General features: G+C 42.6%; 4 protein-coding genes and 3 long non-coding RNA genes across 15 annotated transcripts; 3 read left to right on the top strand and 4 right to left on the bottom strand.

The window, feature by feature from the left end:
- Positions 1-9,415: 9,415 nt before the first annotated feature.
- VGLL1 (vestigial like family member 1) lies at positions 9,416-17,867 on the bottom strand. The gene is made up of 5 exons (XM_058032703.1): positions 15,045-17,867; positions 14,236-14,465; positions 13,221-13,637; positions 11,059-11,118; positions 9,416-10,440 (listed from the first exon to the last, which is right to left on the bottom strand). The coding sequence occupies exons 2-5, from the start codon at positions 14,444-14,446 to the stop codon at positions 10,400-10,402; spliced, it is 729 nt and encodes a 242-aa protein (XP_057888686.1). The 5' UTR covers positions 14,447-14,465; positions 15,045-17,867; the 3' UTR covers positions 9,416-10,399.
- A 1,352-nt stretch (positions 17,868-19,219) lies between these two features.
- HTATSF1 (HIV-1 Tat specific factor 1) lies at positions 19,220-33,929 on the bottom strand. Of its 2 annotated transcripts, XM_058032964.1 has the most exons (9): positions 33,598-33,929; positions 29,865-30,069; positions 29,512-29,559; positions 28,210-28,364; positions 27,022-27,185; positions 25,350-25,449; positions 24,724-24,813; positions 24,104-24,241; positions 19,220-23,738 (listed from the first exon to the last, which is right to left on the bottom strand). In XM_058032964.1, the coding sequence occupies exons 1-9, from the start codon at positions 33,772-33,774 to the stop codon at positions 23,454-23,456; spliced, it is 1,362 nt and encodes a 453-aa protein (XP_057888947.1). In that variant the 5' UTR covers positions 33,775-33,929; the 3' UTR covers positions 19,220-23,453. The 2 variants fall into 2 exon arrangements, with proteins under 2 accessions (XP_057888947.1, XP_057888946.1); XM_058032963.1 differs by lacking the exon at positions 29,512-29,559 and having other exon boundaries at positions 33,598-33,870.
- BRS3 (bombesin receptor subtype 3) lies at positions 33,907-42,211 on the bottom strand. The gene is made up of 3 exons (XM_058032965.1): positions 41,604-42,211; positions 38,588-38,939; positions 33,907-38,004 (listed from the first exon to the last, which is right to left on the bottom strand). The coding sequence occupies exons 1-3, from the start codon at positions 42,017-42,019 to the stop codon at positions 37,597-37,599; spliced, it is 1,176 nt and encodes a 391-aa protein (XP_057888948.1). The 5' UTR covers positions 42,020-42,211; the 3' UTR covers positions 33,907-37,596.
- An 8,905-nt stretch (positions 42,212-51,116) lies between these two features.
- Positions 51,117-65,643, bottom strand: ADGRG4 (adhesion G protein-coupled receptor G4). The gene is made up of 14 exons (XM_058032923.1): positions 65,634-65,643; positions 64,854-65,064; positions 63,600-63,765; positions 63,329-63,478; positions 62,400-62,522; positions 60,619-60,664; positions 59,688-59,791; positions 58,238-58,359; positions 57,360-57,628; positions 56,090-56,183; positions 54,745-55,034; positions 54,062-54,163; positions 52,514-52,664; positions 51,117-51,845 (listed from the first exon to the last, which is right to left on the bottom strand). The coding sequence occupies exons 1-13, from the start codon at positions 65,641-65,643 to the stop codon at positions 52,519-52,521; spliced, it is 1,833 nt and encodes a 610-aa protein (XP_057888906.1). The 3' UTR covers positions 51,117-51,845; positions 52,514-52,518.
- Positions 65,644-87,963: 22,320 nt separating this feature from the next.
- LOC131088506 (uncharacterized) lies at positions 87,964-103,313 on the top strand. Of its 6 annotated transcripts, XR_009115122.1 has the most exons (7): positions 87,964-88,144; positions 91,239-91,302; positions 91,575-91,601; positions 92,097-92,178; positions 100,950-101,025; positions 101,143-101,910; positions 103,064-103,313. It is a non-coding gene; the product is annotated as an uncharacterized LOC131088506 (long non-coding RNA). The 6 variants fall into 6 exon arrangements; XR_009115120.1 differs by lacking the exon at positions 87,964-88,144 and having other exon boundaries at positions 89,764-91,302; XR_009115118.1 differs by lacking the exons at positions 87,964-88,144; positions 91,239-91,302; positions 91,575-91,601; positions 92,097-92,178 and adding exons at positions 99,417-99,577; positions 100,196-100,259 and having other exon boundaries at positions 101,143-101,402; positions 101,511-101,910.
- A 6,024-nt stretch (positions 103,314-109,337) lies between these two features.
- LOC131088507 (uncharacterized) lies at positions 109,338-116,522 on the top strand. 3 transcript variants are annotated; one of them, XR_009115125.1, is made up of 4 exons: positions 113,264-113,417; positions 113,947-114,011; positions 114,623-115,789; positions 115,906-116,522. It is a non-coding gene; the product is annotated as an uncharacterized LOC131088507 (long non-coding RNA). The 3 variants fall into 3 exon arrangements; XR_009115124.1 differs by lacking the exon at positions 113,264-113,417 and adding an exon at positions 109,338-109,355 and having other exon boundaries at positions 114,623-116,522; XR_009115123.1 differs by having other exon boundaries at positions 114,623-116,522.
- Positions 116,523-116,579: 57 nt separating this feature from the next.
- LOC131088517 (uncharacterized) lies at positions 116,580-119,812 on the top strand. Its single transcript, XR_009115127.1, has 2 exons — positions 116,580-116,689; positions 117,524-119,812. It is a non-coding gene; the product is annotated as an uncharacterized LOC131088517 (long non-coding RNA).
- The last annotated feature ends 8,757 nt before the right edge of the window (positions 119,813-128,569 follow it).

Raw genomic sequence — 128,569 nt, 5'->3', positions numbered from 1 at the left:
GGAGCCAGGTGGGGTTTTTTAAGTTTTGCAGGGCAAAAAAATCAATGGAACCGAAAGTAGGTTCACGCCACTGTGCCCACCCATGCAAAACTATCATGAACCACAAAACCAGGTAATTACACAATCTCCTTCCAATGTTTACTAGGTTCATTTTCTCAGCACTGGCTTCTGCTTACAGCAGCCTCAGAAGCCTTTAGGTAGAAAGGACTCTTGGTCTGCAATAGCCAGAAAACCCATTGAGCTTGTCCTAGAGGGTAGAAGCATATGATTCAGGTTTCTGAGAATGAGCCCCAGTTTTCAAATAATCTTGAAAGAGATTTGTACAAACTCAGAGCTCTCACAGCATTTTCATTCATATACCTGAGATCACAGGGAGAAGACATAAAGCAAAATTTCCACCCTGTGTGGTGAGGAAGGTCAGGCATCTCCCAGGAGAACAGAGCTGAAGTCCAAGATGCCCTGGAAAGAACTGCTTGGAAGGGTCAGATCTGATTGACAGCAGGCAACGGGTATCTCTCAGACAAACTATGTCCTTGAAGCCCATTTCAGGAGCTGCCAAACACTGTCCCCACTGATATCCACACCAGGTTCCCCAGGTTCTCTTTGGTCATGGCCAAAGGCACTATCACAAAGAAAAGAACTGGATAATCACTCCTTGCTCTAAGCAGATTTACCAAAACCCTGATATATATCTCTCCAGCCTTGGCAAGAAGCACAATTTACAATCCCTTTGCACAGGTGGGGGCATGCCACCCTGCTTGCATGGCACAGGAGAAGCAATATTCCCTGGAAACCTCCACTGCAATGTCCTCTTCATAGTCTGTGGATAATCTGTGTTCATAGGACGGGGCAGCTTTCTGCTCCACCCCAGAATGAAGAGGAAATTTCTTCCCTAATAGCCACCACTACAACCCTTTGCAATGAGGTGGCTCTGCTGGGTGGCCACATGGCAGTGAGTCCTTCATAAAAGTATGCCTCAGGTAGGAAAAAGGCCAGAACTCTGCATGGGAAATTAAAAGCTCTTGAAATTCCATAGCTGTTTTTGGGGCTATTAATGTACAAAATTAATGAGGAACCCTTGAGGGTTTCATACATCTGTCCAATATGCAGCCTTGGTGAGTATGAAACCCCAGCATTTGCAGCTTTGGGATGCGATTAAGGCCAAGGAAGAACTGACCAGACACAATTCCTGAATTTCTGTGTTCCTCCAGGGTGTGGTGGTGGCAGGAGCTCTCACATGGATTGGCAGCACATTGCCCAGTGGTTTTGGTCCACACACAACAACACCAGAGGATGTGAAATGGCGTTGCATGATGCTCAGTACACACCATCACATGGAGCAAGGGCTGGGTTATGACTCCAGCCCAGCCCAGTCTCCTGAGTTGGAGGCTCAGGAGACACAAGGCATAAAACCCATCCTACATAAGGATCAAAGATGCAATTCTGATCTCCAAGAGCAGCCGATAAGCCAGGAAATGAAGGATTTGTGCATATCAAAGTTTGCTTGTAATTTCCTCCACTGGGGGTTACATCCAGAGAGCTGCATTTCAGAGAGACCTGTGCTTCCTGCTGTCCCCCACAGCAGCCCGGAGCTGGAAGCATCACAGTTTGGTCACACACTGCAGCAGAAGCACCTCTTTCTCCTTGCTGCACCTAGTCTGATCCTTGCTGAGCTGCTCTACAGCTTTCATTTCTTCAGCCCTGAGAATTTGCTGGTTTTACTGATGAAGAGCAGTAATGTGGCACTTCTCCAGGCTGAACTGGATGGAAAGTTTACCTCCCACGCTAGACTGCTTGACAGCAGCTCTGGGACACAATGTGGCTCCCTGGGAAACAGTGGTGGCTGTTGAAGCCTGGACCTTAGGAAGAAGATCTGGCTTGCCTACGGCCTGTTACTGTCCCCTTTCAAGGACTAAGGCAAGTGCAGAGAACTGTGCCTCGAGCAAGCACGACCTTTGCATTATTCCTCTTCCACTGGGCATTGCTGGTGTCTTTACCAAATATCTTTCTCCTTTATCAAAAGGCAAAAAGATATTATTTGTGTTCCTTGCTCTAAACTATTACTAATTCTTGGGCCTTTTGCTGGTTATACAGCCAATGTACTGTTTAAAGACTGCAGCAGTAGCAGAGTGTGACAAATGTCAAAGTCCTTGGGTCCATTGAGCATCTTTCTATTCTGAAGATCTCCACAGCAGACGAGGCTTGTCTGGGTGGAGTCTCTTGGAATTAACATGCCAGCATCATGACATGGCATCTGTCACCCAGGAGCTGCACATGTATCTCTCACAAGCACCAGGAGTTCACTCACAAACCAGAGGCAAACTCGATGGCACACGTGCAAATACATTGCACACCCTCAGGCACACAGAGTGATAAATACCAGGTGCTGGAATATGCAGAAGGAGTCAGACATTTGGATTTGCTGTTATGACTGTTTTCCTTCCATCCTAGAGGTGGAAGTAACACAAGGCAGGAGATAAAAACCCCAGAAAGCAAAGAGAGATGCAGCATTTGCTTGATCCAATGACACAGAGGACTATACACACGTGTGAAAACCTGTTGCAGAAAAATACATATAATAACAGGATGAGATCAAGCAACCTTCCTGACTAAGCCGTACTGACATCCTCTGACCTTGCTGCCCACACAGCAGCAGCACCCAGGCACAACACAGAAGCCCAGCAACCCCTAGAGTGTCCCTGCAGAATAAATAATCACAGACACCACAATCACCAATACTATTATTTTTTTCAAAGAGACCAGCTAAGAATACACCACATTTTTTGAAGCGAGACTTAGGGAGGTCAAAGCTCTGAAAACAAACAAAAAATAATGGATCACATTTATCCCTGAATATTCAGTTACACAGCAGCACTGAGCATTCAGAAAAAATGCAAGACCAGACTAATTGCCTAAATGGGCAATAACAGTATCTTCTTTCATGGCATAAAGACTATATACTCCCAGTATTTTTCCTGTATGCTAGATGAATTAAGTAGAGCATTTCAATTTTAGAGCCACCAAGGAATTAGTGAATGAACCCATTGCTTCCAAAGGGGTTTAAGAGAAGTTCAGAAACAAACCAGATCTCAATGCAGGCTAGCAAGAAGGTCTCTTAGTTTTACATCCAACAACATTTGATCAGTGAAAACCCAAAAACTGGTTATTACCTGAATAATTCATCCAAACCTACTTCAGAATAATCATAAATCTCTAAAGTAGTTGTCAGCTGAGACAGCATCAAGAATACATCAAGAGCCAATGTAACAGCTTTAAAATTCCTGTAAATGCTTAGAATGGTTTGACTCATTTAATTGCTAAATCAAGCCAAAATCCAATGTAGTGACACCCTTATATACAAAGAATATGTCACAAGTAATGCATCAATAGAAATGCATGTTTTACACAAAGAAGTATAACTGGTCCTGTGGCAGATGCTCATTTACATATGTATTGATTTAATTATAGATTTCTCTCCCTTCTTTCAAGATTGCTAAAAAAGATGAACACAATCCCAGAAATGCACAAACTGAGCCAGAGACACTAGGGACAGTAATTTCTTCCTTTGATAATTCCTACAGAGATGTGCAACATTCCTGCTCTTATTGACTTAAACAAAGTCAGAGGCATGGGCAGGACTGCCACAGCTGCAGCTCCTGATACTCCACTGCATCCGAGGGAGCCTGTGTCTGCCCTCATAAGGATAAAAGGCAGAATCAGGCCAGGAGATCCTGGGCTTTTCAGTATGTATTAAAGCAGATTTTTGTGTCTGCTGCAGCTGTGTGTATGAGAGATCAGGGGCCGGATTTGCACAGGGGTATAAATCTGGCTCTTGTGCTCCCCATTTTGTAAAACCACAGAAAGCATTTTTCCCAGTCAAGGAGGAGCAATAAAGAAGGCTCTCATTTCCCTGAAACCCCTCCCTTCCCAAGCTTCTTCATTAAAAACAGGCAGCCATTCTCATTAGTCACTCTTACACGGTTGTTTTGTGCCCTGCAGCCTGTCAGTGTGGGAAAACTGCCTGGAATCAGAGCAGCCTGGCAGCCTGCTGCAGCATCAGCACCCTTGTCGCCCTGGTTTTCCAGGATTTTCTAAGCCTTCTGATGCTGACGTTCTTGTAGTGAACTTTCCCACACACTTTTTCTGTAAACAACTCATTGCTTTTCATTCCTTTTGGAGGAGGAGAGATTTGATGGACTGTCGGTTTGACCTGTGGCATTGCAGAGGTGTCACTGTCACCTTCCAATCCACTGTCACCCTTGTAAAACTATAAATAGTGGAGTCAGAGAATAAAATTTCCTTTTTTTCCTTTCACCTGAAAGCGGTGTGTGCCTGTGTCCTTTCGTGTCGGTCGGCGACACACCCTGCAGGATGATTCCAGAGCTGCTTCCCAAACTGACATTTCTCAACAGTAGTTTCAGGCTGCTTTCCTGTGAAGCAAGAAAAAAAAACAAACAACAAGAAACCCCAAACAAATGCAACTGCTTTTTGCTTCCACAGTCTGTGGGCAGACTACAGGTTTCTGTGCAGGCAGGGGGCTCTTGTTAGCGCCTGTGCCAGGAGGATGCTGCCCGGGACGCCTTGCAGGGATGAGGCACATCCCCGACTCGCTGTCTGCTCAAGCCTGTGAGCTCCACTGTGACTCTGCCTCCTCATCTTCCCCGCTGTCCCACCATGCCACGGGTGCTCCTGCAAGGCAAGCTCCACAGCAGCGCGTTTTGAAGGGCAGACTTAGAAGCCTCCTCTTCAGACCCAGCTCATCCTCCTGCCCTGTCCTGACTCATGCCCTATCAGCAGCTCAGCCCTGGCCTGGGGAGGGGCAGGGGGAAGGAGTCCCACAGACCAACTCTGTTCAATGCACCACCTTAGTGGTGATACATGTGGATTTTATGCCTTAAACCTGTCTAACAAACCGAATTCTCTGTAATCATTTTTGTTGCAGGAAACAGTGGTGCAGCCATGATCCTGGTTCTACAGATTTGAACAAACCCAGAAAAACAGTCCAAATTGTTCAGGGCAGGTGTTGGGTAATCATTTCATGCTCTGCTTGCAAATGCAGATGTCAGCAAAAAGGTGCTTAAATCCTTCATGGAGTAGAGTGGAAACAGGCCCGCCTCTCCTGCCCCTGCTCTTTTACTCAGAGTAAAACACTCACCTTCGTGCTATGCAGCAAACTCAGGTTTTGGGCACCCACAAGTGCCACAATCCTTAATGCTGTTTTTCTAGCATAGTTCCTTTGTCATTTGCAAGCAAAATAATGCCTGACCTTTGCACACTTGCAGTCAGCAGTCATTAGTGCAGCCTTGGAAAGGAGGGGAAAAAAGAGTGTTTTAATGCTACTCTTTTCTTAAAACGTGGCACAAATCTAGCACCAACAATGTGGGGTGGAACTGTGATAGTATCACATGCCTCAAATGTCTTGGTTAGGTGACAGTTTAAAGCCAGGAAGTTTTCCTTAGAATCGACTTAGTCTACCTTGGAAAAGAAAAAACAAACAAATTTATGCATTAAAAAGTCCAGCTGGAGGACTTTCCTCATTGCCCATCACTTTTAATTAGCTGATGTGTTTTCCCCTGGAATGGGACGAGCACAGCACCCAGACTGCACACATTGTTTCTTGGCTGGGGAGCTGCGCATGGCAACTTCTCTTATATATAATTTATGCTGCGCATGCTTGAGACTTGATGATGTTTGGGCAGTTCGCATGGAGCCCATGCAGCATGGGTGCTTCTGCACTGCTCTCTAGGGTGACAGGGCCCAACAGACAGCTGGTACAGGATTATTTTAGGCTGTGCTCAGTCACTAGAGATGCCCTTTGGGAGTTCAGTACATTCAGTTTCCTCCCATCCACTCAATTTGTTTTTCTGTTTGGCAGAGGAATCTATCTAAAGTGACACCTTGCTCTGGGAAAACATGGTATTGGGAGCTAATTGATTGCTTTATAATTCTGAGCATAGAAACGTTTTATTTTTGTGTGGGAAAGAGCTGTTATTTTATCCCTATCTCAGGTGGAAAGGTCATAAGCAAGAGCTGTAATAGTGTTGCATTCCAGAATGAAATGCTGCTTGATAATATTTTTATAAGCCTGTGCTGATTCCAGCATTAGCCTTTTAGAGAGAGATAGATGGGGAAAACACAAATGTCCCTGGTCAGACACAAATCCAGAGCTTGCAAATCCTGGGCTGGGGCAATGGAAGGAGATGAGAGTACAAGAGGTGAGGATGAAGGTCAGGGAAGCAGCCACTTTTGTCAGGGCTTTGCTGTGCCCAACTTGACCCCACCTAGAAACCAGGCTGGCGGACAGCACGAATCAGCAGTGAACTCCTGGCATTGGGCTCAGCCAGGTCCATGGTGGCTCACAGGGGACCCTGGGCACTCCTGATGGACCCTTTGGGGAGCACCACATCTGAGTTGGCTCACACTGGCTCAGCCAGCTCCATTATGGCTCCAGGAACCTGAAAACATCCTCTGTGCTTTCCTGGACAGCCCAGCTGCCGCCTGCTCAGCACTCAGTTAGTTTTGCACCTCCTCAGTAAATAAATTGTGATCTGTAGCATATGACCACAGTGCAGCTGCTTGTGCAGCTATATTGTCAGACCAATAACACACAGTCCTCTGACACAGCCTGTGATAACTGAAACCCCTCCCAGATACCAAGGCACCAAAACCACCTTGTTTGCACCAGTTTTCTGCTGAGATCCTCCAAGTGTAATGATATATGCCAGCTCAAAGGAGTACCAAACCAAATTCTCAGTGGGTCAGTGACTAAATGGAATAGAGCCCTGAGCCCAAAACATGCAATGTTTTAAACCAGGCACTGCAGTAAAACAGAACACAGAACAAAGTGGTGCAACAATGCCTTTACTCTGGATCATACTTGGTAAAGCCTGCAAGAAAATGGGATTAAAAACCACAAGACAGTAAAAAATTCCAGTGACGAGTGAGTGCTTGCCAAAGGCTACATGCCACATGGGTACATGAGGTGTCCCTTGCTCACCTGGGATGACACAAATTAATTGACGCCTGAACAGAAATGAAAGCAAATGAAAGCTCATGTTCCCTTTGAAAGCGATGAGCATTCCTATTTTTTTTTTAAATATATGTAACACTTTAGGTTATTCTTTCACAGCAAAAGAATCTCTCTTGTTTGTCACCGCAGTCTGGGGCTATTTTTAACACTGCTAATGAGTGACTAAAGCAGGGTGGAGTAGCTAAACCAGCTTGCTGCTCCCAGCCACCCACAAGGTTTTTCTGACCATCAGAGGTGGACCAGAGCCAGCTCATGCGAGGAGTCAGAGCAAGGCACCTCTCAAGTGTCTGTGTCCTAGGACACAGATGGTGGAAAAAATGCACACCCATTCCTGCAGCTGAGTAAAAAAAGGCCTAGACTCCACACAGGGCAGGTATGTCCAGCGCTTGACTTCAATCTCTGAGACTAATGCATCTCAGAGACGCATTCATCTCTGACCAGAGCTCATAAAGCATGTAGTTGGCATCTCATCTGTCCATCAGAAAAAGACAGGAGAAAAGCTACCTGTGCAAACAAGTTATTCCTGGATAAGAGGACGCCCAATTCAAGGAAAGTAGCAGTTTCTCACAGGGTCAGTAAATTAATAGAAAATCACACAATCATTATGGTTGGAAAGACCTCCCAGATCATCAAATCCAACCATTAACCAGCATCACTGTGTTCACCATTAAACCACAGCCCCGAGAGCCCCATCCACACACTTTTTGAACACGGTTGCTAAAGGACAAACCCAGGGAAAAGAGGATGAACTGCGTGGAGCAGGAGCTTATGAAGAGGAAGGGGTGGGGAGCAGGGCTGAGGGCTGGCCAGAGGGGCCTGGCCTCAGGGGAAGCGGGGTGGCCACCTGGGATGCCAAGCCAGTGACAGGGAAGGAGAAACCCGAGGAAGTGGGAACACCAAGTCCATGGGGGAGATTGTTTTTCCCCTTGGTAGGGATGACTCTATGGTAAGTGGCTAATGTTTCCAAGGCTGAGGGGATTGACCCAGGAGGGAGAGCTCATGGGATGCTACACCAGATGGCAGCTGCTGGATACAGCATCCCAGTTGCCAAGTCCTGGCCAGTAAGGAGAGTACGTGCCGAATGGGAGTGAAGGCAGTCATTGGAGCATGACAGCAGCAGGGCAGCACAGGAACACAGCAACATGCTGGGCTTGAACATCCTGAATGCAAGAAACACTCCACTCCAGACAAACAATATTCTAGAGGAGCCTGTATGTGTATCTATATTGTTTTAATCTATACATGTATAAAGAGAAGCCTACCTGATGTAGGAAACTGCTGTGAAATGTTCAAAACTCTCTTATACTAAATCATTAAAGGCAAATTGCAGTGATGAGTTAACTATGTTTATTGCAGAAGAGCAGTGAGATGCCATAAACCCAGGCCCACTCTGGTGCATGGTGCTGTGATGGTGTTAGACAAGATGCCAGAGTAGCAGAGCCTCTGGGCCGCAGCCCTCTATTCCATCCCCATTCCTCTGAAAGCCAGGGCAGCGAGCAAGCACCTGCGTGCCTGGTGTGCAGCCTGCACTGGCAAGGGGTCCAGGGACCTTTGGGCTATTTGGACACTTGTTCCCTTTCCCCACGTCTGCCAGACAGCTGCACAATGAGGACACAAACCGTGCAGCAATGGCTCAACATGACCCTGTCAAGGCAGAGCCATTGATGCCTCCCTGTTCTTGCAATAAGGGACATACATTTAAAAACAAGGGTTTTCCCCCCCACACTGTCCAACTCCACTTGTCTGATTCACCAGAAACAAGGGTTTTATAAGTAATCTTGTATATTCCCAGCCCCCCAAGGGAAACACTACATTTAAGACCATTTAAATAGACTATCTTTTCAGACCTTGCAGGGAAATTAAATAAGCATTGTCCTTTGGAAGGGATGGAAGAGGAAGGAAAAAAATTTGAATATTTTTAAGTAATAGAATTATAATTTGATAGAATTATAGCATATGCCAGTATGACAGATTTACATGATACAGGTAGGAAATCTTTGCTATGGTTCATAGAGGAAGTCAAATTATATTACCATGTAGCCTTAAAATCAGGTAATTAAATGAGTTGGGATAACAAAACTACTTGGACAAATATTTTTAAAAGAGAAGAAAGGGATTTTTTGTAGGAATATTAAAAAGGAGTGGGGTTTTTTCAGTGCTTATCTATAGCGAGACAGGACATTGGTGTATCTTTCATTAGTTTAGTTAAAACAGTTCCCCTTGTGATCTCAGATTGATGTAGAATATGTAACTGCTAGAGCAAACTTGTAAAATTAAAAAAATAAATCCTTTAAAAAAATCTCAGTTTGTGAATTAGTACCATAAACTCCTGATGCTGTTAAACTCATATTATTTATAAAATTACACAAGGTGTTATAACTGGAGCTGTAGCAGCAGAGATATGTGATATAACAGTCATAAACATTTATACCAGTTCAGGATTTGTCCTATAAAAATCACAGGCTCTTCCATCTCAAAGGTCAAATTGCCTTCAGGAACTACATAGAGCTGTCAGAAAAAGCTAATCATGCTCTATTATATTATGTTAATGTATAACCAACGGAGAAGGAAAAGATAAACCCACAGAGCTTATTTACAAAAGGAATCTCTTACATCTGCAGAGAGGCTGGGAAAATAGAACACTCCTAACCCGCAGATTTTTGCTGAATGGTATTTTAATTGCACCCAATGAGAACCAAGGTTTCCTCTCAGAGCTCCTATGAATTCACTGCTTTCTAGAGGATGATGGTACATTAGTGAGAGGACAAAACAGAGCCTTCAGGCATAAGTATATTATATACTTCTGAAGAGTATCCCTAGGAATTGCAAATATGGTCATAAATTGCAGCACTTTCGCAGCATAAATAATGTGCTTTGCTAGCCTGTGGTTGAAGTCTCTTGCCAGTGGCCTAAGACTGTTTTAAACAATATGGAGATATCAAATCAAGCTGAGAAGGTCCAGCATTGAAATTATGTTAACTGCATCCCTGCATTTATGAGTTATCAACTGCATTGATAAGAATTGCTCTTCTTATCAGGAGTGGTAAATTAATAAACATAGAAAGATTAAAAAGGGCAGGAGTCCTTTCAAGAGGACTACATGAAAGGTCTTAAATAGACAATATATGGCCATAACAAACATACTGCCCAGGTTAATACCTCAAACATTAGAAATCATTGCATAGAAATTACTGTATAGAAAAGGATTATTTTGTCATTCCCCAAACAGTAAATAGTACATGTATTCTTCCAGCTGAGAGAAAAAACACAGGATAGCTGCAGTTCATTTCTTCTTGATTCACAGTTACAAATAATAAAAGTTCACAGAAATAACTTTCTCTTTCAGAATAAAGTAGAAACATTCAGTTGCTAGAAGTACAAATCTCGTCTTCTGTCATGAATCTGAATACCTGAAAGACACAGCAGCATCAGGACAGTCAAACAGCACAGTCCTTGCAATGTCTTAAGATGTTGTGCAAATAAAATTGCACCTTTGAGTTTGGTGGAAAAGAACCCTTACTAGAATAACCAGAATGACCTATTCAAAGTATGCCCAAAACATTGCACATCAAAGAACCAACAACGGTTGGTTGTACCAAGAGACTAATAAAAATAAGAAAGCCTGAATGCTTTGGGAATAATTTCTTAGAGTATGGTGGGTTTGTTGGTGCAAACTGCAGCAGTGCTACCACATGCATGCTTGAGGTATAAAACAAGGGCTCTTCTATCTTTCTGGGATCTGAAACTTGGACAGCGCGTGCAAAACAGGCATTGTGAAATGGCAGTCTGAAGGTATAAGCACAAAAACTAAGGTGAAAGGGGTAAAAAAAACCCTCATGTATCTCATTTTAATATAATGTAGTGGGTTTTTTTCTTCTTTATTAATGCAGTTATGGGAGGTGGTGGTTCTATCTGGGGGGAAAATGAGCTTTTGAAATACAAAAGCAAACAAGGAAGATCTTCAATACTACATGCATAAGCAAGACTGCTGTTTGATTTGTTCTAAACCTGCTGGTTTCTTTACTCACCTGCAGTGGCATGGCTTACACTGGGATTTTCTGAGCCTTGGTAAGAGCTTCCTTTCCTCTCTTAAGAAAAAAAAAAAACACAAAACAAAACAAAAACTACTGGGGATGAGCAGAGATTCAGCACAGAGCTAAAAGTAGACCATAGTTACTAAAGAAACCTTGTGCTTTTGCAGCCCAGCCTATAGCACAGGTGCTGAGGAGCTCTGTGCTGTCTGGCACAGCAACATACACTTCCATAAATATAAATATCAGCTGTTCTTAAACATGACACAGAGCAAGAAGTAGTATATTTAACAGATAGAGCCAGGAAACAAGGACTGCTGCAGCTGAACTAAATGTACATATCCTAGGGATTTGCCAAAGACTCCCTGTGAACATGAATCAGCCATTTCTTATTGATCCTTGTTGTGTTGTTTGGTAATCACAAGGATGGCATTACATGTGTGGTGCTTAGAGGCTCCCAAATATTCAGAAAGGCCCTGTATACATCCTGAAAGAAACAGCTTTAATTAGTAATGGTTGGAGAGTACTGGGCTGTTTCATTTCATTTTCAATTTTTTCCTCACTCATTTTCTTTCTGAATTTTTGGGAAAAGAAGTCCACTGTTGTTAGTAGTGCTTCCCTGTTATCAACACAAGACTAATTTAATGAAATAGCTCTTTTTCTGAAGGAGTCAGTTCCTGGGGCTCCCAGGAATTGGGATAGGCTTGCATTGCCCCCTTGGGGGAAGAGGGCACCTTAGCTTGTTCTTAAATGAGATCCCAGTTCAGACGGTGTCTTTAAAGAAATTAAACTCTCATTCACTACCTACACAAAGTCTAGGGTGAGTGCCTGTGCAACACATACAGAAAACCTCTGCTCATGTACACCAAGCAGACAGTTTGCATTCCAGCTGAAGATACAGACACTCGCCCTTTAACATGAACAGACAGGGCATTAGACATTCTAGCAGTAATGAGTTAGCAAAACACATACGGTCAGGTGCTCATAACAACATAGATCTGTTGTATCCTCAAAAGAGGAACTGTAGATAAACTCCTGCTTGTATCTGCAGGCAGTCTTTAGCCCACATTCTGCCAAATTCCTGCTGATGCAGTTTCGAAAATTAGTAATTAGGAGGTATTTCACAGCTGCTTATTTTTCAAAACCTAGGCCTCAGGATTGCTTCTTCACATGCCCAATGTTTTTTGTTTAGAAGAACCAGGAAGGACACACTGTATTTTTCCAGCAGACTCCCTAAACAATTTCACAACCCTTTTCCTTGCAGACCAGTGTCAAGCTACTTGACTGGGGAATGCCCAGGAACAGCAATGCAGATGTACCCCAACAGGCATCAGCACTTTGGCCAGGAAGCCTGACCCCAGAGACCTTCTCAAAGGCAGAATTACTCACAAGAGAACATTTTATCCAGCAGATCTAGATGCTGTGGGGACATAAATGAACTTCAGGCATCTTTCTGCCGTGCACTGGCAGTACCTCGGATTGGGATTCCTAGTAATTGTGGATAATAAGCAACAATCACCACTGTGTGAATTGCATTAGCTCTGGGAAATCTGCAGAGAGCAGCCATAGCCTTCGGCAGCCAGGGCAGCAGCACCTCATGGCAAGGAGCTCTTAGCCAGGGGACAAGGCAGGGCTGGCCCACCAGCCCCTGTACCCTCACCATTCCAGCTACAGACAGGGACTGGGAGGGAGAAAAACCCCCGGCCATGCTGGTAAGGGCTGCAGTTTCCCACCCTGTACTTGGAACATAATTAACAGCCTGCACAGTGAGAGAGGCTGCTCAGGGATCTTTCCTGGCCACCCCTTTCTGGTCCCAGTGAGGGAGCATCTGATATACACCACACCTAATACCCATGCTTATTAGAGATTAAGATAGCACTATGAATAATGCTTATAGTCACTTAAAATGTCTTCCCAATGTAAGCCAGAGGTGAAATATTGTGTGAGTAGGCACATTTTTTTGCACATTTTTTGATTAACCCATACTATATGGCTAATTGATTCCAAGTACCACAGTACATCCAGGGTTATCTACTGTAAAAGATTTCTGTGAGTTTGCGAGAAGTTGGATCCGGCTTGAAAAGCTTAGCAACAGATGGCATTATTCTGTCACTTTACATGAGATGTCATCAAAGAATAAAGAGATAGTATTTTCTTACCTCCCCCAGGAGCTGAACTTTGACTCATATTTTGTAACCTTGCAGGTCCAGTCATACAAGCAGAATTTGAGTGTTGCTTCATGGTGCACTCTTGCATGGATGTTAAGCACCTTTCCTGTTGCAGAAGGCCAAGAAGAGAACTGTATTTCCTGTCAGAGATCAGCTCATCGGCTGCATGCAGGTCAGGGAGGGTGTGAGGATACCCTGCACCAGTGACACTGGGAGTCCCAGTTGGAGGGAAGGGCCATAAATCTGCAGGTTGAGCTGGACGACTCCGCAGAGGCGATGGCTGGCACTGGCCTACTGCACCAGCAGCAGAAAAATTCAGAGCAGAAGTTGCCATGCTTGTTGAAGATGATGATGGATATGGTTTGTAGCAATGCGAAGAGAAATTCCACTGATGGGGAGACATGTTGTCTACTTAAAAAGAGAAAAAAAGCATCTGAAGACTCATCATTTCTTACATTTTTCCCAAGGCAAATTCCAGCAGACTTCTAAGGGACTGCTGCCAGATTGCATATTCATTTTTACAGAACCACAAAATCACTTTAATGCTGCTTATCTTAAAAATCAACCACAAATTCATAATAAAAGCAGATTAAACCGCGACCATCAATCTTTCTACTAAGTATACTGTAGTATGTGCACCACACAACCACCAACTTAGGCAGGTTTTTGACAGCTGCAAGCTTAGACAAATATATTTTTGTGAAGATGACAACTTAAGTCATAAGTTGCACTTATGCATAAGTGCATAATGCACTTATTGCATTCAGCAGTGATGGGGACACTTGGCTGGAAAATGATGACCTAGTCCTGTCAACAGGACCATGGAAAGCTTAGGAATCACTCCACTAATCACAGGGATTTATCCAGGAATTCCCAGCTACATATCCTAAGGCTTTACAAGTATGAGTCTCTTGCTTTCTGTTTGCACACAATTTCAAATTTAAGATCCTTAGTAAAAGCCAGTCATACCATCCAACACCAGGCCCACACAGGGAAGGGAGCTCACCGTTTTTCAGGACAACAGTCTCACCCCTGTGCTTTGTGCTCAGGTCTTGGGGGTTCTTGACATTGCTGAGAGCTCTAGAAAAATGTTCATCTACCATGCTGTTAATGTCCCCTTGGAAATAGGTGAACACCACACTCTGAGATCCCCATTCTGTTTTCACAGGCTCTTTGCTTTTACTCAGCTTTGGGGAAAGCTTCCTTGTTTCTTCCATTTTCAATGACCAACAGTCCCTGCAAAAAAAAATAATAAAAACCAAATACAAATAACAAAACCCAAAAACACAAACCAAAAAAGCCAGACAGGGCAAAGAGACAATATTCAACTTCAAGTGCCTAGTGAGTGGCGAGCCCAGCTTCCTCTCAAAAATGGTAGGGGCCAGAAGAACACTCATTAGTAGGAGTAGATTCTCTGTTTTTCTGCTTTTTCCATGCACCTCTTTACTGATTTTCCTATTAGATACTTCTAAAATGAAATACTTGGGCAGAATTGGCATATCTACCCACCAGCTTTCATTTCTCACCCTGACTTTGTAAGTCTGGGCTTAGGATGTAGTACTGTGCGAATGTGCCCTCTGAAAGAACTGAAACACTTAAAAAAATAATTCAGAGGTGGCACTATCCCTGAATGAATTTGGGGGCTGAAGTTATAAAAATGCTTTGTCCAATTTAGGTTTTTGTGTTGTTCAAAAAACAATGACAAAGTGAAATAAAAAAAACTCAACAAAAGAGGAGCAACAAAAACCCCAAACCCCACTATACTACATTAGAGCTGAAATTAATAACTTTTAGATAAGGTAAAGTCTGAAGTACCTTAATCACTCTCAGCACAGATCTCCAAAACAAAAAGACTTCTAAGAGCAATTAGTTGCTTCACCTGTTGAAAAACAACATTATGATTAAATAATTGGAAATTCAAATCCTGGCTAATTCAAGTAAAAAACCACCACAAAATGACAACAAAACAAATAACCTTATCTTGTTTAAAACAATTTACCTAGGAACATGGTGGTTCTGCCAGCTGCTTAAAATTTTGGAGCAAGACTGCTAAAACACACACTGTGGGTCAACCAGAATGTAAGGTTGACAATCCAGAATTTAAGGTAAGACAACAGGTTTAAGGCAGGAATGCCACTAAAATAGTTTGCAGGAAGTCAACAGAGGCTCCCTTTATTCTCTTTAAACATCTCTGCTGACAGGTATGGTAAGAGTAGGACAAGGAATGTCACTACTTGCCCTGGAGAAGTATAATTGTAATGCATTTTTACAATTTCTGGGAGCAACTTCCCAGCCAGAGCTCACAAGTCCTTCTCTAATCAAAATCATATTTAGCAAGACTCAGGCTACAAATGCAGTGAAGTGCCTGTTGTTTCTATTCCATTTTCCAGTCTCATTGTCAGGTCGTGACACTGCATAGTGTAATTGATTTAGGTAGCAAAAGGAAGGCTGTTATTTTTCAGAGATCAGGGCAACCTTTAGCCAATAGCCAGCCGTACTGCATAAAACCTCATGAATCATTAGATATGTGTTTCCATCCAACTAACTCTGTAATACACACCACTGCTTAACCCAGTTCAACACATTCATCTGATTTCTTTCCTAGTCATACATCCCCTAATCCTCAGAAGCTTCCCAATAAACACCACACTCATCTGCGTCTCAAAGGATACCCTGAAGTGCCTGCGAAGTCTGCCTTCAAATGGTTTCTCAGAATTTTCTTGCACATGAAAAAAACTGCTCAGGCTGCAAGACAAGTATTCAGAAGGTATTAGGAAACATGAGGATTAAGGTTGTCAAGCCATAATCTATCCCCATTCTGATGCTTAAGCCTTCACCTAAAAACTTCTTGTCCTTGTTTATCATTTGCTTCCATATTTAGTTTTGCTTGTTTATCTCCATCTCCCACCACCATGTGCTCTGTTCAATTCTCCCTAACTCATGGTCACTTGCTCAGCCAGGCCTAATCTCCTGTCACCAACCGCTAACTCATGTCCAAACTCAGGAGCTCCTTAGTCCTTATTTTAAAATTTCTATTGCTTTACCCCATCCTCCTAGATTCACCTAAACACAGCAGTGGGAGCAGGAGTGCAAGATCACTGATTCAGAAGACAATGTTTCACAACTTTAAAACTGACCCAGCTTTCCCAGACATAGAAAACTTTAAGAAACACTTCCTCCCTATTTACAGGCACCTTTCCAAGGCCCATGAGGGGAAGCAGGAACTAGCACAACCCAGCCACACAACTGGAAGGACTTTGAGCACAGGAAGAGATGCTGTTTTTTCCCAGTCTTGTTTTAGAAAGCATCCTGCAATTTGGGTTAAGGAACTTTACGATTGCTCAGCCAGGGGCCAACACTTGCCATTGAAAATTCCAGTCCAAGAATTGGCAAAGACGTGAGCAAACAGATGGCCTGAGAAAGGACAAGAAGTCATCTTGACAGCAATAAGCAAAGCAGCTTTTCCTACTCTGCACCAGCACTACACATCAACATACAATTTACAAACCATTATTGCTGGCCCAGAGGATCATTTTTCCCATTCTTCACTCAGTACAAGCCATTATGTCTTTGTACCACTTTATTAACATGCTTAACTAGCTCCTGACATTTATTCTGGGCTCCTTTAGCATCATTTATTTGTGTGCAACAGCTTGTGTGATTGTGACCAGTTAAAATGCTGGAAAAATAAAGTATTTTAAAGGCAAAAAGGTCATTTATCTCTTTTTTTCCCCAGTGTTTCCCTTAAAAACCTCTTGCACTTTCCAACAAGTAGGCAAAGGAAGGCTAGGTATACATAGGTTACATCTCAGTCCTCTCAGTGATTGTATGGGCATAAGGATTCTAACGTCCCGGGAGCCAGGACCTGAATTTGCAGCACTATAGTCTTCACTACCTGAACTTCCTATTATTCCATCACCCAGCACAAGGTCTGCAAATGGCAGAAATCCTTCTAACTTGTGACTGACACAAACCATTGGCCAAAATAGAGTAGAAGTGGAACTCAGGATCAAAGGGACTCAGCTCATATCTCACTACTCTTAGAATGGGTTAATAAGGGCAAAATAGTGCAAGTTATTTCTCCTTCAACTGGACAAGGACCTAAGGTCAACACAGGCTTAAGAGTGGTGGCTGTTGACAGCTCACCACAAGACCTAATACTTTACAATATTTTCCACATTCCCCACACTTGCCAGCAGCACTAATTTAGCAGCACTGGAGCATCTGACAGGGAGCACTTCATTCTTGATTTCATGTAGCTCAAAACAGTTTTGAAAACAAAAAACTCCCACTTCTCAAGTATTAAACCACAATTTAACAAGCAGGCATTCCCCGTCAAATAAGGGAATAATTAAGGGAACATTTGAGGAAGTCAGTGAATTGTCCTACCTTAACTCACTGTCAGTCAGATTTTCCAGATGAGGGACACTCATGTTGTGTCCAGCAGGTCGGGATCCTTCCTGGGCCCGGCCAGCTCTGTGTGCACCGCAGCGACTGCAGAAGACGTTCATGAACTCCCCACACTTTCTAGCCTCCAGCTGCACTGAATGAGGCGTTTCCTTCAGCCTATCTGCTAAGAATGCATGAAATGCACTCCAACGAGTCAACCAGGTTAGGAGGTTTCAGGAATGAGGAAAATAGGATTGTAAGTAGGTTTAGGTTTGTTGGGTTTTTTTTGGTTTTTTTTTTTATGACAATGTGTATACAATAAAGGAGATACTGTGGACTTTGGAAAAGTTTGGAGTAAGATGATAAACGAGATATGGCAATGAACCAAACTTGCCCAGGATGATAAAGGATTTTTCCTGTTACAGAATATTCACTCTTAAATTGGTAACAACAAACACCTATGAGAAAAAGACCTGTTTCCAATCCAGCTAAACTGCATAATCAATTTTCTCACTTTTCTTTGCTGGATCTGTTTTAGTAACTACAGGGAAGAAAAAAAAAATCATTCTTGTTCTTTAAGGGCTGTAGCAGGAAAGAGGGTTTTTTTTGTAGCAAGTTTACCAAAATTAGCAAATTTCAACCATTCCAGAAATGCTGGAACAGGGTCAAACTTGCCAGTCTCAGCTGGAAAAAACACACTGAGGAACTAGTCACCAAACTGGTGACATTATGTCTTTTATAGAGTAGCTTAGGAGTTTGTTTACTCACCCAGAAAGCTGGAGAACACAATCCAATTCCCTCTGCCTAAATACGTATGAATCCACCCTCTGCCCTTCCCAGAACAACTTAACTACCAGGCTGGGAGAGTTCCCGTGACAGTGCTTAGTCTTTTATTGACACACTGTTTGTGCAAACACGTTTTCATTGTGAGACAGACTGGATTCCAGTCCATCAGCAGGGCAAGAGTCTTCAACATCTCCACTGCTCTTTCTCTGACTCCCTTTTCTACACTGTCTTGTATGGCAGAAATTTCCTCCCGCTAAAGCTTTTCAAGACCTTATTTGAGATCTTCCTCTCGTGCTGACAGTTAAAGCTCTCCTCAGGTTAAGATGGCATCAGTTTAAAGCTCCTAGAAAGAACTACCAGGTAAAATGGGATTTTCATCCCTATTCTTCAGTACAGGACTGGAATGACTGATTTCCAGTGCTTTTGAAGCATTCAAAGTGTCAAAACACTGAAGAAAATAATTAAAAACCTTGGAGAATAAAAATTTAAATTCTACTTGTCCTTATTAAAAACTGCTTCACAATCTCAATTTTAACTGCAGTGTCTGCAGTGATCCCTCCTGCTCCTTTTCTCTCCATGCAGGTCCATTAACATCCCAAGCCAGGAAGAAGGCTGAGACCAAATCCATAAATAGGGAACAAATACCATATTCCCACTTAAAGTTCCAGCAACTGGTCAGCTGGAAGCTCTGGCACATTAATATATGTGGCTTATAAACTGAAGCTCCTGTGCACCAAATGCTATGGTATCTTTTACTGAGGAAAAAAAGACAAATATGTTACCTTGAAACTAATCAGCAGAGACTTGTTCTGTTCATGAGTTTGTTTATTAAAAAGGTAGTATAAAACACAACCCCCTTAAGAAACAAATCAAACAAAGGGTATTCTCAGATGCTGTCACAAGTCTAGACATTATTCAAATAGCACTTTGCTTTGTAATGTTCCTTTTTTAAAGGATAAATGAAAATGATTAATTTATTGAAAGAAAATCACCTGTCAGAAAAAATTCTGAGTTTAGTTACTGAAAAGTTTAATCTAACAATATACTTTTCATATTACAGAATGAGCAAAAAACCAGCTTGCTGCAAAAGATTTCATAATTCTATAAATATTTTACAGAACTTTCAGAGTATTCTGACAGTAAGATGTCAAACTATAATGAGCACTACAATACACACAAGTCAAATCAACACAAATACACAACTCACAGAATTAATTTACCATACTGCAGTATGTTTTCTCAAACGCAGAAATAAAAATAAGAATTTTAAAATCCAATTAAAATCCATAGGAATACATGGGGTTTTTTCATATTTGGTTTGGTTTAGTTTCAAGAATTCCAGGTATGAATATTGATGAAAGACAAGTTTGGGTTTCTATGAAGTATCCAACACCTTCAATTTTCTTAAGTGAATGAAGATAATTATTTTTAACTGTTAATAGGTTAACCTTAACTGAATAATGTGTAGGATGTGTTTTAGCTAAAATGCACTGCATTTAACATATTAAAGATTTTAAGTGAATTGCAATCCTTATACAAAACCTAAGCTGTACAAGGGACTGAAATTCAATTAAAAAAATACTAAAAGCCAGCAGGAGAAACAGATAAACATTTTGATGCAAAATGAAACTAATTCTCTATTTACACCAGTATACAAACACTTGAGAACTTGCAAAAAAAGAGATAACCTTCTAAAAAGCCTTTTATTTTGAGGCTTTTTGTCTCCAGGTGTCTACATTGGCCATGCTCCTCCAGCCACGTCATGTCTGGTGAATACCTGTAACTCCATAAAAACTCCTTCCTGCAAACCACTGAACAGTATTTGATTTTAAAGCAAACTACCAATTGATCCTGAAGCTCAGCAATTATTTTGGATGGCTCAGAAAGTGATTCTGCAAAATTATGGTGAAGGATTAGTTAATACTCTGTCATATTGTATTTAAGTGGCTTTACATCCATATTATTACACTGAAAACTAGTAGAAACATCTATTCCTCTAGTTCAAAACTGAGCAAAAATAATTATCTACAAATTGTTTCAGTCTGCTGTTAGTTATTGTTTCTATCATATACAGAGGAAAGGAGACAGATTCTCTTAAAATGAACCTCTCACCAAAAGCACAGGGATGGAGGAACATGCAGTATACACTGGAATGGGACCTAAAAATAACCTTAGAAACTGAGCAAAATGGTTGTTGTTTCACTTCTAATAAGCAAGGAAAGTAAACAGAAAACACTTTTAATTAAAGAAAAAATAAAGTGAGAATTCCTTTAGGATTTTAATTTCTTACAAATTTATGTATGATGCTGACTATTAAGAAAAACATGTAAGTTTAAAAAGGAACTCCGCTTGTTCAGATTTGTTAAAATTTCTGATTAAACATTACTGCTCTATACTTTAAGAACTTCATACTCAGAGTTCAAAATAGCAATTTTAACTTCTGTGAAAATTCTTTTGTTCAGACTGATTTATACAAATTTCATAAATTCAAAATAACTTCATAAATAATTTCAAAAAGGAAAATATCTAAAGAATTTGGTTTTAATGAAAATCTGCTGAAAAGAGTCACAGCTGCATTAACCTCTCCCTGGACTACTAAATGCCTCAATAACTTAATGAATAGTTTATAAAAATATATTTTTACATTTTACTGGGGAAAATGGAGGTAGACAAAAGGAAAACACAAGTTTAAGTATAATTCCACACTTGAGAACAACATATTTGCATGGAAAAAGAGCTTTTATTACTTAAGAATCCTAGTTAATAGGAAAGCCAGTAAAGCATTTGGTCTCAGTCTTTGTTGGTGCTCTACTTTAGTGTGAGGTCTAAAGGAGAAGATGAAAGGACTAAGCACACATTGAACTTCTGCACCAAGCCAGTCAAATTTGCACATCAATTGGAGAGAGGAACATACAGCACTTCCTTATTTTTCAACATCTTATTTCAAATACTAAAATTATCCTTGTTCTTCATATCTGATACCATGATAAGAATTCATAGAACTTTACAATTACACATATTTTCACAAGTTTCCTTGTATCAGCTGTAATTCCACTGTAAAACAAGTGATTTAACCATGCAGTGTTACACAACTGGACTCCCTTAAAAAAAAGGCAAACAAAACACAAGAGAAAGAGATCTGAAGCCTGGAGTCCAGAAGCTGGAAGAAAAAAGGAGCACTGAAAGCAATACTCACCACACTAAACTACACTCCTCATATGCAAACACTTCCAGCTCTCAAAGGTCTGTGGTGCTTCTTACCAATAAAAATAACTAAGGCAGAACCAACACAACCCAGGAATGTGTCTGAATACACCACTATGTGCAGCTACTAACCAGGCAGTGTTCCAGATTCCCTGAATTCTTCAAACACCTGCTTTACTGAAACACACAATCCACACACTTGGAAAGATGAGAAAAATTACTTTTTTTAGCTGGCAAGAGCTACATCTCTTCTTTATAATGAATTCAAAATGGGAAATTTGTCATATCAGCATATGATGAGCCCCCAGACTTTTAACCCATAAATTCAATTATGACAGCTATTTTTGTCACAAAAGAAGTAACTTATAACCACAATGGCAGTGTTAACTTAGATGCTCTTGTTTGCATAGCCACCCACACATACTGACTATATATTAAAAAAACCCCAACAAAATAAACTTAGACAACCATCTAGAATTCAGGAAAAAAATCTGTATGTAATCTATGAGCACAAGGTTTGAAAATAACATTTTCAGAGTATTCTGATTACCTCATGATGGAAACACAGCATCTATAGTTTCTTGTAATCCAATATGAATTTAAAAATCCTCCTTGCAAATATGTACTGGTGATCATCCCTATAAACAGCATGCTATGAATTTTGAATTGTTTAGTGCCTAAATCATGTTCTTCTATCCGTACTTATCAAAACAGTGGAATTCTAAATTAAGAATGACTATGCCCAAAACAGTTCCCCCCAGTTATTTTTGAAAGTCTGCCACTTACTAAAATATCTTAAGTTAGAAGATATTCTAAGTCCTTGCTTTTGGAAATATTTTGAAGTGGAGTACCACTTGCTTTTTCCATATAAGAGCATTATTTGAAAGCATATTTTAAAGTATTCTTACTTTTGCACAATAAACTGCAGTTTGAGCTGCCAAAGCTTAAATTTTATGAAAGATGCGAAGAGCATACAGAGCTAAATGAAAATGTTGAGGAGAACTCACATTGAACATGCTAATGTAGTTTACAAAAAACCCTTACACTAATATAAAAGCAAGAACTAATAAAGCCACCAAAAAATTAAAAGCCTATTTTGATACCTACTACATACAGACCATGAAGAGTGTAAAAACAATGTTATTATGTCCCAGAATGTGTGTGTTCATGCACTTCTAGTCTCCTTGAGATAATTCCAGCCTCTAACATCAGCAGAAGATCTGAACAGGGGAAGGAAAACTTCATTTGTTGAATGCTCTGATTCAGTAACTTCTCTTCACTCAATTTGCCTTAGGGTTGCTGTGGCAACACTGTCTGCCACTTTCTTTAAGCTTATGACCCGAGACTACTCCTCTGCCACCTAATACATAGCAACACATCCAATGCATTCACCCTATCTGGATCATGGCACATGTTCCATAAAATTATCCAACATACCAGGACACAAGTTATTGAAATACTGAGTTCCAAGGGAACTTAACAGAAAAATTAACAGTGCAATCCACAAATCTTGTGAAAGCTTTGTATTACATAAGTTACATATAGTTACATAAACTTAAAGGCTGGAACATATTTCACACTCACATCATGAAACACTGACAAGCACAGTTAGAACAAAAGAAGCCTGATGAGTTTTACTGCGCTCTTGAAAACTTGAGTTACTTCACCTGAACAGCCAATTAATACAAAATTTTAGAACCCCATTAAATGAAAACTTCAAAGCATACAGTTGATGACATTCTAATACACCTATATTCATATGAATATTGCCTGAAGTCACCCTGAAGAAAGGGATACACTCAAACATCACCCTAAAAATCATGCTTTCATAAAGCATTAAAGATGTTATGTATCAGCTTCTCCATCACTGCCTGCAAGGCTGCTGTCTGTGGATGGAGCTCCATCTTCATTAATACCCCCACCATTATTCTCCCTTTTATGAGTTTCATCATTTGCATCCTCCTTAGGTGTGTCATTAACCTCTGGAGGCTGTTTCCCTTCAGGCAGTGTAACACTACTTGATGCAGAATGTGAATCAGATGTAGTTTGCTGCTCCTTTGCATCAGGATCCCCTAAAAATGACTCCCACACCTTGAGCCTTTCTTCCCTTTCTCTTGCAGTCTCCTCCACCTGTTAAAGAAGTGTTTATACACATAATTAGAGTCACACTTGTTAAAATGAGTATTTACACAGATGAAAATAAACAAATACTTATATTACAGAAATATCTCCATGCTGACGGTGAACTAATGATCTGTATATCCAGTGGCTAATCCTCTAAGATGACATTTTCAGTACTCAAACAGGTCCTCTAATTTTTTGCTAAGTTGAATAATTGAGAATGATTTTTGGAGAGACTCTACAGCTTTTGCAGAAAAGCAAGATAATGCAGGCAGGGGAAGGGTATGGGGACAGGAATGCCAAGGACTCCTAGAATTCAAGGAGGTTTACTGTTTGGAAGACATATTGGATAAAATGGAACCACAAAAAGCTACCTGATAATCCGTTACACCATCCCATGTTTCCGCACTGAGCTGACGGCCACCAAACCACCTTCCATTTAGAGTCAGCTTGCACAAATCAGCTTCTGTTGCTTCTTTAAATGACACAGAAGCAACACCATCAGGGTGCCTCTGTAAGGACAGGAAACTTGCATTTAATAATATTCTAACTAATGCATTCATTCCAATACCCTTTATATTGTCTTATAAAATCCAACAGAATATAGCTCCATTCTGATCGCACATAATCATGTTTGAAAAGTCCAGTTTTCAAGTTACCATACGTTGTTCTACTGGCACACACAACACAATTTTTGAACACAAAACAAAAGTTATTTCAGCTAGCTTAGCTACAAATAATGTGTCCATACACTTTCAAACTTGTAACATATATCCAAGCTCCTAGGAAGAGCTAGCTGCCTTTACATAGGCTGAAATACACAGGTGCTTAGACATTAAGTTCTAAAAGTTTTAAAGTACTAAAAGATTAAGTCAAGTTTCCATGAAGTAAACACACGCAAATGAATGCTCCACTCATATTTACAGCAGCCTAAACATTTTGCATCTTTGCACATTACATCAATTCTGCCAATGCAACATATAAAAATACCTACATCAAATATGAGAACCTTCTTTACTTGACCAAACTTTTCACACTCTGTCCGCAGATCTTCTCTTATCTCATTTAGCACTAGAGGGTCCTCCTACAAATCAATTACACAGCTTTAATTAAACACAAGCATTCACTTCCCTCAGCTCTATTTTAGATCCATCACAGTGGTACACCTGTTGATCTGTTAAAAGTCCATAAATTAAGTGCTATTATGCTACATTTTCAAAGCTACTTAGGAGTTGGCAGACAGCTCTCATTTGCATTTAATAAATACTACTTGTAAATAAAGCTATTCTGCGCTCATTTCTCCATTCTAACTATTACTGTTGTTTACTCCTCTTTCCATCCCAGAAAAGAGTATTGTCAGATATACAGGTTTTTCAGACAGTGAAAAATCCCGACTTGAAAAGTACATTCTTATCAACATTTTCTCCTTGCTTTTGGAGAGAGATGAATGAATTTAAAGCAGATGTTTGGCACAGGAGAACATCCTTCCCAAACAGCAATTTAACTTTGCTTAATTTTGTTTTCATCCACTTAGAATTTTGCTACAATTTGTATGGCAGAAAGTTGAGACATGTTAACTTCTAACAGCACAATTTACAGAAGCAAACTGCATCTTCCTACCTCAAAGTCCTTGGGGTGAAACATATTCCTGATAATAATGATGCGTTCATGCCGCATTCGAGTTGCCCCATCTTTCTTCTCCGGCCTCCAATCCAGCTGTCTAATGAAATGAAGCAACAGTAAGAAGATATTGTTGCGGCTCTCTTCAGTTTCTACAAGTATTTGTTGAAAAAAAAAATCATTAATTCTGCATTTCTTGCGCTATATCAACATATATTTTGATGAAAAGAGTTAAGTTATTCTTCTAAAAAATACAGTAATTACCCAGGTTTACTACTGCTACAAAGGCTTTGAGGTTGTAAGGTACTTAAAGGCTCATAGAAGGAATACAAATAATTTTTGAAAGTATTTTTTAAAACACTGAGAAAATATTTATGAAGTATTAATTCCTTCCTAATATCAACTCAGATAAAGGAACCAGCTGTTTTCAAGTGCAATTAAAATGTCGGTATTTTACCATTTTTTTATAACTTATTCTGGAAAAAAGGAGATCCACTATTCCCCAAGGTAAAATCTAACTGCTTTTATTTAAAAGAACATGTAAGAACACATCAACTCTTACACTGGTATTACCAGAAGATGTATTTTGTTCCCCAGTACAGAGCCACTAACACAAACTAGTCACATAACCCAGCGCATCTGTTCTAGGACTTTGCCTTCTCACAGCAAATCTTACTTGTAGAAATGCCTACTTCATATCCTATTACAAAAACCCCCACACATTTACTTACACTTTTAAATCTCAAGATCATACACTGGGGTGGGGAAATCTTAAGTTTCTTCTTGTACCTGCTACTTTAGCTGAAGGAAACTTGGATTCCCAATGAGAGTAGTTATACCAGTAAATTCAACTCAAAAGGAACACAGTCCTTTTATTCACACAAATTGCTGCCAAATGCAAATTCATAATTTTCATACACCTGCCTTCACACTGGAGACTTCTTACAGCAAGAATCATCAGTGTATTTTTGGGGCAGATATATTTCTGGCTTTAACTGATGAGCTATGAAGCAGCCTTGCTCCCCTTAACTATTTCTGCATTACTATTTACAATGCTTAGTGACTGTCACTTTCACTGAAATACCAAAAATATTCAAACTTTTTTCTTCTTTAATCTGCATCTTCTTGGTTCCAAAAGGCAGAAGAACAATTTTTAAGAGACAAAATGAATCAAGGTACAACTCAAAACCCAGTATATTTTATAACAGAGAGAGACATCTAGGGAAACTTACAGAGATAATTTAGTATTTCCTCCTAACAGCAGGCATTTCTTGCCCTTTGCAACTACTACAGTATGGCACTAAATATATGTGAGCAGCCAGAGTGTTATGACCTTCCAACAGTAAGCCCAGATATTGTGGCAGGACTTGCCACTCTCATCCACTGAAGAGGAAGAGAGTCTTACTTCCTCAGAGTTGTAGTATTTTCTTCTACATCTGAAGGCATCATTGCTCCCTGTGTATTAATTTAATGCGTGAATCACCAAGAAATTCATCTTATAAACACTTAATTTAGGAGTTAGCCCCCTTCAAACGTGCAATAGTTAAGCTATTTCATTGTCAGACAAGACTTTAACCTTTGCAAAACTTAGCACTGTATTTGAAAGAAAGCATCGCTTTACTAATAGCACTTAGAAGTCTAGCAATATTTTACTGAAATAAAAAATACAAACTTCTGCTGCTGTGACAACTTCTTCTTGTAGTCTTTACATTTCTTCTTCTTTTTGCTTGCATCATACTCCCCCTTCAGTTGGAACTTTGCAACTTCCACATGCAATTTATAGCCTCGGATTTCTGCTTCATCCAGAAGCCTCAAAGCAAGTTGAACTGATTCTCTCTATTTGAAGAGAAAGCACAGTACAAACTTTAAAGCACATGGCAAAATCAAACTGTATTCCAAAAAGTTGTCATTAAGTATCCTGTACTAAGAATCAAGTCCCTGTCACTGAAAACCATTATGCTGTCTTCTGACACACAGCTGGCACTGTTTTCTTGATCAAAACCCAGTATTTCTTCACTCCTGTTATAACTGATTAATACTTCAAAAAACAACTGCATATTTCATTCCAATACATCATAGACATGAATCTTCAATATCTAAGCAAGCAGATGAACTTAAAAGCAAGAATAAAAAGGCTTCAGGGAATTGATTTCCTATAAAACTTGTATCACTTTTCCAAGAACAGCAGATGTTGAGACTCTTAAGTAATTTTTAATGTTTTCCTAAAAGTCCTTAAGAGTGAAGACAACATTTATGCTTGTGCACTCCACGGTCCTAACTACTACAATTGCAAAAATAGTACAGACTACAAGCCATTTGATTTAGTACTGCCTTGTACTTCTTGCAGAACTAAAGCCAGCTGCAGTTGCAATCACCAGCTTTCCAAATTATTCACAAGTGCAGCACATAAGGAAATAGTACTGCGGCCTAAACTTTTAAGGCTTAATAAAGAATGAAAGCACAGTTCTGAACCAAGCCAGTTCTCAATTAAAAGTTGTAAATACAGGAACTACAGTATGTTTCTTCCTGGCTCATTATTTCTCTATTTTTGGTTACACAGTGGCATATTTTCAAAGTAAAAGGTGAAAATCCTCCCATTTCAGTCCATCATCTCTGGCACCCAAGACAGGAGCATGTAGAGACATGTTCAGCAGGTACTATGGCCATTTCCAGGCTGAGGATGAGGTTGGGTAAGAGGAAACAAATGAGCTTAATGGGCATTTCTGTGTAAATCTTTAAACCAGACACCTATATTCTAAACTGTGCTTTAGATTATCAAGAGTCTTCTGAATGTGATTCTGATATAATGGCCATATGTGCCTTCAGCGTGATGGACAACTTCATTTCAGAGCACCCTGACCTTCAGATAACAACAGAGGCCATCTCCTTTAAGATTTCCTTCCTTATCTTTGTACAGTTTGATCTTGTGTTCTTCTGTCTGAGGATCTCGCATGATGATACCACATTTTGACATGACTTGTACAAATTCGTCTTTCGTAATGTCTGGAGGTAAACCTGCAAAATAAATTCAAACAGAAGGCTTAAGGATGGTCTATTTTTACAAAAGCCTCATTAGAACAAATCTTCCTGTAGCATTTATTTAAACTAAAGATATCAAAAAGGACAATTATTTACATACACTGGAAGAAACCACTGCCCTTTGGCCTTACCTTCTAAGCATTACTTCATACTAGTATTCTGCAAATCCTTGTACTTTATAATAGGTGTAATGCACAGAAAAATCTGTGCTCCCTAACATGTACACCTAGAGATTTCTTGTCAGACATCATCCACATGGCAGCGGACACAAGACCTCTGCAAATGTAACTCTCCTAGCCAAGCTTCAAGTCCCACTGCACTTCTAGGTATCAAGAGACAAAAAAGACCGCATAAGAACCCAACCTATAAACAGACAACTGTTTTCTTCACTCACAAACTCAATAAAAAGAGTAGCTGATAATGTATTAAGATTTTAAGAACTGAACTCTGAATTGAGGATAAGAAAAAACCAGAACAGATGAGAAAATTATGTGGATGTCCCATGCTAGTTTGGCCGGCATTAAGATTTTTGAATCTTTTTGAAAATGATTGTGAAGATGCAAGTATGTGCACTCCTGTGACTGCTCACAACCACCAAGTGTACCTAAGTATATGCATCTAAAGAAATCCCCCCACCATCCAAAAGAACTAGAAAAACACTGTAATAAGTAAGTGCACAGATAATTTCATTTGAGCTTTCACGTTACTTTCTCATTCTCTTCCCAACATTTTTTACTGTTTACTCCTTCTTACCTTATAATTATTTATTAGAGCAAATAAAAACTATAGATTAAGTGATGCATATAGTTGATCCACTGTCTCATCATAAACTTGTCATAATCCTTTCCCTTAAAAGCCTGCACAAACTGTTTTTCCTACAGAAGAATAAATTAGTCACTTGGCCGACACAGCTCAGAGAATACCCCATTTAACAGATAAAAGCATGGAATCTGTCCATTCTACTTCTTTCCCATATCTGCAATTTAAAGGTCACAAAGACATTACTCAGTCATAAACATAACATTAAGCAGCTTGCAGTGACAGATTGAATAGATAATATTAGAGACATATATGATTCTCTTTTACAATCTTTAGCTCAAAGTATATAAATAAACACTCTTACCTGTCACATAAACATTTGTGTTCCTATCTTCTTCAACGTGAAACCACCCTAAATACAAGAATCTAATTCAGTCATGCTAATGCATTAAACACAGGAGCATAAACATTTATATTCCAACAGATTTATGAGAATTTTTGCTTGCTCACAGAGAAGTTCTGAACATGTCCTCTTTTTTCTTTTCATATACAGATTCCGGAGAATACTTATGAAGCACCTCACAATTTTAGAACCATTCTGCAAATTACCAGCACAACCTTATCTTTGCTGTACCAGGTAACAACAATTAACTGCCAGTTCTTCATCAATACAATACAGGTCACAGCCTACGCAGAGGGAAGTGCTTTGTCACTTACCTGGCTCTAGCTTCCTTTTTTCCAATTTTTGTTTTGGATCTGTTTGTTTTTGTCTTGTCTCATTGGCTGATGGTTGTGTTCCTGATTTCTTAGAACTTACTGGTTGCTTACTTTCAGTGGCTGTACCAGAAGCAGATGAAGTATCTGTCTCATCTGCATGGAAACCATAGTTGGCATGATAAGTTGCCAGGAAATCTTCTGTTATCTGAAAAGAAATTAGGAAAATTAATATAAAATTTCAAAGAAGGTTCAATACAGGTTTGTATTTTAAAGTTAGTTAGGTGATGGTCATTTTCTGATCTGGCAACATAGAAAATAACAATATTTTAAAACGATCTTTGCAAAGCCATACACACAACAAGAACAATCAGTTCAGGCATTACCTGAACTAGACGAAAACACAAATTCCATGCATATGCATATGTAGTTTTTACACAAACACTTCACAGGTTCTGCCATTTTTCAAACGAAGCTTTCTGCTTTCCATGTGAGCTCGATCTGCCTGAAGGACAGAAACCAAGTGCTCCTGGCCGTGGTTAAGTGTTAAAGTGATACTGATAGTAAGCCAACAATTTATCCACATATGATGATGAATGACTGACATTTGTAGGCATCTACCTTTACATGGAATAATTTCCAGAGATGTCATGTATTTGTGTTGACAGGCAGTAAATATTACACTTAACTAGAGATGTTAACATGTTGCTTCCAAGGCAACAGGCTTTACATTATATCCTACAAACAGATAGAGTGACTATATTTGGATAAAATATAAGACTCGCCAATGCCTATGCTTTAGGGACCAAAACAAAAGAAAAAAACCGCAAATTATACACAGTATTTCCAGCCACTGGCAATCTCAGGCAAAGAGATACATCATAGCTGCTTTTGTTAGCATCTCCACATTATGAAGTAATTCTGAAATATTTTTTCTCAAAACCGAGCCTTAACCTTTGAAAAATCTTATCTGACTCTGACCTTTGCTGCACTTGCTTCATTTGTATTCAAAAGGAAACAAAACTATGCGCCACTAAGCTATTATAAGAGAGCAATTTCAAGTGTCAGTGATGAAAATGTAATCTCTTATCTTCCATAGTAATTTGAAGCTTGATGTTTGAGCTCTAAAATTTCATTATGACAAATCAGAAATGCAAAATTGACAGTAACAGGCTTGTCAGGAATAATGCAAGATGCCACGGAGTCCCATAACTTTAAAGGTGAACACAAAATAACTCTTAGGCTAAGCAAGATTTGCCACACACCTCAATGAAGAATGTACATGTCTGCTCTTACAGGTATGATGTAACACAGCATCAAGACAAAGTACAACCACATTTAGTGAAAAAAGGAAGACACTGCTCTAATCAGGTACATTATCTTTGACATTAGCTATCTTAGGGAATCCTTAGTGCCACAGTTGATGAGATCCAGAGAATTAAGAAGCTTCTGTACTTGCTGGTGAACAGCATTATTAACCTTCAGAGAACCTATTAGTAAATTAGTGATTAAACCTGCAAAAGCATTATTTTTCAGCTTCTGGGGGAACTGCACTCAGTGTAAACCTCCATTTACTTTTAGCAAATTATCTACCACAGACTATAAAATTTTGTCACTCCGTAACAAAGATGTTTTTTGCATAAAACACTACCATCCTACCATATGGCCACTCCCACTACTTCACCTTAAAATGTCTTTTTACAAGCAGTTTATACACGTATAAAGGCTTTCATTGGAACTCCTGTCATACCTAGAAACAAGTAGTCACAGAACCACTTACTGGGAACTTCAATCCAGTTCTGGCGGAGCACATCACAGAGATCAGTCCTACCTACACGCGCACGCAGTCACACAGTTTAGGGTGATTAAGGTTATAGAAAAAGAAACACAATACTACAGAACATGTGAGCATGTAATTAACTGCTGGTGCCACTGAAATGGAAAGGAATAGAATAACCAAACGAACCAAGCACAGATGCCCTGTGCTTGCAGATGACAGCCAACGTCTGTATTTTCACAGCAAGTGATGCAAGCAGCAGATGAATTTCACATGTTATTTTGTGCTGTGTCCGTGAAGCACTAAAAAAGTTGGCATTCATCTATACAGTACCATTGAAATTAAAATAATTAAATAATAAACAAGGTTGCAATTGCTTCTATTAAATAATTTACTGTCTCCAAATTTTTCTAGGGAATGCTGGCAGGTAATATCATTCACTTTTTGCACTGCTTTGAAATTTGCCTTAGTGGAAGTTCAGCAGACACTGTATTCCCAAAGCAGAGCAGCAGTGCAATCCCAGTCTATGGATAAAAATTACTTCGACCAGTCAGAGTATCTTTTGTCAAGAAACAGATTAAAAATTTCATTACTGCCCAAGGAGAAAGAAGTACAGCTTCTGGTTACAACAGTCTCCTCAGTTTATCTAGATAAAAAATTCTGTTAGTAATCCTCAGAAAAACTCCATGGCATCCAGCTGGGTAAAGAATCTTTGTGCAGCACTGTGGGTCATGGATAGGTCACCAACTTCTATTATACATCATATTCACTAATGAACTTTTCTGCTCCTATTTAACCTATCCAACCCTTAATGCTATCTCCTCTCCAAGACGGAACAGACAAAAAAAGCACTTAGGAAGCACAAATGCTACTGGGAAGAGACACATTCCAAAAGAGGCAAGAAGAAGGGGAAGAAATGGGAGCAAAACAAGAAGAAGCCTCTTACAAATTACTGTCGTTACTGGATATAGCATCCCACAGGAACCCAGAAATACTCATTTCTCCATTGCTCCACTTTCTGAGTCTGGATTTTTCACATTTTTACCCCTCCATAAGCCATCTGCTCCACAGACACCTTCCTAGGTTTACACGCATTCAAACTTGGCACTACAGGTTTTACTCTCACTCAGATTCTCTAGATTGCAATGAATTCACAGTCACAAACTAGAATTGGCACATTACATCCATCAAGTAGATGCCATAAAACGTCTTAATATTAAATTAAGTAATTGCTCTCAGTCATTGCTATATAAGGAAACTACAATTTCACTCGCAAATCAGTAGATTGGCTCAACATATTAAATCTATGTCCCCTCGCCCCTTGAGGAGCCATGTTATTACAGCAAGACCATATTTCATAGTTAAAACATTTAACAAAATTTTAAAAAACTAAAACCTGTAATGTATTTCCATGCGGTGGAATACCACTAAGACAAATACACTTATTTTTCAAATGTACTTCTAAAGCTGGAGGAGATGGAAAAACACATCTCTAACTTGACATAATTCTCAGATAACAATAAAAGAGACATAGTACTACTCTGTTTCCATCTAGACTTCATAACATACTAATTAATTTCTACACTGCCCACAAAGAGATCACCACAGCTACTGTGGTGAGACTACAGTGGTGAGTAGTAGTGAGTACAGAGAGAGACCTAAGCACATCCCAGGCACCTCTGATCAACATGCACAAATATAACCGTGACTTCATCCCAGGCCCGAACAATTCTACAGATTCTCCACCTAGGCAAATAGCCAACACGCAGCTCCTCACGACAGCGCAGCCAGTCAAAGACGGAAACGACACCGTGGTTTTGCCTTTAAAAAGGTATGTTTTGGTGCTGCTGAGACTCGCAGCAGACACGACGTGGGTGAATGCAGACGCCTGCGTACTGACGAGATCCGGCATCAACCGCTCCTTCTTCTCCCCCTTCCTCGGGGCTCCCCCGTACCTACCTTGGGGAACCAGGCCTTCTTCTCCAAGTCCCACTCGTAGGCAGCCCCGTCCGCCGGGTCCACGTAGGTAAAGGGGTCGGACTCGCCCTCGCCTTCGCCCTCGGCTGGCTTGGCCTCGTACTGCTGCTGGAGCTGCAGCTGCCGGTAGAATTCCTCGTTTCCATCCTCGCCGCTCATGCTGCCGCGTTCACTGGGCCTCGGACACCAGCGCTCCTGCCGCCGCTGTCTGAGGCAGGCAGGCCCGCTCCGCCCCTCTCGGTGGCGGGAGCGCGCGCCGACAACCCCGCACCTCGCGCGGCCGCCGCGACCGCTCCGGGCCCTGACGCGCGCGCGCACAAAACCGGAAATACCCCACCCGCCGCCATACCTTCCGCCTGCCCCGCCTCTTTACCCCGAGCTGTAGCCAATGAAACGAGCGGTGTTGGGTCATGCGGAGAGCGGCAGAGCCAATGGGAAGCGGAGGGAGAAGTCCTTCCTGGGGAGGGCGGACGCAGGGGGCGGGGCCTGGGCGGGCCTCTGGTGTCAGTGCGTCCGTCGGGGGACGGGGGCCGTTGCCACAGCGGCCCTGCCCCTTTTTCTCTTACCTTGGTTTTTTCCCTTCCCTTCACCCTCAGGCTGCAGCTGTGTTTCACCATACACCGGCAGGGGGTCTGCGTGGGGGCAGCTGCCTCTGGCGCACCAGACTGCTTTGGGCGAGAAGCTGTACCTTGATCGGTTTTGCATGGAGTCTACTGCAGCTTTACTTACATGAGAAATAAAAGTTTAGAGCACAGAAAGTCCTCCCTGCTGCATCTGTTTCCCTATTACGCCTACGACAACACTGGACAGTGAAGCGGCTTGCTGCCAGTGGTGCTGTGCAAGGCTGGCTGCCGTTCGGCGCTGGAAGTGTGCGCATGTCCTACTAGAGGCAAAGGTAGAGCCAATAATAGAAAAATTAGATTGAAATGGCAGTGGATTTTGCGGTGGATTAACTACTGATATTGAAACTGTTGCTAATGTGCGCGTGAAATGTCTACATTTCATTCACAAAACAAACTAAAAAAACCCAGTGTGTCTTAGAAACTGTATTTACTTTCTCAGTATGACTCCATATGGACAGAACCTTTGAGGGAGTCAGCCTTCAAGTACTTTGTGCCTTTTGTCCTACCTATTCTTATGCTGCGGACATAACTAGTGAACCCCTAATTATTCATCCCTTTTATTTGCTAGATAATACTCAGTTCTTATGTAAATAGATGGTATTTCCATATGCTTTTATAGAATTACACTTGTATTACTTAGGGATGAAAGAATCTGGTTTTGGAACACTGAGAAAAGATTGCAAAAGAAGCAACCCTTTTCCCCTAAATCCAGTTATAGTAATGTGGAGACCTTTTATGCATAATGATATTGTGGGGAGTAGATGCGATAAATAATACCAGATTGGTTAGATAAAAATATATGTCGACCCATATATCACTCAAATACATCAGGCCATGAAGATTTGAATGTACAGAATTATCAATGCATAAAGTACATAGAATAATTAAATTGTGGGTTGAAATATTGCCAGTCTTTAAACAGAACATGTGCAGAATATAGCAAAAACATCAGTTTTGTAACAAGATATATTCACAGTAGAAAGACAATCCAGTTAGAGGAGAAGTTACTCAAGCAAAAAGTAGCTGCATGCAAATGAAGAGAAACGGTGAATTAGGAAACTGGGTTTTAAGGGTTAGCCAAAGATTTTGCTGTGGGAAATTTGGTCTCTGACAGAGACAAACTGTGAAGTCCAGAAACATGTAGATCTGTTTCCCAAAGGCATTACTAAGCTAAAATAAAGGCTGTAAGCAACGGTATTGTTGGTGGATATTTCCTTGGTTTAGAATTTCCTGTAGTAAGATCCAGGAAGATAAATGTACGTTCATACGTGTGTAGGCTTATCTACTTATTTCAGTCTCACCCTGCAGCTCCATGAAGGAAAGAGAGAAGAAGAAAACAGCAGTGCAACATGTTCGTATTTGTACATGGCTCTCTTCCAGGCAATGTGTTACATTGAGACAAGGAGAGTAAAATAAGGTCTCTGGAGTCTGCTTTGCAATAAATTGTATTTCTGTACTATTGGATTTCCATTTATTTCAGTGATCCTATCCTGGTTTGCAATTGGTACAATAAAAGGAGGAATCCATTTGAAAAGTAGTGCATGTAGCCTTGCAGCTTGTAACATGAGGACCATAGTAAAACAAGGCCATGTCTGATGGGATTAAACTGGTCTGTCAGTAACTGGTTTATGATGATGACTGAGGTTGTATTGCAATGCCCCTGGGATTTACAGTTTGGCTTTATTTTTCTGATTAGAGCAGGCAAGAGAGAGAGTCTATAAATACATTTTCTCATCTTATAATCGACTTAGTTAATGATGCATGAGTGGATCGGTCTCCAGCCATATGTTGCTAAGGGGCTCTGTGCAGTTGAAGGAGGGCTGTACCTTCAAGGGTTAGCTAAAATTGAAGGTTGTGTGACTGACAGAATTATTTTAGCTCATATGTTGCAACTTCTGTTCTATATTTTAACACACAGATTCTTTCTTGGAAAAGAAGTCCCTTCATTTAAACAATGGAAAATCTATTGTGTTTTCTGTCACCAGCTTCCACAGAACAAAATTTTGGTTCAGGGAACATAAAATTCATAAAAATAAGTGTCACTCAAATATTTTGTAACATGGGGTAGGAAGACTTGCCTCCTGTACTTCCTGATGGGAAGGCAGTCCCTGCCAGCAGTGCTGCTGTGCATGGACAGGCTGTCCTGATTTGCCTCTGCAAGACCAGTCATAAAATCAGTGGATTTGAGATCAGAAGGCCTATGGCATTAAGACAGCCTATCTTAATGTTAAAAAGGGATACAACTTGAAGAATAGAAAATTAGCATAGCAGAAAAAATCCAGCTCTCCCAGTGTGCTTGAAGATGTGTAAGCCACTTAGATACAACCACATACACTACAGCAGGAGTGGATCTGTGCAGGTAAAGGGTCAGTCTGCCTCTCCATACTGTACATTTTTCACTTCAAACTCACTCTAGTCTGGTTTGATGGATTGGACACACAGTTCCATCTTAGGGAAATCCAGGTTGTGCACTCAAGACCACTTTGGGATATAAAGTAAGGCAGAAGGGGATATTTGAGCACTTCAGAAGTGCACTGTAAATCCCAAATAGAACCCTTGATACAGATCCACCCCAATTTATTGATATTAATTCACTGTAACAATAAAAAACTCTGCACTATCAAGATGTTTTACCCATATATCACAAGGAATTTTACAAGTGTGGTTAAAGGTGATTATAACGTTCTCAGAGAAATTACCACCTGCTCGTTCCCTTGACTTCTTAGGAACATCCATCTCACTACAAAGGAGTCAGCTCTTACCCAGAATTTCTGTGTCACTGACAGAGCAACAGCTACTGTGGATCTGGCCCATATTGCTTTTTCTTTTTTACTTTACAGTGCTACAAATCTTAACCTTCTTTCATTTTAGCATTCTTTCTTGTGTGTTTACTCATTTTTAACATTCAGGACAAGAAAACAAATAAATAAATAAAAAATGTGCCTGGTTGATCATGTTATGACCAAGTGGCTTTGCTTGCTTGCTGCAGATGCAAGCAGTTGTCAGAGGGAGCTCACAGTCATGGCTCAAAAAGCAAGTCACCAAGAACAAAACTATCCTTACAGCCAATTCTTGCACCAACTCTGCTAAGTCCCTTCCTGCCCAGTACAAGAATTCCAGCTAGGAATCTGTGTTCATTCCTGGAAACATGAGTTTTGAGCTTATGCTGGAAAGCTCAGCTGTTGCAGCTTCTTCCCCCACACAATTTGATTTCTTTATTCTATATTTTGAAAGATGAGGAACTCCTGATGAACACACTTTCACAGATAGGGCAAGCCATGGCACCTCTTTCCAGGATACCAGTAGCAGGGACTTGATAGCAATGACTCAGTTTCTGTCCTTCTTCTTCCCACATGGACTAAACACTTTCCTCTTCTTTCGTGATGCTATAATCTGTTAGCAGTGTAACACTGATTTCTGAGCCACGCATGCTGCCTGTGACTGACAGGGCTCTGGTAGGAGAACTGCTCTGGGGAGCAGTGGGAGGCTTTGCACAGAATGCTGCCTTGCAGCATGAGACTTGCTTTTTAAAATGTTGCCGGAAACTTTTGCTCAGCCAATAAAGAGCAAAAGGGTTGACACAGGAATTGCTGAAGGCCAAGGCACGGGAAAAAATAGTTGCTATCAGATGAAAGGTGGAAGCATTGACAGAAGTGTGGTATGTGAAAGAGCGGTACAGGTAGAGAATGTGGTTGGGCAACCAGCAGAAGGCAAACAGAGCCACAAGCACCAGCACTGTCTTTGCAACTCTCTTGCGGGATTCAATCTACAAGAAAGAAATGCATAGCTGGTAGTAATAGCAATTAGTGAAATATTTTTGTTGTTGGTGCTGATTTGCAAAGCAGTGTAAAAGTCTAAATGCTTGAATAACCAAAGAAGCAAAAAGTAAAAATAAAATGAACAAATAAAACCCCAAACCAGAAGACCTAAACCAGAAAATAAATCTATTTCATATTTTTTAACAAAGCATTCCCAGTCAAGAGCACTTTTCCATTATACATCATATGACACTCTCATCTAGACTAGGACTTAAAAATACGGTAATTAATGTGTCAGCTCGCATGGATGAGGTCCCAGTGTTTAAAATTCAATGTTTTAACTCTTGAGTTTACAGGGTCACGATAAAACACAGACCCGTCTCTCTTTAGGAAAGAGTGGACACTCACAAATGATGAGTCATGAGCATATGCCTAAGTGCACAGATGAGTTTGGATTCAAATTTGGTACAGGCTAAGTTTGTGGAGCTTTTTACTCCATTATGAGGTAAACTTCTGTACTTAAGAATTAGTATTTAATCAACACAATAGACTTTAGAAAATTGGAGAGTTTAGTGCTTGATCAGAGCTTACCTGCTTACGGGCATGAGAGTGTTCTTCTGCTGGCATGTTGGATGTACTTTTATATAAAGTTCTGGCGATAAGAAAGTAGTAGACAGAAATGACAGCTAAGGGCACAATATAGAACACTAAGAAGCAAACCAGGGAGTGAGCTTCCTGCAGGATCTTCTCAGATACAGGATAGGGGGCACACGCCTCAAAAGTTATATTTTTCTCAGGATTGCTGAAAGAATACAAATCTGAAAAAACAGCCTCTGGGATAGCAAATATCATGGAGACAATCCAAACACAGCCCGCTTTACAGCAGGTCTTCAGGAGCGCATCTGAAGTCTGCAGTTCCAAGGGTTTAACAATGGCTCTGTACCTAGAATGACCAACATTGCTGTCAGAATAAACACAGAAATAATGTGAGCACATACTGCAAAATTCTTAAGGCTAAAGCCATTACTGTTCTCACTAAACAAAGGGTGCTGGAATTCTCTTGGAAATGAAAGCAGACACCAGCTCTTTGGAATTAAAATCAAAATGTAAAAATTATTTTCAGGCATGTATTTTAATGGATTGACAGGCAGGAGTTGCCATTAAAACCTTCCTATGTAAAGATGACTTCTAAAGTTTGGATTGGAATCACTAAGGGCAATCATCACTCCTAATTTTATGACACTGCCTTGAAAGATATATGAGGGAATTTGTATGCAACATTGATGAAGGTAGGAAACAGGTTAACTATTTTATAAATAGATGAAACCATGCATGTTTGCCCCTCCATTCTTCTGTCTTCCTGAGACCCCTGCTAAGTGCAGTGATCTGACTCAAAATAATACTCCAGGATTCATTCTTATTTATAAAGCAGGAGAGGGCACTGCTTTTGATTCATGCCTGTGATTCTGCAGCATATGGACTGAGTCAGACATACAAGAAGAATCTGGATTAATCTATAGATGTGTGATAATCTGTGTGGAACTGGGACATAGACCAATTTCCATGAAGGCAGATGAAGCACAAGAAACAATATACCCTGCTCCTAAAGGACCAGGGAGTCTTGATAATGCAGAAAAAGCAACCCCTCCAGGGGAGCACAAGGCTGGCATGAAAAGAAAGGCAGTGAAAAAGGACCCAGAGGATAAGAAAGCTTAGTTGTATCATTTTGCACAAGCTGAGGATCTGGTCTTTTTCTCCTCTAGGCAAATTTAAATAGAAAGCTGGAAGCTGGCTTGCTATTTATCAGATAAATACCATTTTTATTCACTTTGAGCTCTTCTAGCATATTGGAACACAACAGTCTGGCATTAAGCCCATGACTGATCTGAGCTTGCTCTGTAAAAAGTTTATGATGTAGTTACTCTGTGAGAATGTAGTGCAGAGTATTTATATAACAGCTACCATGAAGAATTAAACACAGAAACAAGTGTCTAAACCATACAATCAGAGGAGAGTTGGGGTTGGAAGGGATCTTTAAAGGTCATCTAGTCATGGTCAATTCTGAATTGACATCCTACAGGACCAAGACCTTGGAACTACAATAGATAGTTCAACATAAACATTAGTTTATTTTCAGCAGTAGTTAAAAAACCCTAAAATAAACCCAAAACAAAACAACAACAAAAAAGCAAAATGTTAGGTAGTATTAGGAAAAAATGGAGAACAAAAGAGACAATTGTGCAATTACCTGTATCCCTGATTCATGCAACTTTTTATTATCGTGTGTTGCTCTGCACACCTTAACTAGAAGAAACACAACCTAAGGATGGATTACGACATGAATAGCCTGGGGACATGAAGAGAGATCACTGTCTCCCAACACAAGTGCCAGCACCATCAAATGAAGCCATGTGCAGTGCAGAAATAAAAGGAGTTACTTTGTACAGGCAGTGAAAGCCATTGCTAAGCAAGTTCAAGAAAAAGCTGAACAAGTATCCAAAAGAGAAATTCTTTGAGGTTATAATAAATAGACAGAAACAACATCTGTTCAGTGTCATCTGAAGGTATAGGGTTTAAAATGTAGTTCAATAGAGGTTTTTTAATCTTCCTACATGTCTTTTCTTGTCCTTATCCTACCACTGCTGGAGGCTAATATTGGTCTACATGGATCCTTGATTTGACCCTATGCAGCCATTCCTGTGCTGGCTGATTATTTTGGAGTACAGTAACTGTACCACTGGTAAAATTCTGGACACATGTACAATTTGCTATTACATACAATCCACGATCACTGGCAGACAAGAGGACCTTTTTTCTCTCTCAATACTAAATTTCATTTTTTGTTTTTCTACTCCTCAATGCTTCTGCTGATTGGACTGAAATCTCCTCTTAGTTTTGTTCATTCAAGAAAGAAGTACGCAGAAAACAGATTCAGCACTTACTGACAGCAGTCAGAACACTGATCCCTCCTAGTAATGCTGTCATTACAACCTGAGTTTAATTTCATGACCCCTGGGCTAAAATATTTCTGTAAAAGACAGAAGAACTACAAGAGAAAAAGAATTATAAATATATACACTTCTCAAGGTGAAAATTACATTAGCCATCAAATCACGAGAATCATTCCTTTGTCCCCCAGTCTGTTCTGTGTTTTCGTTTGGCTTTTTATACCATGTCAGTCTTTTATGTTCTAGGATTTTAAAGCATCCCTGAGTACATAGGTTAAAGAATTTTCACTCATAATCAGTTTTGTTTTTCATCTTCCTTGACTACTTCACTGTACCACTAGATAGCACCAATATACTGTCTTTTCCCAACTTAAGCCACTTCCTTTTTCTGCACAATTGAGAAAAACCTTTGTACCATACCTCAAACTAATAAAAGGTCAGAAGAGTTAAAGACTTTTCCTCACCTCACTGCCTTAAAAAGAAGTGCTACAATTTTACTATCACACATTTTAAAATTACACGGGGGGCTGGTATGTTGGGATTTTTAATCTATTGCAATGTGCTGTTTAAGACTGTGCAAAATTATGATATCTGCTATTTTATTAATTTCTAATTTCAAACCTGCAGTGTCTCCTGGCAAATCAGTTGCACAGACTCACCTGTCAGCACTGAGAACAGTCAGGGTAAACACTGATACTCCAACTGATGTTAACTGGATAAAAGACAGCAGCTTGCACCCAATTCTTCCGAAGAGCCAGGTATCCACAATGTAACGTGTTGCATCTATAGGCACACACGTGAGTAAAAGCAGCAGGTCTCCGAATGCCAGGCTGGTGATGAAGACGTTGGGAACCGTCTGCATTGATTTAATCTTGAAAAAAACTTTGATGAGTATTGCATTTCCAAGGAGACCCACTGAAATGATCACAGCATATGTAACATAAATTGTGCACAATATTTCTAATCCTGGAAAGGAGTCTTCGGTCCATTTTTCATTCCTGCTTTCATTTTCAGAGCTTGATTCCACAGATGCACACAAAGTCTGATTAGCTGATTGCAAGTATAATTGAGACATTTCTTTAACTGTCTCTTCTCCCCAGGCTGGACTTCAATTGATAAAAAAAATGTTTAATATTTAGCTTGCAGCATGTCAGCAGGGTCAATGGAAAGGTAGAAGCTTGTGTCTGAAAAACAGATTCCTGTTGCACATTAAATACTTTCACTCCCTTCTGTATCTCAAAACATGCCTAGGAGAAATGCACATAGGTCTTGTTCTGAACTGGATAGGAGGAGAATTTTTTTATTGGCTTTTCAGCTAGTGGAAAGAGAGGGAGGAGGAAAAGAGAAACAGAGTTCCTTTAAATACATTAGTTGAAATGAGGTGGGATTTTTACTGCAGATATACTTATGATAAGTAAATATCATATTGTATCAAAACTATAACATTAGGGTTTGTGTATTACATAGCAAACATTTATTACTGTTGTTCAAAAATTTCTAAAATAAGAATATAATGAAAACCTGAAATAGTTTTCTCAATAGTATGGCTAAGCACAGAATATACTAAACACAAAACTCTTCAGTACACATTCATGGCAGATAAAATATATCAGAATATAGTTAATATTTTCTGACAAAGCAATAGAAACAGACTATGCTCTTGTTGCAGCGTGACAGGGTGGTAGAAATGCTGCAACCTTCTTTGAAATACCTCCTTCAGAAGCCGCTCAGAGTAAGGCCACAAGAACAGCCATTTCGAGTCCATGCGCATGCCACAGATAACTCAGCAGAGGAAAGGCAGAAAGGATCTTTGCATGATATATTCCAGCAAGGGGTTTATTGCATTCACCATGCCAAAGGGACCAGAGACAAAAGACCAAACCCTGTGGTCTGCACGACTGAAGTGTGGGGTCAGTGACCAATGACCTGAGGGCACAGGTGAGGGCAAAGGGCAGGACCAAGGGCAGCAACCTGCGGGGGGATGAGGGATGAATAATTGGGGTGGGCAGTGTCACCTGGCCAATGGGCGAGGCAATCTGATGTAGATTGACAGTAGTGCTGCAGAGCAGCATGGGTTCAGTCTTCTCTATAACCCTAGGTGGGGAAAACTCTATGATAGAGTCTTCCCTGAGGGGGAGGAGTCAGAGCATTCCACATGCTCTGATTAGCCTTTCTATCACAGAAATGCAGTGACATTCCAAAAGGCAATATAAAACCAAAATTTATGGCCACAGTACTGGTAACACTTAGGTTTTTTCCCTTGAAACAGTCCCACTCTTTCAATTTATGCCAAAAGTATGAAGAAGTTTACAGGTAGGTGCTGGTTAGATACCTGTTATCTTGCAATAATCCATGTACATATTGGCTTTGAATGGTACAACTGGTGAGTCAAATCTTCTGAGAGAAGATTCCTGATTTCCTGATGCTTTCTCAATCAGACATATAAGTATTAGTATGGGTTTTCTTATCTTTAGATAAGTCAACAGTCAAATCTCAAATAATCTCATAATGTGCTCAAATCATCTTACTTTGATGAACTCCTGCTTAACTTTTCGGTAAACAAAGATACAAGAAACGTGGTGCATTGAGCTAAATCTCCTAAAATTAAGAAAGCCAAGATCTAATTCTAAATAGTGGGAGTGGAAAAGAGATCAAAGGCCTGAAGCCTTATGCCTTGAAAATTAAGATCAGTCACTGGAGTATTTTTCCTTCAGATTGTTCTTGAGCTGTGACATTGGAGTGGAGAAGGTATCCTGCTCAAATCACAAAAGCAGCCTTATAGTCCCTTTAGCTGCACATATTCTGACACACAAAATCAAGCTTGTTTCATTTACTCAAAAAAAAAAAATTCTCTAAGTACTATGCATGAAAAGCCTTATTCTTTTCCTCCCGCGGTCCCAATCCTTTCAAATATAACCATGCCATATATATCAGGTGGTGAAAGACCAGGTGGTAGAATGTACATCAAATGAAAGATCTGTGCTGTGTCATGGTGGGAGGAGACGTTACTGATGGAAAGAGGATTCATGGGTTAAAAGTACCAATTATGCTTTTTGAAAGTGCTTTCAGAAGAGAAGCTCTTTTCATCATCAACCAGAATATGTCCTTTCATGCAGGTGCAGTATGTAGGTTGCTCACAGATTAAGGTACCTTTGAGGATCCTGATTATGTTGTCCACCCACTCTGGCGTAGTACCGTACATTATATTTAATACAGAGTTCAGTAATTGTAGCAGATTGTGACAACTTAATGTCAGATACTTACATAAATGTTTCATTTTCCTGTATGGGAGATTCAGGGTGTCACCAAACATTGGGAACTAATTGTACTCCACCAAGTGTTGAGTGCTCAAGGGTGGCATCTGAACGATGCATCAGGTGTTTAGTTGAAACTGGAATTGAGCTGGAAGAAGCTCATTGCTTGTCTTGAATTGCACTAGAGGTTGGTTGATGTACCAAAGCTTGCCCAGCAGCAGAGATCCCAACCAACTCTTACAGTCCCTGAGCTTCCAGAGCTGTTCAAGAGATTTGGGCTGGCAACATGGACTCTGAGGTTTGGTAGTTCTGTCACTTGAGCATTTTGTATGCTGGGATGAAGGACCTGAACCGGTATCCCTCTGAGCAACTCATAATCCACAGGACAGGATTCTTGAGCTGTTAGTTGCTCCCAGCAGTTGGTTTGGGGGGTGATTCAGGTATGAAGGGAAAGCAGACAGATCTCCCAACCCATATTAAAGCCTCTTGAGGATATCAACATGTGTCACAGCTGCAAGCAACTCCAGAAAGTGGAAAAAGCTTAAAATTCTCTTTATTCCTGTTACTTCATGTGCTGTTCATCCCAAACTGGACCAGAGTTTGTGTATCCAGACATGAATGCCCATTCTGATGCTTCACGCTTTAGAACTCCCCACTATCTGGAAACAGACTCATTTTTCCTGGTCTCTCTCTCTCTAACAGGGCACAGTACCCATGTCTAACCCTGCTCAAAGCAACATGAAATTCTACTTAATTTTTTCTTTCCACTGAGAGACTGCTTTTTTCCCATCTTTTTGCCTCCCTGGAAGAATGTGGCAGCAGGAAGTTTTATAATTTCTCACAATTCTTTCCTCAGTCCTTTTATTACTGGAGGTTTTAGGTAGTTGTCCAGGTTCTCTCTTTATGGAGCCTAAAATACTGTCTTAGTGGATCAATAGGAGGTGAAAACCACTATTTTCAAAAAGCACACAAAATAACAATGTCTACACCCAGCGAAAATCTGAAGGACAGATAGCAAACCACATCTGCAATTTGTTTACAATAGCAGAATTTCAGCTATTTCTGATAGCTTTCTGTTTTTCAAATCTAGCTCTAAAGGAAGAGAATGGCATTGTTATTCCAAACCGTAAAGTATTCTAAGGCATTATTTTATAGTTTTGCCTCTTGGTGTGAAAAGCAGTTGAAGTAATTCTGGCTAGTTTTTCAGGCTCAAGCTTCACAGAAAATAAATGCTCCTTTTGAAATCCTTTTTGAAAACAGCCAAAATCTTAACTCACTCATAAAGAAAATTATTTTCCAAAGTATTAATTTTTTTTGTTGCTTATTTTTGGTATTTCAAGGTGCATTGGTCATGCTGCATTGATCGTTATTTATAAAAATATGTCAGAATGCCTTGCAGCTAAAGTGCTAGGAGCACAAAACTGATAATGTACTAAACCGCAGCTATATTAGCCGGCCTGGTTAAGATAATTTCATTAAACCTAAGATAATTTTAACTCATTTTTTTCGGTTGTTATTTGTATCATTTCTGAATGATACAAATTTATTTAGTAGTCTTAACTCTTCTTTTACGTCTCAAACTCATTTTAAACCCTTTGATTGTCTCTCCTAGCAGTTTCACCATCTGTTTATTGCTGGCTGGTGCATCCTTCTGTCTCTCCACAGAGTGAACTGACGTTTATGTTTGTTGGGTGTTAACAGTAGACTGATTCTGAATAGCTTGCCTATCCTAGTTCTGAATTGGGTAGACTCTGTTGTGGCATCTTCTCTTAAAAAAGGCTTTTCTTAGGTTAGGATCTCTCCTACAGATGAGCCTGGTTGCTGTCCATGTGCCCAGACTCTTTAGTGCAAAGCTGGACTTTCTGCTGGGACACCACAGGCACATTCCTGGACTCCTCCATCATGGAGAAAACTGATTTAAATCTAGCAGTCTGACCAGATCAATGTAAATCTGTCCCTTTTAGCAAATCCCAGTAGCCTTCCTTTTAGGGCATGTTTTTCTGACACAATGGAAAGCTTTTTGCTCCTTCATCAAAAAGTCTGACCTGGAGTCCTTTAACAACTCCAACTTAGAACACAGACTGTGCATTTGTAACTAGGATTTCTGAAATGTATTTTTCTTCCTAGTGTTTTCTGAGCTGGCTTTGCCACATTTGTTTTGAGGAGTCCCTGCTCCCTGCTCTAGAGACAACCTTCTCAGGGATAGGTGTGAATAATTGCCTTGCTTCTGACTTACATCAGTCAGAATGTGCTACAGCTTTAATACCTTCTCTTTAAACTGAAATTGCCAATGGCATCACGTGTAACAGCAAGCTGAAGGGGCAAAATGCCATTTCATGGCTGTGTGACTGTTCCCAATCCATTTTCTAGTTTTCAGGCAGGCAAGTATTAAGTGGAAAAGCCTGAATGCATGCCGGAGTGAGCATCCATGTCGGAGAGAGCAGTTCAAGTTCAGAGCAGATTACCAAAACATTCAGGGCTGCGTTCTGTTCTGCTCTGTCCTTCTAGGAGATTTGGAATACGTCATTTCCATGTACCACATTGAATGCCTCTCAAAACAGAGAACATTACCTCCCTATCTTGCCAGGCATCTATTTCAGAGCAACAAGTTTCAGGCAAAGGGGAGGAATGTTGCAGAGGGCACTGCCCACGCTGGATTTCTTCACTTGTGATGAAAAGAGCTTGATTTCAGTGTCTGTCAATCTGTTGGTTTTCACCACTAAGTGGGAACATCTTCTCTATCCTGCATTGGTTTTTTTTTACCATTGCCCAGTCTCCTGAGCAGCTGGAGACATAGCAACTACTGAGCTATGAAAATGGAAAATGTTTTTAGTACACTTCAAAGACAATTTCCTCATCTGTGTCACATTCATAACAGAGTGTAACCATTTATTGTAAAAGACTACACATGTAGGAGAAAAAAACATTGGTTTATTTCTGGGTTTATCTGTGTGGAGTTGATTTTACACCAAGGGCAGAGGGAGCCGTGTAGGTACTAAGACTTGGGGCATCAAATCCTGCAGCAATATTTAATTGGAACAGTGTCCCTGTTTTTTGAACCTAAGATGAGATACCCAATTAAACTTTCAAATACCACAAGACTTATCAGCATGCCTAGGAGCAAAAATAGCACCATCCCAGCCCCCACTGTTACGAAAATGAGATGGAAGGTCAGTTCAGAGGAGCTGTCCAAAGGAGCATTTGGTGATGCAGCAACAAGATGGGGTATCTTTTTGGTTAAAATATTAGAAAAGAGTTTCAGATCTTGTTACAATGCCCAAATTCAGACTGTCAGTGGAGTTATTGTGATGCAATTTGCCTGCAACAGGATCTCAAATGCTGTCATTAATCTTTGGCTCCACATAACTTTTATCCTGTTTTTCCATTCTTGCATCCCTTCCAGCCCTCTTTTCCAGGAGTTTCCTCAGCCAGTTTCAGTATGGGAATTGCCAGTGAAATATCGGTGTCATTTCTTAGAAAAGAGAGAAAAATAAACACTGGAACAAAACCCTTGCACTTCCCTAGTTACAGGAGCAATCAGGCAATGAAATAATGTAGCAAAGATAATTCTTCTGGGCATCCTTGAAACTCTCCATGATTCATTTACTTTGGAACCATTAAAGTGCCATGACATGCTAAATACTTTCTGATACCTAAAAGCACAGAGAATTGTCCATTAAGGCTCAACAGTCATCTTATGCAATAGGCAATTATCTTCCCAGTATTTTGATTTTTAATCTCAAATCATTTTCCATAATGACATTTCTTTTGTTGTCTCAGTAATAACTGTCTGCTAAATGTAGAAAGAATCATACATCTTGTGTGTACTGGTACCAATACTGCAGATTCACACAGGCAGGAGGAAGCTTAAACAAGCTGTACTAACCTTTAGCTGCCATCCTATGTAAGATTTATCTATCCCAGGGTTACCAAACCACTGTACATATGCTGAAATAGAAGACAGGTTTAGCTACTTGTCCATGAACAGACTTAAAAAGTCTCCAGGAACCCATGAATGAGCTGCCTACATCTTGGATCTGCACCCCCTGACTTAGCTAGGATGAGGAGTGGTGGAGTTTTGTGCCAGTCTAAATAGGAAGGTGGGAGCGGGGAGGTTTTGTTCTATTTGCCACAACTTCTGCTGTGATTTTACTGTCATTTTTTGTGGAAGGGTAGACTTTAGGAAAATAAAGATAGTGCAGAAGGTAGTCTCACACCTGAGGAGTTGCAGCTGTACTAATCACCAAAAATTAGGAACAGGCCTGCTCTTAATAGGCCACAGCTGTGTCCAATAAGAAGAGTGCTACAAAAGAGTGGCTTAGCTGGTTGAGAAGAGAGTTGGACTTTGTTGTGTGTACTGTGAGGAAGGAGGAGTTAGTGCTGTGAGGCGCTACCCATGAGAAATAACCGATAAGGTATGGGAGCCCTGCAATAAGATGACAGCAATTTTTTATTTCTTTTGTATCATCTAACCTATTGCTAACACTGAGATCTGACTTCAAAAAATTCAAATGAATATACCTTCTGAAATCCTTTTATTGCTTTAAAATAGAGCACACATCTCCTAGTGTATGTATCACTAAAAATAATCTGTGAGTAAATTGAGAACAACTTAGAAATCAAAGTTGCTTTTACATTGAGTCATAGAATCATGGAATGGTTTAGGTTGAAAGGGACCTTAAGATCATCTCGTTTCAGCCTTCTGCCATGGGCAGAAGTCAACTGATAGAATCCAAATGGGGAGGAGGAGGATGCACTTGTCTTGGTCACACACTGGTCACAGCTCCAGCCAGAGCTGCAGAAGCTGCTCCCATCATTTACAATTATCAGCGCTTAGAAATTGCATGAGATTTGTTTCTGTGCGTGTCCTCTCCCTGTTAAAACCATCAATGCACAATTCTGTGACAGAATGTCAGCACAGATATGCTGGAGAAGAGGAAATGCTACAGTGCTGGTGTGGAAGATATTATTTCAGCCCGAGGAAAATTACACATCTTCATTCCAGCTGACAACCTACACAATGCCATACTTGAAACATAAATGATACACTGTTCAGCTGGAAAAGCCATTAGGCATGTGACAGAGAGTGGAAGTCAGCTAACCGCCTTCCCAGAACAAATAGCGCTTTGCATTTAATGTGAGCAACTTGACAGGGTTTTAAAAATTGACTTTCAGATTTTGCTTTTTAAAAAAACAACAACAACAACAAAAAAACAGAATCAGTAGGAAGAATGGAGACCTTCACCTGTGCAGCTTGCCCTTCTTCCCACTGGTGCACCTCCAAACTGTGAAGCATGCTGATGGATCTGCCCAAGAAATGGCATTTCCAAACTTTTCTTGGCAGCCTGAGAAGTCTTTTTTATTGCAGCACTTTTCTTGCTGTTTGTCCAGCTTTTACCTGAATCTTTGCTGCTCCTAATCCTTTACGAGGGCATGTAGCAAAAACTTTAGAAAGTCAAGGTGCATTTCAACTTTTATCAAGAATATAAAAAAAATAATTACAGCATGCAGGAGACAAGGCCAGTCTTATGTTGCTCTCATGTTTTGCCCTCTTCTGCTGTCTTTTTATTTTAAATTAGAGTCATAGAAAATACATTTGGGAGGACTTGCTCTAAGGGAAAATCAATCTATACCAATTCCAGCAGATATTTGTCTTATGACCCTGAGTGTTTTTTAAGACCTGCGGTGATGGCAATTCCATGTGCTCTCTAGGCCTCTTATTCCTTGAAAATAGAAATTGTTACCTAATGTCTATTTGAAATGTAAGTCAATTCTTCTCTGTCCTCTGAAGTGAATGTAAAAAGAATTACCGCAGGAAGGAGAAAGTGCAGGTTGATGGAGACACATCGGACTATCTACCCACCTGATCTTATTGATGTAGTGGAGACAAACTGGTCTCGAAGGGGCTCAGGGGAGGACTAGAACTCCAGTTCCCCCAATGAACAACAGAGCCTCCTTCATCAGTCTCTCAGGATCCCCCTGGGCTGTGCAGCAGCCAGGTTAGGGGAACAGGGGGGTTAGGCACAGCTTTAGCACCACAGCAGTGTGTTGTGCTTCACGCTGGAAAGCAGGGAATGCTTATATTCAGCAGCAGATTGTGGAATAAAGAGTTTACTATAGAAAATAAAAAAATCCAATAGCTCATGCCCAACATAATGAACTACCTTTGTTATTGAATTTAATTCTCCTTGAAAGCAATTTCAAGTTAGAAACATGTGGGTACGGGGTGGAACTTGTTTGCCTGTTTTTAGTGTCAAGATTTCTCCCACAAAGCTCCATAAAAAAAAAAAAAAAAGCTCCATTTTCTCCATATAGGCACTGAAGGGCATCTGTCTGATTTCAAGTAAATTGGCTGTAGGTACTGTACCTCAAAATATTAATCTTTTTTCACTAATTGCTATGTAGGAGTTATTCACTGACTGAAAGAACCTTTTGTATTTTGTATCATACATACCAGTTCTAAGACATCACTTCATTATATTATTTTACTCCTCTATCATGGGTACAGCTTAGTGTTCCACTATATTAACAATCATTTAAGGATCTTTAATTGAGTGATACAGAGAAGGGCATTCAAAACAGAAACTAGGACTCGGCTGAGCAGGCAAATTACCAGTCTGAACACATTTACTGAAAGAAACCCTCTCCTCAGCAGATGAGGAAAGTTAAGTCTCTCTTGTGATGTCATGAAATGGAGTTTACAACCGGCAGTATTCAAAGTAAAGCGACACTAAAGGGAAAACATCCTTATTTCCAGCTCTAATGATAGTAAGGGTTTATCTGCTATTGTTCTGTTTGGGTTTAGCTCTGGAGTTTTTTCAGGAGAGGTAATCTGAAGCCTATAGCATACATGTGGACACCCCTTGAAGGTGGGAATTTCAGTTTTTATTGTTTCCACATTCCATTTGAAAATACTGGGCAATATTTTCAAACATTTCAGATGTAGACATGTGTCTATGTCTCTTTAGGAATCAAAGGTGAAGTCACCCATGACAGTATGTCTGAAAATAACATACAACTGAGAGGAACATCTTGGAAATCTGCATCCAATTTCTTCAAGTATAAGTTGGTCCAAGTCCATTTCAGAAAAGTAAGGAAAGATACTGGTCGATATCCATGCCTGGGACAGTCAACCAACAGTTTCAAAAATGTCACTTGTAACTCAGTATTACAGGTATTGAATTCTGAGATAAGTATCAGATGAAGATGGAAACAGAGGGCTATTGGGACAGTGGAAAGGCGGGAAAAAAAGGAGGACGAACTATGAATGCAGCTCAGGACAAGGACTGTTTCCATTTTCTGTTTAATATGAGGACTAATCTGGGAAACACAGTGGGACCAAATCCTCTTGTGGTCACTGCTACTCCTAAAGAAGCCTAAAGCTGAGTCATGGGATGTTTAGCTCTATAATTGTGTCCAGAGTGATAACTGTACATTAGATGTAATTCCTTAGAACTATGTTTGTTTCTACAAATCTCAAAAGGAACCACCATTAGATAAGCAGAGGAAAACAAATTCATTATCAGTGTAAAAATCCTACTTTCTGTGGATAGTGCAACCCTGTATCCATGGAAAGTATTCTTCGTGAAAAAGGATGGTAGGTCTCATCATCTGGAGATACAGCACTGAGGTTGCAATGGTTTTCAGCTGTGGGAAAGAATTTAGAATATTTTTGCATTATAATAACTTGGTTTAATGTGTTCAGAAAGAACTTGCCTATGAAGTTTTAATGTCCTTGGGGAAATAATAGAAATCAGCATTTTTTTCAGAAAACAATTAGGAATGTTTGGTGCTATTCCTTTTTCAGAACACAGCCCTGCAACAATTTCTCTATCTTTGAAGGCAAAACCATTCTGCTGGGATTCTACTGTTTTAAAAAGGCTCACAACATGACCTGTTTAGCTTTCTGTAATCCCCAAGATCTTTGCTCTTTTGGGAATGCAACTCCAGTTAGAGAGCACCATAGTCTATCTCAAGACAACGGTGCTCCCCAACTCGGAGTAGGTCCCATGTGAGTGTCAGCCAGCTGGCAGAGGGTAGAATATTCCTTAGGTGCCTGAGGTGGCAGCTGAGCAGGGAGTTCCTGTCCTTTTGTAGAAGAGCCATCCCAGCATTTTAAGAGCTTTCTTATTTTCCCTAGTACAGCAAAAGCCATCTGTACTGGTGCCATTAATCCCCAAACGAAAGCCTGGCATAGATAAAGCAGTGTAAAGTTTCCTTTTTCTTTCCATTAGTTAGGATTTGACTGTCACCATATGGAGTTTATTGTGGTACATATCCATTATAGTCTATGCAGTGTATGCAGTTTTGCTTACCAATCTTAAAATTTGTATCTGGAGAAGTCATGGGAAGCATTGAAAGTTGAACTTGTTCCAATAGAATGTAGACTCCACAAAGCCTGGGATGGTGATCTGTGGTTTAAATGCTTTGGTGAAGATCCAGCAGTTGCACCTGACCCACTCCAGTCTGAAATCAGAGAGTGGGAGGTACAGAGATAAAATTATGTACAGGTGCCACATCTCAAAGTACCAGAGAGCAGAAAGGAGAATGGTCTGTGCTTGCTTTCTGTGACACCCTTATTCCTGCCTAGCGGCCGGGGGTCTCTGTGCCACACGGTGCACAATTCCCGATTTAATTTTTACATTAGCTCCATTACGCTTGTGCAGGTGAGGCTATACACTAGCATTTCCGTCTTCTACTTCCCCTTGAGGACCCAGTCTAGGAGTACTAATTTGATAAGGTCACACAGGAGGAGGCAGGAGTTACACGAAGGGTAGGAATCGCAGCCTTATCCTTATTGCATCACACAACACTGAGCTGGCTCCTGCTCAAGGGGGAACAGTCTGGTTGCTACTGAGGGCACTTGTGCTGAATTCTCCTTCTGCAAATGGAAAGCTGCCTCTTCCTCAGCAGCACAAGGTGCATGGGATGCTGGTCACAAGACACAGGTATTAAAACAGGACTTTTAGTCTGGTTTCCTGAAAACCAACTAGTTAAGCTTCTCCTTCGTTATACCCATTCATACCATCATTTAATTTTGATAGACACACAGAGTTATTAAATTCTTCCCCATTTCAGTAAAAAAATCAACATCACTGGAGTAGACCAGAATAAGCCCATGCTATCTCCTTGCTGAGCTAGCAAATAAAAGAATGTTAGAATAATTTAGATTGGAAGGGAACATTGGAGGTCTTTGCTTCAACCTCCTGCCCAGAGTTGGATCAAGTGGGTCTGGCATCTGTCCAACTAAATTATGACTCTCCAAGGAGAGGGACTCCCCGCACCATCTCTCTGGGCCACTGCCACCCAACTAGTGAAAAAAGAGAGTTTATTTATAAATAATATGAATTTCCATCACTTGTGGCTTGGGTCCATTGCCTCTTGTCTTCTTGCTCTGGACCTCTGAAATTCCATCTCTTTTCTGTAACTGCCCCTCAGATAGCCAAAGACAGCAAGACATCTCCCTTCTTCCCAGGCCGAGCAAATCCAGCGACTGCACATAAAAATTGGCAACTTGTATGCCCAATATTCTGCATAAATTTCAGAATCTCAGCTATGTGAAGACTGGAAAGCCACCAAAAATACGGCTCACATAAGGGAGCACTGAATGGCATGTGAGAACAGAATTAAGAGACCGAGCTGAAATACTTTTTGGAAATCTGCAGTTTTCACTGCATGCTGTCACCCTGTCATCATATCACAAGCAGTTAATGCAAGAGGATAAAGACCTATTAAAGAACAGTTATCCAATGCAATGCAGAAGGGCTGTTGAGAGGAGCCTTATTTCTTAATGCAGAACAAATGTGACACCAGTAGCAGACGAAGATTTATGAGTCAACTGAACAAATCCCTTCAGTGCTTACCAGCATAACTACTCAGACGAAATCTTCCCCAGCAGAAGTGTACTCGGCACTGCTTCACCACTTCATCCTTCATTAGGCAGTGAAACACAAAGATAAAGAACCCTAAAGAAGAATGGAGAACACACATGAAAACTCGTGAATCTCTCCTATCTGTTGCCCCTTTTCTAAACTTCTGTCATGCCACTGATACCAATGTGTTCTGTGTGGGCAAAGTGTTCCTGGCCCAACATCAGGATCTTTAAGATCTCTTCTAACCCAAGCCACGCTACTATTTCATAATCATGTTGGCCAAGAGTTGCACTGACTTCTTCGTGCACGTGAAGGTAATAGGAAGAGTTTTCTGCAGATTTGGTTTAAGAATAATCTGCAACTTGATTCTATCAGCCGTTTTTATGGCCAGATGAAAAGGATCATGCCAGTTCCTGACAAGGCGCATTTATCAGGACTTGTGTTTCCAAGGCATGAATTTATATCTTTAGTAGTCTACCTATCACAGCAACTTATCTAAACACTGTCATCCCACTGTAACAGAACTTTCCTTTTAAAATAGCTAAAGCCTCTAATACAAAAGCAGTATCAGTTCTCCTCTTCCCCCATGCTTGAGTGACATGATATTACAGATGTATTGTTATTTCACATTCCTAAACCCTTGTGTTTATAGCACTACTCCATTCTGAAATTACCTTGCAAGGTGTTAAAAATGCTGAAGAGATACAAGAAAAATATCCTCACTGCTCCCCAGGCAAAAAAGGCAGAGCCCCACGTTAACCCCAAAAGAAACATCAGGCTGAAAGCACTTTTGAGGTCTTGGAGAGCACCCCGTTTCCAGAATCTGGATGTCTTTTGTGTCCTTGTTTTCACAGAGTGGATTTGAAGGAGAACAGTGATGAACATAGCTGTATTCATCAAAAATATTAAGAAGAAATAGGCCACAACAGAGATGTAGAACACGGTGTTGTCCTGGATCCAGCAACTGCAAGAAAGGGAGGTAAGTATTCAATAAGAAGTTTTGTGAGGGGGAAATTCAGGAAGCTGGTTCCCCAAATAAGCATTCTGTATGGTTATCCAATGCCTAGTTAGGGGCATTCCCTTGCACTTGTTATTTTCCCTCAGTGAGGACATTCATAGAATGCCTGCACTTGTCTTTTTTTATGGATGTTATAGAAATTTGGTACCTCTAAGACACGGATATTTCTGCCAAATTCAGATAAACTTGATGATTGTTTCCCAACCTAAAATTGTATAAACACAAAGACATGCTGCCTTAGGAAAACTAGGTTGAATATGACTTAACTAGGGGTCCTAATAATAGCATACCACTGCCTAGCTTTTCCTTAGGCATAAATTAGTGAATTTTACTTCTTTTTTTCATTGTGTCTTTTTTGTTAAAGATGGGGACCAACTTTCCCTCTGAGGGGTCACAGGTGTGTAGCCTCTCTGATGAGAGAAAACTCAAATACTGCAGGTAATCTTCACCAACAAGTGATTGTACTAAACAAGAAGCAGGTGGAAAAATGAAAGCATTCTTTGCTACAAAAGCATTTTAAAAAAGGATGAAAGAAGGCAGTGTTTTCCCACTGGAAAAGGGAAGAGGTTGAGACTACTGAAGCAAAACTACTTGAAATTATGATGAGACAATGATGTGATTTGACATGTAAAAAAAAAAAAACACAGAAGGAAATGTGCAAAATACTGGAACAATCATTGTGCCTTTAGATTTTTACCAGAAACCCAGAACATGCAGAAGCACATACAAATATCCCATTAGACTGCATTAATGCAATGAAAGAACAGAAACTAAAAATGGAGTTGACTGGCAGAAACCCTCCCTGTCCTCAAACCAAGTTCATCGATGTGAAAACTACTCCATGTAGTAGCCATGCATTCAAAATGTTCCTATGGACCAGAACCACTGAAAGGAGAGGGTAAAGATGAAAGAGCAGAGACAAAAGTGAGTTATTTCTGGTTATCCCTTGTATTTTTCAGATATTCTGGTGACCATCAAAAAGCTTCAAGTATTATACTTACAAATTGCTGTAAGGATGGCTCTTGGAGAGTGACCCATTGCCATAGAAGTCTTTATTTATAATGAGCACAAGAGTAATCACAATAGCTGGTATTCCTAATGTGGAAAGCAAAAGAAAAATAAATAGTTTGATTCAAAAGAAAAAATTAAGAGTATGGAAAGTTGTCAGATAATCTCTGAGATGTAATTACAGCAGACATGTGCATCTTTGGATCAAATTCTACCCCCAGAGCTCCTTGTGAAACAACTGTAATTAAATATGTAGCATAGCAGGTTTGATCTCCTTATTTATGCAAATTACAAATGAGTAGGCATAAAAATATCTGTGTTTGCAAAATGTTTCTGAGCCTTCAAACATCTCCAGAAGGGATCCAATCTGGTAAAATAAAACCAAATGATTATTACAAAAGCTGAGTGTCAAAGGATAAGCAGACCACAGCATTTTGTTTTAAGAGCTCATAGAGACACATGTTTCCCAGGCAGTGCTTTATCAGTCTTCCCTTTCACACATTTCCCAGATTTTTTTCAGTTCTGGCTTTTCTGTAGAGAACAGCTGCTGCCAACAGCACCATCAAGGATGGCTGCCCCTAAGAACAATTGTGTGGGACATCAGATCTGAGGATAGGGATGATAATATGCTGCACACTATTCAAGAGCAAGAAAAAAACAACCCCTTAAAACGGTATCTAATGGTGGCCCAAATAATACAGCCCAAATTCTGCTCTATGTCAGTGCCTCTGGTAACACCTTTTCTAACAGGTGAACCAGAATTTGGATTCTTTTTGGTACGTTTCTCCCAAAACAGGTCTCTGATACTTGTCAAGGGAAGTCCTTGGGAGAGCAATGAATGAAAGCCAAATCCACTCTGTGCATGGGAATCAGTTAGAGAATGCCAAAAATGGACACAAGGCTCAGAGAAGGAATTAAAATCACCTCTGATCATCCTCACACAGGGGTGAAGCCTGTGGGCAGCATTACTGCCACTCATGTGAGGTACCCTGATAAATCATCCTGTAAAGAGGAGTAAGAAAGCAGTGCCTCACACCCACTTTCAGTTGCATATGACTGTGCAGGGACCAACAAGCACTCTGCTAATGTCTCCCAGGACAAAAGAAATTTAAGCTGAACAGCCTAGGGGAAGAGATCCATCCTCACAGCACAGGGTGTGCATCGCATTTCTGCGAGCTCAGTGTCTTCACTTATTTCTGTAAAAATGCCCCAATCTTAGAGAAGCTGACAAGCACAGAAGTGGAGAGGAACTAGTCTATTTACCCCAGCCAGCAATGCAGCATTTTAGGATGTACTTTGGGACATAAACATTGAAAACTTTGACAATAGCCAAATAAAAGTGAACAGACTCCAGGCACATCCACGTGAATGCTGCAAGAAGGAAATAGTGGAGGAGCATGGCCATGGTGATGCAGAGGCCTGGCTGGTTGAACGAGGTCAGCCAGGAGTTGGTGAGGAAGACAACGTTCAGCATCAGCAGCGCAGCACAAAGGTTGAGCAGGATTTTTGAGGGGTTGTCTCTCCGCACCTTCCTAAAAGAAAGGGGAAAGTCCGGAAGGTTATCACTGCATCATACAATTTACAGACTATTTACTCCCTACAGGAGTGTGTTTGCAGTCTAACCCTATGCACAGGAATATTCCAGATTCTTGATGTAATAACTCATCCATGTCCAGGGGTAAATTTTTGAAATGACAAGAATTTTTACTTTTTACAGACATTTTACTGGGAGAGCGGTGAGGCCCTGGCACAGGTTGCCCAGAGAAGCTGTGGCTGCTCTGTCCCTGGAAGTGTTCAAGGCCACATTGGACGGGGCTTGGAGCAACGTGGTCTAGTGGAAAGCGTCCCTACCAATGGCAAGGTGCTGAAACTCCCTTCCAATCCAAAGCATTCAATGATTTTGTGAAATTTAGGAACATAAAAATTGCTGAACAGTAAAGATAGGTGCTTGTATTGAAGTAGAAGTATTCAAATCTCTCTAATTTTGCAGCAGACAGACATCAAAATAAAGCAATATTTATACTCTCAGTCTTCCCTTTTATGCATCACAGCATCAAATACTAGCAGACATTCTGATCATTGCTGCAAATTCCTTATTGCCAAAATATTACAATCAGTGTAAGAAAAAGGATCATACTTACTCAAGGGTTAGGTATGTCATGAGCGTTATTCCCAAAAAAAGTGAAGAAGCACCACATCCTGCATAGCTTATCAAAGTTAATATATGATCATGTGTGACATCTATTTCTGTCCGGGCCAAGTCCTGTGTTACAAGATAAAGAAACACTGTTGTTTGCCAAGACAGATTTAGAAAATTCCTTTCACATAGTGAAATTACTGTTCTGCTTACTGCTACTTTTGGAGATTTTCCATTAATATATTTATGTGTCTTTTATCATATAGTCCCACAGAATATTCAAACTAGTAAATGGCAAATTAGCCTGCAGTACTTAAAGTATCTGGCAATAAATTGTGAAGCTAGAAAAACTGTTCTTCAGAAACCACAAATTGAATATGGATTCCAAGATCTTACCAAAATTATTTCACCGGGAGCTCGCTTTGTAGGAGAAACTACTTTGTTTCAGTGGCAGCTGCCATGCTTGGGAACTGCACAAACCTGCTAAATGCCTTAGAGCATGGGAGATCCTCCCTGTCCAGGAAGCGCCACTGCAAAATCAGACAGGAGGCTGGGCTCTAATTCTCCACAGCTGCTGCCAGGAGGAACACTGAGAGGATTTTGTTGTTCCCTGACACAGCTTCTCTTCTCTTTTGACTAGTAACCTGCATCTCCAATGTCCAAGGGATGATGCTGCTGAAGACCTGTAGCTGTGCTGATTACCAAAGTAACAGTGCAAGGTGCGATCTGAAAATCAGACTGAATTCTTCTTGCTTGAACAAAAACGCAAGCAAGTGTCTGGAATCGGACCCATCTCAATTCCTTTCTGTAAAGCCACAATTTTATTCCCAGGAGAGCTTTTACCTCCGGAGCAGGGTCATGCTGACAGGGGAAGCATCCAAAGGCAAAGGTGGGGCCTCACCCCATCCTGTGGGCTGTGTCCTACCAGGAATAGACAATTTAATCTACCTGATTTGCTTAGAACCTGCCTGTCTCTTTGCCTTTTGTGCAGCCCATTCTCAGGCAGTTGTCCCAGCTTTTGACATTTTGCTTTTAGAGGCAGTTTTCTCTATATTACAGAGAAATAAGAGGTGCTAGATAATGACATCTCCCATATTTATACTAAACTTTACTTTCTGATGGAGCATAGATAAAGCTTTCAAGAATGTGTAATGTCATTAGTTGTCACTGGCAGTTAATAAATTTAACACAGTATTTCCAACACATATTAAGGTTGATTAAATTACACTGCAAAGTACAAACTACATCTGTAAAACAAAATTGCCTCAAAGCAGTTTAAAGGACTTTACACCATTAAATTATTATAACTGTTTTCTTTGTATTGCTGATTTTGGCAACATTGTAGATATTTAAGAGCTTGTATAGATATGAATCTCTCATTTCTTCTCCAAAGCTAGAGATGACTTTGTTTAGTACCACGGGACTTTCTGGGAGATGATTCATGGTGTACTCACCAGTAGGACTCCAAAATGGGTAAGATGGTTACAGAAACAGATTGTATAATTCATATCTGTATATTCCATTTCACACCCCGATGTATTCCAACCACCCAGTCCATCTGTGTAATAAAGAAAAAGGATTTTTAAGCAGAGTTAGTCATCCTCCATCATTTATAGCTCTGCAGCATGCAGGGTGTGTGAAGACAAGCTCAAGTTAGTACAGATTGCAGGGTCATTTAGCAGCACACAAGTGAGATTTCACACTGAAACATCTTCTGTAGTTGCCTGAGAACCTCAAAATTTGGATGAAAGCTTTTAGTGGAATGAAGAAATATTTAAAGTAATTTACATATCTGCACACATAGAAAGAAGCTAAAGAACCTAGTGCTGGGGGAGATTGTGCTGGAGGATGTGGAAACAGAAGAAAAGAAACACACACAGGGCAGAGAGTTTGTTTAGGCAGCACTGAAACAGCCAGATCTTCCCTGGTGAGACCTAATGTTATGACCCTATTTTTGTGGTCTGCGTCACAAATTCAGAAGCTAAGATGCTGATCAAAAACAAGCAAATATTTTCTACTCCTAGTGATTGCAGAGGAAACCTCTCTCATGTGCTCCGAGTTAACCCAATTCACAGTTATCTCTCTCTGGTGACTGTCTTAGCCATTTTAAAAACCTAATCCCAGCAAAGCCCCTACTCAATTCCCTGAAGTCACGGTAAGAGTTCATCTGATATTTCATTGAATTTCTGCCTTTTTCTTTAGCAAAGTCTTCTTATTTGTGCAGATGCAGCATTGCATACTGCCATACCCATGTCCGTGGGGATAACACTGAGTACCGAGGTGTTGATATCAACACAAAGCAGCAGCACACGCTCAGGTTTCAAGGTGCAATGTCAAGAAACCAAAGCCTCTGGGAACAGAGCCAGCTCGGCAAGTAACACTTACTGTTTTTCCCAAAGTCCCAAAAGACGCAGTGCACTGCTGCATTGCCCTGGAAACAGAAGAAAGGAGGCTGTGACATTTCTTCAGGACATATGCACTCCGTCTGCAGTTGCAGGTGGTTTATCTCACCTCGAATTGGGGTGTATAACCAAGGCACTTGGATTTGATTACCCCTGCACTGCTTGGCAGCAAAGCCCACTTATGTCTGCGATTATTTGTGTGCGGTGCTGCAGAGGGGGGCTGCGTGTGAGTGGAGACACCACGAGATACTGGGCAGCCAGACACTTGGGCTTGAGGAGCCAGCCAGGATATTGGCCATCTCACCCATGGCACTAAACCAGCAGAGCCCCACTTTTTGCCTTCCCCTTTACCAAGGGAAATCCTGCGAGTCAGTGATTTTCCCAGTTTTACCTGTATCTTTCAATACCTTGTAGTCTTTTAAGGACAGCAGCAAATCTGACAAATCGTTCACCTTAGACCAATTCCCGTGTCTAATCTTATTGGGTCCATGCAGTGCCTGAGATGTCACACCAAATTACTGGTGAAATTCAAAAGTTATGACTAAGACCTGCAATAACAACCTGAGATTTTATACATTTGAAAAAAAAACCTCTACAAGAAACCTTTACTTTAGAATTTCAGCAATTCCCCCTCTCTGAAATCAGGAAAGGCAAGTGAGAGCTGAACAGATGTAAATGGATATTCAATGCAATAATTTCTCTTGGAGACTCAGTTTGTTACTCATAATGCTGCAAATTTTTCCAAGGCACAGATTCATTTACTTTTACTATTATTATATCATTAATAAAGTTTAATAATGCACAGATTTTACAGGACGCCAGCCTAACAGATAAGCTGTTAAGATGTGTGATTTGCAGGCTGTCAAATATAATTAGGCACAGAGCCAAAGATGTAGGTTTGGATGATAACTCATTAAATATTTAATTAAGATAATTTTAAAAGGTCAAGGAAAAAAATCTGAAAGGTGCCAGATGGTCTGGTAGAGTAAAAATGACAGAAGAGAGGGGATATCTGGGTGAAATTTCTGGGTATGTATTTGCCAGATGGAAAGAGCATTTTGCCACAAAACCAGCAATTACAAGTCCTCATTAACTCAAACTCTAACCAAGTTCATCTTATTGAATGATTTTCTTCTGCCTTGGGTTTGTAATATAAAACTCACGTGGAGGCTGGACCTTAAACATTGGCAGCACAAAAATTCTGAGGAATTCAATCAACAAGTTTGACCCATGCCCACTTAAAAATAGACTTTAACCTAAAGTCTGTTTAGACTTTAGACTAAGCTTAGACTTTAGGTTAAAGTCTAAACTTAAATTTAAAATAGACTTAAACAAAACAAAGAAATTTGATTTTTAAAACATCTTCGCAAGGTTTTGGGGATTTTTTAAAGTTTCTCTCTTTTGATGACCTGACCTATTTTCCAAATTCAGATCAAGGATAAATCATTTCAGTCCAATCCAAGGCCCACTATTTTCTGGCAAATAAACTACTCTTTGAAAAAAAAAATTGCCTAGATCAGAACAAGGAAACAATAAAAATGTCCCTTGTTGCTGAGTATGGATTTAGAGTGCAGACACAAGCATTAGTGACCTGCAAGGAATTATTAAAAACTGAGATGTGTGTGGTCAGTCAATGCTTGGGTCCATGCATCATGGAGAGGTCAAGCAGCAAGGTGTTTTAAGTTTATTTGTCCTGTTCCAGTTTATTGAAAATGTGAAGTCAGCTTTGCCTCACCCCATCACTGAGAAATGAACACATCCTACCCTGTTCTGGTCTATGTGGTGGAGAGTGACAGTCACGGGCTCGTTAAGGTTCTGAATTGATGCATTTTCAATGCTGGCACTCACAACATAAGTGTTCAATCTCTCCATCGTTAAACTGTCATCCTGCAGGGGGAAAGCACACACATGCAAAATGAATCCAAGCTCTGGCCTGCCCTATTTTTTTTTAAACTGTATTCCTTGGATATGGTGATCAGCTAAACTCCATGGGATGACCAATGTAATTTAGCTACTTGCTACATCATTAAAACACGAGGTTAGCTGCAGCTCAGGGACAGCGTCAACATGAAGCGGAACTGAGTTTCCGATGCATCAGCTGGATTGAGAAAGCTGTAATTGTTTCAGTACATTTAAGCACTTGGTTGCACATCACTAAGCTCATTAGACAGGAGACACAACTGTAAATGCTCCCTTGTTGTGCAAAGCATTGTTCGGTGCACTGTACGAGCCATCATTTCAAAGAAACGTCTCCCTTTCTAAGTTATACCCCCCTGACCTTAAGAAAAGTAAGTACTAGAATAGTCGTAAATCTAGCACATCCTGCTGGTATATTATTTTAATAGAGATATAAGGCTTGAAATTATTTTTGTGGTACTCGGCATATGCTAAGCATCATCCTTACGATCAGACAAGGTTAGGGGGCATGTTCTTTTCCTGCAGTACAAGAAGACTAGAATAACATCAGTTACAGCAAATGAAAAAAAGTCTAAGGTCTACAGGCACTTCTCAGAGCATCCTCACGTCAGAGAAGGTTTTGCTGCCTGAGTACATTTTGCCTGCACATGCCTCCATCAGTCTGATGCTAATATGCCCAGAACAGATGATGCTGCAATTGGGATTTCTTTTTGTAGGCACTGAGAACAGCTGAGCCCATTCTTGCTGTATTAGGGTTTGCTGGGAGTCATAGTTACCAGAAAAAGTGAAGTAGTGCCAAAAAACTTGAACTGGATCTTTGAACGCTTGTCTGGGTCAGAGTACTCGATGCCTAGGAAGTTCTTCAGGGATTTCGGCAAAAACACAGAGGCCAAAACCTTTCTGAAAGGGTTTTCTTGTACACTGATCTGCAGGAGAAAGATGATATGCTCAGACGTGCCATGCTCAGGTCAAATTCAAACTGAGGCAAAAGAGTGGGAGAATTGTCTGGTTTAGTCAGTGGTCCCTGAGGTGATACTTGGCTCTCACCTTGAGATCCACACCTCTGTTGTAAGAGGCAATGCCAAAGGCCAGTCCTCCAAATAGGCCGGGATCTGGACGCAACACCAAGAGGGCCAAGGATGTGGTTATGACTGACATATTTCTCCCTGTGTAGGTAACCTTATAGCCCATTTCCTCAGTCATCTTCAGGATACTTCAACAAGAGCAACAGAAAGAAAAAAAATAGAACCCTTGAAATCTAGTGCTGGTTTCATAATGCACACCCAAGAGACTAAGAGCCTTTGCTCTGATTTATGATCACTAGGAGCAACCACTGGAGCAGAATGGGTCCATTTTGGGGTAGATGGCAGTTTGTCTGCACAGGCTCAGGTGATGGCAAGCAGTTGAGTTAGCATGATTCAGTGGCCTCTGGCAGGTGGAAGATAGTCTCGCTGTGGGGACCACAGAAAGTGGTTCTGAGAAGACTTAAGTCAAAATCCACACCCAGTCAAAGACTGCACGTCATCTGGAAGGCAGTAACTTCTAAAATCTACTCATTGGATTTTTTCAATCATCTAATTGTACCAGGAGATGAAATACCGGAGCCAGAAGAATTTAGTCCGGTAGGAACCTCTGGAAGTCCATCCTCCAAATCCTCACCACCTCAAGAAGAATATGTTCTGAAGACAGAGCTATTGCTCAGGGGCTTGTCCAGCAAAGCTCTAACTGGGCAAACTTTGTGTCTTTGTATTTGTCCTTGCCAAGGCCAGCTGCACTGCTCAAACATTCCAAACCAGGCAGCTGAGTTCCCTTTAAGACCTCAGAGAAGAGAGGTGTTTTTTAAGCTAAGAACCTCAATCTTAGCATGCGTGAAAATCACATTATCGATGCAGCATCCTAAACACAGACTTTGAAGACTAACTTTTCATAGCTGTGTTTAAAAAGTCTTTATCAGCAAGGGTAGAGGGTGGAAGAGAGTTATGTCTCCAGGCTGACCTGCCCACAGCCCTCACTGCTGAGCCACAAAGATCCTTGTGACAGGAAATGACAGCTGGGCAGTCCCTGAGCTGCCTCCATGCCTCCATGGGATGCCCATAGGGAACAGACTTCTGCAGAACTGGCTCTGCCAAAGGATCTTGACAACACAATAACCAATTTCTGCTGGTAAAAACCTCAAATATGTTTAAGATTGAAGTACAGAAATTCCTAGCTCCAGTGATAATATTTCAATAGACTGAATAAATTATGCCATAGTGCCATTTCAGCCTAGGGAGCCTCTTCTGAGCAAGTTATCTTACTCACCTATTGGTTATTTTTCTTAAGTTCTCATCTTCTATTTCTTGCAGCAGAATATAGTCTAGTATAGCCAATACATTCTCTGCAAGTGTCACACTCACATCTGCAAGCTCTACAATATCGGAAATTTTACTTGCAATGATTTCTAGCTCTTCCGCATGCAGTGTTGCATCAGGTAAGAGGTATAAAATATGCTGTACAACATCTTGTGCATTTTCTGGAAAAAAAAAAGGAAGCGCACATGATTTATGTGGCATAGCTATCTGTCTGGCCATACAGCTACATGTCTCTCTCGAGTGCTCCTGATCTATTACAAGCTTATGTCCTAAGGATAAGTTAAAAAGCCCTCGACATGTCAATGAGACTGGCACAAACTTCTAAGTAAAATCTGCATACCCCAGATTGTATTTTAAAGGAAGAAAATAACATACTTTTCAAAAGACTATCATCACCTGCTTTTTGATTGGTAAAGACTATCTGCAAATAATATTTAGTTCTAACTTTGGTTGTTTACAAGAATTTGTGAACTATAAATTGCAAAAGATCTGCCCCTGTCCCTTATGCTGCTTACCTGGTACAGCAGCAAAAGCAAATTCTGAATGGTATTTGGTATCACCATCTCATCATCCTTCTATAATTTTTTTATAGAAGCAGATTTTACACCCTGGGAGTCAGACAGACTGTGTGCAACTGCAGATATCTTTCTGTGACCTATGATTTGATGCGCTGCTGAGGATAAGGATAGGCTCTAGTATTGGGTTTGTTCGCCATTCCAACTATTCTCACTGTTAGGCATAGCTTAAGAAAAGTATAAACAGGTGGGAGAGTTCATCTCATAGTTTACATGAATTACAGCTGCAACTTTTTAACTCCAGACACTGATTAGTGCTTCTTTCCATGACATACTGAACTGCTGCTGAACTGCTTTGATGTGTTAACAGAGCATATAGACAGGCAAAACCTGCCACATTATTCACTGGTTACCTACCTAGCTATAAATCTAAGTGCAGACTTTGAGACTAGATGATTCAATAGAGAATGTGGAAGCTCCTGCAAAATCCATCAACAATAAAAACCATTAAGATGACCAGATGCGCAGGATGCACAAAAACAACCTTATCACTTCTTCAGATGTGCAGCGTGAGCATTATCTAACTACAACTATTTTTACTGGGATTCACTGTGTCACTGAAGTATCTGGTGCCATACCTTCTGTTAGCTTGATATCTTGGAGGTCTAGAATATTATTTGGAAGTTTTTCCAGTAATTTGCATTTAGTCACGTTCGGTTTCTTCCAAAAATCTTGCTCAAGTTCAATAGTAATTTCACTGAAAAATGAAAACAAAGCACATTGTTACTAGAAAAAACAGGTACTCATGATGTTCTTCATATTTCCCACATAGGTAGCCAAGAATGCAATTTAATAGCCCAACTTAAAATGGACTTTCAAGTCAGATCTGACTTAGCACTCATCCAGCAGAATGGCGGCAGAGCCCAAATGCCAGAGCCACGTGAAACATGCCTTGAGGTTTCAGAGGAGCCATTGAGAGGAGGCACAAAGTGCTAAGGGGCACGGTTTCCCCTTCCTGCCCAAGCAGAAAGTCGGGTCCCTGCAGTGACAGCAGGTTCTGCCTACAGGTGATGGGAATGACGCCACGCCCTTTTCCTGCAGCCCACGCAGGGCAAGCCCCCGATTTCTTTGCATATTCATTGGCATGGCACTGCGGTGTGCCATGGCAGACCACCATCTGATTTGCCATTACAAAACCTGCTGTTCTTCCGTGGAAGAATCAATACAAGATGTCTCATCACTCACCAGCTCCTCTGAGCAGACTGCAGAGGGTTTTTCCTGCAGCTGACCTCTGTCTCAGAGGCTGGACTTGTTACAGGCCAGGAATAATTCCCGTTGTACCTTGTGAGGAAAAAGCTTTCTGGACAACCCACTAGTGCTGAGGAGGAAATAAATAAAAGCTCTTTACAAAGACTCAATAGTCAAAAACAAGGCACCACCCCCACACCAGCTGGGCCAGCTGCCCTGTGGATCTGGGTTCCTGATGGGAATGAGTTCTAATTTGCAGACCGGGTAAGAGCATTTTACTGAGGTTTACTGTCTATAAGAAAACATTTTATTTAAATATTTCATCTCTTCTTCTACATTTTTTTCTCCTTTGTTTGACAAGTTCAGTTCTCAGGTAGAGAGTTTACAGCATCACAAACCGTATTCAATGACAGAACACCCTCTAGGCTTCTCTAATCTATCAGAAAGTGCTTTACGTTGCCCCTTATTAACCCATCAATGTCTTCCCTCCAGACTTGCTTCATCATCTGCAACTTATATTTTGTAAATTATTGCTATAAAAAGGGTTCTGAATCTCAGGTATATCTGTTAGCTCTTATCTCTTGCTTACTCCTGTTTTTTAAGGAAGAACAGAAACAGTAACCAAACCAGCAAAATACTTATTTGCCATCTGAGGATTGTTCCAATGTGCAGAGGCATTGAGAAAATGCTGGCAGGTAGATTTGCTTCGGTTGTTTGGTTTCAGTCTCCCTGGGGTATTTGCCACCACCGAGAGCTCCTGGATTTGTAGCTGCATCAGCTATACTCTGCCTTTGTTGCAAAGGTGTTCAGACCTGCCTGGGCTCTGGGATTCCTGTTTGAACTGGTCTCCATTCGTATGGAACCCACATTTCTGATATCACTGTCACTGCATGCTCTTCTACAGATTGTACATCACATGAGGTTGGTCTGGTTACTTGTAAGGATGTTTTCTAGCCTAACCTCTTCACAGAAATTGAATTTGACAAAAATCACTGATAGACAGAACTGCAAAGTACATTATTTCCAATGAGGCTTCAATGAAGTTTTACCTATTGACTTCACAACCACATCTTCAGGTTTCACATACAGGGAAAATGGTCCCTCTTTGTAAGTGTCATTCAGCAACTCTTTGATCTTGAGACTCAGGACTTCTGGTATTTCCAGGGATGTGGTCTTTACAGCAGCCTTACAGACGTAGCTACAAAGAGAATACACAAACGAGGCTGCCATGTTGGTAACATTTCACGAATGTAAGCGCTTAAAAAATTAAGGAGTAACTCAGATAATTACACTGAATTGGATAATGTATGTGTTTCTCTCACCCTAAGTGCAGCATTGAGGAAATATTTTCTAAAGTAGAAAATATTAGGAATATTAGGTGCAAGAATCTCTCTATAGTTTCATGGTATATGCCTCTAAAGGTTTCCAAATAATGTTATCTCAGCAAAGGAACACCCCTGTCACAAGTAAGGGTTTTTCAGCATTCAAAGTTCAGAGACAGCCACTCATAAAATAGCGAGGTTCTTGTGACCCTGTGACTCCAAGGGTCTCTGGAAAACCGGGATTTAACCAACCACTTTCAGTGTCTCTGGTGGATCCCACTTCTCAGAACAGCTTTCGCTCAAAGTAATTATGCTCGTGGACTCTGGAAGGTTGGGAAAGACTGTATGAATGTCTTCAGGCATGTCAGAAAAATGCCTGAAGCCACTCATAATGTCAGAAGAACCCATGGATGGATTGCCTCATGGACCTGTTATTTAACGGAGGGCTAATGAGTGAGAGTTCCTTAGGGCTGGGATATTTCAAGCTTTTTCAATTCACACAGTTATCCATCACTCATCATGGTCTTTCTAAACCACTCATAGCCCCTTGGAGGTGATGGGAATTCACCTCCTCCTCCTCCTGGCCTGGGGTCAGAAGGCAAATAGGATTTCCAAGAGAAGAGTTGCAGGATTCATCCTGGTATCCCTCTTGGGCACTGTCTACTCACTGCTTCTGGCCCCAGTGAAAGACCCTGCTCAGGGTAGGCTCTTACAGGGAAGCATAAACCTCACAGCTTGCCGTGGAATCACTCCCAAGACCTGGGATATGAGAAGAAAACCTTGGATGCCCAAATACATTTTCCCTAAGTCAAGCATTCCTGTGCTTCTGACTTCCATGTGTACTCTTCTGGTCACCCTGAAACTCAAAGAGCCACAGATGGATATAATTTCTCCCCCTCCTAGAAATGAAATCAGTGCAAACTATGTAAATCCAATTTATAACCCTGGGTCTTACCTTTGTGATATCTGCTTTACCTTCCCATTCAGTTCACATGGAAGGACAAAAAGTTAGAAAATGGTTAGAATCGACAGGCACAAATTGTTTTTTAAGGAAAGCAATTAGCAGAAACTCAGTGTGCTCTTTAAAATAGGGTCTGTTGCTTTAAATGTTAATGGGAGAAGCCTTTGTTTCACAGTACTGTCAGGGGTTCATCCGGATAATTAAACAATTTCAACAAAACACAAGAGCATTGACATTTAGACCTTTAACTACTATATTCTCTATGCAGAGGTAAGAAAAATATATCTGTCAATAAGAGGAATCAGAAAATAGCTAATTACATACGTAAGTCCTCCTATAGGCACTGTGGTATGGATAATTATCCCTGAAAACAAAAGAGAATAGAACAATTATTTCATGGTAGCATGTAACTGTAACATGCCCAATTCTGCTACCACCTAAAAACAAGATCTTGTGACCACAATAAGCTAGACTTTTCAGCTTGGAAGTCATCTTGAATTCAGCACAGGTATATCTACAGAAGTCACCAGAACCGAGTACTATAATTGATATGCATGCTGGCAAAAAAATACTTCTTCCAAAATGGGAAGAACCTTCCCTTAATGTTTTATGGATGGGATTCATCCCATGTGAATATTGCAGTGTGTTACTGTATTGTCATCTATAAAACAAGCAGTACCTGCGGAAGTCAGAGAAGGAAGCAGGAAGTCAAAACAGATATAAAATGACAAAATTCTGCATCCATGCATGTGACATGTTTACAAATTGCTAAAATATCCCTCTCCGCTGCTCACAGTTTGGATGGTAATAGAGTGGATTGGCCTAAAAGGAACAAAATAGGGGAATCTGGTGCAAGAAACCATTGTTTCTAGCAGCGCTTTCAAGCTATAATATCCTTTCATTAGACAGTGCCACACGAGAGCCAGTCCCCGGGGTCTGTGAGCCTTGTTCCCCTCTGTAACCCCCAAACAGACCGGTCAGTTGGGAAATGGGTATCTGGAACTTGACTGCTCAAAGCACAGAGGGTCAAGGTGACACCACCACACAGCCAGAACCTTACCTGACTTCAAAATTTGTCACAACAAACCCTTGTCCAGTTAGTATGATATTAAACTGGAAAGAAAACAGTAACATTTTTATTAACATGATATATCAATACTTCTTCTAGACCTGCTTGTAAAATTAGAATTTTCATCAGTCCTAAATCCCAATGAAAGCGGCTAAGAATTTTTGCAAAAATTTTAAGCTTTTCCCTTCCTTCAAAATTTCATTTTGTCCTGTTATACATTGAATAATGTGAGTCTGGAACACCACAACTGTTACATTTATGCTCATTTCTGTGTTGTCCTGACAGTTTGCATTCTGTTCATTGGGTGTGGGACTAGATGACTTACAGAGGTCCCTTCCAACCCATTCTATTCCAACATAAAGTATTCTACGATCCTACCAGCTGTCCTCATGTGATACTTGCTAGAAACATATGAGAATGAGAAAAGGAAGCTACTCACCCAGTGTTCAAGAAGCCTCCTTGCATCACAGCAATCTGGTGCCCTCTCCATTTTATAGAGAAGAGAGAGGTTCACGTGCACATTAAAGAATCCGACTGTAAGGAGAGGACAGAGGTGAGAAACATTCTGCAGCTTGCACAGAAGGCAAGCTGCTCCCCTTCTCTTCTCCTCACTCTCCTGTAGGACCACGGCTGCGTTCCCATTCCTACAGCGCCGAGTGTCTTTGGGAAACCCCAGACCGTAGTGTCCAAGTCTATGTTACTGCTGCATCGATAGGAATTTTTGTAAATACCTCAAGGACCCAGTTACATTATCACACGTCAACAATGTGGTTCATACCTGAGGGGCACCGTCTCACTTTTTATGCCTGCTGAGAATGCACAGGCAGAGACAGGAGGATTTGCTGACATGGGACACCTTGCTAAGCAGCAAGGGCTTAAACACGTGACTTCACTTGTCACATCTGCAGTGTTTGTTAGTGTCAATGACAACCACATCAACCTTTAAGACAGCCCCCCGAGCACTTACGTGGCATGGTACCATTGGTACTGACTGGAAATACCGGGGACAGCATAGGGGCCCTTGTTGAGGATGCTTGACTGAAGGCTGCTGGAAAGAACCATAAAAGGCCTGAGAATCCACACTAGCAAAAGTGTGAGGGAAAGCACAGTTCATGTGAGAGAAAGGTTTGAGTACTTCTGTGAAGGTCATCGTTACAAGGACCTGCTGTGGTTCCTCAGACTTCAGCAGGGTGAAGGCAAAGGGCAAAATACATCCACACTGGGTGTTTTTCTTTATAGAGAGGTTAACACAGCATAGCAAGGGAAAATACAGGATTTACATCACAGGCAAAAACAGAGCTTATGCACTTTTATCCTTTTTCATTTCTTGTGTTGGAGGACAGTTATCTGTGTTCCCTTCTTGCCCGTGTAAGATGTGCCAGCCTTCAGGGAAAGGCATTTGTAACGTCTGTGAAAGGAACATTGATATTCATTGTCTGAGGCTTAATGATAACCTGGCATAAAAATTCCCATTTTAAATGCTCACCATCCTGCCTGTTGCTTTCAAAGTAAAAAATTCCAGGCATTCATTCATAGCTAATTTTCCTTGAAGAGAATCCCCTTGTCAAAGCAGATATGACTTTTGCATTTTGCATGTATCTGCCACATCACCAGGGAGAAAATGGATGATGCTTGTCACCTGTGAAAGGAATGAGTGTATCTTTACAAATAGAGTGTTTGAGCCTGCTTGTAGGTAAGACCAGAGATTGATAGACAAGATAGTAAGAGAAAGGAACCATAAAATTCAGAGGAATAGTACTAATTGACTGAACAGAGATACAGAATGGGGGGGAGGGTTACATATTAGGGGGATCATGTGGCAGGTGATTCAGTAAGTCTGTACCACTCAAGTACCTCAGCCAACGGAGAAAGAGAGAGGATGATATGGCCAGGAAAATAGGATTAAAAGGACGCTGTGTCCTCCAACAATTTGAGAGACCCTGGGGGAAATACCCCATGGCCTCTCCCTTTATTTGAATAAAGTTACAGGCCTCCTCTATCTCCTTTTTGGATGCAAACCTCTGCACTGTCAATATTTTTGCACACATGTACAACAGAAAATCACAGTGAACTGAATCACCCTGTTGCCTTACAGGCCTGGGTGCTGAAAGAAAAACAGGATCACAAAATTTTGCCCCAGAAGTGCCATTTCCTTGCGAGGCTGGTAATTGGTATTTTTTAGTTCACACTCTGATGTGACTGTGAGAGACTTGCCATTGCAGCTCTGGCTATGAGAAATAAATTCAACATATGAATACAAAGCAAAATATCTATGAATAAGGAGCATGGTCAGAAAGAAGCAGGGTTAGACCATGCTTCATACACAAAACATTGTTCTCTCTACTGTAGTTCAAGTTAAGGACACTCATCCATGCTCAAAATAAAACAGTCCAACTCACTCAAATCAATGACAATTCATCCATGGACAATAACAGAAACAGGGGCTGGTAATAACTTGAAGTCTCCTATTTTTATCCTAAACGACTTCTAAATTGTCTTCTGAAGTTCAAAGGACAGCTGAAATCAAAAGACAGCAGGCATGCTACAGTACCTAAGTTTCTGCGTGCTAGGCACAGATTTGATTTTTCCCTTTGCACTAAGCCACAGGCTGTGAAGTCAGCACAGAGTCAAACTGGAGCAAGTGGACAATGAAGCGACTAAAATCCAGCTCTGAGTCATCAGGCATGCCGTATCACTGGAATAAATATGTTTTTCATCCTACAGAAATATAGACATGATATTAGGATATGATCCACTGAGCCACATTCCAAACTATTAGAACACCTGGGGCTTGACTAGTCTCCCTGCACATTCCAGTGCTGCAGATTCTCTCCAGGTAGAATTGAATCTGCAGAGGGCGATCACAGGCTCCACTCCATTCCTGTTGTTATCAGTGTAATGTTTCAAAAACCATTGCCTCACAGATGATGTGATTCTGCTTGTGAAAAGAGGACTGAGATGTGATGGCAGACAAGGTCTGAAGCCATGAGACGACTGTACCACTGACTTTTTAAAGTCCAACTCAAGGATTTTGATTTAAGCATTAATAAATGGTCTATTTGGCATCCTGTAAATATGTACGGTTTCCAATAGGTGAGCATCAAAAATGAGGCTAACCAATAAGAGGATTGCAATAAATATATTTCTATATTATTAGCAGTCATTTTCAGATACTGAATATTCATCCCTCTCTCAGATTATTTAAAATTAAGAAGAAAACCAGAAAGCAGTGAGTGGGTGAGGCAGAGGGAGGAAGACATGCAGACTGAGTCAGTGAGAGGATGAGAACACACACTTGGACACATATTTATCATTCCTTCCCAGTAAATCCAGGAGTTCTCCATGCAGAGAGCCTTCTTCTGTAAGCAAACCACATTGGGAAAGAGAGTAAAAAAAGGGAAATAAAGTGTCGCTTCCAAAGAAAAAGCTGCCCTACATCCTCATTTGAGTACCTCCCTGCATTATGATTAAAAATTTAAAAGTTTATTCTATTTCTTGTTTATGCTATCTTTGAAATTTGAGACTGCCCAAGCTACCAGTAAAAAGACAAGTTTAACTCCGCAACAGAAATCAAAGTCCTCAAGACATGTCAAATAGGAAACAATACATAGTTCAGATCTAGGGTCCATGTGGTCCAGTACCAGGTTGGGTGTTTGACTTTCTCATCCAAGGCTGAGAAAAAGTTGATAGATTTGGCAGGAGCTAGATATTAACTCAGTCTTTTTATTATGAGGGTTTTCTTTGGGAAGAGTCTGAGTTTTCCTCAACAGGCCAGTGGGCTGGAAGTGACCACAGTCCTGCAGGGTGAATTTTAGAAGCACAAATTATCTCTGTGCCCTGCATTGTTCTTGAAGAGAAGTGAAAGAAAGGAATACAAAAACCGGCATAGAACTAGTTATTGTTTTGCTGGGATTTATGTTAGAGTGAAAGGATGCTGACCGTGTTCACGACGCACATGCATGCTTACCATGCAGAACTCAAGGCCTGAATCATTACTGCAGAACCTGGCTTGGTCTGCAGTTTTCTGCATTTCCCAGGACACTGAGGAGCAACCGGACAGCTCCTATTTTACAGTGACCAAAGTAAAACTAGAAAAAGACTATGCAGAAATACAGTAGGGAAAGAAGTGAATAATGACAAAACACAAGCCTTTTCACCTCCAAACATGGATGACGGTTGTGATGCCATCAAAACCTGACATTTCACTCCTTGATGCATTTTCTTATTAGTACTGGCTCATCTGCAGTCCAGACTGAGCCAGCATCCCAGGAAAGGGTATGAATTATGTCCAGACTTGGCCAGTGTGCTTCAGGGACCCTCATAATGGCTAAAGGCAAAGGGCCAGAATAAGAGCTGCTGCTCTGGGGCAGAACACAAGGAAAGTGGGCTCCTGTAGGGATAAACTGTGTGTGCACAAATCAAGACACCATCAGACTGGTGGATGCCCAGAGCCTGCTGGAAGCACCATTCATGTAATTAGTCCTGAGCAGAATTACTGTACCTGTCAGGAGAAAAAGATAAGCAGCAGTCACCAAGATGCAAAAGACCTTATCAGCAGAGCGCTGTTCAGGCCAACGCAGGAACCTCTTCATTTTCTAGGCATGTTCTGAAAAAAGAGATGTTGGTGAGCACCTCCTTCCCACTTGGCTGAGAAATTCAAACTGCTCCTGCAATCTGCTGGAATGGCATTGACAGCACAGAGGCCCAGAAGTCCTCATTCTGTGTGATAGGGCTGAGTTGCTAGATCAGCCATCTCTGTAAAGGTCACAGCTACAGAAACCCTCTGGATTCTGCTGGTTTCTAAAAGAGATGAAGCTCATACAACAACACTGAACGTGTTTCGGTCACCTGTCACAACTCTGTAGGCCTGTAATCACCTTCCAGTCTGCTTTGACAAAGTGGTGAAGTTCCTAAAAACATAGGGGAACATGAGAAGAAAAAGCCCTACCAGTGCCTCTAAGCTGGCTGTGCTGACCCACAGTTATATCCTACAGACTTTGGTGGGATGGTAAACCACACAGCAGCAGACAGGGCAAAGGGAGAAACAGGACACTTCTCACAGACAGCACAGCCAGTAAAAGTATTTGTTCTCACTCCTGGGCTGTGACTACAAGCAAATTTTCATCAGTGTAATTCAGCCTTGGGAACACGTTTACAATTGAGACAGGGCTAGTTCCAGGGTATAAGCATATACTGAACACTTAAATCCAAATATGCCAGTCTAAACAGAAAGGGCTTTATTCTGTTTTGTGCTTCAGTTTGACTAAAGTTGCTTGCAAAATGACTACAGTTAAACCGGCTCAACAAAAAGTGGACAGGCAGCCTCGATGTCTGAGAGCCCCAGACTCGCTCCCTGTGCCCTGCAACTCCACTTGTGCCACTCTGCTTCCTCTACTCACTTCACTAGGCATCAAAGGAAGGACTTAATCTTGGTTCAGGACCAAACTGGATTAAATCTTCACTTATTCATGAGTTACATAAAATGACTGTGAGGGATGAACTAGATCCTCAGATCGTCTAAGGTGGCCACGCTCCATTCCATGGAGTCACCTGGCTTCACATCAGACACAGCCCTCACCTGGGGCTCTCCACATAGGGTTACGGCACCCTGCCCACTGGCAAAATGGAAGCTGTCCCTTTGTGTTCAGACACTAGAAAATTATAAAAACCTCTGAGATAATGACAACTCCATCCATTTCCTTTAAAAATTGCACTTTACAAAATTTACAATGTTAGGAAATGGCATCCAGTTTTCCATTTACTGCTGTGACAACAAATCTCCCAGCTTTCAATGCTATTACTCTGGCAATTTTTTGCTGATTTTGCAGTAACATTTAAGGAATAAAACAGTGTGCTCCCAGCCTGTGGCATGTAAATATATTTTCATACTTTCTTCTAAGAACACCATAGTTATTTAAAGGCTCTGCTCAAAAACTCACCTCCCTGTGTAGCGCGGCTCAGGTAGATTTTTGCTCCACACTGTTTCTTCTGTCAGATGCCAAAAGACCAGTGAAGAAAATATGAAGAGGAAATCAGATGGGACATTGCAATGTTTTCGGTGGGTCAGGAAATGAAGAGCAAGTTGTTCTGTTTTGAAACCACATTTCTAAGGTCCTGGAAAATCTGCTACAATAACAAATCTCTGCTTTCAACCTTCTCTTTTATTACTCCAGAAATGATTTGTTGACTTTTGCAATAATATTTAAGAAAAAAATCATTACCCTCCCAGCCTACGGTACGTCACAGGATCACCCAGGTTTTGTCCAGAGCAAAGTCCAGAGTATGCAGCACTGTAAAACACAAATTAGACAGAAACAACTGAAGAGATCCCCTCATATCTGTTTCAAAAGTGACTGCACTGAAGAACACTAGTTGAAAATTACCCCCAATAGCTAGCCCATATTTGTGTAGTATAAAGATGAACACCAGCTTCTTTCTTCCTTCCTGCAAGATATTAATTAGTCATTGCCAAGTTCCAAAAATACTAATTGTTGCTTGCTGCTGAGAAAGATTTCATGAGTGAGGTCGCAGAGAGAGTGGCCCCTGAGAAGGACACCCCTGTGTGCCTGTCACTTTGGTCAGCCAGAGATCAACTTCTGAATTTTGTGAGTTAGCTCCAGAGGGACAAAATCAGCCCTGGAGGCCTGGTGGCTGTCTCCTGCAGGAGCGTGATCTTAAATGTTCTGACAGCAGCTCCTGGTTGTTCACTCCCCTTACTGGGTCTGAGAGGGATGTAAGAAGAACCAGAGAAAGCCTGAACCTCCCAAGGCTGCTGAGCAGCGCACCCTGCTAGTCCAGGTACTCTAGGCTCCAAAAGTAATAGAAGCATCCCTTCCTTCAGCTTCCCTACATACCCATCCATCGTCACCTTATTGCTCACAAATCTGTCTCCTCCTCTTGGTTACCCCCATTTAAACACCGCAGACTTCAAGTTTTTCCTCAAAAAACTGAGAGCACCCCTTAACCAAACTGCTTTATATCTCAGCAGCTCTTCTCCTGCTTTGCCTTCCCCCTGTGCACCCACACAGACCCTCTTACAGTCGAATAGCTGCAGCTAAGCACCCTCTTGCCATCCAGCAACTTCGATCAGCAGGTCTCAGTCTCCTATCATGGGCAGATCACATCCATGAAAATTGCTCGGCAAGCACTGCGTCTCACCAAGTCCATGCTGCATAGCTTCTCCTAGCTTCTAGAACTTGCATAAACTCTTGCATGCAGAGCCTTTCTTTCTTCTGAACAGGGACTGCACAGGTCTTTCAATGATTTTTATTTCCTTCGTCTTCTTTTATCTGTTTCCACATTTTTCAGTTCACTTCAATGCTTAAAATTATTCAGCACAGGTTTTTTATCAGCTTCACTAGAGCTGATGGCAAAGGGTCTGGAATGCCACGAGAGGGCACCTCTTTCTTAACTCAGAGGCACACCCCGATTTAACAGCCAGCATCCTGCATGCATTTCTAGTCAAAACTTTCATTTAGAAGATTTAGAAGATGGCCTTTAGGACTTAGAGCAGGAAAAGACCGTGTCTGAGGAGTACAATGAAATGAAGCAGAGAGCCAGAACACAGAACACGTTCAGGCTCACTAAGGCCGTTCAGATAAAAATAAATTTTGCTTTAGGTTGGATGAGCGAAGATTTTTGCCAGGAGGTTGCTATGGTGACTTTTCAGCTCTCCCAAACCTCCTCATACTGTAATTACATCTCAGAACCCAGGAGCTAAGAATCTGCAATTCTTTGGAGGAAGAATGTGGGTGGCTGACTCTTCAGGATGTTTGTTAACCAGCCATTTTTATTCTAAAACAAAAAGATGCATATTCTTGTGCTTTTAACAGGTGCTTGCAGTTTCTGTGAACTTTTCAGGCATTTCTGGCTGCCATGTTCCAAGACCTTCTTGAATAACTTTTAAACTATCCTGCAAAGGTTAATTAAAGGATGTTTAGCTCCAGTTGGGCTGAGTTTTCTTCAAATCACTGCACATTTCACTTTGGTACCTAAACTAAAAAGCACGCAATGACAGGAGCATTCTTGCATTTCCTCAGCTTTTGTAATTTATGTTAGTTGTCATTGACTGAGCACTGAAAACACAGAAAGCTGTGCAAATATTATTCACGCTCTCTGGTCATCAGACTTACCCAGTTCTGCCCAGCTCCCCTGAGATAAAGCACCAATAAAAAAGAATTAAAGCCCAGAACACATATTATTTGATTCAGTTTAAAATACTGAACAGCACAGGGAACCGGTACTAAGTTTCAACATACATTCTCACTGTTTTTCTTCAAAACAGATGCATCAGCTGCCATTACGCAGCACAGGGGCCTGGTTGCAGAGGACAGTGGGCCAAGGGAGGGCTGGAACTACCCTCAGAACACTGACCTGTAAACAGCATCATAAAATCATAACAAATACCATTAATAGCTCACGAACCAGAAGTTGGTAAATTTTATTGTAAATTATTAGATTGCTTCACTATGTAGAGGCAAGATAAGATAGCAGGGTGTTTATTTTCCTGAGAGTTGACAGTTAGTCCATACAAACTTCCAGATTACAAATTGCTTTAAGTACAAAATTGACATAGTTTTTTTGGTTTTGGTTTTTTTTTTTTAATTTCACAGCTTGGAGAAAATCTTTTTGGCCCTGAGTTACTGAGTCCTGCAGCAAGCATTCCAGAAATCTGGCTAAAATCCTCCCACTCCAAGGTGCAGCAGCTCCAGGTGTGACCAGTGAGAATGAGGAGGGGCAGCTCCTGCCAGAGGCTGCTTTCGGAGGGTTACCCGGTCACACCTGCGCAGGGAACTGCCAGCCCAGAGAAGGAAACGGAAGTATCCCGAATGTCCCTCGGGGAACGGCGGTGGGAGCATCCGGCAGGGGCTGCGGAGCAGCCGGGTGCGCCCGGGCACGGAGCCCCGCTCGGCGAAAATGCCGAGGGAGGAGCCGTCGTGCCAAGGGGCAGCACCTGAGCAGGTGGGGCAGCATGCAGGGTCCTGGAGGGCTTTCAGCTTTTATCAGTCCCTCCCCAGTGCCCCCAGAAAAGGGAGGGATTGCTAGGAGAAAGGGGATTTAATTGAGGGGAAAAGCTTCCTTTCCCACAATTGTCCGCATTCAAATTGAAGAGGAATCTGCTTCCCCTGCAACTTCAATGGTCTCAATCGAAGGAAACCCTGCCTTTTCCATGCCGTTACAGGTTTTAATTGATAGAGAGTCCCCATCTTTCGTTATTTTGCAGTTTAAATGGAAGGGGAAAACCTTGATGATGCTTTTATGAGTTCGAATTAAGGGTAGCTCTGCCCGTTTCATCATAATAAGGCTTAAATGGAGAGGGAAGCCGAACTGGTCCTCCTTTTTAAGGGTTTGAATTGATGGAAAAATCCCCCGTTTGCCATCACTAGAGAGATTTAAGCTGAGGAATGCTCCTCTTTGCCCAGTATTTTAGGGGATTAAATTAAAGGGGAGAAGCCATTTATTTGCCACCGTATTAGTGTAAATGGAGGTAACTGACCTATTTCCTCATTTTACGGGGTGCACTTGAAGCAAACTTTGCCTTTTCCAGCTTTTTAGGGGTTTAAAACTGCATTTCAGGGCACTTCTACCCACATCCTGGTATCAAATATTTTGGATGGGAGCAAGGCCAGCACGTGTGCGCATATGTAATCCTAATACCACGTGGAAGTCTATTATTTTTCTTATTTTTATTTCTAATGTAGATAGCTCCAATTAGACGTTCTAAGGAGACTTTGACGACTCATATCATTAGTATTCTTCTCCACTCTACTTAGTCACACATGAAGTACTACTTAGCAGTCACTGAAGAATAATTATGTAAGTTAGCAGCAACTTGATAAGTTGCTGTTAACTTACATAAATTGCCCAAATTACCAAGCTATGATGTCTAAATACAAGGTTTTATTTCCTACCTGTTTTCTGCCCTTTTGTTCCAAGTAGCTGTAGCAAAACAGAGAGTGCTGCCATTTCCCTGAAGAGCCTTCTCCTATATCAAGCCCTTTACTCCCCTTGAATTCAAGTCAGAGGGGCCAAACAGCTGTAGCTGCTCTGAGGGCTTTTATACCCAGTGGGATTTGCCCCCTCCCTTTTCCTGGGTGCCATGGGAACGAGAGGCGGGCACAATCAGAGGTATATTAACCCCAGCCGTGGCTGAGGGGCCTCATTCCCTCTCTGGGATGTGCTAGGGTAAGAGCTCTCCTCTCATTTCAGTGGAAAGGCTCTTTCAGCTTACCTCATCTTGCTTTTAGCAGGTGCTTTTAGATATCTAAAGCAACAGAGGCTTGAAGGCATTGTGAAAAAAGCAGCAATGGACACTGGGAGTATTTAAGTTCATGATTTTTGGGATGTGTGTTTAGGGGTGGTAAGGTGCTTTGGTAATTCCTGGTTTTGCTTTTGTGTTTTTGTTTTGTTTTGGGGTTTTTGTTGTTGGTTTTGTTTTTCTTTGGAAGAGTGCAGCTTCCTGAAATTCCAGGTTGTGCCAAGTGCGACACTTGAGATTTTTCAGCAGTTTTATTATGTCACAAAAGAGTGGTGAAGATAATGTTTTAGATTGAGGGTTTAGATGAGGATTGTGACTAGGAGAGGGATGGTGAGCAGGTATCTGGTTAGGAAGTTTTTCTGGGGGGTTTTGAAAGCAGCAGGGTGAAAAAGGGTGTTTATTTGAGCACCCCCCCCCCTCCCCCTCCCAGGCTTCTCAGAAGCCTAGCAGAGGCATTCTCATGTCCTACAGCACACAAGGTCATCCACTGCACTCATAGGAATGTCATTTAACTTTGCCTTTCTCTTACCCAGGTGCCACTCCTAAGGAAGGCCACAGCCTTGGAATCAGGATGAAGCTGGAGCCTGAGGGAGCCAGGCACACTCAGGAAAGGGCAAGTAGCTGCCTTGCTGGGATTTGGCCCACATAACTCTGGACTCACACTTTGGTTTTGGTTTTCTTTATTGTAGCTGACCAAGAAGGTAACAGGCAATCACAGGGCCCTCTGAGGCAGACTCATTTCAGGTGCAACGTGGATTCCCATCACCGATCATCCAAAAGATAAGTTGGGGGACTAGGCTTGGAGATGGGATGATGGGAGAGTATCAGGTTGGGAGTTCTTGGGGCAGATTTAAAAATGAGTAGAGGGGAAAGCAATCTTTTCTAAGAGCCTGTTAGGACAGCTAAAGGGAGAGGCTCTACTTTTGATGGCAGCTTTCAGGCGGGCAGTGCAGAACAGCTCCGGTCTGTGTTGTGTTGTCCGGTGTGCTGTGTTCCCTAGTGTGTCTTTGGGGTCCCTTTTGCCTTCTCCCCTCGAGGCCCTCACCACAAGCATAATGTGTTGTGTTTGTGTCCCCCTGTTTGTCACGTTCTGTGTCACAGGTGTCTGCACATATTTGTGCCAGAGCTGTCCTGCCCTGCCACATAATCTGCTGCAATAGGACAAGTCCTGGGGACTTGCAGTTTGTGGGGTGTCACTGGACTCTAGATGATATTCCTAGATAGACACAACATGTTTGGAGCTGTGAAGTCATCCTGCAGCCCTTTGACTTTTGTCTTCACTTTCAGATGCAGACGATAAAATCCAGGCCAAAATCCATCCACCCATGCCAGGTGATGAGGTTCCCCAGAGCAGGTCAGTCACTGTTTGTCTCTGCAGGGGGAGTGTGAAGTGTGACTCTGTTACACTACTGTTCTTTTCCTTTTTAGGAAGTAAAGCTGGATATCAGCAGTGAAGGTGAGATGGGCAAGGTGAGCAGTGAGTAGCTTACAGAAGCAGTTGTTATTGCTCAAGTCTCTCTGCTGCAATTCTAAGCATCTGTTCCTATTTCTGCGCCGGGCATTTTCAGGACAATGGTGAGTAGCAGAATTGTTGGGGTTTGGCCAGTGTGCTGCTGAGGTCATGCATTGGTATTTGGTTTTCTTTAACATAGCTGACTACAAAACAACAGGAGTTGTTGTTCAACAACAGTGCCAGCAGGAACTTCCGAGATGTAGAGGCCACCATCTATTGTACATGACGTGGATGTGCGTCCCCAGATATCTGAGAGATAAGTAGAGGGCTAAGACCCACAGAGGGGATGAAGGCATGGTGCTGGGTTGGGAATTACTGGGAGGGGGTTTCGAGTCTGCTTTGGAGGTGGGGGGTGTCCATGAAGTGGCCCCTTAGGCCCCATAAAGGCAAAGTCTCCCTTTTGATCCCAGTGCTGAGGAGCACAGGGCAGAGCAGTCCCGGTGTGTCTTGTGTCACTTGTCTTTTGTGCATTATGTGTTGTTTGTGTATCTCATGTCTTTTACCTTAGCCTTTGAGGGGTCTGTCAGAAAATTTGGCATCATTGTTAGCATCTGTGATCTCTGCATTCCTTGGCCTGGCACCCAGGCCATAGATGTGATTCTGATACCTGTCTGAGCTCCCCAGTCAAAAGTTCTCTCTTTGGAAGCATCCAGTCAGGTATCTTTTCACATCTTGTTCTGAGCTGTATGGACAGCAGTGCCCCACCTGGATCCATTGTGGTGGATTAGGACTTGTAAGAATGTGAGGTTAGGTAGAGGATTCTGACTGGAGGATTCTCAGGCATCCATCTTTGCTGTTCTTGGAATAAATCAAGAAGTTAGCATCTTCTTCCTCCAGGGTTCTCTGAGCCTCATCAGCTTGCCATCAGCTTCAACTCTTCTTCTTTTGCATTCTCTCAGTCCTTGCAGCCATTTTCCTTGCTAAGAGATTTCTGTTCCTGTTGTGTCCCCATTGTTTGTCACGTCTTGTCTGTCCTCTGTCACGGGTGTCTGCACACATTTGTGCTGGAGCTGCTCTGCCCTGCCGCATAGCCTGGTGCAATAGGAGAAGTCTCGGGGACTTGGAATTTGTAATGTGGGGTGTAGTTGGACTCTAGATGGGATTTGTAGATGGACACAGGATATCTGGAGCTCTTACCTTATTCTGCAACAGTGTGACTCTTGTCCTAACTTGTTTTTCAGCTTCAGATGGATTAAATCTGTGCCAGAGGGCCCCATCCCGGAAGTGGGGATTCCCCCTAAGCAGGTGAGGACCCATTTGTCTCTGCAGCAGAAGTGTATGTGGTGACTGTGTTACAGCTCTGTTCTTTGTCTTTCTTTTTAGGAAATGAATCTGGATACCAGCAGCCAAGGTCATCAGTGGAGAGAAGTATTGTTATTGCTCAGGTCTCAATTTCTGGTGCAGCTCTAAGTTTCCATTCTCATTTTTGCTCTTTAGGCAATCCCCTCGGAGTATGCCTAGCCCCCGTCACCACCCGGTCGATGCACTGGGTTTGCTGCACGTGTCAGCCCTGTGGATGCATTACAGGAGCTGGTGATGAAGCCCTGAACTTTTCTATTTAAAGGTGCCATCCGGGTGGCCTTCGGCAACTGCCGAGGAGTTGCGGGGAGTCAGGGCAGCAGGGAGGAGGAGTGAGGGTCCACTAAGGTTTCAGCCATGGGAAATCACCTCATCTCCTCTCAAACCAGGCTTCCTGTGACGACGGCCTCGGTCTCTGAGCGTGCCCGAAGCGTGCGGCCCGAGCAGCCGGGCATTCCTAGGAACATGGTGACCAGCAGACTGCTGGGGTTTTGGGCAATGGGCTGCCACGATCAAGCACTGATATTTGGTTTTCTTTAATACAGCTGTCTGAGAGACACCAGCCTGGTGCCAGCAGGACCTTCCCAGCTGACGAGGTGGCCTTCCTTTGCACCTGACACAGACTGGCATCCCCAGATGTCTGAGAGATATGTAGAGGGCTGTGACCCACAGAGAGGATGAAAGCATGGTGCTGGTTTGGGAATTACTGGGAGGGGTTTTTGATTCAGCTTTGGAGGTGGGGTGTGTCCATGAAGTGGCCCCTTAGGCCCCATAAAAGCAAAGTCTCACTTTTGAGCACAGTGCGGTGTGCAGGGCAGAGCAGTCCTGGTGTGTCTCGTGTCACTTGTCTATTGTGCATTATGTGTTGTTTGTGTATCTCAAGTCTTTTACCTTAGGCCTTTGAGGGGCCTATCAGAAACTCTGGCATCCTTCTTAGCATCTGTGGTCCCTGCATTCCTTGGCCTGGCACCAGGCCATAGATGTGATTCTGATACCTGTCTGAGCTCCCCAGTCAAAAGTTCTCTCTTTGGAAGCATCCAGTCAGGTATCTTTTCACATCTTGTTCTGAGCTGTATGGACAGCAGTGCCCCACCTGGATCCATTGTGGTGGATTAGGACTTGTAAGAATGTGAGTGCAGGTAGAGGCTTCTGACCATAGGATTCCTGGGCATCCACCTTTGCTGTTCTTGGAACAAATCATTCAGTTAGCATCTTCATCCTCCACGGTTCTGAGCCACAACTGCTCACCATCAGTCTCAGCTCACTCATTTTCTTTTGCATTCTCTCAGTCCTTGCAGCCATTTTCCTTGCCTGGAGTTTTCTGTTCCTGTTGTGTCCCCATTGTCTGTCACGTCCTGTCCTGTGTCACGGGTGTCAGCACAGATTTGTGCTGGAGCTGCTCTGCCCTGCCGCACAGCCTGGTGCAATAGGAGAAGTCCCGGGGACCTGGAATTTGTAATGTGGGGTGTAGTTGGACTCTAGATGGGATTTGTAGATGGACACAGGATATCCGGAGCTCTTCAGTTATCCTGCAACAGTTTGACTCTTGTCCTAACTTGTTTTTCAGCTTCAGATGGATTAAATCTGTGCCAGAGGTCCCCATCCCAGGTGAGGGGATCCCCCCAAGCAGGTGATGCCCCATTTTTTGCTGCAGCATAAGTGTATGTGGTGACTGTGTTACAGCTCTGTTCTTTGTCCTTCTTTTTAGGAAGTGAATCTGGATACAAACAGCCAAGGTCATCAGTGGAGAGAAGTAATTGTTATTGCTCAGCTCTCAAGCACAAGAATTTTTCAGCAGATTCATCATGACACAAGAGGGATCTGCCCAGTGTGAAGGATGATGTTTGAGATTGAGGCTTCAGTTGAGTTGAGGATGGTGACTGGGTGAGGGAGGGTGAGCAGGTATCCAGTTAGGAATTATTGTGGGTGGGGTGAGGTTTGCAGGCAGCAGGGTGAAAAAGGGTGTTTATTTGTTTATTTGAGGGCCCCCCCACACAAGGCTGTTCAGAAGCCTAGCAGAGGCATTGCCATGTCTTACAGCACACAAGGTCATCCAGTGCACTCACAGCAATGCCATTTAACTTTGTCTTTCTCTTACCCAGGTGCCACTCCTAAGGAAGGCCACAGCCTTGGAATCAGGATGAAGCTGGAGCCTGAGGGAGCCAGGCACACTCAGGAAAGGGCAAGTAGCTGACTTGCTGGGATTTGGCCCCCATAACTCTGGACTCATACTTTGGTTTTGGTTTTCTTTATTGTAGCTGACCAAGAGGCTCACAGGCGATCACAGGGCCCTCCGAGGCAGACTCATTTCAGGTGCAACGTGGATTCCCATCACCGATCATCCAAAAGATAAGTCGGGGGCCACGGCCTGGTGATGGGAGTGTAGCGGGTTGGGAGTTCTTGGGACGGGTTTAAAAATGAGCAGAGGGGAAATCAATCTTCTGCAAGGGCCTCTTAGGACAGCTAAAGGGAGAGGCTCTACTTTTGATGGCAGCTTTCAGGCGGGCAGTGCAGAACAGCTCCGGTCTGTGTCCTGTTGTCCGGTGTGCCGTGTTCCCTAGTGTGTCTTTGGGGTCCCTTTTGCCTTCTCCCCTCGAGGCCCTCGCCACAAGCATGATGTGTCGTGTTTAATGTCCCCCTGTCTGTCACGTTCTGTGTCATGGGTGTCTGCACGCATTTGTGCTGGAGCTGTTCTGCCCTGCCGCATGGCCTGCTGCAATAGGACAAGCCTTGGGGAGTTGAAATTTGTGATGTGGGCTGTACTTGGGCTCTAGATGCTGTTCCTAGATTGACAAAAGGTGTTTGCAGCTTGTGAGTTATCCTGGTGGTGTTTGACATATGTTCTAACTTTGTTTCAGGTGCGGATGCATTGCATCCATGGCAGAGGGTCAGGGTTAGGAGGTGCCGGGCCTTCTTAGGAGCGCGGTGAGTAGCAGAGTGATGGGGTTTTGGCCGATGCGGTGCCAAGATCAGGCACTGATGTTTGGTTCTCTTTAATCTAGCTGTCTGAGAGACCCCAGCCCGGTGCCAGCAGGACCTTCCTAGGTGACAAGGTGGCCTTTCTTTGCACCTGAGACCAGCTTCCCCAGATGTCTGAGAGATAAGCAGAGGGCTGCAACCCACAGAGGGGGTGAATGTGGGGTGCTGGGTCAGGACTCCCTGAGTTGGGGGTCTGAGTTGGCTCTGGCAATGAGGTTAGCCAAGATGTTGCTCCTTAGGCCCCATAAAAGCAAAGTCTCCCTTTTGATCACAGTGCTGAGGTGCGCAGCAGGGCAGAGCAGTCCTGGTGTGTCTCGTGTCACTTGTCTTTTGTGTGTTGTCTGGATATCTCATGTCTCTTATCTTAGCCCTGTGAGGGGCCTCTTAGAAACCTTTCCTAGCATCCGTGATCTCAGTGTTCCTCGCCCTGGCACCCATGCCGTCGAACTTTTGGCCTGGTGTGAGCTGTGAGGATGATGGGGGCTCGGAGCAGCCCAGGTGAGAGTGTGAGGATGATGGGGGCTCGGAGCAGCCCAGGTGAGAGTGTGAGGATGATGAGGGGCTCAGAGCAGCCCAGGTGTGAGTGTGAGGATGATGGGGGCTTGGAGCAGCCCAGGTGTGAGTGTGAGGATGATGAGGGGCCGGCTCCTGCCGGGGCGAGGCTGTTTTAGGGGGAGGCTTTGCCTCAGCTCCCTTTTGCATGGAGCTGCTGAGTGGAGGGGTTTATGAGGCGCTCCCAGCGCTGTCTCATGGAAGGACTGCGAGAGCTTCTCACAGGGTCGGGGGGACACCTGGAGCCGCGCTTGGATACGTGGAGCATCGCTTAAAGGAGGCGCCGAGGGACGAATCTTTGTGCCGGGGAGCAGCAGCCGAACAGGTGAGCCCGTGTGGGTTTGGAGCGGGGAATTTTGTCCTTCCCGTTTCCAATTTCATCTTGCCAGTCCCTCCCCGGATCCCCAGGAACAAAAATGGAGCTTATGAAGACAAAAGGGATTAAGGAGGAGGAAGCAGCTACTCTTCTATTATTGTCTGTATTTGAACTGAGGGGATCCCCCTTCACTTGTGGTTTTAAGGGTGTTGATTGCAGGAAAAGCTGCCTTTTCCAGGCTGTTAGGGGTATCCCGGGGGTGACAGGGAATCCCTGTGTTCTATTTTAAGGGGAATGGGAAAAGTATTGTTGTGGTGTTATGGGTTTGATTTGAAGGCAGCCACCCCATCTTCATCACCCTCGGGTTTAAATGGAGGGTGCAGCCCTGGTGTCCCTCCTTTTGAAGGGTTTGAATGGAGGTCGAAATCGCCCTTTCCCATCAGTTGAAGGCTTTCATTTGAGGAGCGCCCCTTCTTTTCTGCTCTCCTAGGGGTGAAATTGAAGTGGAGGACACATTTCTTTGCCCTTGTGGAAGTGAGGTGCGCCCCGTCTGCGGCGTCAGTTTCGGGGTTGGCTTGCGGAAAGCCGCAGCTCCGGCAGCGTTTGCAGGGCTGCAATGGGGCTGTGCCGCTGCATTGGAGGGCGCTCCCCGTGCCCGCGGCCCGGCCCGGAACGTTCCCGCTCGGGAGCGCTGCTGGCACGGCCCGGGCAGCTGCCGGGGTGCACGGGGGATTCGGCGCGGCCGGGCCGGCCGAGGGCGGCAGGGGCAGAGCCGCGCCGGTGCGAGCCGAGCGGAGCCGGGCCGGGCCGGCCAAGGGTGGCAGAGGTGGCGCGGGCGCTGCTGCGCCGGCCCGGGTGGTGCCGGCCGCTCCGTCCGCTCCGGGCGCGGGGCTCGGGCGCCGCCGGTAGCCCCGGGCCCGGTGCCGGCCCCGCCGGGCAGGGGCAGCGGGCGGGGCTCCCCGGGACGGCGCCGGCCCCGCGTGCTGGAGCGGCCGCCGCAGGAGCCGCTTTCCTGCCGGGAGCCGCGCTCCGTCCGGGGCCGGCAGCGAGCGCGGGGTTCGGCCGCTCCAAGTTCGGCGGTGCCGTGGCTCGGAGGCGCTTTGGAGGCGTTGATTGCATCGCTGGGTTCGGTTTGCAGCGGGTGTACGCTAAGGGATACGGTGTTCTTCCTGAGCGGCACGGTTCTCGGTGCCGGTAGGGATGATAAAGGTTTGTTTTGGATTGAGTTTTGTAGTCGGATTTTTTTTTTTTTTTGCCGGGGTATTATGTTTTGAAAGGCGCGCAATGGTTTTTACGGGTCGTAGCATGATGTAGCAATTCGGATTTTAATTCTGTTGCGGTGGCTTTTATTAGCGTGAGTGTGTAGTGTTTGTTTTGGGGGGCTTGAGGTAGCGTCGTGTCGTTCATAGCAGCGGGTTTTTAATCTTGGTAATTGCCTTAGTGTTTATCGTCTTCCAGGGCTTTTATTTATTTAGTTTGTTTGATTGTAGCGTATGTTTTATGGTTACGGGTAATTTGGGAGACATTGTTTATGGTTTGCCTTTAGTCTTTGTTTGTTTCTAGGTGGTATTTTTATTTTGATAGATTGAGGCACTGTGGGTTTATTCAGTGGGGAATAATTTTTTTGTTGTAAACTTAAGGGGTTTTTTTTGTTTTGGGGCGTATTTTTGTGTCATTTGATGTATTTGGTTGTTGTTTATCAGTTTTATTTTTGGGAATATGGGTATTTACATGGTGGGTCTTTTTAAGTATTTATTTGGGTAGTTATTTTCTTAATTTTTAGGAGTTGAGTTTTTTTTCCATGTCGTTAATTAGTTCGGTTTTTAAAGTTGTTTTTACACAGTACTGTTTCTTCTTTGAGTTAGTGTAGAGGAAGAATTTTGTTTATTTTTTTTTGTAATGTTCAGGGTCACTGGCACTGTTTGGAGTTTAGTAGGTTGGTTTCATTTTTTTTTTTTGTAGTTTTTGTGATTTGCTCTTTGTGTTTCTATAGGGTTTTCTTTTATTTTGGTTTCATTTTTCCGACGTGATGAGAATTGTTATTGAAAAGATTGTTGTGTGGTTTTTTTGCTGGCAGTTGTTTGGCTGTTGGAGGTATCTTGATGTTTTTTTGAACGTATTGGTGGGAATTTGATGCTGGTTTTTTGTCATTTTATTTAGGAATTGGATTTTAAATGTACAATTATATCTATAACTATATTTAAACAAAAAAAATAGATGTGTAGAAATAGGAATAAACCACTTTTATATTTGCGGTCTATTTCAAAAATTCAGCAGGTAACATAAGTCATTATATATTACAATAAGATATTCTATTTTTAATAGAGTATTGTGTATGTTTATAGATATATAAATAGAGACTATAAACATAGACAGAAGCCAAACCGAAAAATAAATGTAGCAATGTATTGCAAATACATACATATTGGGATTGCAGCTCCCGGTGGCGGAGGACGGAGAGGCGACTGTAAGCCCGAGACTACAACTCCCGGCAGGCCGTGCTGCCGGCGCGGCGTGTGACGCAACGGCCGGCGCGGCACATGAGTGGCTGGCGTGCCAGGCGGTCGCGCGGGGCTGTGCGCGGGCAGCTGCCGGCGCCTCTCCCGCGCGGGACGGCGACGCTGGAGGGGCGCAGCCTCCGTCTGGCCGCCCGCACGGAGCTGAGCAGCGCGGAATGAGCGTCCGCCCGGTTCCTCGGCCTCCCTCAGCGGTGCCGGGGGCGGGGGCGCTGCCGCCCGCCGATGGCGGAGGGCGAGGCGGTGCTTTGCTGCCGCGGGCCGGGAGCTGCAAGAGCCGCCCCGGGCGAGCGGCGCCGGGCGCTCCCGCGGTCCCGGTGGGGCGGCCGCCCTCGGGCTGGCGGAGGCGCCGGAGGAGCCCCCGAGCTGCAGCCGTCTCCCTCGGGCTGCTGCCGGTGCTGCGGGCGGAGGCGGCTCCGCCGCGTGTTGGGCGCTGCGAGCAGGGAGCGCTGCGGTATCGCCGGCACGACGGGGCTGCTGCCTGCGTTAGTGCTCGTGGCTCTTTTTGCCATGAAAACGGAGGGTTTACTGAGCGGTAAAGCCAGAGATGGCCGGGAGAATGCCCAGCGCAGGGAGCGGGCGGGCTGTATGCTTGGGATGGCACAGGTGCGATCTGCAAAGTCACCCCCCCTTCCGCCCCTGCCCTCCCGAGCCCCAGGGAAAATGCTTTCCAGCATTGTCGAGCTTCTGAAAGACAAAACTTGTGATTTGACACTTGCATCCAGAAAAGGTTTCTGTCTCGATTAGCAAATGCCTAAATTGTTCTTGGTTACATCCCATGACCGGTTTTAGGCAGTGACTTTATACTGCTTTTAGGATTTTCTTGTACAATGGTGAGAAAATAGGCAGGTCTGATACTGGTTTCACTATTTTTCTACTTCACGTTCCATGAGATTCTTTCATCCAAGCACTTGTATTAAAATTCTACTGTAAGCGTTTATGGTTCACTTTTTTTTTTCTTTGCCGCACCCGTGACTTTTTTTTTCCTCTAAATCGGCAGTAAATATAGCTGAGTAAAATTACCTTGGTTTTCTTCCTTCTTTTTTAACTGAATTGTTTTTATTAATAATTCTACTTGATTATGCAGAAAAAGTGGGTATGTCCTGTAATCTGTCCTAGCTTTTCTTGTTTACGGTGTACTCCCTTGGAGTCCCACAAAAACATTCTGGGTGCAAAGGTATGTGTTTACATAGAAGTGATCAGTTTAGATATTTGTCTGTGTACCTTTTCCTGTAATTCAGAGCTTGCGTTCTGTGTTTTTTATGATAAACCTATGGGACATGTAAAAATGGTTTTGCAAGTCTGAATCGTTGAAGGCAGCAATAAGTGAATTTAGAGCCTGTTGTTGACCAGACAAAGGGAAAAAGTGTGACTTTGTTGCTGAACTCGTCATTTTTCATTTGACTTGCCTTGAATTATTGAAGAAGAGAGAGAACTAGGAAAAGAGAGAAATAGAATTAGTTATTGAGCACTCCTAAAAAGCTCACCGTGATTCTGTGTAGAGCCAAAGTGAAGGATGATGGAACAGAGCTCTGTGCATTAGAAGGAAATAAACCTGATCTCCACACAGAGTCTTACTAATTTCTGTTTTTAAAATGCAAAATAAGTTTAGGAAGTGTTGCAAGTTAGTATCTGGGGAAAGAAATGGCAGTTCCACAAAACATTCCATTTAAGAGAGGCCCTTGGAATGATTCATTTTGTAACCGCTGTCACTGCAGTCGGTTGGTGGTTCAGCCTTGAAATGTGTTCTTGCCCTTCTATAAAGCACTGTTTCGTTTGCCTTTCAGTGCTATGAGTCTTGATAAATTGGAGAAGCGCCCAAGAGAAATTCATCCTCCTGCGATACAAAAGGTAGGAAGTGACTTTTTTTGGGTTGGTTCTTTTTCTTTATTATTTTCTGGAAATAGAAGTAATTAAGTATAGATACTACTGGTTTGTTTCTTCCAGTAACTGATAATACTAATACCAATAATAATAATAAGAGTAAAGTAATACTACTTAAACTGTCTTTATTTATCCATTGAACTGGCCATTTTAAATCTAAACTTCTAAACACAAATCAAACCATCATCCTTGTAGAATCTTTAATAGGAGTGGGCTAAAGATCCTGGTTTTGTTGACAGGATTTATTGGTTCATGAAGAGCAAGAGGTAAGTACAAGCCTAACTACCCTCTAGCTCACAGACCTGCCCGGTGAATAGAGCTTTGTTTTTTTTGATGGGCTTGTGATGACTTTGAGATCAATTGCTCATTCATTACAGTAAAAAAAAAAAATTGTTTTGAACATGACAGCAAAAATAACTTTAAGCACAACTTAATAATAATAGATCACCAATTTTAGTTAATAATTTTATGCTATACTTTTGGGTGAGGGAAGACTCAGACACTCAATATGAGATCAGCAAGCTATGTTTATTGCAGAGAGTATCAGACACTTATATAGCACATAATAAGCTTATGAATATTCTGTAAGCCAAGCGATCTATTGGTTAAACTATACCATCAACTCTTCCTCATTCCTTTGGGCCTACATTCCCTATTTCCCACGTCTCTCTGTCTACTTGTTATCCTACCCAGCTAGGCCCAGGCACACGCTATCTTGCAGGTGCAAAACTCAAAAATACCTGTGTTTGGTACTTTCCCAGCTCCTGGTCGGCTAACGAGCGAATGTCTGCGTGACCTCTGTCATGGAGCCATTTCTCCACACTATACTATCAAAGTTTAAAGGTAAATTATTATATATTAGGAGATGGTATAAAGTGTATGTTGTAATGTGTAGGATATATACAAAGATACATACTTGAAAGTCCGTAGAGGAAACAAATTTTTACGCCTTCTGTTTGACTGTTTGTCATATATTTGGTTTTATTTCCCAGGGATCAGTGAATTTTAACTCTGGAGTCCTCTATGCTAAGGATGCTCAGCTTACAGATGATGAAATGTTCAGTAATGGTGAGTTTTTCACCTTCTCCTTCATTGTTTTGCTCATCTGAATAATAAAAAAAAAAAGGCAAGATTAAAGAAAAAGCAATAGTTTTATTATTTTTACCCTGTTATGTCTGTTTCCTCAGTATTTGCTGGAGCTGTGCTTACCCAAGGTTTGGGTAAAACAAGCTTTGGGTTCCTTCTGTCTCACTGGGAGTTGCCCAATTCAGTTGCATCTGGTGAAATTCACCCTGAGACCTTATAGAACCAGCTCCAACTACGTGAGAGCCATTTGCAGTTCTCTCCAGACGCCTGGAGAATGGGCGACGTTTCTGAGGATCCGGCGAGCGTGCTTCTATCAAAACTCAGTCTGTGAAATTTCTGGGGAAAACCCTTCTGTGTCCTGAAGGGTTCAAACTCTGGTGAGGATCCAGTTATCAGGTGCTCACCTGGATGGTTCCAGCTGCCAAAGGTAACACTTGTACTCTTGCCCTGTAGTTTACATCTATTGTATTTTTGTTATTTTGCAGGATTTTTTGTCTTTGCAAAATATTGTGCATTTCACTTTTTGGAACCTCTCAGATGGTTCTTTGGTGCAGCACCACCCCATGGGACACTTGGCTGCTGTCCTGAAGGGGTTGGTCGCTAGAATTGTGAATCCTGGAGAGTTTATAAATCTTCTGTCCCCAGGGAGGTATCATGCTTTGTTTACTTTTGTTCTGTTGGTTAGGTGCTGCTTCTCGTTGCAAGTACGAATTTCAAACTGCCCTGTTCTTATTTTAACTGTTTTCCTGGTTCTCTCCGTCCGGCAGGGAAAGACTCTCGTATCCTTGTCGTCGGGCTCGGTGCTGTCCAAGAAGATACAGAGACTAAAAAAATCATAAGAAGCAAAATACGACTGCAGGGAAAAGGAGCTGGAGAGAACAGAAGGTGATGTTGTTATCCTTACCCTGTATTAGAGACATCCGCTGTGCTTTGATGCTGGCAGCTGCCAGGGGCTTGTTAGCTCTTTGTAGGCAGGTGTAGGTGTTCACTTGTAGGTTTTTTCTCTGGACAAGTCAATTCAAACTTTGCTAAGCTTATATTTGCAGATTACTCTGTAGCACAGTCCAGCATGACATTTTTGAATGTTGTAAAAATACCATGTTACTTGGAAATTGCTAATGAAGAGAAGCTTTAGGGGAAAATAAGATGTCAGGGTTGGGAGATGTGAGAAGAATTGTGTGGGGATGTTAGACTGAAGTAAAGCACTCTTGAAGCTGGACTGGCACGCTGGCAGGTCCCCTATTAAACAGTAGTGCTGAGATTAGCCTGGGGGTTGCCCATTGTTTTTGTAGAAATCAATGTTTCCTGGTCTTCAGAGGTAAGCTGCTTTGAAAAGCTGGAAGGTGCAGCATGCTGACAATCCCCGTGCTTTGGATTAAAAGTAGATTTCAGAAGGGTCCTAGGCTTTTGTCTTTTCCTAGAAGTCGATGTAATCCTATCGAGGAGTTTTTAGTTCTGTGTTGCCATGTCATCCATCAGAGCCCTGTTGTACTAATCATCATACAAGTACAAAACAAAAAATCAGACCCTGTCCCAACCACTTAGAGCCCAGAACACGATTTCCTCGGGCTGCCATTTGTGTGCCATCGGTACTCGCCACGAATTGAGCCCTGTGGCTCTGACAGAGCCCCTGGATGCTGACGGAAGGGGGCTGGTCACAGACCCTGGAGGTGCCTGTCCCCCAGGGAGGGAGAGGACGAGGCAGTGTGGCCTGCAGGGAGGGTCTCGTCCCCAGAGAGCAGCCGGCGACTCCATGCCTGCCCGGGGCTGCGGGTGCCCCCTCGGGGTGGACGCCTGCCCTCAGGTTTCCCTCTGGGCACCCGGGGAGGGAACCAGGTCCATCCGTGTGGCAGCTGCAGGGCCTGCAGGCTCTGGGCCCTGGAGCCGAGTGAGCCTGAGCTGCTGCATGCTTGCTGTGAGCTTTGGGGTGAGCGTGCATCACTGCAGGCCTGGGATGGATTGAAATGCGCTGAGGAAAGCACAGGGAGGGAGGGAGGGGGGGAAATGCTCTGTTAACATGTGCCAATTCTTCTGTCAGACTCATCACGGCGGGACAGCGTGAGGACTGAAAGTGTAAGAAGATGTGGAGGGAAACAGAGAATCTGACAGGAGCAGCGAACGCACGAGTGCACGAATTTTGCTTTTTGCTTGGATGTAAACTCAGGAGTTGAAAGGAATTTGGGAGTGAGAAGGGACATTTCAGAAGGAGAAGAAGAAAAAGAAGTTGTTGTTGTTGTTGCTACAGTCCTGGCAAAAGCTTTTGTTCTAGCTAATAAAAGAAGTTAGTTTAAAAAACAAAAAGGAAAAAATGTAGTGTTTTTTTTTTCCTTCACTATGATATGCATTGGTGGTATATGGTGTGTTGTTTTATTTCTTGGTATTATTAACTCTGTGTAAATTGTTTTTTGAGTGAAGCTGACTTTCTGGATGGGTTGGTTTGTATTTGAGGCAGGATTAATTTCAGTAGGGTTCTTTCATAGATTTCTGATGGGTATTACTGGGATTTTGGTTTTGTTTACTGTATGTATAAACCTAGAGCTTTGGTAGGGCCAGCTGGGCTGCTGGAGTTTTGGGTGTGAATTTATTAGATGGCTTTTGTTAGATGCAGTTTTTAATTTTTGAAATGTTTTTCAGTGTAGTGGTTTTAAGGTGGTTTTTAAGAATTCATTGTATTGTTTTATCTTGTTTGTAGTTGGTGTATGATAAGGGATGTGGTGTGACCTTTTGGACATTATGGTTTTGGTGTTCCTAAGTTCTGATTTCTTTCTGGTTGGATAGTTTTTTTTATTTTTATTTTTTGGGACAGGAGCATTTATATGGTGGGTTTTTATAGGCAATATGTTTTTTAATTTAGGTAGTGATATTTTTTAGTATTTTAATAGTTTAGGTTTTTTATTTTCATGGTAATTATTTTTTTTAATTTTTTCAAATAACTTTGATAGATCATAGGTTATTATTTGTGCATTAACATAAAGGTAGAGCTTTGGGGACTTTTTTTAGTAATGTTTAGGGTCAGTTGTGCAGTTTTGAGTCTAGTGAGTTGGTTTGATTTAATTTTTATTGGGTGTTAGTTTTTATTAGCAGTTGTGTCATTTTCAAGGTGTGTTTGAGTTTTTTGGGGTTTTTGAGATATCATTTTAGGAGGAAGTTTATGATGAGCATGTGCGGAGGTTTTGGGCCACTTTATAGTGGGATTTAAAATTTATTTACAGTTAGGTTTATTTGAGTTTTTATTAGGGTTCAATGACGTTGTGGGATGTTTGTTCCATTAGTAACAGAAATAGGTTTTGTTTTGCTGTGCTGCGATGGGATGGGCGTGTGCTGCGTGCCGGTGCTGACAAAGGTACAGTATTGTTGTGGCTCTGGTGCGTCGGGTTAATGAACTTACATGGGTTAATATAGAGATGAAAATAGAAATAAATATAAATTTAAAAATAAATATAAAATTAGAGTGGTAAACATAAATATAGATAACAGATACATACATAAAACTATAATACATGGTATATAATTGTAACATGTTATCATATAGATAAATGATAGTCTGTTATATATAGATATATATACACCAAGATATATAAATATAGATTGTAAATATAAAAATATTTAAGTAGAGTTAAAGTAAATTGGGGGGTTTTATTAGGGTATAGGTTGGGGTTTTTAATGATAGAAATAAAATATAAATTCAGATATACAAATGTATATAGAAATACAAGTATCTATACATATTTAATTTAAATAAATATAAGTAAAAAATATATATATAATACAGAAAATATATATCTATGATTATATTAGAAGGTATTCTCTCTAATATATATAATATCTATGAATAAAATAAATAAAAATATCCATATAAATATCATTATAATTTTGAAAAATAAATTTACTTCCTAAATTTTAAATCTGGTTCAAATAATGGGGTGTCCTTGGTTTTTATTTGGTTAGAGGCAGGAGTTTTATTTTAAATAATATAAGTAATATAGAAACGTGGATCTTAAGATAGAACTATATAATAAAGAGAAATTGCTAAAATATGAACATAAATTTATATATAAATATATGTAAGTAATATGAAGAGTTGTAGTATAGAATATAAATAACATTATATGGGAATATAAATATAAAAATATGTAAATATAGTTTAAAAGAAAGGGAAAGTTTTGGCTTTTATTTAAGTAGAGGCAGGGGTTTTATTTTGAATATTATAAGTGTTAGAGAAGTAAAAATCTTGACGCAGAAATATTTAATCAATGTATAAAAATATGTATGAAAAATATAAATACCTACTCGCATCGGATGTAATATAGAATGTAAATTTATTCATAACTTAACATTGGTAAAGGTAAATGTATAAGTAAGCAATAGACATTAATATACATTATTATAAATACAAATAGGAATATAAAAATCAGACATAAGGATAAAAGCTATTTAAATATTTTTTAAAAGAAAGGGTTGGGGTCTTTTTTATTATTGGGTTAGAGGCAGGGTTTTTATTTTAAATGATATGAATGTAGATATTATTGTTATATATTTCTAAATATTGAGATATAAAATCAAGATATAAATATATATATATAAACACAAAATAAAAGTAAATATAAATAATAGGAAGAGATGTAATGGAGAATACAAATAAGAGTATACATTAGTATACATTTTAAATGTAAAAGTGAATATGAACCTGGAAAATAGAATTTTAAAAAATATTTAAATACAGTTGAGAAGACTGAGGTTCTTTTTGGCTCTAATGTGGGTAGAGGCAGGGGTTTTATTTTAAATAATGTAAGTGTTCCAGATGTAAAAATCCTAACACAGAAAGATATAATAAATATATAAAGATTTGAATAAAAGTATATAAAAATATAAGTAATAGGAACACATGTAACATAGAATATAAATTTATAAATAAATGGCTAAATATGAATGCAAAATCGATCATACATCAGTAAACATTTTAAATATAAATTTGAAAAATATTTTTTAAAAAAATTTAAATACAGTTGAAATGAAAGGGGGTTTTATTTGCCATGTATGGGGTAGAGGCAGGGGTTTTATTTTGAGTACTGTGAGTGTTACAGAAGTAAAAATCCTAACAGAAATATATACTTACTATGTAAAAATATGTATAAAAATATAAAAATAAATTTAAATCTTAGGGATATATGCAATATGGAATAGAAATGTATTCATAAAAACAAATGTATAAATGGACAGTGTACATCAATATACATTATTAAATAGAAATGTGAATATTAATATGAAAAAAATATTTTTTAAAATATTTAATTTTTTTAAAAAAGAAATTGTTGGGGTTTTGTTTTATCCTAGTAGATTAGAGACAGAAGTTTATTTTCCCTCTTCCCGGTTGTTTTGGGACATTCATTTCAGAGCAGTTTTCGGCGGGGATCGCCCCTGTTCTTTTTTGCCGCCTTCGCTGCTGCAGCCCCGAGGCGCGCTGCGCCCCCGGCTGGGGCGGGCGGCAGTGCTGCCGCCTTGTGGGCAGAGCGCGGTACTGCAGCCGTGCACCGAGAGGCGGCCAGCTTGGGAGTGGCGCGTGGCCGATGTCGCGGAGTTTTGGTTGACCTTCTCAGCATGGCGGCGAAAAGGGCGGGGAAGTGGAGGACCGGGTGGGTGTTAAACTGCACTGCCTGCACGCAATACCGACCCCGGCGCGGCCCCGGTGGTATTTTCTGTGGCGTTTCAAGTGTACCCGACACAGGCTGTGGGCTCAGGGGCGCCGCGGGCGGGCGTATTTTGGCGGGTTTGTGAGAGGCATCTGGGTAAACGCCTCGCTGTGCCGGGGTCCTCTCACGGCCGCCTTCCCGCCCTGAGGGAGCCGAGCCGGGCGGAATAGTTCCGAAGAGCCGAAGAGCCGAGTGTGGCCGGAAAGAGCCGAGTGTCCCCGAAGAGCCGAGTGTGGCCGGAAAGAGCCGAGTTTCCCCGAAGAGACGAGTTTAGCCGACAACAGCCGACTTGAGACGAAGAGCCGAGTGTAGCCGAACACAGCCGAGTTGAGACGAAGAGCCGATGATAGCCGGGTGTAACAGGTAGCCGAGTGTAGCCGACATTGGCCGCATTTAGACAAAGAGCCGAATATGACTGAGTTTAGCCCAACCGGGCCGAGTTCAGCCGAAGAGCCGGAAAAGCCGAATTTAGACGAAAAGCCAAACCGAAACGATTTTAGACCTAAGCCGAACCAAGCCTAATTTAGCCGAGTTTATTTAAACAGGACCGAACGACGCCGCAGCGCTCTGCCTGCAGAGCGCCGGTTCAGATGGCAGGGGGCGGTGTATAAAGTGAGTATAACATATCAACTATATATAAGAAGGAATAAAAAGCTCTGTGTCATGTGCAGCAGTAGAAAATTTCAGGCTCCCAGGGAATAAATAGTTTTCTTTAAATCATTATAGTTTTGGGTTTTTTTTTACTCCCAGGTAGCCTGAAAGTTACTACTGCTGCTTTTTTTTTATAAAGCTAGAAAGGAAAACCAAGATAAGAAATACAAGAAAAGGAAAGGGAAAGGGGAAAAAAAAGGGAAAAAAAAAAAAAAAGGGAAAGGAAAGAAAGCAGGAGAGCAGAAGGGAAGGGAAAGGGGTGAAAAACAGAGCTAAAAAAAGAGAAAGAGTTGGAGGGAAAAAGAGAGGGCATTCGGGAGGAGCGGTGCTGCCTCAGGTCCTTCCCCGCCCTGGGGCGAAGGACCCGTTTGATGCCCGGGAGGGAGTGCACCCTCCACCCCCGGGAGGGTGGCTCCCGGGGGACGGAGCCGTGGCTGTCAGCCCGAGACTACAACTCCCGGCAGGCCATGCTGCCGGCGCGGCGTGTGACGCAACGGCTGACGCGGCACATGAGTGGCTGCCAGCCCGAGACTCCAACTCCCGGCAGGCCCTGCTGCTGGCGCGGCGTGTGACGCAACGGCCGACGCGGCCCGGCATTTTTCTCTAAATCGGCAGTAAATACAGCTGAGTAAAATTAGCTTGGTTTTCTTCCTTCTTTTGTAACTGAACTGTTTTTATTAAACATCCTATTTGAATATGTAGAAAAAGTGGGGATGTCCTGTAATATATCGTAGCTTTTCTTGTTTACAGGGTACTGAGAAAATACGTCTCCCTTAGAGTCCCACGGAAAGGTTCTCAGTGCGCTCTCTATCAAGGTATGTATTTACAAATAAGTGATCCCTTTAGATATTTGCCTGTGTACCTTTTCCTGTAATTCAGAGCTTGCGTTCTGTGGGTTGTATGATAAACCTGTAAAACATGTAAGAATGGTTTTGCAAGTCTTAAACCTTGAAGGCAGCAATAAGTAGATTTAGAGCCTGTTCTTGACCATACAAAGGGGAAAAGTGTGACTCTGATGCTGAACTTGTCATTTTTCATTTGACTTGTCTTGAATGATTTAGGAATAGAGAGAACTAGAAAAAGAGAGAAATAGAATTGATTATTGAGCACTCCTCAAATGCTCACCATGATTCAGTGTAGAGCCGAAGGGAAGGGTGATGGAACAGAGCTCTGTGCTTTGGAAGGAAATAAATTTAAACCTGATCTCGACACAGAGTCTCACTAACTTCTGTGGTTTTAGAATACAAAATAAGTTTAGGAATTGTTAGAAGTTAGTGTTTTGGGAAAGAAATGGCAGTTCCACAGAACATTCCATTGAACAGAGGCTCTGGGAACGATTCATGTTGTAACTGCTGTCACTGCAATCAGTTGGTGGTTCAGCCTTGAAACGTGCACTTGGCCTTCTATAAAGCACTGTTTTGTTTGCCTTTCAGTGCTATAAGTCTTGATAAATTGGAGAAGAGCCCAAGAGAAATTTTTCATCCCTTGATATAAAAGGTAGGAAGTGACTTTTATTGGTTTGGTTCTTTTTCTTTATTATTTTCTGGAAATAAACGTAATTAAGTATAGGTACTACTGGTTTGTTTCTTCCAGTAGCAGGTGATAATAATAGTAGTAGTACTAGTAAAAATAATAATAGAAATAATAATAATAGTACTGTAATACTACGTAAACTGTCTTTATCCATTGGACTGGCCATTTCAGATCAAAACTTCTAAACACAAATCAAACCATCATCCTTGTAAAATCTTTCACAGCAGTGGACTAAAGATCCTGGTTTTGTTGACAGGATTTATTGGTTCTGGAGGAACAAGAGGGAAGTACAAGTCTAACTACTTCTAGCTCACAGACCCATCCAGTGAACCCAGCTTTGTGTTTTGGTGGGCTTGTGATGACTTTGAAATCAATTGCTCATTCCAGTAAAAAAAATTCATGTTTTTTTGAACGTGACTGCAGAAATAACTTCAGGCACCAACTGAATAATAATAGATCACCAGTTTAAGTTAAAAATTCATGCTATACTATCAAAATTTAAAGGTAAATTATTATGTTTTAGGTGATGGTATAAAGTGTATGTTCTGATGTGTAATGCAAAGATGCATACATACCTGAAAGTCCTTAGAGGAAACAAATTTTTATGTCTGCTGTTTGATTGTTTACCATACGATATTTGGCTTTATTTCCCAGGGATCGGTGAATTTTAACTTTGGAGTCCCCTATGCTAAGGATGCTCAGCTTACAGGTGATGAAATGTTCAGTAATGGTGAGTTTTTCACCTTCTCTTTAATTGCTATGCTGATCTGAATAAGAAAAAAAACAAAAGCAAGAGAAAAAAAAGGATGGTTTATTATTTTTTATGCTGTTATGTTTGTTTCCTCAGTATTTGCTGCAGCTCTGCTTACCCAAGCTTTGGGTTCCTTCTGTCCCACGGGGAGTTGCCCAGTTTGGTTGCATCTGGTGAAATTCACCCTGAGACCTTACAGAACCAGCTCCAACTACGTGAGAGCCATTTGCAGTTCTCTCCAGACACCTGGAGAATGGGCGACGTTTCTGAGGATCCGGCGAGCGTGCTTCTATCAAAACTCAGTCTGTGAAATTTCTGGGGAAAACCCTTCTGTGTCCTGAAGGGTTCAAACTCTGGTGAGGATCCAGTTATCAGGTGCTCACCTGGATGGTTCCAGCTGCCAAAGGTAACACTTGTACTCTTGCCCTGTAGTTTACATCTATTGTATTTTTGTTATTTTGCAGGATTTTTTGTCTTTGCAAAATATTGTGCATTTCACTCTTTGGAACCTCTCAGATGGTTCTTTGGTGCAGCACCACCCCATGGGACACTTGGCTGCTGTCCTGAAGGGGTTGGTCGCTAGAATTGTGAATCCTGGAGAGTTTATAAATCTTCTGTCCCCAGGGAGGTATCATGCTTTGTTTACTTTTGTTCTGTTGGTTAGGTGCTGCTTCTCGTTGCAAGTACGAATTTCAAACTGCCCTGTTCTTATTTTAACTGTTTTCCTGGTTCTCTCCGTCCGGCAGGGAAAGACTCTCGTATCCTTGTCGTCGGGCTCGGTGCTGTCCAAGAAGATACAGAGACTAAAAAAATCATAAGAAGCAAAATACGACTGCAGGGAAAAGGAGCTGGAGAGAACAGAAGGTGATGTTGTTATCCTTACCCTGTATTAGAGACATCCGCTGTGCTTTGATGCTGGCAGCTGCCAGGGGCTTGTTAGCTCTTTGTAGGCAGGTGTAGGTGTTCACTTGTAGGTTTTTTCTCTGGACAAGTCAATTCAAACTTTGCTAAGCTTATATTTGCAGATTACTCTGTAGCACAGTCCAGCATGACATTTTTGAATGTTGTAAAAATACCATGTTACTTGGAAATTGCTAATGAAGAGAAGCTTTAGGGGAAAATAAGATGTCAGGGTTGGGAGATGTGAGAAGAATTGTGTGGGGATGTTAGACTGAAGTAAAGCACTCTTGAAGCTGGACTGGCACGCTGGCAGGTCCCCTATTAAACAGTAGTGCTGAGATTAGCCTGGGGGTTGCCCATTGTTTTTGTAGAAATCAATGTTTCCTGGTCTTCAGAGGTAAGCTGCTTTGAAAAGCTGGAAGGTGCAGCATGCTGACAATCCCCGTGCTTTGGATTAAAAGTAGATTTCAGAAGGGTCCTAGGCTTTTGTCTTTTCCTAGAAGTCGATGTAATCCTATCGAGGAGTTTTTAGTTCTGTGTTGCCATGTCATCCATCAGAGCCCTGTTGTACTAATCATCATACAAGTACAAAACAAAAAATCAGACCCTGTCCCAACCACTTAGAGCCCAGAACACGATTTCCTCGGGCTGCCATTTGTGTGCCATCGGTACTCGCCACGAATTGAGCCCTCTGGCTCTGACAGAGCCCCTGGATGCTGACGGAAGGGGGCTGGTCACAGACCCTGGAGGTGCCTGTCCCACAGGGAGGGAGAGGACGAGGCAGTGTGGCCTGCAGGGAGGGTCTCGTCCCCAGAGAGCAGCCGGCGACTCCATGCCTGCCCGGGGCTGCGGGTGCCCCCTCGGGGTGGACGCCTGCCCTCAGGTTTCCCTCTGGGCACCCGGGGAGGGAACCAGGTCCATCCGTGTGGCAGCTGCAGGGCCTGCAGGCTCTCGGCCCTGGAGCCGAGTGAGCCTGAGCTGCTGCATGCTTGCTGTGAGCTTTGGGGTGAGCGTGCATCACTGCAGGCCTGGGATGGATTGAAATGCGCTGAGGAAAGCACAGGGAGGGAGGGAGGGGGGGAAATGCTCTGTTAACATGTGCCAATTCTTCTGTCAGACTCATCACGGCGGGACAGCGTGAGGACTGAAAGTGTAAGAAGATGTGGAGGGAAACAGAGAATCTGACAGGAGCAGCGAACGCACGAGTGCACGAATTTTGCTTTTTGCTTGGATGTAAACTCAGGAGTTGAAAGGAATTTGGGAGTGAGAAGGGACATTTCAGAAGGAGAAGAAGAAAAAGAAGTTGTTGTTGTTGTTGCTACAGTCCTGGCAAAAGCTTTTGTTCTAGCTAATAAAAGAAGTTAGTTTAAAAAACAAAAAGGAAAAAATGTAGTGTTTTTTTTTTCCTTCACTATGATATGCATTGGTGGTATATGGTGTGTTGTTTTATTTCTTGGTATTATTAACTCTGTGTAAATTGTTTTTTAGTGTGAAGCTGACTTTCTGGATGGGTTGGTTTGTATTTGAGGCAGGATTAATTTCAGTAGGGTTCTTTCATAGATTTCTGATGGGTATTACTGGGATTTTGGTTTTGTTTACTGTATGTATAAACCTAGAGCTTTGGTAGGGCCAGCTGGGCTGCTGGAGTTTTGGGTGTGAATTTATTAGATGGCTTTTGTTAAATGCAGTTTTTAATTTTTGAAATGTTTTCCAGTGTAGTGGTTTTAAGGTGGTTTTTAAGAATTCATTGTATTGTTTTATCTTGTTTGTAGTTGGTGTATGATAAGGGATGTGGTGTGACCTTTTGGACATTATGGTTTTGGTGTTCCTAAGTTCTGATTTCTTTCTGGTTGGATAGTTTTTTTTATTTTTATTTTTTGGGACAGGAGCATTTATATGGTGGGTTTTTATAGGCAATATGTTTTTTAATTTAGGTAGTGATATTTTTTAGTATTTTAATAGTTTAGGTTTTTTATTTTCATGGTTTTAATTATTTTTTTTAATTTTTTCAAATAACTTTGATAGATCATAGGTTATTATTTGTGCATTAGCATAAAGGTAGAGCTTTGGGGACTTTTTTTAGTAATGTTTAGGGTCAGTTGTGCAGTTTTGAGTCTAGTGAGTTGGTTTGATTTAATTTTTATTGGGTGTTTCTTTTTATTAGCAGTTGTGTCATTTTCAAGGTGTGTTTGAGTTTTTTGGGGTTTTTGAGATATCATTTTAGGAGGAAGTTTATGATGAGCATGTGCGGAGGTTTTGGGCTACTTTATAGTGGGATTTAAAATTTATTTACAGTTAGGTTTATTTGAGTTTTTATTAGGGTTCAGTGACGTTGTGGGATGTTTGTTCCGTTAGTAATAGAAATAGGTTTTGTTTTGCTGTGCTGCGATGGGATGGGCGTGTGCTGCGTGCCGGCGCTGACAAAGGTACAGTATTGTTGTGGCTCTGGTGTGTCGGGTTAATGAACTGACATGGTTTAATATAGGGATGAAAATAGAAATAAATATAAATTTGAAAATAAATATAACATTAGAGTGGTAAACATAAATATAGATAACAGATACATACATAAAACTAAAATACATAGTATATAATTGTAACATATTATCATATAGATAAATGGTAGTCTATTTTATATATATATATACACAAAGATAAATAAATATAGATTGTAAATATAAAAATATTGAAATAGAGTTAAAGTAAATTGGGGGCGTTTATTAGGTTATAGGCCGGGGTTTTTAAATGATAGAAATAAAATATAAATTCAGATATACAAATATGTATAGAAATACAAATATCTATACATATTTAATTTAAACAAATATAAGTAAGAAAATATAAATAATACGGAAAATATATATCTATGATTATATTAGAAGGTATTCTCTCTAATATATATAATATCTATGAATAAAATAAATAAAAATATCCATATAAATATCATTATAATTTTGAAAAATAAATTTACTTCCTGCATTTTAAATCTGGTTCAAATAAAGGGGTGTCCTTGGTTTTTATTTGGTTAGAGGCAGGAGTTTTATTTTAAATAATATAAGCAATATAGAAATGTGGATCTTAAGATAGAAATATATAATAAATATATTAAGAGGAATTGCTAAACTATGAATATAAATTTAAATATAAATGTATGTAAGTAATATGAAGAGTTGTAGCATAGAATATAAATAACATTATATGGCAATATAAATTATAAATGGGAATATAAATATAAAATATGTAAATATAGTTTAAGAGAAAGGGAATGTTTTGGCTTTTATTTAAGTAGAGGCAGGGTTTTTATTTTGAATATTATAAGTGTTCCAGAAGTAAAAATCTTGACGCAGAAATATTTAATCAATATAAAAAATATGAATAAAAATATATAAAAAATATAAATACCTACTCGCATCGGATGTAATATAGAATATAAATTTATTTATAACTTGACATTGGTAAAGATAAATGTATAAGTAAGCAATAGACATTAATATACAATATAAATACAAATATGAATATAAAAATTGAACATGAGGATAAAATCTATTTAAATATTGTTTAAAACAAAGGGTTGGGTTTTTTTTTATTCTTCTTGTGTTAGAGGCAGGGTTTTTATTTTAAATAATATGAATGTAGATATTATTGTTATATATTTCTAAATATTGAGATATACAATCAAGATATAAATATATATATAAACACAAAATATAAATAAATACAAATAATAGGAAGAGATGTAATGAAGAATACAAATAACAGTATACATAAGTATACATTTTAAATGTAAATGTGAATATGAACCTGAAAAATAGAATTTAAAAAAATATTTAAATACAGTTTTGAAGAAAGGGGTTCTTTTTGGCTTTAATGTGGATGGAGGCAAAGGTTTTATTTTAAATAATCCAAGTGTTACAGAAGTAAAAATCGTAACAGAAATATATACTTACTATGTAAAAATATTTATAAAAATATACAAATAAATTTAAGTTGTAGGGATATATGCAATATCGAATAGAAATGTATTTATAAAAAGAAATGTGTAAATGGACAGTGTACATCAATATACATTGTAAATAGAAATGTGAATATCAATATGAAAAAATATTTTTAAAATATTTAAATATTTTTTTAAAGAAATTGTTGTTTTTTTTTTTTCTTTGTTTTTTTTTGGGTTTTTTTTTTTTTTGTGTTGTGTTTTGTTTTGTTTTGTTTTGTCTTTTATCCTATTAGGCTAGAGGCAGAAGTTTTTTTCCCCTCTTCCCGGTTTTGGGGCATTTATTTCAGAGCAGTTTTCGGCGGGGGTCGCCCCTGTTCTTTTTTGCCGCCTTCGCTGCCCGCAGCCCCGAGGCGCGCTGCGCCCCCGGCTGGGGCGGGCGGCAGTGCTGCCGCCTTGTGGGCAGAGCGCGGTACTGCAGCCGTGCACCGAGAGGCCGCCACCTTGGGAGTGGCGCGTGGCCGATGTCGCGGAGTTTTGGTTGACCTTCTCAGCATGGCGGCGAAAAGGGCGGGGAAGTGGAGGACCGGGTGGGTGTTAAACTGCACTGCCTGCACGGAATACCGACGTCATGGCGGCCCCGACGGATTTTTCTGTGGCGTTTCATGTGTACCCGAGACATGCTGTGGGCTCAGGGGCGCCGCGGGCGGGCGTATTTCGGCGGGTTTGTGAGAGGCATCTGGGTAAACGCCTCGCTGTGCCGGAGTCCTCTCACGTCCGCTTTCCCGCCCTGAGGGAGCCGAGCCGGGCGGAATAGTTCCGAAGAGCCGAAGAGCCGAGTGTGGCCGGAAAGAGCCGAGTGTCCCCGAAGAGCCGAGTGTGGCCGAAAACAGCCGAGTTTCCCCGAAGAGCCGACTGCGGCCGGGAACAGCCGAGTTTCCCCGAAGAGCCGACTGCGGCCGAAAACAGCCGACTTGAACCGAAGAGCCCAGTGCGGCCGAAAACAGCCGAGTTTACACCAAGAGCCGATGATAGCCGACTGGAACCGATAGCCGAGTGTAGCCGACTTGAGCCGCATTTAGACAACGTGCCGAATACGACCGAGTTTAGCCGAAGAGCCGAACTGAAACGAGTTTAGACCAAGAGCCGAAGCAAGCCGAATTCAGCCGAGTTTCATTAAACAGAACCGAACGACGCCGCAGCGCTCTGCATGCAGTGCGCCTGTGCAGACGGCAGGGGGCGCTGTATAAAGTATAAAATATCAACTATCTATAAGAGGGAATAAAAGCTCTATGTCATGTGCAGCAGTAGAAAATTTCAGGCTCCCAGGGAATAAATCGTTTTCTTTAAATCATTTTCGTTTTGGAGTTTTTTTTACTCCCAGGTAGCCTGAAAGTTACTACTGCTGCTTTTTTATTCTAAAGCTAGAAAGGAAAACCAAGATTAGAAATGCAGGGAAAGAAAGAAAGAAAAAGAAAAAAAGAAAATAAGGAAAGGAAATGAAAGGAAGAAAGAAGGAAGGACAGGAAGGAAGGAAGGAAGACAGACAAAAAACCCAAAAACCAGGAGGGCAAGGAGAAACCTACGGGAAAAAAAAAACCAACCAAAAAAAAAAAAAAAAAAAAAAACAAAAACCAACAAAAAAACAAACCCACATAAAAAAAAAAAAACCTCGGGATGGGTGAGAAACCCCCCTCCCCGAAAAATCCAAGATGAGCAAGAAAAATCCCAGAAATACCACAGAAATAAAAACAGGAATAAAACAAAATAAAGACAAAAAAAAAAAAAAAAAAAAAAAAAAAAAGAAAAAAAAAACGAAAAACAAGAACAAGATGGGCAAGAAAAAAACGCAGAAGAAAACCCCAAGATGGGCATGAAAAAGCCCAGAATAAACCCCCAAGATGGGCGAGAAAAATCCCAGAAAAAAAAATAAACCAGAAAAAACCGTAAGAAAGGCAGAGAAAAAAAAAAAAAAAAACAAAACAAAACAGAAAAGTACCCAAGATGGGCAAGAAAAATCCCTGAAAACAGACCAGAGAAAAACCCCAAAATGGGCAAGAAATAAAATCAGAACTAAAAACCAAGATGGGGAAGAAAAAATCCAGAAAAGAAAAAAAAGAAGGCCAAGAAAATCCAAGGAAAAAAAAAAAAAAAAAACAAAAAAACACCTGAAAAAAAAACCCCAAGCGGGGCAAGGAAAAACCAAAAAAACCCAACAAGATGGGCAAGAAGAAACGAAGAAAAAACCCCAAGAAGTGCCAGAAAAAAATCAAGGAAAAAGGGAGTAAAAGCCCCAAAAAACAAGGCAAGAAAGAGAGGCAATAAAGGCCACAAAAACTCAAGACAAAAAAAAACCAAAAACAAGACATGCCAGAAAAAGGTACGAAAATGGTTCTGCCAGGTGCGATCAAGGTGAGCGGGTTCAGAATCAGGTCCAGGAGATGAACAAGTGTCAGATTAGCTTGGGGCACTGCTGTGCAATGCAGCTGTGACACGATTTATGTTTAAATATAGTTTAAATAAATTGGGGATAGTTTGGCTTTTATTGGGGTATAGGCTGGAGATTTCATAAAAAATATAAAACTAGAAATCCAAATATATCATATATATATGTCAATATCAATAAATATTTAATACATATAAATATAAGTAAAAGAAATCTATTGTGTCAAAAGAATATATCTATTATTATATAAAAAGGTATTCTCTCCAATATATATAATATCTATAAAGATAACAAATGAAAATTACAAATATAGATGTGAATAAAATTATGACAAACAAAATTATTTTTAAAATTTTAAATGTGTTTTAAAGAAAGGGTTGTCTTTGCTTTTTATTTCGTTAGAGGCAGGGGTTTTATTTTAAATAATATAAGTACTATAGAAATGTAAATCGACATACAGAAATATATAATAAATATATAGAGATATAAAGATATAATACCAAACGATGAATAGAAATAGAAACCTATGTAAGTAACATGAAGAGATGCAATATATAATATAATTTTTATTATACAGTAATATAAATTCTAAATATACATGCGACTATAAATATGAAAAATATATGATGGGGGCTCGGAGCACCCCAGGTGTGAGTGTGACGGTGATGGGGGCTCGGAGCAGCCCAGGTGTGAGTGTGAGGATGATGAGGGCTCAGATCAGCACCAGGTGTGAGCTGTGAGGATGATGAGGGCTCGGAGCAGCCCAGGTGTGAGTGTGAGGATGATGAGGGGCCGGCTCCTGCCGGGGCGAGGCTGTTTTAGGGGGAGGCTTTGCCTCAGCTCCCTTTTGCATGGAGCTGCTGAGTGGAGGGGTTTATGGGGCGCTCCCGGCGCTGTCTCATGGAAGGACTGCGGGAGCTTCCCACAGGGTCGGGGAGAACGCCTGGATCCGCGCTTGGGTACGTGGAGCATCGCTTAAAGGAGGCGCCGAGGGACGAATCTTTGTGCCCGGGAGCAGCAGCCGAACAGGTGAGCCCGTGTGGGTTTGGAGCGGGGAATTTTCTCCTTCCCCCTTGCAATTTCATCTTGCCAGTCCCTCCCCGGGTCCCCAGGAACAAAAATGGAGCTTGTGAGGACAAAAGGGATTAAGGAGAAGGAAGCAGCTCCTCTTCTTTTATTGTCTGCGTTTGACCTGAGGGGATCCCTCTTGACTTGTGGTTTTAAGGGTGTTGATTGCAGGAAAAGCTGCCTTTTCCAGGCTGTTAGGGGTATCCCGGGGGTGACAGGGAATCCCTGCGTTCTATTCTAAGGGGAATGGGAAAAGTATTCTTGTGGTATTATGGGTTTGATTTGAAGGCAGCCACCCCATTTGCACCACCCTCGGGTTTAAATGGAGGGGGCAGCCCTGGTGTCCCTCCTTTTGAAGGGTTTGCATGGAGGTCGAAATCGCCCTTTCCCATCAGTCGAAGGCTTTCATTTGGGGAGCGCCCCTTCTTTTCTGCTCTCCTAGGGGGTGAAATTGGAGGGGAGAAGGCATTTCTTTGCCCTTTTTGAAGTGAGGTGCGCCCCGTCTGCGGTTTCGGGGCTGGCTTGCGGGAAGCCGCAGCTCCGGCAGCGTTTGCAGGGCTGCAATGGGGCTGTGCCGCTGCATTGGAGGGCGCTGCCCGTGCCCGCGGCCCGGCCCGGAACGTTCCCGCTCGGGAGCGCTGCTGGCACGGCCCGGGCAGCTGCCGGGGCGCACGGGGGATTCGGCGCGGCCGGGCCGGCCGAGGGCGGCAGTGGCGGAGCCGCGCCGGTGCGAGCCGTGCGGAGCCGAGCGGAGCCGGGCCGGGCCGGCCAAGGGCGGCAGAGGCGGCGCGGGCGCTGCTGCGCCGGCCCGGGCGGTGCCGGCCGCTCCGTCCGCTCCGGGCGCGGGGCTCGGGCGCCGCCGGTAGTCCCGGGCCCGGTGCCGGCCCCGCCGGGCAGGGGCAGCGGGCGGGGCTCCCCGGGACGGCGCCGGCCCCGCGTGCCGGAGCAGCCGCCGCAGGAGCCGCTTTCCTGCCGGGAGCCGCGCTCCGTCCGGGGCCGGCAGCGAGCGCGGGGTTCGGCCGCTCCAAGTTCGGCGGTGCCGTGGCTCGGAGGCGCTTTGGAGGCGTTGATGGCATCGCTGGGTTCGGTTTGCAGCGGCTGTCCGCTAAGGGATATGGGGTTCTTCCTGAGTGGGCACGGTTCTCGGTGCCGGTAGGGATGATAATGGTTTGTTTTGGATTGGGTTTTGTAGTCGGATTTTTTTTTTCCCCGGGGTGTTATGTTTAGAAGGGTGCGCAATGGATTTTACGGGTCGTAGCGTGAAGCAGCGGTTCGGATTTTAATTCTGTTGCGGTGGCTTTTATTAGCGTGAGTGTGTAGTGTTTGTTTTGGGCGGCTTGGGGTAGCGTTGTGTCGTTCATAGCAGCGGGTTTTTAATCTCGATAATTGCATGTGTGTTTATCGTCTTCCAGGGCTTTTATTTGTTTGGTTTGTTTGATTGTAGTGTATGTTTTATGGTTACGGGTAATTTGGGGGACATTGTTTATGGTTACGTTTGTTTTTAGTCTTTGTGTTTGTTTCTAGGTGGTATTTTTATTTTGATAGCTTGAGGCACTATGGGTTTATTCAGTTGGGAATTATTTTTTTGTTGCAGATTTAAGTTTATCTGTTTTTTGGTATTATTCTCGTTGTTGGTTTCTTTATTTTCTTTTTTTTTTTTGTTATTGTTGTTGTTGTCTTTTAATGTATTTGAGTATTGTTTATCAGGGTTTTTTTTGGGAACATGGGTATTTATATGGTGGGTTTTTAAAGTATTTATTAATTTTGGGTAGTTAATTTCTTAGTTTTTAGTGGTTGAGATGTTTTTCCATTTTGTTAATTAGTTCAGGTTTTAAAGTTATTTTTACAGAGGATTGTTTATTCTTTGAGTTAGTGTAGAGGTAGAATTTTGTTTTTTTTTTTTGTTTGTTTTTAGTAACGTCGTTCAGGGTGAGTGGCACTGGCTTGAGTTTAGTAGATTGGTTTGACTTTTTTTTAGTACTTTTTGTAATTTGCTGTGTTTGTTTCTATAGGATTTTCTTTTATTTTGGTTCCATTTTTCTGTCGTGATGAGAATTGTTATTGAAAAGAGTGTTCTTTGTTTTTTCGCTGACACTTGTTTGGGTGTTGGAGGTATCTTGATGTTTTTGGAAGATATTGGTGGGAATTTGATGCTGTTTGTTCTGTCATTTCATTTAGGAATTGGATTTTAAATATGCAATTATGACTCTAACTATATTGTAACGAAAGAAATAGATGTGTAGCAATGGGAATGAGCCAATTTTATTTTTATATATTCGGTCAATTTTTAAAATTTAACATGTAACATAAGTCATTATATGTTACAATAAGTTACTCTAATTTTAATAGAGTATTGTGTATGTTTATAGATATATGAATAGAGAATATAAATGTAAATACAACCCAAAAAAATACAAATATATAAATGTATTGCAACTATATGGAGATCTATAAAAAATTAATAATAAATTGTAAATGTAAAATAACATAAATTGATACAATATATAATACACGTAATACTGCATATATTTTATGAAAAATATTAGAGGAAATGGATATAAAATAGATATAAATACGGATGTGATATACCTATCTATTTATATCTATCATTTGTTGTATATTATGATAAATATAAATATAAAAAAAAATTAGGTAGTTTAAAATAATGGATGGTTTTGGTTTTTTTTTGCCAAAGCAGGGGTTTTAGTGTAAAAATTACAAATACAAATAATATAAAGGTAGAAATATAAGTAAAGAAATATATCATAAACACTTTAAAGATTTATATAAAAATTAGAAATATAAGGAAAAATAAGTTGTAGCAGTAGATATGGTAAATAATTTAAAAAACAATTCCCGTATATTTTTTGAATAAGGTGCATATTATATATAGTTATTAATATAATGCATCAATATAAACTATAAATATATATAAAATATCAACAATCTATAAGAAGGAATAAAAGCTCTTTGTCACGTGCAGCAGTAGAAAATTTCAGGCTCCCAGGGAACAAATCGTTTTCTTTAAATCATTTTCGTTTTGGATTTTTTTTTTTTTACTCCCGGGTAGCCTGAAAGTTTCTACTGCTGCTTTTTTATTCTAAAGGTGGAAAGGTAAACCAAGATTAGAAATACAAGAAAGGCGAAGGGAAGGAAAGGGAAAGGAAAGGAATGGAAGCAGGAGAGGAAGAGGGAAGGGAAGTGGTGAAAAACAGAGTGAAAAAAGTAAAAAGAGTTGGAGGGAAAAAGAGAGGACATTCGGGAGGAGCGGTGCTGCCTCATGTGCTTCCCCGCCGTGGGGCGAAGGACCCGTTTGATGCCCGGGAGGGATTGCAGCTGCCGGTGGCGGGGGACGGAGCCGTGGCTGCCAGCCCGAGACTACAACTCCCGGCAGGCCCTGCTGCTGGCGCGGCGTGTGACGTAACGGCCGACGCGGCACATGAGTGGCTGGCGTGCCAGGCGGCCGCGCGGGGCTGTGCGCAGGCAGCTGCCGGCGCCTCTCCCGCGCGGGACAGCGACGCTGGAGGGGCGAAGCCTCCGTCTGGCCGCCCGCCCGGTGCTGAGCAGCGCGGAATGAGCGTCCGCCCGGTTCCTCGGCCTCCCTCAGCGGTGCCGGGGGCGGGGGCGCTGCCGCCCGCCGATGGCGGAGGGCGAGGCGGTGCTTTGCTGCCGCGGGCCGGGAGCTGCGGGAGCCGCCCCGGGCGAGCGGCGCCGGGCGCTCCCGCGGTCCCGGTGGGGCGGCCGCCCTCGGGCTGGCGGATGCGCCGGAGGAGCCCCCGAGCTGCAGCCGTCTCCCTCGGGCTGCTGCCGGTGCTGCGGGCGGAGGCGGCTCCGCCCGTGTTGGGCGCTGCGAGCAGGGAGCCCTGCGGTATCGCCGGCATGACGGGGCTGCTGCCTGCGTTAGTGCTCGTGGCTCTTTGTGCCGTGACAGCGGATGGAGCGGCGCTGGGCGGTAAAGCCAGAGATGGCCGGGAGAATGCCCAGCGCAGGGAGCGGGCGGGCTGTATGCTTCGGATGGCACAGGTGCTAGCTGCAAAGTCACCCCCCCTTCCGCCCCTGCCCTCCCGAGCCCCGGGGAAAATGCTTTCCAGCATTGTCGAGCTTCTGAGAGACAAAACTTGTGATTTGACACTAGCATCCAGAAAAGGTTTCTGTCTCGATTAGCAAATGCCTAAATTGTTCTTGGTTACATCCCATGACCGGTTTTAGGCAGTGTCTTCATACTGCTTTTAGGATTTTCTTGTACACTGGTGAGAAAATAGGCAGGTCTGATAGTGGTTTCACTTTTTTTCTACTTCACGTTCCATAAGATTCTTTTATCCAAGCGATTGTTTTAAAATTCTACTGTAAGCGTTTGTGGTTCACTTTTTTTTTCTTTGCAGCACCCGGGCCTTTTTTTTTTCTCTAAATCGGGAGTAAATATAGCTGAGTAAAATTTCCTTGGTTATCTTCCTTCTTTTTAAACTTAATTGTTTTTATTAATAATTCTATTTGAATATGCAGAAAAAGTGGGTATGTCCTGTAATCTATGCTAGCTTTTTCTCGTTTACAGGGTACTCACAAAATATGTCTCCCTTAGTGTCCCACAGAAACATTCTGGGTGAAATCTGAATTAAGGTATGTGTTTTCAAATAAGTAATCAGTTTAGATATTTGCCTGTGTACCTTTTCCTGTAATTCAGAGCTTGTGTTCTGTGGGTTTTATGATAAACCTGTAAAACATGTAAGAATGGTTTTGCAAGTCTGAATCGTTGAAGGCAGCAATAAGTGGATTTAAAGCCTGTTCTTGAGCAGACAAAGGGGAAAAGTGTGACTCTGATGCTGAACTTGTCATTTTTCATTTGACTTGCCTTTAATTATTGAAGAAGAGAGAGAACTAGGAAAAGAAATAGAATTGATTATTGAGCACTCCTAAAATGCTCACCATGATTCTGTGTAGAGCCAAAGTGAAGGATGATGGAACAGAGCTCTGTGCATTAGAAGGAAATAAACCTGATGTCCACACAGAGTCTTACTAATTTCTGTTTTTAAAATGCAAAATAAGTTTAGGAAGTGTTGGAAGTTAGTATTTTGGGAAAGAAATGGCAGTTCCACAAAACATTCCATTCCATTTAAGAGAGGCCCTTGGACTGATTCATGTTGTAACTGCTGTCACGGCAATCAGTTGGTGGTTCAGCCTTGAAACATGCACTTGGCCTTCTATAAAGCACTGTTTTGTTTGCCTTTCAGTGCTATGAGTCTTGATAAATTGGAGAAGTGCCCAAGAGAAATTCATCATCCTGAGATACAAAAGGTAGGAAGTGACTTTTTTTGGTTTGGTTCTTTTTCTTTATTGTTTTCCGGAAATAGAAGTAATTAAGTATAGATACTACTGGTTTGTTTCTTCCAGTAGCTGATAATACTAATACCAACAATAATAATAATAAGAGTAAAGTAATACTACTTCAACTGTCTTTATTTATCCATTGGACTGGCCATTTTAAATCTAAACTTCTAAACACAAATCAAACCATCATCCTTGTAGAATCTTTAATAGGAGTGGGCTAAAGATCCTGGTTTTGCTTACAGGATTTATTGGTTCATGAAGAGCAAGAGGTAAGTACAAGCCTAACTACCCTCTAGCTCACAGACCTGCCCGGTGAATAGAGCTTTGTTTTTTTGATGGGCTTGTGATGACTTTGAAATCAATTGCTCATTCATTACAGTAAAAAAAAAAAATTGTTTTGAACATGACAGCAAAAATAACTTTAAGCACAACTTAATAATAATAGATCACCAATTTTAGTTAATAATTTTATGCTATACTCTTGGGTGAGGGAAGACTCGGACACTCAATATGAGATCAGCAAGCTATGTTTATTGCAGAGAGTATCAGACACTTATATAGCACATAATAAGCTTATGAATATTCTGTAAGCCAAGCGATCTATTGGTTAAACTATACCATCAACTCTTCCTCATTCCTTTGGGCCTACATTCCCTATTTCCCACGTCTCTCTGTCTACTTGTTATCCTACCCAGCTAGGCCCAGGCACACGCTATCTTGCAGGTGCAAAACTCAAAAATACCTGTGTTCGGTACTTTCCCAGCTCCTGGTCGGCTAACGAGCGAATGTCTGCGTGACCTCTGTCATGGAGCCATTTCTCCACACTATACTATCAAAGTTTAAAGGTAAATTATTATATATTAGGAGATGGTATAAAGTGTATGTTGTAATGTGTAGGATATATACAAAGATACATACTTGAAAGTCCGTAGAGGAAACAAATTTTTATGCCTTCTGTTTGACTGTTTGTCATATATTTGGTTTTATTTCCCAGGGATCAGTGAATTTTAACTCTGGAGTCCTCTATGCTAAGGATGCTCAGCTTACAGATGATGAAATGTTCAGTAATGGTGAGTTTTTCACCTTCTCCTTCATTGTTTTGCTCATCTGAATAAAAAAAAAAAGGCAAGATTAAAGAAAAAGCAATAGTTTTATTATTTTTACCCTGTTATGTCTGTTTCCTCAGTATTTGCTGGAGCTGTGCTTACCCAAGGTTTGGGTAAAACAAGCTTTGGGTTCCTTCTGTCTCACTGGGAGTTGCCCAATTCAGTTGCATCTGGTGAAATTCACCCTGAGACCTTATAGAACCAGCTCCAACTACGTGAGAGCCATTTGCAGTTCTCTCCAGACGCCTGGAGAATGGGCGACGTTTCTGAGGATCCGGCGAGCGTGCTTCTGTCAAAACTCAGTCTGTGAAATTTCTGGGGAAAACCCTTCTGTGTCTTGAAGGGTTCAAACTCTGGTGAGGATCCAGTTATCAGGTGCTCACCTGGATGGTTCCAGCTGCCAAAGGTAACACTTGTACTCTTGCCCTGTAGTTTACATCTATTGTATTTTTGTTATTTTGCAGGATTTTTTGTCTTTGCAAAATATTGTGCATTTCACTCTTTGGAACCTCTCAGATGGTTCTTTGGTGCAGCACCACCCCAGGGGACACTTGGCTGCTGTCCTGAAGGGGTTGGTCGCTAGAATTGTAAATCCTGGAGAGTTTGTAAGTCTTCTGTCCCCAGGGAGGTATCATGCTTCGTTTACTTTTGTTCTGTTGGTTAGGCGCTGCCTCTCGTTGCAAGTATGAATTTCAAACTGCCCTGTTCTTATTTGAACTTTTTTCCTGGTTCTCTCCGTCCGGCAGGGAAAGACTCTCGTATCCTTGTTGTCGGGCTCGGTGCTGTCCAAGAAGATACAGAGACTAAAAAAATCATAAGAAGCAAAATATGACTGCAGGGAAAAGAAGCTGGAGAGAACAGAAGGTGATATTGTTATCCTTACCCTGTATTAGAGACATCCGCTGTGCTTTGATGCTGGCAGCTGCCAGGGGCTTGTTAGCTCTTTGTAGGCAGGTGTAGGTGTTCACTTGTAGTTTTTATCTCTGTTCAAGTCAATTCAAACTTTGCTAAGCTTACATTTGAAAATTACTCTCTAGAACAGTCCAGCATGACATGCTGGATGTCGTCTCCCAGAGGGACCCAAAACTGCCATAAATTTCACAGGGAGGGATGGGTGTAGAATACTAAAATCGTTCAAGGTTTTCATTTTTATAGGTATTGGCAAAGAAAATGAATTTATCTCTAAATTCATTTGGAAAGAAACCCTCTCTCTATCCACTTGTTTGTATACAGGAATGTAGGAAACTCTGACTAGAGATGGGTAATAGCTTTGAAAATAAAGACATAAGTTTTATCTAGGAATGAACCAATCAAGTGCCCTGAAAGCATGAGAACAGCTGCAGGGGCTGAAGGGAACAGAAAGGGTTCTATCTCATGAACAGAGGTACCTTTTCCTTACAGGTGCTTGTGCTGTAGTTTGGGTTCTGCTTCCTAACATTTCTAGTGTGACGGTTTACCATAGAGACAATCTGCCAGGAGGTAGCGCTTTGGGGGGTATGGCAGTCCTGGGTGTGTATTCTGAACTCCTTCAGAATGTTAGGTTTGGAGTATTTCTTATCTCAGGAAAACAGCAGTCTTTTGCATCTGCATATCAGCTGTTGAAATTTTGGGTTCAATTTCTTGAATCACAAATGTCATAGGATTCCTCCCAGATGGCAGCTGTCATGAAGTATGGCTCTTCTTGGTCTTGGGTTTCAGGGGCTGTTTCCAAAGTGACCTACAGACATTGGAATGAAATCATTATTTACTGTGTAAAAGAATCACTCTCCAAAGCATCAGCCAAGGTCTAAATGTGCCATTCTGCCTTTTAAAAGTACCAACATCACAGGATTTTTCTCAGATTAAAGCTTCCATGGAGTCGGATCTCTCAAGCCTGGCCCTTGAGAATTGTGGGCCTCCTGTGAACTGGTCTTGCCAGAAGGGCTTGCTGAGTTTTCCATTGTGTGGAAAAGAGATCCCATTTGCAGCCTGAAGCCTCATGTTTCCTGTAGGATTTCTACTCCTAGAATTGCACACTTTGAAGGATTTCTTATAGCAGAAGTTTTTTGGGAACTAGGACTCTGGTTGGATTTGGGTCTCTGGACTCTCAGGTGAAGTGACCTTGAGACACTAGGGCATGCAGATTTCCTTGCTGTTGAAAAGAGCTATTGTTCGCACCCAGGAGCCATGGTCTGAATGGGGGTGTCACCTCTTAAATTTGCAAATGTCACAGGATTTCTTCTAAATGAATGGTGCTAAGAACATAAGGTCTGGCTGGCTTTCGACTTAGAGGCGCCTCCTCTAAATTGGTCTTCAGACGCTAGGTTGGAAAGTGTTCCTACATATGCCAAATAGCCCTTGCTATGCAATTAATAAGCTTCAAATTACCATGGAGTTGCTGCCCCTGCAAAGATTTTGGCAGAGCCTGGTTGTGGTGCCCCACTCCACTCCACCACCCTTAGCAGGTCCTTATGGTTGCATGGGGAATCATCGTGGAGCATGCCAACCCAGCTCCATCCTGGGAACAGCACCTGTATTTTACCCTAAAATTTCTGTCCCATTATAGCTCCTGTTAGGATACAAATGTAACTTCTCGGTTTCCACTGATTTTACCCCCAGTCATCTTTCCATACAGACATTGCTCCACTCCCCAGAGGATTATTGTGAGCAGATGTGAGTTCTGCTGTCCCTTTGGACTGACAAAGACAGAGGTTTTGTCCCAAGTTGCTTTTGAACCTGTCCTGCACCTGTTACGAGTCCTCAGTCTCCTGCAATTTTGTGGGTCAGTCACATGTAAAACAGCACAGCTGGCTGGCATGCTTTGCTCATGAGGGGAGACAAGAGAAGAATTCCTCTGCTCACACCAGACCTGCAGCTGCCAAACCTCACCAAAGCACCTGAGGAGCCCCCAGGGACTGATGGTACAGAAGGGAGGTGATGGAGGACAGCACAGCAGGCAGCCTGCCCTCCATCTGGGTGTGAAGAAGGCAGGGCTGGGAACTGTAAGCAACATCCCAGCAGGTCTGGCTGATGGTGCCACCCTGAGGGCTTCCCCTGCCTTTGGGCAGTCCCAGCTGCTGCAGCTCACTTGACAGACTCATTGTCTATACTGTGCTTGGCTGCACTGGAGATGATGAAGCCGAGGACAGCAATGGTTGCCTTCACATCCCCTGACTGCAGATGGGAAGGAGGGCGAGCTCTGTCACCTTGGGAAGGCGTCTGCAGAGTCACTGCTGCCCGTCTCTGGAGCGTGGCTCCATTGGGGGACCGTGGTAAGGACAGCAGTGCTCACTTAACTGTGCACCTGAGGACAGCTTCAGGATCTTGTCATACTGTGGGAGAGCAGAGCTTCACAGTAAACACCAGCTAACACACTGACTGCCAGTGTTAACACTAACAGTTCTTACCTAAATATTAATACTAGTAACACTTACTATGCGTATTATTAATCCTAGTAGAGGCTGGTAGCGTTCTTTAGGCTGAGGCTTGCATGAAGAATACAAAATTAATTAACGTTGCTGATTATGCTATTGTGTTGAAATACTTGGCCTCCACTGCGGTAGCCCCACGCTTACCTCGATGGCCTGCCCCAGCAGGTCCCAAAACACCTGGATGCAGATCAGCTTAAGCTTCACTGATGTGATAAACAGAGTTCACTCTTTATAATTTTTAAAATTTTAATAAAGGATAAAAGGACAAAATAATCCAGCACTGGGATGCTTTTAGCACACAGCCAAAGAGCACAGAGGTAGCTTAAAAACATGTTCACTATATACTGTTACATTGCTGAGGTTACAGGCATATTCATTAACTTACACATTATTCAAACATTCCTTTGACTTTTTGATGTTCCGGGAACTCTCTTGTTTGGTTTTAACCTCTGACTTGTCTGCAGAACGTTCTGTAAATTAGGTCTACATATTTTATTTCTTCCTGTAGTTTTATCCTGTTGCTTCACACTCCCTGATAACACTGGTAAGAGTCGATAAATCCTTCCTGGATGCTTAAGCTCTTTTTGTGTCACTATTATCTTATCACTTGGTAGGGGCAGTCTGCAGTTATAAGAAGCAGAATAATTGCTTTACACCATTTTCTGAGTTAGTTACATAGAAGTATTTTAGTTTCTATTTTAACATTTTGCTAAAGCCTACCATATATTTATCATGCTACTATTCATATGAAATATACAGTGCATACATAAACTGGCATATTACACTATACAAAGCAGTTCAAAGTAAGAATAAGTTTTACCACATCAAAATACTTGTAATGCAAAAAGCTAATCTATGAATGTGAAAGCCAGTATTGTTTTATCATCTATAACATCCGACGACGAGGGTGAGCAGCGGGCCCGCAGCAGGCGGAGGGCGGGCAGGGGGACGCGGGCACTTAACTTTGGCCAGGGTGCTGATCTCGGCCAGTCGGGCCAGGCCAAGTCCCCGCAGAAGCGCTGCACGCCCTCCCCGCTCCCGAGCCCTCTCCTCACCAAATCGCCGCCGCTCCCTAGTCCGCCCTGCTGTCGCAAAGACGACCCGGAACCCCTCCCGGGCTACACTCCTCTCCGCCTCCTGCCCCGAGTGCCGATGGGGCGCTCCGGTAGGGGCTCTGCGGGGGTCCTTTCGCCGGGACCTGGGCACGAGAGAAGGCCGGAGAAGGGGACGGGGGTTTGGCGAGCGCGCGCCCGCCGCCGCCGCCGCCGCCGCCGCCGCCGCCGCCGCCGCCGCCGCCGCCGCCGCCGCCGCCGCCGCCGCCGCCGCCGCCGCCGCCGCCGCCGCCGCCGCCGCCGCCGCCGCCGCCGCCGCCGCCGCCGCCGCCGCCGCCGCCTGCGAGCCCTTCGGGCAGGCCGAGCTCCGCCCCACGCTCCCACGGGCCGCAGCCTGACGGCTCCTAAGCGTGCCAATCACGGCCCGCCTTTCTCCGTCCGCCCTGTCCAATCACAGCCGCCCTTTCAAACCGGAAGCGGTCCCGCCAATCTCAGCCCGCTCAGTCGCGGCTCGCCGCCTCAGACTGGCCCCGCTCGCCCGTACGCCTGAGGCGCCGCTCCCGCCACCGCCGCTTTGGGAGCCGGCGGAGCAGCGTCCCCGCTGCCGCTGCCTCGGCAGGCGCTGTTGCGGACGGGAAGGGCGGCCGGGAGCTTCCAGTTCAGGTCCTGGTCGGGATCAGGTTCTGGTCCAGGGAAACGGGCAGGCGGCGGGGAGCGGGCGGACGCGGCCACAGCAATGGCGGCGGCGGGAGCAGCGCTTGAGGGGACCGCGGGGAGTCGCGGATCCGAGCGCGGCGGGAATGGGCGGGCTGGGATTGGTGGAGCCGGCAGGCGCTGCTTCGGGTTGTGATTGGCTGGCTGTCCGCCCGTGGGGCATAAATAGCGGGCGTTGGGGCGGCAGCGGCGTCAGTTGGGCGGTGAAGGTGTGAGCGACGGGAGCTGCGGATGCGAGGTCCGAGGAGCGGCGCTGCGCCAGGACGGGACCCCCGCGGCAGCTGATCCAGGGAGCGCCGGTGAGCACGGGCGCGACGCCTGCGGCAGTATCTGGGGCCGGCCGTGTCCAGTTCTTTCTGCCGCGCCCTGCGTGGCTCGGGTAGCCGGCGGCTGGTGTGGGGCCTGGAGTGGCGCGGTGGGGGGGGGGGCGCCGCCTGCTGTCACTGGGGGCTGGGAAGTAGCTGCTTTGCGGTTTCTGGATTTAAAGAAATGTTCAGAATACGAGGAATAAAGCTTGCTTTTTGTATTTTTATTACTTTATTTTCTTTTTACTTGTAATGTTTTTTTTCTTAATTGTGTTATTTTATTGTTGCCCGTTTTAATACATCTTTTTGGTTTGATTTGTTTTCTTTACTAGCTATCTCATGTTAATTCGGTAAGGGTTGTGGGACTGGGGCTGAAACACCAGTTGTGAGAGCAGTGGGGACATGAAACCCCAGGGTGTGGAATAATGATTTTGGCATGAGTCAGGCCCAAAACAATGTGGAGGGGTGGAAATGCTGAGGCTAGATAAATGCCATGGGAGGAAGGCATGGAGCTGCAGCACAGGGCCTGCAGGTTATGCCTGGGGGTTCCCAGCCCCTGCCCTATGGTACCAACGAGGGGCTGAGGGTGTGGGGGCTCAGAGGGTTCTAGGGCTCAAGAACCAGCCCAAGAGTGCCTTTTGGGATGGGGGGGCAGGAGTCCAGTGGCTGTTCCCAGCCCCTGGAGCTGCCTGAGGGGAGGTGAGGGGGCCTTTGTGCAGGTGCTGGGCTGAGAGCCAGGGTGAGGGTGGATGTTGAGCTTCAGGCTTCCAGTGTCCCCAGAGTTGGGATGCCACTTAGGGTTGCCACTTAGGGCTGGGTGGGTGGATGGGACAGCTTCTAGAGATACTGAAATTGTAATGATGGCAGTAACTGATTTGTGGCCTTATCAACAGCCCCAAGGTGCAGTGAGAAGCATGAGCAGCTTTTAGCTGCAGCCAGTAGGAAGCTGAGGAGCTGGAGCTGAGGCAGCAGAGCTGGAGGAGACAGAAATATGGTAGGGTTTGATGTAAAACCTCTGTGGGGCTGGGATAGGGATTGTGGAGTGGGGAGGTGAACTGCATGGTTGGAATTGAAATTGCTGTGAGGGCTGTGATCTGAGCTCAAGAACTAGAGCTAAAACAAAGATCCTGTCCTGAGAAGCACAAGTAGTATCGTGTGGCACTACTGTGAAGATGTTGAGCAGGAAGTGCAAGAGAAGAGCTGGCAGTTAAATAAAGCTTGTGGGACTGGAGTTGAAATCACTGGGGACGGGGTGGGGACTGCAGTGCTGCAGAAACAGTCATTGCTACAAGGGATACACACTGTGGATCTCAGGACTAAACGTGGAATGGGATACAGAGCTGGAAGAAGAGAGCTGGCAGTAAAATAAAGCTTGTGGGTCAAGAACTGAAAGGGCTGGAATCACTGGGTCTGGTCTTATCATTGTGGGACTGGGATCGGGTCTGCACACAACGCGGGAACTATAGGGCTGGCACAAAGACGATAAAATAAAGCTTGTGGGTCAAGAGCTGAAATCACTGGGCCTGGTCTTAATCACTGTGGGACTGGCATTGCAGCTTAACACATGACAGCAACCTTAGGGCTGGTAAAGGCAGTGTATTGTTTTTGCGCCGAGGCCACTGTAGGCCTGTGACGTGGATGCAGGGGCTGGGTATTGCCGCTAATAGTAGAACAGGATGTGTGGAGTAGGGAAAGGGGGCGGCAAGCTCGCGCCTGAAAACCCCGTTGATGCTAGAATATTGCCTGCGCCTGTGATGGCACCTCTTGGGGTGCGGCTGAAATCTCTGTGGGGCTGGGAAGTGGACTGCGGGGCTGGCAATTTGAATGAAAATGGCAAAGGCACTAGACCTGTGAACGGGGCCGTGGGCATCCAGGACGACTTATGCAGGGGTGTGCAAAGTGACTGGGGACTGCTCGGTGGGAGCTAAAATCACTGCAGGGCTAGCATATGGATGGTGGGGTGGGCTTCCAGAGGCTCGTGCCAGAGCTGAATTGTTGCCCAGCTGGAGCCAAGAGCCAGATGCTGCCATTTGAAGCTGGAGAAACACAGAGCTGGAGCTGGAAGAAGAGAGCTGGCAGTAAAATAAAGCTTGTGGGTCAAGAGCTGAAATCACTGGGCCTGGTCTTAATCACTGTGGGACTGGCATTGCAGCTTAACACATGACAGCAACCTTAGGGCTGGTAAAGGCAGTGTATTGTTCTTGCGCCGAGGTCACTGTAGGCCTGTGACGTGGATGCAGGGGCTGGGTATTGCCGCTAATAGTAGAACAGGATGTGTGGAGTGGGGAAAGGGGGCGGCAAGCTCGCGCCTGAAAACCCCGTCGATGCTAGAATATTGCCTGCGCCTGTGATGGCACCTCTTGGGGTGCGGCTGGAATCTCTGTGGGGCTGGGAAGTGGACTGCGGGGCTGGCAATTTGAATGAAAATGGCAAAGGCACTAGACCTGTGAACGGGGCCGTGGGCATCCAGGACGACTTATGCAGGGGTGTGCAAAGTGACTGGGGACTGCTCGGTGGGAGCTAAAATCACTGCAGGGCTAGCATATGGATGGTGGGGTGGGCTTCCAGAGGCTCGTGCCAGAGCTGAATTGTTGCCCAGCTGGAGCCAAGAGCCAGATGCTGCCATTTGAAGCTGGAGAAACACAGAGCTGGAGCTGGAAGAAGAGAGCTGGCAGTAAAATAAAGCTTGTGGGTCAAGAGCTGAAATCACTGGGCCTGGTCTTAATCACTGTGGGACTGGCATTGCAGCTTAACACATGACAGCAACCTTAGGGCTGGTAAAGGCAGTGTATTGTTCTTGCGCCGAGGTCACTGTAGGCCTGTGACATGGATGCAGGGGCTGGGTATTGCCGCTAATAGTAGAACAGGATGTGTGGAGTGGGGAAAGGGGGCGGCAAGCTCGCGCCTGAAAACCCCGTCGATGCTAGAATATTGCCTGCGCCTGTGATGGCACCTCTTGGGGTGCGGCTGGAATCTCTGTGAGGCTGGGAAGTGGACTGCGGGGCTGGCAATTTGAATGAAAATGGCAAAGGCACTAGACCTGTGAACGGGGCCGTGGGCATCCAGGACGACTTATGCAGGGGTGTGCAAAGTGACTGGGGACTGCTCGGTGGGAGCTAAAATCACTGCAGGGCTAGCATATGGATGGTGGGGTGGGCTTCCAGAGGCTCGTGCCAGAGCTGAATTGTTGCCCAGCTGGAGCCAAGAGCCAGATGCTGCCATTTGAAGCTGGAGAAACACAGAGCTGGAGCTGGAAGAAGAGAGCTGGCAGTAAAATAAAGCTTGTGGGTCAAGAGCTGAAATCACTGGGCCTGGTCTTAATCACTGTGGGACTGGCATTGCAGCTTAACACATGACAGCAACCTTAGGGCTGGTAAAGGCAGTGTATTGTTCTTGCGCCGAGGTCACTGTAGGCCTGTGACGTGGATGCAGGGGCTGGGTATTGCCGCTAATAGTAGAACAGGATGTGTGGAGTGGGGAAAGGGGGCGGCAAGCTCGCGCCTGAAAACCCCGTCGATGCTAGAATATTGCCTGCGCCTGTGATGGCACCTCTTGGGGTGCGGCTGGAATCTCTGTGGGGCTGGGAAGTGGACTGCGGGGCTGGCAATTTGAATGAAAATGGCAAAGGCACTAGACCTGTGAACGGGGCCGTGGGCATCCAGGACGACTTATGCAGGGGTGTGCAAAGTGACTGGGGACTGCTCGGTGGGAGCTAAAATCACTGCAGGGCTAGCATATGGATGGTGGGGTGGGCTTCCAGAGGCTCGTGCCAGAGCTGAATTGTTGCCCAGCTGGAGCCAAGAGCCAGATGCTGCCATTTGAAGCTGGAGAAACACAGAGCTGGAGCTGGAAGAAGAGAGCTGGCAGTAAAATAAAGCTTGTGGGTCAAGAGCTGAAATCACTGGGCCTGGTCTTAATCACTGTGGGACTGGCATTGCAGCTTAACACATGACAGCAACCTTAGGGCTGGTAAAGGCAGTGTATTGTTCTTGCGCCGAGGTCACTGTAGGCCTGTGACGTGGATGCAGGGGCTGGGTATTGCCGCTAATAGTAGAACAGGATGTGTGGAGTGGGGAAAGGGGGCGGCAAGCTCGCGCCTGAAAACCCCGTCGATGCTAGAATATTGCCTGCGCCTGTGATGGCACCTCTTGGGGTGCGGCTGGAATCTCTGTGGGGCTGGGAAGTGGACTGCGGGGCTGGCAATTTGAATGAAAATGGCAAAGGCACTAGACCTGTGAACGGGGCCGTGGGCATCCAGGACGACTTATGCAGGGGTGTGCAAAGTGACTGGGGACTGCTCGGTGGGAGCTAAAATCACTGCAGGGCTAGCATATGGATGGTGGGGTGGGCTTCCAGAGGCTCGTGCCAGAGCTGAATTGTTGCCCAGCTGGAGCCAAGAGCCAGATGCTGCCATTTGAAGCTGGAGAAACACAGAGCTGGAGCTGGAAGAAGAGAGCTGGCAGTAAAATAAAGCTTGTGGGTCAAGAGCTGAAATCACTGGGCCTGGTCTTAATCACTGTGGGACTGGCATTGCAGCTTAACACATGACAGCAACCTTAGGGCTGGTAAAGGCAGTGTATTGTTCTTGCGCCGAGGTCACTGTAGGCCTGGGACGTGGATGCAGGGGCTGGGTATTGCCGCTAATAGTAGAACAGGATGTGTGGAGTGGGGAAAGGGGGCGGCAAGCTCGCGCCTGAAAACCCCGTCGATGCTAGAATATTGCCTGCGCCTGTGATGGCACCTCTTGGGGTGCGGCTGGAATCTCTGTGGGGCTGGGAAGTGGACTGCGGGGCTGGCAATTTGAATGAAAATGGCAAAGGCACTAGACCTGTGAACGGGGCCGTGGGCATCCAGGACGACTTATGCAGGGGTGTGCAAAGTGACTGGGGACTGCTCGGTGGGAGCTAAAATCACTGCAGGGCTAGCATATGGATGGTGGGGTGGGCTTCCAGAGGCTCGTGCCAGAGCTGAATTGTTGCCCAGCTGGAGCCAAGAGCCAGATGCTGCCATTTGAAGCTGGAGAAACACAGAGCTGGAGCTGGAAGAAGAGAGCTGGCAGTAAAATAAAGCTTGTGGGTCAAGAGCTGAAATCACTGGGCCTGGTCTTAATCACTGTGGGACTGGCATTGCAGCTTAACACATGACAGCAACCTTAGGGCTGGTAAAGGCAGTGTATTGTTCTTGCGCCGAGGTCACTGTAGGCCTGTGACATGGATGCAGGGGCTGGGTATTGCCGCTAATAGTAGAACAGGATGTGTGGAGTGGGGAAAGGGGGCGGCAAGCTCGCGCCTGAAAACCCCGTCGATGCTAGAATATTGCCTGCGCCTGTGATGGCACCTCTTGGGGTGCGGCTGGAATCTCTGTGGGGCTGGGAAGTGGACTGCGGGGCTGGCAATTTGAATGAAAATGGCAAAGGCACTAGACCTGTGAACGGGGCCGTGGGCATCCAGGACGACTTATGCAGGGGTGTGCAAAGTGACTGGGGACTGCTCGGTGGGAGCTAAAATCACTGCAGAGCCGTACCGATTTCGGCCGAAGCGAGCCGAGGTGGCCCGAGCGCAGAGAGCGGCTCCGAGTTCGGCCGAAGCGAGCTGAGCCGCTCCGAGCGCAGAGAGCGGCTCCGAGTTCGGCCGAAGTGAGCCGAGCTGTGCCGAAGGGTCGAGTCTGGCCGAATGCAGATGACAGTGGCCGAGTTTAGCCGATTACAGCCGAGTTTAGCCGAGCAGCTGTGAGCCTTGAGGTGAGCGTGCATCATTGCCGGCTTGGGATTGAGTGAAATGCACTAAGGAAACCAGCTTTGGGGAGCGAGGCAGGGAAATCCTCTCCTAACGTTTACCAATTCTTCCGTCAAACTCATCACGGCAGGACAGCGTGAAGACTGAAAGTGTAAGAAGATGTGGAGAGAAACAGAGAATCTGACAGGAGCATCGAATGCACAAGTGCACGAATTTTGCTTTTTGCTTGGATGGAAACTCAGAAGTTGTAAGGAATTTAGGAAGGAGAAGGGACATTTCAGAAGGAGAAGAAGTTGTTGTTGCAGTCCTGGCAAAAGCTTTTGTTCTAGCTAATAAAAGAAGTTAGTTTAAATTAAAAAAAAAAAAAAAAAAAAAAAAAGTGGTTTCTTTTTTCTTCACTATTATATTCTTTGCTGGTATATGGTGTGTTGTTTTATTTCTTGGTGTTATTAGCTCTGTGTAAATTGTTTTTTGAGTGAAGCTAACTTTGCATCAGTTGTTTTTTATTTGAGGTAGGATCAATTTCAATAGATTTCTTTCACAGACTTCTGATAGGTATTACTGGGATTTTGGTTTTGTTTACTGTATGCATAAACATAGAGCTTTGGTAGGGCCAGCTGGGCTGCTGGAGTTTTGGGTGTGAATTTATTAGATGGCTTTTGTTAAACACAGAATAATTATGTAAGGTAACAGCAAATTACTCAATTACCCAATTTATCCAGCTATGTAACCTTACCACAAAGTTTTATATCTTGCCAGTTTTCTGTTCTTCTGCTCCAAGTAGTTGTTGCAAAAAAGAAAACACGGTTACTTTTCTGAAGAGTTTTCTTCTATAACAAGCCCTTTACTGCCTTTGAATGTGAGTCAGAGGAGCCAAACAGCTGCAGCTGCTCTGAGAGCTTGGTGGGATTCGCCCCCTCCCTTTTCCTGGGTGCCATGGGAACGAGAGGCGGGCACAATCAGGGGTATATTAACCCCAGCCGTGGCTGAGGGGCTTCATTCCCTCTCGGGGATGTGCTGGGGTAAGAGCTCTCCTCTCATTTCAGTGAAGAGGCTCTTTCAGCTCGTCTCAGCTTGTTTTCAGCAGGTGTTTCTGGGCATCTAAAGCGCAGAGGCTTGGAAGATTCTGTGAAGAAAACAGCATGGAATACAGGGAGTATTTAGGTTTATGATTTTGGGTTTTGTGTTTAGGAGTGGTAAGGTGCTTTTGTAACTTTTAATTTTGCTCTGGTTGTTTTTTTGGTTGGATTTCTTTTGGTGGAATTTTTGGTTTTTTTGGTTTTCATTTTGGGGTTTTTAGTTGGTTTTTGTGGGGTTTGTGGATTTTTTGATGTTTTCTGTGGTTTTTTTGTTCCTGTGGGGAGTTAGGTGTTTTGGGTTTTATTGTTTTTGTGGGTTTTTGTTTGTTTCTTTTTTTTTTTTTATTTGTTTGTTTTTGGGATTTGTTTTGAATTTTGGTTTTTTTTTTTGTTTTTTTTTGTTTTTTTTTTCTTTTAATTGAAGAGTGCAACTCCCTGAAATTCCAAGC

This window comes from Melospiza georgiana, chromosome 12 (assembly GCF_028018845.1).
Source record: "Melospiza georgiana isolate bMelGeo1 chromosome 12, bMelGeo1.pri, whole genome shotgun sequence".
NCBI lineage: Eukaryota > Metazoa > Chordata > Aves > Passeriformes > Passerellidae > Melospiza > Melospiza georgiana.
The sequence above is the reverse complement of the archived record's forward strand: the minus strand, read 5'-3'. Positions and strand labels throughout refer to the sequence as shown.

Coding starts and splice junctions, on each gene's coding strand:
- VGLL1 (XM_058032703.1), bottom strand. CDS start 14,446: ATGGAAGAAACAAGGAAGCTTTCCCCAAAGCTGAGTAAAAGCAAAGAG. Junction 13,638..14,235: donor GACTGTTGTCCTGAAAAACG/GTGAGCTCCCTT, acceptor CTTTTTAAGTAG/ACAACATGTCTCCCCATCAG. Junction 10,441..11,058: donor TGTAAGCCATGCCACTGCAG/GTGAGTAAAGAA, acceptor TGTGTCTTTCAG/GTATTCAGATTCATGACAGA.
- HTATSF1 (XM_058032964.1), bottom strand. CDS start 33,774: ATGAGCGGCGAGGATGGAAACGAGGAATTCTACCGGCAGCTGCAGCTC. Junction 25,450..27,021: donor AAGTTGTCACAGCAGCAGAA/GTTTGTATTTTT, acceptor TCATTTCATTAG/ACAGCTGGATTGGAGGCCGG. Junction 24,242..24,723: donor AGAAGGTTCTCATATTTGAT/GTAGGTATTTTT, acceptor CTGTCCTTACAG/AGGCACCCTGATGGTGTTGC.
- BRS3 (XM_058032965.1), bottom strand. CDS start 42,019: ATGTCTCAATTATACTTGCAATCAGCTAATCAGACTTTGTGTGCATCT. Junction 38,940..41,603: donor ACTGTTCTCAGTGCTGACAG/GTGAGTCTGTGC, acceptor TGGTCATTCTAG/GTACAGAGCCATTGTTAAAC. Junction 38,005..38,587: donor ACTCTCATGCCCGTAAGCAG/GTAAGCTCTGAT, acceptor TCTTTCTTGTAG/ATTGAATCCCGCAAGAGAGT.
- ADGRG4 (XM_058032923.1), bottom strand. Junction 59,792..60,618: donor TTGGGACTTTGGGAAAAACA/GTAAGTGTTACT, acceptor TTTATTACACAG/ATGGACTGGGTGGTTGGAAT. Junction 57,629..58,237: donor ATGACATACCTAACCCTTGA/GTAAGTATGATC, acceptor CCTTTCTTTTAG/GAAGGTGCGGAGAGACAACC.